General features: G+C 56.1%; 2 protein-coding genes and 2 long non-coding RNA genes across 9 annotated transcripts; 2 read left to right on the plus strand and 2 right to left on the minus strand.

The window, feature by feature from the left end:
• Positions 1-8,231: 8,231 nt before the first annotated feature.
• Positions 8,232-29,845, minus strand: CA5A (carbonic anhydrase 5A). The gene is given in 8 exon segments (XM_006180715.3): positions 8,232-8,412; positions 8,414-8,494; positions 9,244-9,399; positions 13,066-13,128; positions 13,221-13,316; positions 15,484-15,602; positions 27,038-27,235; positions 29,601-29,845. Coding segments are annotated over 8 exon segments (933 nt in total). The 5' UTR covers positions 29,758-29,845; the 3' UTR covers positions 8,232-8,349.
• LOC116658784 lies at positions 9,119-12,211 on the plus strand. The gene is made up of 3 exons (XR_004314087.1): positions 9,119-9,327; positions 10,216-10,299; positions 12,076-12,211. It is a non-coding gene; the product is annotated as an uncharacterized LOC116658784 (long non-coding RNA).
• LOC116658783 lies at positions 20,328-23,653 on the minus strand. The gene is made up of 3 exons (XR_004314086.1): positions 23,517-23,653; positions 21,052-21,292; positions 20,328-20,975 (listed from the first exon to the last, which is right to left on the minus strand). It is a non-coding gene; the product is annotated as an uncharacterized LOC116658783 (long non-coding RNA).
• Positions 29,846-36,566: 6,721 nt separating the features above from the next.
• Positions 36,567-111,747, plus strand: BANP (BTG3 associated nuclear protein). 6 transcript variants are annotated; one of them, XM_032464526.1, is made up of 13 exons: positions 36,567-36,712; positions 58,664-58,800; positions 62,136-62,227; positions 63,125-63,324; positions 76,069-76,185; positions 77,402-77,574; positions 84,927-85,166; positions 90,537-90,704; positions 94,365-94,495; positions 96,043-96,114; positions 97,720-97,758; positions 108,392-108,535; positions 111,158-111,747. In XM_032464526.1, the coding sequence occupies exons 2-13, from the start codon at positions 58,731-58,733 to the stop codon at positions 111,227-111,229; spliced, it is 1,518 nt and encodes a 505-aa protein (XP_032320417.1). In that variant the 5' UTR covers positions 36,567-36,712; positions 58,664-58,730; the 3' UTR covers positions 111,230-111,747. The 6 variants fall into 6 exon arrangements, with proteins under 6 accessions (XP_032320417.1, XP_032320419.1, XP_032320420.1 ...); XM_032464528.1 differs by having other exon boundaries at positions 96,052-96,114; XM_032464527.1 differs by lacking the exon at positions 36,567-36,712 and adding an exon at positions 37,159-37,534.
• The last annotated feature ends 3,488 nt before the right edge of the window (positions 111,748-115,235 follow it).

Consider the following 115,235-nt stretch of genomic DNA (forward strand, 5'->3'; position numbering starts at 1 on the left):
CATAAAAAAGAGTGAGGCACTGACATGCACCGCAAGGTAGATTAACCAGAAAAACCCTCTGCTCCGGGGAGGAGCTGGACACGCGCTGCTGTGTGGTTTCATCTGTAAGAAACATCCAGAAAAGGTAAATCTGGAGAGGCAGGAAGTCCGTTAGTGGTTGCCGGGGGCTGGGGCAGGGTGGGGAGTGACAGTAGAGAGACTGGGTTTCTCTCTGGAGCGATGAAATGCTTTGGAACCAACAGCGGTGAAGGTTGCACAGAATGCCACGGAATGGTCCACTTTAAAGTGGCTAATGGCTAATTTTATATTATGTGAATTTTTACCAAAAAAAAATTAAAAACCAGGCAGGCCTACAGTCAGAGGTCCTGGGTTCAAATCCCACCTCTGCCGCTGTGGTTGATGGGCTGGGAGGAGGGAGGCCACTCAGCTTCCAGAGACTCAGTTTCCCCTTCCAGGAAGTGGGACACCAAGCCCGGTCTCTGGGCGGTGGGAGGGGCCAGCGGCGAAGCCCCCCTTCCCTGTAGTGGGACCAGTGGGTGCTGGGCCACCACCCTCCACTTCCTTTCCCAGAGGAGGCTGAGCTGGAAGGTGCGTCAGAGGAGACGTGGAGAGGACGGTGGTCCCAGCGCTGCACTTGTCACTATCTCGTGGTGAGCGGTGGTCACCGTCCCCACGTGGTCACTGTCTTGGCATGGTCTCGGGGCAGGAATGTCCGGGTCACGCAGCTGACGAGCCCCTGGAATGAGTTCGTTTTGCTTTCTGCTCTGTGCCCCCCAGCTCACCCATAGCGACAGCAGACCCCCTAGAGCTCCCACCCGGCGCCCACCCTCCTCTGAGAACAGCCCCCCGATCCCCTTTCCCCCAAGACCTGGGCCAGGTGGTGTTAATGGCCCTGTCGGTTTCCGGCCACAGAAATTGCCCCTTGGCACTGACCACCCACACCAGCGGGACGGGACTCAGGGTTCTCCTGGCCTTTTCTCCAGAGGCCTGGAGTGACCAGCCAGAGGACCAGCCACTGAGGGCTCCGTTCTGGGGGCGTTCCACAGGAGCCCCAAAGCAGCCTGGGCTCCCCCACAGCCCACGGGGCTGCCCTGCCCGCCAAGGGTCTGACCATCTTCCTCCACTCGCCATTTTGCCCTTTACAGGTTCCAGGAGTGAGTGGGAAATACACGAAAAGCACAGTTCTCACAGCTGAAAATGCCTACAGAGCCCGGAGCAGGGCCGCGAGGCCTTTAGCCATGGAGTCTGCCTGTCTGCCCGAGGCTGTCCCTGCCCCCAGCCTTCCAGGCCAGCTGAGGACAACTCTGTCCCCCGAGAGGCGGCACCAGAGGCCTCGGCTTTACCCCCGACGCCTTCTCTCAGCCCCGGCCGGGAGGGCTGGGAGTCACCCTGCAGACGTCTCTGCAGCCTGCATTTGCCACCCCGGCTGCCGGCGCGGTTCTGCCCGGCGTGGTTTGCACATTGCCCCGCATCTCCCCTCTCCGAGAACCTGAGACGTGCTGTGGCTGTCCCCACTCCCTCGGGCGAAGCCCCTACCTGTATGTGGCCCCCAAGCCCACTCTGGATGCGGTCCCCTCTGATCAGATCTCTGAGCTCCTCTCCTGCCGCTTTGCCCCGTGCTTGCTTTATCCTGGCCCTGCCGGTCCCTCTGCTGCTCCTGAACTTTCCAGAACCATCCCCGGTACCTGCACGCCTCGCCCCTCACCTCCTGCAGGCCCACTCTGAGCTGGCACCTGGCTTCTGCCCTCATTTTGCTTTCCCCGGGGCCCTAGTCACCTCCAGCGTGTCCTGCACTTGCTTGCCCCATCTGCCGCGCCTGGACCGTCTCTCCTGCTGAGGCAAGCGCCCCGGGACGGGGGTGTTGTCTGGGTCACCGATGCTCTGCAATTGCCTCACACCCTCACTGGCACACACTGGCAGGTGGTGTTCAATAAACTGTGATGTTCATTTGGGGTGAAGCTGTGTGTTTCATTATGGAATGACGAAACAAACCAAAGAATGTGCAAAGCGCATTCATGCGGAAAGCCTGAATGTCACGCCTCTTTTTGGAGTCTGCACCTTTGATTTGCATTTATGTGTTCAGGGACCCAGAACACCTGTAGGGTGGCCTCCTCTGGATTTCCAGAGTTCAGTAAAAAGGATCAGAAGATTTCACGTTGCTTATAAATAAATCCCCTATTTCAATGTCACGAAAGAAAAACAAAACTCCCAAAGTGACCCAGGAAATACTGACAGAATAATCTTGACACTGAAAAAATACACTGTCTTTATCTTCAGTGCTGCAGTTGGTGAGCGTATCTTAAGGATGGTGGAAACACAAGATTGTTCTTCCCTGTTGACATATATTTTACCATTTCCATGCACGTGGGAGCCAACCCAGCCTGTGTGTGTGAGGAAACCGGGGAACAAACGGACCCTCAGGTCGGACTTGTGCCCACTGGCCCTGGACCACGAGGAGCACTCGGCTTGCACCCCCCACCCCACGTTCAGCGGCGTCCGGGCCCACAGCTCTCGTCATTCTGTAGACACTCTGTTGTGCAGAGCCACTCACATGGGCTCCTATGTCCTTCCTCTCAGCTTCCGGCGCAGAGGCTGAGGGGAGAACGCCGCACACCCCAGGGTAGGGGCGGGGGTCAGAGCTGTGAAGGCAGATCTTGGGAGCTGAGAGTTCAGGTCTGTACTTCAGAAGCGTCCTGGTAACCTTGTTAACTAATGCGCATAGTCCTGCTGTCGCGAGGGCCGCGCACAGCTCCCGCTCTCCGCCTTCTCCGCGCCGAGCCGTGCCTGCTCCACTCTGCTTCCTTTCTCTGGACTTCCCAAATTATGAGCATCAGATCCCAGACCAGAGGTGAGTATTTGACTATGTCACCTGAAGCATCTAACCCTTGGCCTTGCTTCCATCTGCGTGCTGACACGTCACGGTCACGCGCCTTGGAAGAACACGACGCCCGAGGTCTCCGCATCCTGTGGGCGATGTGTGAGCGCGTGAGAATGCACATCGGCAGGCGGTGCGCAGCACCCAGGGCGGGATGACTGCTGGCTTACAGGAGGAACGTGTCGCAGAAGAGGAGGCTTTGGGCTGAGCCTGAAAGAAGTCCAGGAGCACAGCGTGGGGGGGGGGGCATTTGCAGGAAGGGGAACAGCACGTCGAGGTGCCGAGGCAGAGCACGCACCACTGACAGGGCGGCCAGCAGCACCCGGCTGTAGGAGCGGGGGCACCGCTGTCAGTTTCTACTGAACGGGTATTTACTCAGTGCTGTGAGCAAGCGAGCAGGTGAGGACACACCCTCCTGGGGGAAACAGGCAGTGCACAAGGTCAGAGCGTGAGGGCGGCCATGGGCGCCCGGGACCGCACGGCAGGGGGCGGGGCGGCAGGGAGGCTGTGCTCTGGGTCAGGCTGCAGAGGAGGGGGGACAGTGGGCGATGCAACCCAAGCAACAAGGGCCCTGCGTGCAGAGGCCGACGGGAAGGGAGCGTGGGGGTCCAGGTCACGCAGGAAGAGGCACATGCTTAACTCCAAAGGTAATGGGAGCCTAGGCTTTACATAGGGAAGCAGAACGGTCCTGCTGACATCCCCCCCAAATCTCTGCACCATTGAGAGAAGAATGGATTAGGTGGAGATGGGGAGCCGCTGGAAGGAAGGCGCGAAACCAGAGGGCTGGAGATACAATTCAGGCTAGAGATGTGGCAGCATGGGGGCTGTGGAAATGCAGAGAATGGAGAACAGGAGTGGGGGTGGGACACGTGGCAGGGAGGGGTGTCACCCACAGGACCCACAGATGCCTGGAATGCAGGAATAAGGGGCAGGGAGCTCCGGGCGGCTCCCCGAGGCTGGCCTTAGTGCGTGGACCGAGGCCTTTCCCGAGGCCAGACAGGCCCTGCAGATGAGGCACCCCGTTGTCGCCGGGGCACAGCTGTTCACCAGGCGCAGTCTGGGGGATCCAGGAGAGGAGGAGCAGGTGGCAGGCAGGTGAGAGAGTGGGGTGACCAGGGCCCCCGGGGACGGCCGTCGGGGGGGCCCAGGCTGGGAAGGGCCCGGATCCCTATTTGGCACGGGATGGACGAGGGTGGTGGGCGGGGCACACACTTGGACTTTCACAAAAACAGAAAATAACATAAAAGCAAAGGGAATAAGCTTTGAAGTTGATTGTTCGGGCCAGGAATCCTACAAAACAATCCAAAGCCACCATCACATCACAGGACGCACCCCGTGGACCCACAGACCTTGCCCCCGGTGTCTGGCCGCCACTCAGGACAGGGAGCGGCCCTGCTTGTGTTTGTTTTCTGTTCCGTGGCTTTGAGGTCCATGTCTTTCCTCTCCGTGTGTTTATGGTTTCTCTGTGTCCAGGCTTGGTGTGGTTCCCAGGAGACGCGCAGTGTCCCAGGGCTCACGCCAGATTTTAAAAATAACCTACAAAGCAGAACATCTACCAGGAGACGAAGACTGCGGGGCACACGGAGGAAAGCCCTCCGTCGCCGTGAAAGCGGAGGTGAAGGCACCCCCTGCTCCTGGGGTTCTGGCTGGGACGCACTATCTCCGTGCGGCGGGGGGAGCTGGGCTCAGGGCCCTGCGGTCCTCTCTCCTCCTTCAAGGTCCCCTGTCACTAGCCTTTCTCTTCTCCCAAGGCCCTGTGCAAGCGGGCAGCTGCCACGTGGCTGCTCTCTCTCCCCACAAGCCCTGGCTTGGAGATCCCCCTCCGGTCACTGCCCTTCCTTCCACATCTGAGAACAGCAGCCTCACAGGCTGCAGGGCGTCTGAGCAGGTGCCTTGTTGGGCGGCGTTTCCATCAAAATGTAACTGCAGGTCGTTATTCAACTTTTCACAAAAGTGTGAAGTTCAGGACTTGGCAGTTTTGCCTTGAGCTACCTCTTTTCCTTAATTTAATCGCACACATCGGGGAGGCAGGAGCCAAGGCTGTGGGGCCCTGGGAGGGCGGCCCGTAACCTGGAGATGGGTGCTCTGGGCTCTGCCTCTTCCGGGGCAGTGTCTCCACCTTTCCCGGGAGCCTGCTTTCCACGTTACTACCTGGGGATGAGGGCACAGACCTTTCATAGAACTTGTTATGACAAATGTAAGTGGGACAGCTGCGGCCTCCATTCCCAGCCACACCGTCCAGTCGCCTGGGGAGCTTTATAAAACCCCGACCCTCAGATCCAGGGAACCACAGCTCCAGGGGCCAGGGCTGGGCCCCCACGTGCTTCAGACACACAGTGGGGCTGAGGGCTGCTGAACGTCTGTGGGAGTGCTGAGCCCAGGGCCCGGTAGGGGAGCCTGTCCCCCATGTCACTGGTGGTGGTGGCAGCCCTTTGTTGGGTAAACTCCTCTCAATTACCCATTGCAACAGGGCGGGGAGGTCAGCTCAGAAGCTCCACAGAAATGTGTCTTTTTTGATCTTTTCCTTTTCCAACATCTATTTTGACTCCTTGAAGCCAGTCTGCTTTTACCGACATCATCACTAAACCTGATCCTTTTTAAAAAAGAGCCAAAACATGTTTATTTTACACCAAATTTGTTGAGGACGAATGACCTGTGTCCTGCCTCACTAAACGGAGTCCGCTTTCCTCAGTGGTGGGGGCAGGGACTCCGCAAGGCCCTCGGGGCTGACGAAGGGCCCGCCCCGAGTGAGCCGCGGTCCCTGGCGGGTCTTCCCGCCCCGCCCCAGACAGAGCGCCCAGCCCTCCCAGCCCCGCCCTGCTCCCTGGAAGCACGTGAGCGGGACCCCAGGCGGCCTCCTGTCTGTGTGCAGAACTCAGAAACCTCTGCTTTCAAGGGGCGCGAGAGCGTCTCTCTAAACGTCACGCGCATCACACCGCGTGCGCCCGGGGCTCTCACAGACGCACCAACCCACGCATGCTGGGCCAGGACGGAGAGGCGGTGTCCAACGTGACGGCCACCGGCGTGTCGCATGCGACCTTCCAACTTAGTCAGCTGGAAGTGTGTACAGGTGAAATTCTGTGCCTCCATCTCACTGACCGTGTTTCAAGCGCCCAGCGGCTGTGTGTGCCCAAGGGCTGTCTCGCAGGGCAGCTCTGGAACATTCCATGTCACAGGAGACGTCCACACCCTGACCCCAGGACCTGTAGACGCGTGACCTTAGATGGCCAGGGCACTTGCAAGTGTCGTGGCGTTAAGCATCGTGAGATAGGAGATGGCCCTGGCGGATCCGCTGGGCCCGGAGTCATCACGGGTCCTTATGAGGCAGGAGCTTCCTAATGTGGCCCTTCTTCACGGTGGCCGTAGGAAACTCTCCTTATGGGCTAAAACCCCCCTCACCTGACACTCAGGAATGGCTACATTTCCCCAAAAGACAAGAAATACTTTGGCGTCCAAAGCAAACTCTAAAAGATCTCCCTCGCCGCTGGACACCATCGGTCTGTGGTGGCTGGAGCCGTCCACCCGGCCTGTGCTCTGCACCCAGCCAGACCGCCAAGCCCCAACCCACCACCAAAGCCCCCATACTCTTGTTTTGTGGTGAAGCAGAAATGACGCCATGTCCCGTGTGCGCCTGTCGCGCTGCCTCTGGACCGAGCGTTGTACGGCACCCGCGCTGGTGAGCGGCCGCACCTTCTCAGGAAGCAGGTGTGTGAGGAAGCTTGGCGCGCCTGTCTCTGTAGCAGGCGCCGGAACCCTGAACAGCCCAAAGCCAGACTGTAAACTGTTGATTCCATAGGAAGTTCTGTGATTGGAGAAGAAAATGCAAACCTTTGCCAAAATAAACCGCACCCAGAACACGGGTTCTCTTTGATTTTAGGTGTTATTTGCGGACTATCAGTCTCCTTATCGCCCCAGATAAAGCGGTGTTTATCCCCGTACCTGGGGGACCAGCAGCATTTGCTTCCGTTTCTGGGCTGTTTTTCACTGTTTATCTGACAGGCAGGTAATGTTGGAAGATAACGCGGGTAGGCGGCTTGTAGAGCTGCACCCCTGCCCCAGGGAGTCATTTCAATGCCACAAAAATAAAAACACTGTTATCACTTGGGCTATTATTCAACCTGACAAAGGGAGGAAATCCTGACACCTGATACCACGTGGATGAACCTTGAGGACTCAGTGAAATAAGCTGGAGAAAGAGACATAGTGTGCGGCTCCACTCGTATGAGGTCCCTAAAGCAGCCACATTCTCAGAGATAGAAAGTAGGACGGTGGGTGCGGGGGCCGGCGAATGCGTGTATCGTGGGGACAGAGCCCCAGCTTTACAAGATGGGAAGAGCCGTGGGGTGGGTGGTGGTGGTGACGGCGGCAGAGCGCTGTGAATGCCCCAACACCACGGAGTTGTACACTGTAGGTGGATGGTACTTCTGTGTTACGTGCGTTTTACAACAATTAAAAAAAACCCACAGTGAGAAACCATCACATCCCCTCCAGGATGACCACAATTAAGTGGTGGCCTGTCCTGAGCAACCACTTTGGAAAACTCCTTGGCTTTGAGGAAGGAGGAAGGGGCCACAAGCCAAGGGACGCACATGCCTCTAGACACTAGAAAAGGCCAGGAAATGGAAAAAGGCCTGCCTCCAGGGGGGCCCAGCTGTGCCTACACCTTGAATGTGGGCTTCTGGCCTCCAGAACTGTGAGAAAGGTCTGTTGCTTGTAAGCGCCCCACCTCCACTGCCACCTTGTGGCTGCTGGGGCTGAGCCGCGTGCCCGTCAAGTTCACACGCTGAAGCCTGCAACGTGGTTGTATTTGGAGATGGGATTTCAGGAGGGAATTACGGCTAAATGAGGTCACGGTCCGATAAGGTCAGTGGCCTTTTAAGGAGAAGAGAGGGAGCTCTCTCAGTGTGCGTGTCCCTAGGAAAGGCCACATGGACAGAGCAAAAAGCCAAAAGAGCTCCCTCCAAGAACCAGGCCGTGCTGGCACCTTGATCTGGGATCTCCAGTCTCAGAACTGTGGGAAGGAAAATACATTCCTGCTGAATTTGAAGCCCACCCCAGCCCCGTTTCGGCAGCTCCAGGCACCGGTGCAGCCCGGAACTCGGAACTGGGAAGGAAGGAGGTTAGTCTCAGCCTCTGTGTTGCCTGGAAACCATGGGGCGACCATGAGTGTGGAGAAACAGGGCGCCCATCTGGAGAGAGGAAGCCACGGACCTGAGAGAGGGCTGGGCGGACGGCCTCGGTCGGCAGGGCTCGCTCGGGCCCTGAGACCCTCCGTGCCCCACGTGTCCATTCCCGGCTGTGCTCAAGCCTCTGTGAACCGACTCTTCCTTGCAGCTGAGAAGTGCCTGGACCAAAATCAAGATCTCTTTCTCTCTTTTTAATTTCAGAGGTTACATTTGATCAGACTGTGAAGTTTGGGCAACCATCCTTTCTCTTTCTAAAGTCAGTTCTCCCATTAGCTCAGACATGGGGATTTAGGATCCCGCGCTGTCCTCAGTGGCCTGGAAGGATGAGCGGACCATGCGGTTCATCAAGGGGTTGAAGCGGGCGGTAGTTGTTCACCATCGTCTTCTCTTCTTCACCAAGTGCAGTAAACAGGAGTGTGCGCAAGGCATCCAGCTGGAATGGAGGGTGATCAGAGTGAGCTGGGTGCAGGAGCAGCGTGGGCCAGCTCCCATACCCCGTGTCTCGTGCCGTCCCCTCCACACTGAATCAAGGACCCATAGGACCAAAGCGACGTGGTGGAGGTGATGCCCCCGGTGGGTCAGAAAAGGCTCCGCAGCTTCCTTCTTGGTTTCCTTCATCCCCTGCTCTGGGGAGCCCACTGCCATGCTGTGAGGATGGAGAGGCCCATGCGGAAGGGAAGGGGCCTCCAGCCAACAGCCAGCACAGCTCGCCAGCCGCGTGAGTGAGCCGCATCGGGGATGAATCTCCCAGCCCCGGGTAGCTGGAAGACAGCCCCGCAGACATCTGACGGCAACTCCGTGAGCCAGCCCCCGCCAGCCCCAGCCAGGCTCTGCCCCACGGCAACCCTTACACCTACGTGCACCTACTGAGATCCCAATACAGCAGGGACTGTGTCCCAGCTATAAGGCCACTTCTGTTCTTTGAAAGGGGTTTTACCCCAACATGGACTGAAGAGCTGGCATTCGCCTCGTCCGGCCATTCATCATCGGAAGACTTGCCACGCCTGGGTCCTGACCACTGAGATTAGACAGCGCTAAATATAACTGTCCCCCCAGGTCCCCCCCTCAGCCCTCCTTCCCTCCCTGTGTTTCTCCCGGTCTCTCTCTGTCTCCCTCTCGCACACCAATATCGCAGGGTCAGAAGGAGCTGTGCTCGGTCACCTGGGTACAGGCGCAGCTCACCTGGTCCTGAGCCACCTCAATGGGCTTCCTGTGGACCATCCAGGTGACCGACTCGGAGAGCGGAGGCGTGGTGAGGGAGCCCAGGTATGTCCAGTAGTCCCGGCAGGCGGGCAGCAGGCGGGAGGGCTGGAAGGGGCCCACGGCCACCCGTGCGTCCTGGGAGAGGAGACCGCGTCAGCACTCAGGAGGCGGCATTGCGCTCGCTTTTATCTCAGGGAGGCAGCCTGGAGGGACGCGTGTCTCCGAGACAAGGGCTGTGGCCGTGGTTGCCGCATTTGGAAACTGTAATAAGAAAATGTGAGCCTTCCTTGCAGAGCAGCGATGCCCACCACAGCCTCGTGGTTTTCTTTTAAAGTGACTCACTTCATGTGCTTTGGCTGTGAAGACACCACACTTTTAAAGGCCGAGATGTAATAACATATACAACACAAACCTGACAGTTTTAACCCATTTTAAGTGTGCGGTTCAGTGGCATTAAGCACGTTCACGTTATTGTGCAACCATCGTCTCCAGAACTTTTTCGACACTTCAGACTGGAAACTCTGTCCCCGTGAACTACCCACCCCCTCCCCCCTCTCCCAGCCCCCAGCACCCACCCTTCTCCTTCCTGTCTCTACGAATGTGCTGTTCTAGGGACCTCATGGAAGTGGCATAATACGGGGTTTGTCCTCTAGTGGCTGACATCTCACTCAGCAGCACGTCCTCAAGGTGCGCCTGTGCCGTAGCCTGCGTCAGCTTCGCCTCCCTTCTTAAGGCGGAATCACATTCCGCTGTGCAGATGGACCACGCTCTGTCTGGCCATCACCCGTCAGCGGACACTGGGGATGATTCCACCTCTGGGCTGTTGTGAGTCACGTTGCCACGAACACGGGTGTGCAAATCTCCACAAGACCCTGCCATTGGTGACTCTGGGGACATACGCGGAGGCATAAGTGCTGGATCCCATGGTAATTCTATGCTTACCGTCCCCAGCGCGAGGGCTGTGGAAATGACACATGCGCAGGACGTCCCGTGTGGGCTGGACTCCCTGACTCAGGCCGGGGTTTCCTTCTCAAGGTGAGGGTGTGGGCGCAATGGGCCCGGACAGCCCAGGTCTCTGTGCTGCCGGGAGCCCGTGTTCAGAGTTCATGTTTGCTTGCTTCCCATGCTTTGGAAGAGGACAGGGAGAAACCTGTCTCCGAGTTCCCAGGGACACCAGGGGGTCCCGGAATCACTCACACGCTCGTGGCTGCTTGTCGAGCACCTTTGGTAAACCCGCCTCTGTCTTTGGCCCTGGGGCTACAGGGGCAGACAAAGCGTGCAAACCCTACCGCCCGACACCTGCACTGGAGGAAGGCAGACGCACACAGAACTAGTGTAAAACACCCAACAGTCTACCCGGTGCCAAGGGAGACGGAGAAAAGGCCAGTAAGGCAGTGAAAGAAAGGCAGGGGTTTGCGGGGAGGGGGGGGAGGGCAGTCCTGAAGGCCTCAGTGAGAAGGTGACGTTTGAGCAAAGGCATGGAGAAGGCGAAAGGGAAGAGCTTTCTAGCAAAAGACACAGCCAGTGCAAAGGCCCTGAGGCAGGGTCCGGCCTGATGGCTGGAGGGCAGCAGAGGCCACATGGCTGGAACAGAAGCAATAAGCAGAGATGTGGGAGGAGAAGCCTGCAGATGGGGACACTCCTGCTTCTGCCCGGGGCTGGGGACCCCTGTGGAAGCCCACCGCGAGGGGCCAGGGCACTGGGGCTGTTGTCTGGATGGCATAGAGACACAGCAGGGCTCTTGGCCAGTCTGCGCCTCGACGGACGTCAAAGGTCTGGGCAGCTTCTGCTCAGACGGGGGCAGGATACTCGGGGGCCCCTGGGCTTGGCAGGCCCAGGGTAGTAAAGCCAGTGAGACTGACAGGCCAGGGGGCTGTAGGGCACTAACCACACCCAGGTGGAGTGAAGCACCCACGTGGGGCCCACGCCCATGCCCGGCGGTGTGGGAGGACAGTCCCCAAGCACCTTGTGACAGGGCTGCACTCTGCACCCAACACCTCGTTCCCGACTGAACACAGCATCGTTGAAGTATGATTCGCACAGCACAGCACAGCACCCCCGTGTCTCCGGCCTTCTGTATGTTCACAGGGGACCTGTGACCCATCACCACATCAATCTTGGAACACCTTAATCACCCCGAAACAGAACCCCAGAGAAAAAGGGCCCCACAGAATAGTCCCTGGTGGTCATTCCCCCAGCCTCCCCTCCTGCCCCAACCCCACCGCCAGCCCCGCGGATCTGCCTGTTCTGGTCATCTCCCCAAAACGCAGTGACTTTGTACGTGGACCCCTATGCCGGCTTCTCTCGCTCAGCATGGTGTCTTCAATGTCCAGCCCTGCTGTAGCAGGTGTCAGAGTGTCAGTCCTTTTTGTCACTGAGTTCACCACGTGGTCTCGTCAGTTCTTGACGGACACAGGTCACATACGCATGTGGGACAAAATGCTGAAAGGCCACACCCCCAGACCCTGGCCCAAAGGCCAGGGTGGGCCAGACGCCCTCTGAGGCTCCCCGGCTTCTCAGAACCACACTTACGTCTACTCTGTTGACAAAGAAAGACAATAACAAGTGACCTTCCCGAAGCCAAGTAATTGGACGGTGGCAGAACCCAGATGCCCTGGGAGGTCTGCCCCATCCCACAGAGCTGGACACCACAGGGATGACTCAATGCTGGAGATCTTAAAAATCGACCCAGTATTGGGGGGCTGCGGGACTGTGACAAGTGGCTCGAGCCATCACCCTCCTACCACAAGGCAGAATCCTGCCTCTGAGGCAGGACCCTCCTCTCTAAAGATTCTAACTCTTATTTTTCAGGCAAGGAAACTGAGGCCCAGGGATGAGCATTAGGGCCGGAATTGGGCCCAGGCAGCTTCCCCGGTTCCCCCGCTGACTCCTGCAGAGGCAATCAGACCCCTGAGCAGACAGCACCCCAGCAGCTCTGTTCTTTCCCACCAAGAGGTGGAGACCACACTGATGGGAGGTGGATGAGGGAGGGGAACCTCCAGGTTTACTCTGGCCATGGACCAGTGAGAAAGCGGATGCTCCCAGCACCGCGACCTTGCTAAGTTCCTGAGCTGGCAGACAGGGCAGCAGGGGGCCACCTGGTCTGGTTCCAGGAGGCTGGCCGGAGGTTGACACCTCACAGATCAAACAGCCCCTCGAAGCGCCGAGGAAGGGCTGGCCCCCTGCTTCCATCTGGAGCCCCTCTCGCCATTGTTAGGACAGGTCGGAGCCCTTTCCGACCCCACATCCAAGGACCGCGCAGTGACCCCTTCCCTCCTGGAATCCTTCTGTTTGGTACTAAACAAATAAATGCAGTTTTCAGGAATTTCCATTTCTCCGTCAAACTCCTTTCCCAGCTGATACTGGAGAAAAGTGCCTTTGTTGGCCTTGCTATGGGGGGTGGGGTGGGCAGGGTGCCTGTGGGACCTCACCCCCAGCCCCGCCTCCCCGTGCTCCCGGGGCGGGGCCCATGCTAGCCGGCCAGGCGGCCCCCGGGCGAACACTCTCCAACTGTGTGAACAGGTGGGAACTGATTTCAGTTGGTTTTAAAACAAACGTCATCACTGGTGGCTGCTGTTGTCTGAGACAAGGCTAAAGGTTTTTTAAAGTGGATCAATTTCCCGAAAATACTAAGTAACTAATAGTTGCCCTGGTGAGTGGACACGGGGAACATCTTCGAGATGCTGCCTGCGTAAATTTTGGGAACCTGCTACTATACATTTTTTGTTTCCTTGCAAAGGAGTCCCGGCTCTAAACAATATTGCTTCTCCAGTTAAGCTGATTCCAAAGTCCAGGGCTCACCTTGTGCTTTATGCCGGGCAAGACTCTCACCAGCTCCTGCAGCGCCTGGTGGCGGGCCCCCAGCTGCTCGCGTGGAAGGGGGGACAGGCACATGTCATTCTCAGTGGACTGTGTTTAAAAAGGGCAGCTCTCCTAATGAACCCCAGCAAGCTTACCTGCAAAAACACGCCCAGCACAGCCAGGCCGTCCTCTCCCGTCACAGCTTCTTGGTAGTTCGGGTATCGCACCGCATTCCAGTGAACCAAATGCAGCTGGAACACAGAGGGAGAATTCACACCGCTCTGGACGCAGCGAGTCGCTCCGCGGCCGCCCCTCCTCCGGTGCGGCCGGTCTGCGCCCCTTTGATGATTTTAATGATTTTAATAAATTTGGGGCGGCCAGCCGGCTTGTGGCCAAATGTTCAGCAAACCACTGAGAGCAGGGGCTCAGCGTTTCCAGTGGGGTTGGGGGGGCGGGGGGAGAAGGGAGGCCCGCTTTAACTTCAGAAAACAGAAGTGCATGCAGGGATGGCTGGCTACCTCTCAGATATCCTAGAACGAGTGTTGCCAGATCAAACACAGGCCTCTGTGAAATTTGAGTTTCACATAATCAACAAGGAAATTTTAATGAAAGTCTGCCCCCCGCCATACATTCATCCTGCCTCAGTCCTCCCCTTCCCCTGGACCTCACCTCTGTCCCCCCGCACCCTCCTCAGTTTCCTAAACCAGACTCGGCATCAGGACTGACCTGACCACAGGGATTTAAAACAGGGGCGGGGAGCCAGGCTGCCGGCGAGGAGGGCGGCAGAGCTGGACACCCAGGTTCTGTGTGATGCACGCACGTGGCTGCAGGTGCGGAGTCAGGCTCAGAGCCGAGAACAGGCCTGGGTGTCCGTTCATCTCTCTGGCTACAGTGTGAATGGTGGTGGAGGCCTGTCTGAATGGTGACCCAGGCCCCGAGTCCACGAGGACTCGGCCCAGAAGGGCCCCAGGCCTCCCCCAGCAGCTGCTGGATCCCAGGGCCTGGGGGCTCTGCTGGGGTGCGGGGTCCACTTGGCTCCAGGTGGCTTCTTGCTCCCAACAAGCCCCAGTGTTCCTGGCCAGGTGCACTGGGACGCTGCAGGTGGCCTGGGCTCTCCCTGCCCTCCCACAGCCCACCTGGAACCCCACCCACTTCCAGAAATAAGGACTGCTGGACCCTAGGCCCTGACTCCCTCCCTCACAGACCCACCTCTGGAGCTGGCTTTGCCTTGCAAACCCCACAGGAATGACTTATTCCAACATCACAGGCCAGAGGCATGGCCAGGGAGTCCCCGCAGCCCCTGCTCAGCCTGCATCAGGGAAAAAACCCTGGTGGGTCCCAAGCTCTGACCCTGCGCCAGTGCTGATAGACTACAGTCACCTCCTCAGTCGAAACATCTGCTCATGAAAAACCAGAGTACCGGCGCGCAGCGACCACAACCAGGTACCGGCGCACAGCGACCACGACAAACCGGAGTACCGGTGCGCAGTGGCCACGACCAGAGGCCTGCGGCTCACAAAGTGAGCATGTTGCAAGCCAAAACGAGGTTTCTTCATTTCTGTCATCTTCGTAAAAATGCGTGCAATTACAACAACAGATGTAACTCCCTGATTATGAACTGTCCCCAGAGGCCACCTCTGGCTGTGTGATGACAGTGATGTTCACTTCTTGGTTTGACTGGATTCTGGTCCTGTTTTAACCATAGTATTACCTCCAAACAGCAGCGACACAAACAGTCCAGAACTTGAAATGCATTAAAAAGTGGGCAGCTGGTGGGTGGACAGAAGTGAAATAAAGTGAATATGGCAGAATGCTAACCATTGGATCCAGGTGGCACACGCAAGGGTTCTCAGTGTATAGTTCCTCCCATTTTTTTTGTATGCTGGAAAAATTTCATAATAAAATACTGGGAGGCATCTGTAAGGCACCACTCATCACCCCAACTCCAGCTCCTGACCTCGATCCCTACTCGTTTCCTCTCCTGACTCTCATTTTGGGATGTTGCAAATAACACTTTGTTTTAAGAAGATAATTTCTATTGGAAAGATTTTCTGTTCTCAATAGAGGGCCTCAAAGGGCAAGAAGCTGCTAGTCCACAATCGGCCAGCAAGCACGCGGCTGAGTGAGCGCTGAGAGCAGACTGCTCTTGAATCCCAGCTGTCTGATTCTGGCAAGTTACAATACCACTCAGAACCTCAGTCTCCTCTTCAGTTCAGGGAAAGTGTTAACAGTACCCTCCCTTTAGGACAGTCATGAGGTCTAATGGGCAAGGAGGCCAATTGCTCTGGTGTGAGCACTGAGGGTCCCACGTGCCAGGAAACCTCTCCTTTCTGAGCAACCAGGAGGCTTGATCACTCGACCATAGAGCCTGACGCGTGGGAAGCGCCACATGCCGGCTGCTAGGATGATGCTGCAAACCTCGGCGGGGTACACGTGGCCGTCCACTGCGTGCTCTGAGCCCCGCTCGTTCACTGCTCCCCAGTGGAAGTGGAACTGCTTTAGTCTGTAGAGATTTTCCAGGGGGCCACCGCTCACTCCTGCAATGTGAAACAGTGGGAGCTGTGTGTTAGTCTCTTTGTTGGCCTGCGGTGGTGCTGTGACACTTACACTGAGGTCGCATGATTTCTCTCTCAAGAGACTGCTGTCCTGCTGAAATGACAAACTGAAAGGTGGGACCTCAACTGTCCCCATCGCCTGCCCCATCGCCTGGCCCCGAGGGCCCCCAGCTGCTCACAGTGAACTCCTGAGCCGTGCAGGTGCCCGTGCTGCCACTGGTGGTGGTAGGGCCCCAACCCCCTCGGGCAGCAACAAGGCAAAGAAAACCACTTCTGAGGGGCACACCAGTGCTGTCAGATTTCCAGACTTTCCTTCAATTAAAAAAAAAATTTTAAAAAGATGGCTTTTGAATGACAGAATATCAGATTAAACCATAGCACCAAATAATTTCATAAGCAGATATGTAATGAGCATGATGTTTAAAGAAATGAATTCTGAGATACAGTCAGTCCAGCCTCACTATAGGGCCACTTTGATTGGAACTGTCCTTTCTAAGTCACCCCGAATCCCCAGAGAGGCCTCCCCAGGAGCTGTTAGCATGACGCTCAGGCTCGGCCCTGAGGATGTGTCACAGGGAACTCTGGCTCTGAACTGGGGTGTGGTAGGTGCCGTCCCCAAAGGCCCAAGGCCAGGGCTGGGAGTCTGCATCTGAACGAGCTCCCGGGGGGCTCTGATGTGAGGGGGCCCACCTCAGCTGCACTTTGCTAACAGATTTCCACCAAGTGCTACAAATACAATGGTAACGGCTGGACATCTTGCTTGTGATTGAGGTGAGCGTGGTGTGACAGTGGGGTGGCTGGGACAGCTCAGGGAGACACCGGCAGAACAAAGGTGTGAGTTCCCGGGGTAGCAACTCCTTGATGTGGCAAAAGCAGGGAAGACACGTCGTGCTGTGAAGGAGGCTGCTGAGAGTGTCCAAAACGCCTGGCTGGAGGTGTCCTCTGTTTGGTTTTTGCCATTAAAGGCGCTGGTAGCAGAGGGCATTGAAGCATAAAACAGAAAACAGATCCAGTTCGTGATTCCACCCCCGATCAAGTCCTGAATCCTGTCTGTCTTCACTCGAAAGTGAGCGTGTTGGCCTAGCATGTCACCACAGCCACCTCGTCATGAGGTCTATGGCTTTGTTCTCCTGACACATTACATCTCAATTTAAAAACATACACAGAGGGAGGTGGGTCTAGGTCAGTGGTAGAACGCGTGCTTAGCACGCACAAGTCCTGGGCTCAATCCCCAGTGCCTCCGCTAAAAAGTTAGTAAGTAGGTAAATAAACCTAATTACCCCCTCCCCCAAAACATACACAGGAGTATCTTCCCCCGGCCAGTATATAAAGCACAGTAGATCCAGGAGCCTGGGCCCACCGGCCAGCAGCACAGAGAGCCTCCCCGCTGGGTTCAAACTGCAGGACTTCACTGGAGATTCTCTGAGGCTGAAAATACAGGGGGTGAGTTTTCCCTTCGAGGGGTGAGGATGCTGCAGCCAGCTGGCCTTTGTAGCTTTGAGCTGTTTTTTAATTCATTAGGAGAGGTTACGAGGATGCTGGTAATCCCGGCCATGGGAGCTAGGATTCAAACCCAGGTTCAACGCCCAAACCTGTGCCTTTTCCACTGTGTCCTTCAAAGGACAAAACAGCATCTAAGGAAGAGACACAACCTCCAAACCCAGGCAGTGGTGGTCTCTGTGCCTCTTCTGCCTGTGGGAAGCGAGTCTGCAGCCCTGGCCAGCAGGCGCCACGTGCCACTAAGATGCACAGATAAGCGCATTGCTGTGTGACCTTGAACACGTTGGTCAGCCTCTGGGAGCCTCAGGCTGCCCAGCGGGGGAATGAGGCGGGCTGGCAGGATGAACTGAGATCGTGACCCCATGCTGTGCAGTCAGACAGCGGCGAGGCCAACCGCTGATGCTGGGGCCCCATGTCACGTAACCTGGCACCTGTTAAAGAAGAGAGGGTTCCCTCCGGCTCAAGCATCTTGGGACTCTGCGTGGACACCACACAAGGCCTTCAGAAATAGCGACACCAACTGCCCGGGGCGCAAACCCACCACTGGCTGCAAGTCAGCCAAACCCCACCAAAAATAGCCTCCTGGAAAAACCACTCCCCGCTGTTGCCAACAACAGAGAAAACAGGGAATGGGGCGCTGCTGGGATGGGAGGGGACCGGGCACACGAGCATCGCTCCCTCCTCTGGCAGGTGAAGAGCTGCAGGATTCCAAAGGCTTTCCCAAGGTCACCCTCCGGGCAGGACTGGAGTCTAGGGACCAGGGCTCCACGCTCTCCCCACATCCAGCTGCCCCCAGAATTCTCCATGAAAGCAGCCTCCCTGCATCCCCCACACCACCCCACCCCTGTCTGCTTCCTAAAGAGAGCAGCCCGCCCGCCCACCCGTTTAAGGAAGAGAATGTGGATGGAGCGCTGGCTTTGGAATCCAGGTCCCCCGCCTGCCAGGAAGAATGTTCCTCTCAGTGGGGCTGCTCCTCCCCACTTTCCAGCTGACATCTGGTCATTTGTAAGTGAACGGCAGCGGCCACCCCGGGCTGGGACCTAGCAAACTCATAACAACCCCCCAAAGGCTGTTGCCCCTGGATCCTCTGGGACCTGCAAACGCAGATGAGGAGAAGAGCACGGAAGTGAGCGGCAGCAGGGCCCGCAAGCCCCGGCGGGGCTGCAGCAGCTCCCCTGGCGAGGCGGGTGCACCCGGAATCGGGCATTCTGGTGCCCGTGAGCCCCACTCCTTGAAACGCATTTCAGGAGAAGAGAAAGAGCGCAAGAAGCCGGCGGGGAGTGACGCAACGGGAGCTCCTTGTGCAAACACACACAGCCGTTGATTTAAACACCACCACCTCTTTCAAGTCTGGAACAGAAGACTCTCTAGAACAGTGTCTCTAAAATCAGATGGACCGGCAGAGACAGTCACCAGCCAGTGTCATTATTTAAAAACCGGAGGACAGTATCTTGCCGCCCTTTCTGTAGGTGGTCAGGGGTGTGCTCGGGGTCAGGGGTGGCACCGTCGCCTCCAAACGCAGTGATCGCGGTCCAATTACTGAACTGCTCCCAGTCTCAGTCTCCCTGCCAGTTAAATGGGGTGGATCCTAGTGCCTGATTGACAGGGACATTGCAAGGATTAAGTACAAAGTCCTTAGCAGAATGTCTGGTATTTGGGGTGCACCCAAAGGACAAAAAGCCAGCAGCCATGGCCTGTCTCTGCTGCGGGATGAAGGGACTGGCAAAGGAGTAAAGGGTCTTGCCCGATGGTCAGTACGAGCTGTGGAGGCTCCTAGCTGACAAGGCAGCGTTCACTGAATGCCTGCTACACTGGGAGTCATGCAAAGCACCCTGCTTTCCCCAGGGACCGCTCCTCACAGCAACCCTTCCAGCAGTCACTGCCATCCCACTTTTGAGATGGGGAGACTGAGACTTAGAAGAGTTAAGTCACCTGCCCTGGGTCACCCAGTGCCCCCAACCCAGGACTGCTCGAAGATCCAGCCCCTTAGCTTTCATGGCAGGATTCAAGCTAAACTTTTGGCTTTTCCTGCCCCAAAAGTTAAGAGCCCAGTTTAAGGCTGCAGCTCTGAATAAAGTCATCTCAAAGTGACTTTCTATAATGAGAAGGTGGTGTCAGGGTAATTCCCTTCAATAAAACAGGTTGGGGGTGGGTAAGCTCAGTGTTAGACCATGTGCTTAGCATGCACGAGGTCCTAGGATCAATCCCCAGTACCTCCATTTAAAAAAAAAAAAAAACACCTAATTACCTCTTCCCACCAAAATAAAATAAAATAAAAGTAAAACAGGTTAAAAAGATAAGCTCAATTTGTGAAAAGGGGGTCTTTAGCTTGTCAGCCCCAGACGCCTCTGCCAGCGGGGTGTTCACGGACTGTCGCCCCAGCACCATCACCCCAAGGTCTCCATGGCGGCTGCGTCAAGACGTAACAGGGGAGTTGGTCCCTGAGGATGGACGGCATCGGAGGCCGACTCCAAGCCCAGACCCCACGGTCCCTGTTCTCACCACAGAGCTGATGACGGCCGTCTATTTGCAGTTTGGTGCTGTCACCGAGATGAGCTAGCTGTCGGCAGGCACGGCTGTTTTAAGGCTTAAAATAAGCACAAGAGCAGTTGGAGATGTTGTAATGAATCAAACCGGCAAATATCACGGCACGCTGAGCACCCGCCTGTTCTCAGGACTCTGTGGGATTTAGCTCACATTCTGACACCCTCCGCACCAGGGCGAAGGCTCTCCGTGTGTCCTCTGCATCAGGAGGGTCTTTGTCACTCTGGGAAGGCAGGCGGCCCGCATGCTCTCAGGGCCTGAGGGGCACAGCCTCACCCCCAGGACCCTGAAGGCCAAAAACAAGCGAGGGCAGGCTGCTCTGGGGGAGCTGAACTCTGGGGCCATCACCGGTTGGCTCTGGGTTTGAAGCCAGGCCATGTGGCCGGGGAACGGGCGATGGGAGTGCAGGTGGGGACGGAGGGGCTGGTGACCTCAGCCTGGCTGACGCTGGGGGCTGGGAGGGACTGACACGGCTTCCTGGGCTGTGGAGGGAAAAGCGCTTTCCTAGGTGGGGTTATCCTTTCACGGACTGGGCGAGGAGACGGGCTCAGAGAACCACAGCCCAGAGACCTCCCAAATATCGCCTCACCCCAAACATGCTCACACCCAGAACTTAAGGGAAGAAATAGCGAACGAGGAATGGAGGTAGAAAACAGACAGCTGTAGGAGCCGTAGTGCCAGTTTACAAATTTGCAGTGGAAAGTAACTGCCCAGGATAAAAATGTGACAATCGTGTCCCTTCTTCCTGGTCAAGGTGTCTTCTCCGGACCCAGTAACCACAGTCGCCTTCCTGAGAGCACAGGGTTCCCTTCCCAGAACCTGTCTTCCCCCGTGCACGTCTGGGAACCACCAGCTCACGCCCACCTCAGGCCCCTCACCTGACCCGGCCAGGGAGAAGGATCTCCTGGGACCTGGGTCCTGCGTGGGTGCAAAGCAGTTCCTGACCCGGCTCCAGGGCCCACCTTCAGCCTGCCTTTCCAGCAGGGACCCTCCAAATTCTTCCGGGCATCTCCCTTTTGGCCTATGTGCTGGAGACAGGTGTTTTGGCCAAAGATCCCCGACTGATGGAAGAGAATCTGTGAGCTTTGTGAACTCTAAAGCCACACCGGTCTGCAGGCACGAGTCCCCTCCAGGAGCAGACACTGGAGAACAGTGCTCAGGGACTCGGGCACAGGACCTGCCCTGCTGGCACTGGGGCTCATTATCAGTGGTCATTTAGATGATCAAAGGCCGTGACTGGCTTCACTTCACACGTGGCTTAAAATTCACTTTGGTGCTGGAAGGAGCCATAGCCAGGGCCTGTTAGCAACCCTGCAAGAGAGTGACCCTTCAGGAAGGCTGCTCACCAGTTGCCATGGGGCCCCCAGGCTTGGAGTTTCCATTTTACCTCCTGCAGCTGATGGACAGGGTCACGCAAACACAGAGTCCTCTGCGGTCAGAAAGCGAGAGGCCTGGCCAGTGCTGCCTCCGTGCCGTCTCCGTGCTCCCTCTGGTGGGACCCAGGAGCAGAGCACAGCCCTGCCGCGTTCTGATCATCTCACTGATGGAACTGGATTGAATGCTCACTCCTCCCACTGCACACGGGCCTGTTCCACTCCTCCCACCGAGCGGGTATCAGATTTCAGTTTCTAGAAGAGGAGACTGAGGGTCAGAGAGGTTAGCGGACATGCTCATGCCACGCGGCTGGTTGGCCCTTTCTGCTCCAGAGCTGAGCCCTGACCACCACACTGTGCTCCGTTCCCTGAGCCCTTCAGGAGGAAGATGAGCTGCCCCCAACAGAGGAGGGTCCTTCCCTCTGCTGGGCTACTGACTCCACACGGCCAAGTGGGTGGGAGGGGGTCAACTGGGCATCTGAGCTCCCAGGACTCAGCCCTACGGTGTTGGCTTCTTTGCTTTTCTGTGGATGGCAGGGAGTGGGATTTAGAAACAGCTTGTGGTTCGAATACTGGATATGGAGGTCCTCTTCCCGGACATGGGGATATTTACCCACCTCTAGGGGTTACCGTGAGAATTCAGTGCCCTGAAATGTGGACCCTGATTCGCACACTGATTTGCCCCGTATGGACACTCAGAGCATCTGGCAGCAGCGCTGACCATCACTACTGGTAGTAGTTTAGGACCTGACTTGGAGAACACAGGCATCTCCTCAAGAAGCAGCAGGGCTCATCTGTGGCCTCTGGCCCTTGACCTTCCATCCTGCTTTCTGTACCTGCGCTGCCCATGCGGTGGAAGGAGCGGCACCACCCCTCCAGGACAAGGATACCCGTGTGCTGGGGCGAGGGGGCCTCACCAATGAGGGGTCCGTGTGGGGCCAGTGCTGTCTTCCTTTCCGCCCCCTCCCCTCCTGTAAGCCCCTCCCCCCAGCCCTTCCTCTGGCCGGTCAGCCCTCACATTCCTTGAGAAGAGCTGCCACCTCCACCTCTGATGTTCATCATCTCTGCCTGGCTTTGATGTCCCAGTACTCCTGTCCCTCCCGCTGGAGACACTGGACAGATGCGGACGGGAATGCCCTCGGCCCCCAGCTCTGGTTCCGAGTTCCTGGCGCTCACCTGTCGGCACGACCTGACCAGAGGGACCACATTCTGTGCAAAATGACATCTGCCCCGTCTGCCTTCTCCACTCACGTCCTTTCTGCTCCTGGGGCTCTTCCTTTCCCATCTATGCAGGGTTTTTTGTTTTTTTTTTTTTAAATTATGGGACTGCCTCATTATTTTCATTTTTTACTGCAAAACTTTTTTGTGTTCTTCCCATTTTTCAGCTGCAATTTCCATTTCCTTTGCTCCCAGCAGCTCCCAGTTTCTATTGGAGGTGAACAAAGGAGACAGAAAATCTGACAGAGGGGGCTGCAGGCTGGAGATGGGGGGTGGCCATGTGAAACTGAGCAGGGGAGAAAGAGGAAACTGGGCTTTTGGGGAAATAACAAGTAAAGTGAAACCAGATTGGCTTGTGTGGACCTACGCCATGGAGGGGATTATCCAACTAATTTATACGGCCCGGGAGAGACACCCAGATAATTCTTTCAGTCTGTGCAGGGCAGTGGGGGGCAGTCGTTTTGAACCAGATTAAGAAGGTGGTGGAGGAGCCAAAAAGTGGGGGTCAGGACCAGGTCAGTGTAGAGGCCTGGCTGCAACAGGGCAGAGAAAGCCCTGAATTTGAGGGTGACCAGAATCAGGGTGGGTGAGGCCAGCTCAGATTCAATGCAAATGGGGGGCTCCCAGGAGAGCATGGGTGTGCCTCTCTTCTGGGGACAGCACCCCTGTGGCCCTCCCTTCTCGGTCCCTCTTGCTCCAGGCGGGCTCACCCTCGGTCACTGTGGCGGCCTTGCCTTACACGAGTGACCGAAGCGGGGTGATGACCAGCAGCCTGGGTCGGTGCTGCAGTCGTGGGGACAGAGACGCTGCCCTTGGTGCCGCTCTCCTGGGAAGCGATCCCATCTGGGAACCCCTGCTGGGTACAAATCCCCCCAGAGGAAGGCAGAGCTGAGCGAGGGACAGTCTGACCCAGCCATGCCGGGCTGGATGTTTCAGGATCTGAGCCAATAAGTTTCCCTCTTCGTTGCTGAAGGTAGTTTGAGTTTCAGCCACGTGCAACCAAAAAGGAGTCTTAACCAACACAGAGAAGGCAGCAGGGCTGGGAGGGAAGAGGGCAAGGACCAGCGGTGACTGGGACCAGCTCTGGTGGGCTCCTGGGAACCGCCTGCGAGCACCTCCTCCCAGCTGATGGGCGGTGACTGCACTGGGAGCCTGAAGCGTCCGTGCGGCAGTGTTTACACCGCGGAAGGTGGCGGACGCTGCACATCATGCTCTCCTGCCCCGCCTCCCAGACCTAGAGAGCCAGTCACCCAGCATTTACCAGCAGTCCGCCAGCCGCACACTCGGAAGGGCCCGCTCTCCGGAGGAGGGGTCTGAGAGCCCCGCAGCGCCGCGCTCTGCCTGCCAGTCTTCGTGCGTCAAGCTGATCGGCACTGCCACCGTCCCCCCTCCATCCCGCCCGGGCTGTGCAGCCGCGCCTACCACGGGACCACGTTTGAGCGAAGAGTAAAGCTGAGGCAGAGACCCCCCAGCTGCCTCCTTTCTGCTTCTCCTCAGTCCGGTCCCTTCTGTCTGCTTGTCTGGAAACAAGGGGCAGACACTGGAAACCACGCTGACGGGAGCAAGAAAGAGCCTCGCTCGTCCGGCGCTGACGTGGCTTCCGGCGCAGCTGCACTCAGAGGCCCGGCTAGAGGCCTGGGGCCTGGCTTCTCCCACCCTGGGCCTTGCTCCCCGTGCCCGCCCGCCCGAGGACCGCAGGCCCGGGCTCACCTGTCCCCCCACACTGCGGGCAGGAGAGGTTCCCTCCTGACCTGGCTCTTAAGACCCCCTCGGCTCTCATTGGCCGGGCTTGAGTCACATGCCCACCCTGGGCCAATCACTGAAGCCAGGGAAAGGGGCGCTCCGACTGGCCACGCCCCCTCCTATGATTCGGGCTTTGGGTCAAAATTCAAGAGGTTGAAATTCTTGACCAAAAGGAGGCCTTCATTTGTGACTCTGGGGATGCTTTCAGCCACGGTAGTCTGGTTTCCCAGCCAAAACTCTGACCTGAGCTCCCGCAGATACGGGAACATCCAGGTTCCCAGGTCTGGCGGCCGTAAGACACCCGAGCAGAACCACAGCCTGTAAGCGTCGCCGGGGCGTCCCTGTGCCACTTGCGGGTGGGCCTGGCGTGGGCTGCTTCCTGCTGTGGGCGAGGGAGGGCGTCGCAGGCCGACCTCAGCGCCCCTGCCGTCGCGTCCGGCGGGCCCGCGCACACGGGCTTGGCTGGGCTCGAGCCAGGAGCCCTGCCTCGACCCTGAGGACCTGGCGTGAGCTCGGGCACGCTCACCCCATGTTGGGGTCTCCTCCCCTGAGTTCAGGCCTCCGACCTGCTCTCCGTGGGTGTTGCACGCACATTCTTCCCACGGAGGGTTTATGCTCCTTTAAGTCCCTTCTTTGGAGAGCAGAGACCCCGTGGTGAGGGCGCTGTGACCTTTGGCCAGGAGTCTCTGAGCCTCCTGGCTCTCATCTCTCAAACAGGGATTAAAGTGTATCTCACACTAGGTCTGCTCAAGGGAAGCCCTTGGCAGTGGGGCGGGGGCCGCGCACAGCTGCTGCAGCGATGTGAGTGGGTTTCAGAATCAGTGGCGGCTGGGTCTGAAGCAGACCCCTCTGCTCCCCTGCCCTCCACCTGGAGTAAGTCACTCCCCACGGAGCCTCTGTTCCTCCTCGCACAGAATGAGGGCGCCCACGCTCTTTACAGCTGTGTCTGTCTGTGCCGTGTGCTCTTACTCATCTGATGGGGGTGCCTCTAAAGGGCGTCTTTACACGTCTGTCTGTGTAGCATACCCTCCCCTTCTAGAAGCAGCACCACGATTACTCCTGGGACCCACACCTCCTTGGGTACGTGGTCCTGGTGAGGATCTCGGTCAGGGTGGTGGGTGCTCCACAGACCCACGGCTGGGCGGGTGCCAAGATCAGCCCCCTGTCCTTCTCCCCTGGAATCTGAATGATTGTATCAAATGTATCTTAACAATACACATGCAAAAGTCCAAAGTCACCTTCACAATTTTTCCTATTTTATGACCTAAAGGAAATAAATCTGCTGCAGAGACATCAGCGAGGCTCACGGCTGCACATAGAAGTCACACAGGAAAAGAACGGATTCTGTAGCAGCTCGGCCACACCCATCACTGCTTTTCTCACAATGATTAGTGCGTTCCCGAACCTGTGAGCCAACCAATTAAAAGTTCAGGAACTATTACTCTTTATTCACTCTTTTAAAGTCATGGCATAAAATTAAAAAAAAAATACGTACCATATTAAACCTGAAAAACCAATTATAGTTGCTCTTTGGGAATCTGAACTTGGAACAGACCAGCAGAGGCAGAAGAAAAGTTGGCACACCAAGCAAATAAACGCAGAAACCCCTGCTCCCCACGTCCCCGAGCTGGCTTGCTCCTGTGCCTTTTAAGATCTGGTCAATGTCCAACTCTCTCTTCTCTTCTTTGAGCTAATCTTATCCTCCCAAGAAGAGCCTTTTGCTTCTCTTGGCCCAGGTTGGGGTTCCTGTCACTTGCATTTGGTGAACCCTACGTGAGAAGCGTCCCCAAAGGACACTGTGACAGCTGTCCCAGGCATGTAGACTGTGCCCAGGAAACACGGGCTCCTCCTTACCTGGGAGATAGGAAAGAGACCCTTGGAAAGTCTGAGCCACATGTGTGCGAAGCACCTGCCAGGGCCTGGAGTAGGGAAAAAGGTCTCTCGAGCCCACTGCTGCAGCCATCGGGGCAGGTCAGTCTGGGCCTCGCTTGCGGTCAAGTCCCTCTGCCCAGCTCCAAGCAGGCCGGCACATGGGATTCCGGCTGCTCAGAGGGCTTCCGTGTTGGGACAGAGAATTTCTAAGCAATCCCAGCCCTCAGTGGTGGAAGTACACACACAGAGGTCACAGCAGAGCCAGGTCACAGGGTCAGGCGGGCCTCCCCGCCACAGGGGCAGAGTGAAGGCCCTGGGGATAGGAGTTTATCTGTCCCACCGGTTGCGCTGAATCCTCCGCAGTGAGCTGTGACGCATGTGGAGGGTCGCCCACCAGGGACACCTGTAGGACACTTGGTGCCCAGGTTTTCACAGGGGGCTGGGCACGTGGGCACCCTCTTTCATAAATTCCCAACGCCCAGAAGGAGACAGATGTTCGGCATAAACGAGGCTTATGATGATACCACGAGGTGCCAAAAAAACACCAGATGGAATCCGGCAGCCAGTCCCAGTAAGTGAAACAGAAGTGGAAGGAAACTTCCTAACCCCATGGGGTGTCCACCCCGTCCTGGTGAGGGTTTAATGAGATGTTCCACGTAGATCCCCTGGCAAGATGCTGGGACCCAGTAAGGGCTCAGTGGCTTCTGGGATCTCTCTCCCACGTCCCTGCCCACTGGCGCTGGACCGGCACTGCCACCAGCATCCCAGACAGCCTCCGCTCGGTTCCTGCTCCCTGCTCCTCTCCTCTGATAGCTGGGCATCCAGCCAGGTCACTGTGCCCCGTGTCACTCTGAATAAGAACCAGCGAGGTTCCCAGGCTCCGGACGCTCCCCCCCCCGCATCAGCACGATCTCCCTCCTCCTCTCCCTTCAGGCCTCCCTCCACCCCCTCTCTCCTCTACCGGTTCTGCTCTTTTCCTGCTGTGAGACATACTTCCGTTTTATTAGCGCATTGTTCCTTCCCCAGTGATGGCGGGAACATAGGTGGTCTGCGTCACTCTGCACCCCCCGCCCCGTTACCACCCTTGCCTGTTCTCTGTCCCCAAGCAGTGTGTATACACTCAGGAGTGACAGGACCCAAGGGCCCCAAACCCCAGCTCAGGCTCACCTGACCCCTCGCTGGAGTCGTCAAATTCCACCTGGAAGAGGTACCCGGTGTTCCACGCGCACAGGCAGGACGCCGCGTCATAGGAGACCCTGAGGGGCTTCAGCCGGGGGTCGTAGATGCTGTCCCTCCAGCGGATGTTGATGGGGGACTGCCGGGCGCCCCCCCGCACAGAGGCCGGGCCCTTCCAGAGAGAGTGCACTGGGGCAGAGAAGGAAGGGGAGACCCTGAAGGCGGGTGGCATCATTCCAGCCTCAGAGGCAGAAACCTCACCAATGGGGTCCCCAGGGAGCCAGCGTTGTGCTCAGGAAGCTGGCCCAGTGTAAGCCTGGGGCCCCAGACCGCTCAGCCTCTCAACCCCGCCCACGGGCAGACCCTCGCTCATCTCCTCTGCAGATGCTGCCAGAACCTTGTTCCTTCCCACTTGGACTGCAGCTCGCCTTGGCTGAGTGGCGCTGCACTGAGTTGGTTCTGACCCATGGTCATTGTCACCATGTGGCCACCAGAAGTCAGGCCCCCTGGGTCCAGCCCAGACCCAGACCCGGGGAGGCAGGCGGTGGAAGAGGGGGGCCGAGGGCAGAGCGGGTTGGAACTTCTCTTCCAGGCACATCCCACCCCTCTGGCTGACATTGTGGCCACGGGGCCAGTTCACAGTAACCCTTCCAGCTCCCTACAAGGAGTAGAAACCACTCCAGCAGCAAGAAAATTAAGCAGAATGGACCCTCATCCCCTTTGCTCGAGGTTTCTGCTGCTCTAGGCTGCCGCCCAGACCTGGCAGGGTTTTCTCTGTTCTTTGTGGACCCTGAGGGCCACCCCCAGCCCTCCACCAAAGGTCGCTCAAAGCCTGAAATTCCACCCTTAGATTCGTGTCTGCCTTCCCTACGGAGGCGGACGCGTTGCTCAAGGCAATCCTTTATTTTGATACACAAACACAGAAATACGTTACACCAGGATTTGAGGGCGAGCTGGGGTGGGAGTGGCACAGAGCCGGGAGCTGGAGGGCGTCATGGTGAAGAGGAGCATGGGGAGTGGTCGTCTGGCTAACGGGGGGTGAGGAGCACCCAGCCACGCGGCAGACCCAGTTCGCACAGATTCACAGAGCAGAGGCTAGGCTGGTACAAAGGCAGTCGTCTTCCTTGGTCCCGAGGGGGAAAACTGGGGCCTCCTGAGGCCATGCAGGTCGTGTGAATGAGCGAGGCTGAGGGCTGGTGACTGTCACCCTGGGGTGGCAGGCAGCGGGGAGAGGTGGGGGCTGTGTCTGCAGAGCACAGGGAGCACCTGTTGCCTGATTTTAAGTGAAGGAAGCCGAGCTGCATGGCCACACTTTACTGAGTGGTACTTTTGCTTTTTTGAAACATCTCATGTCTGTTTCTGTGGGCTTCAAGGGAAGTCAGAGGCTGTGTGCTAAGCCGGCCACAGCCGCCGCCGCTGGGAACAGGGGTGCGAGGGGCTCTCCCTCTGCGAGCACACCGTCCTCTCTGGTTTGAAACCTACAGGAGGTCTGGGTGGGGCCTGAGGTTCTGCAGGCCTCACAGGCCCCCAGGGGCTGCTGCTGGCCTGAGGGCCCCTTTGAGTGCTGGGCGACCAGAAGTTCAGGGCTCTGGTGTCTGTCTCTGTGCTGAGTCCAAGAGGGCCCCTGGGTCTCCTACTCTCTGGGACCTGCAGCAGCTCCTGGGGCCACGCTCACCTGGGGGTGTCGGCCAGCACACCCCAGGCTGCTGCCCTCACCAGCAGGGGCCCAAGGTCTGGCCTAATGGGAACCCGAGTGGAGCCCAAGGTGCTGCTAGACATCACCCTGTGATCCGAGTGGAATTTTCAGCCTGGACCTCCGGTGCAGACCAACGGATTAACTGGAAGAGCCGTCAGCATTGGCCGAGAGCCCTGTGTGTGCCAGGCTTTCCGCCCACGTCATTTCACCTTACATGGCCCTGTGTGGCATTTCATCATCCCGTTTTACAGACGAGGAAACTGAGGCTCAGGGAGGTGGAGCGGCCAGCTTGCGCCACTGACAAGTGTCACTGGTGCCCACCCCTGGAGCGCCTGGCTCCGGAGCCCCTCTCTTTCAATCACCCGAACCTGGGAAGTGCAGAATATTGATGTCAATGGTGAGCTCAGCTGTCCAGGCGGGCCTTGGATCTGACAGAGGAAGACCCTGAGGCCCAGAGCGCGGGTGGGAGGAGTTCAAGGTCACCTCTGCCAGGAGGCCGGTGCAGGGCAGTCCCTGGATGGAGCTGGCGGGTGCCCTACTTACCCTGTTTGCTGAAGTCCCCTGCTGGGGTTTGGAGCCTGATGCCAGCCGGGCATGGCTTGTCGGGGCTGGATGCCGAGAAACAGGAGCTTGTCTCAGGGCCAGGGGGTGCTTGCTACCTGCCTTGCTTCGAGGATCTCGCCCTCCTGATGGCCCCGTGAATCTGACGTTAAGGACTGGCCCTCATCTCCCACGGGAAAGACAAGCTGGAAATCTGAACCCAAACCGTCTGCTTCCCGACCGTCTCCCATTTTGAAAGACACCATAAAATGAGACAAACATCAAATTGTATCTGGGGAAACTCCAAGCTCTACTTACACGCATTATTCTTGCTTCTCTCTGCACAGGGACCCAGCGAGCATGATCGCTCTGGCCTTAGCCAGTGACTGCGGAGGGCTCCCCACGTCTGCTTGACCAGGATGGAGAGACCTGAGGACTCCGGATGGCTCCCGCCCAACACCGGGGTCCTGAGCATCTTGTGTCTGTCTCCCAGGGACCCAATAACAAGAGGGAGGTTTTAAAACCTACGATCTGCCCTCCCTGTGGTCAGGACAGCCGAGGAGTGGGATGGACCCGCCTCTTTTTCTAAAAACTCACCCAGAGCCCTGAGCCTGATGGTTAAATTTCAACCCATGCCCGCCCTGGCCTCTTGGATGATCTGGGGTTCAGCTTGGGATGGGTGCATTGGGATGAGTGGCCCTCACGGTGGCCAGCCCCTCGGGTCACCATGCTTTGATCCAGTAAACAGTGGAGTGAGGGCACCAGGGACTGAGGGGAACCTTGTGGAGAGCCCGTGGCCAGACCTGGGAGGAGACAAGAGCAAACAGACCAAAGTCCCTGATCTTGGGCGTGATCTGGTTCGGGGCTGTGCCACCCTCCAACCGGGGCCCCTCAAGACCATGCTGTGGGTGTACTTCCAGGGGATGGTGGGTTCAGAGGTGCAGGGACAGGAATCAGCCAAAACTGCAGGCTGGTGGAGCCAGTGAGCAGGTGCCCCTCTCTGCCCAGGGCTCCTGGGAGATAGCCCATCCCCCTCTCCACAAAACAGACACAATCCAATAGGAACTCGTTCTGCCCAAGGTGATGTGACCTGGTTAGCTGGGACACTGCTAGGCTGTGCCTCCTGCCTCCGCATAAGTACTAACGTGCCCCTTTCACACACAGAAGTGCCCACATTTGGACAATAAATTAGGTGGTCACCCGGGCCATACAACTTGTAAAAACTGCAGATGTCGGACAGCAAAACCCGGCTTTGGACTCCACAGCAGTCTATTCCCCGGACACTGCCTTTTCTTTCTTGTTTTTTTCCCCCAGATACTTTCTGTCTATGACATGGAGACGACAGGGTTCGGATGGAATGGTTCTGTAATTTTTTTTGGGGGGGTGGTTTTAAATTTATAAGCTTCGAGGGAGTAGGGAGATCATAATTTATCACAGAATCCTGAATTCTTAGGTCTAGAAACCCCACAGGACAGGGCTCCCGGACACTGGGTCCACTTGTGGGAGCCTGAGGACCTAAGAATGCCACTGATGGGACGCAGGGTTTGGTCTGCAGGTTTTGCCTGATTCTCTGACAGGCCCATGAGTTTGATTGTCTGGGTTGCAAGCAACAAAACCCAGCTCTAGAATATATGTGCTTTTCTTCCCATGGAGTCATTTTAGAAATGTACTACTCTTGGGTGGCTTCATCCATCCATCTATCCACTCACTCATTCACTGGCTTTGGCCTCTGTTTTCTCATCTATAAAGTGGGGCCACACTAGCCCTTTCTCTGTTGCGTTGTCATGAGGGTCTAGTGGATTGCTGTTGAGTAACGCATTTAGATGATACCACTTCCACTACTGCGTGCCCAGCACCACGTGGCAGGTCCCGTGATGACAGGTCGGTGGGCTGACGCTCTGCAGGCCCCCTGGGGTCTCAGGAGGGTGTCCTCAGCACCTCACTGCCCTGCTGGCTTCAGCCCCCCACTTTAGGCAGATGGCCTCGCTGGCCATCCCCGTGGGCCTGGGGTCTCCCTGTGCTCCCTGCAGCCACAGGGCAGGAGCCTGCTTTCCTTAGAAAATCCCACCAACCAGCTCGTCCTGGAAACTCTTGCAGCCGGCTCAGACATCAGCTCAGTCACTGTGATGGTAGGCACTAGCCTCCCTGCCTGTGAAAATAAATATAAACCCATATGCACGTATGTTATGGAAAACACTTCAAGGGGTTCAAAGGTAAAAGTAAGAGTCTGTCTTTCACAGACTGAACATAGCAGTTTCTTGTGGCTCTTTCTGGAAATTTCCATGATATATAAGCCTGGATGTGTGTAGATCACTTTTTTTTAATACAGGAAATAATCATACCCTATGTAGAAGGCATGCATGTGGTCACTCAGTAATTGTCATGAATATTTTTTTTCCATCAGTGTAGATAGCTTTCTTTAAATACAGCATTTCATTGAAAGAGATGCCATCATTTATCAAATCACTCCCCCTACAGATGGATTTCTTTTTTGTCTTATAAATAACACCTCATTGAACATCTTTGAATGGACTTCCCAGGTGTGACGTGTATGGGTCAAAAGAGAATGCATCGGAACTGTTGACACACAGGCCACGCTGCTCTCCCGGGAGGTTGTACCAAGTCCTGCTCCCACCCACTTACCTTATATTTTGAGCCAAAGAGCCTCATGCTTCTCCACCCCGACACCTTCTAATTTTTGGCTACCTCCTTTGCGCATAAAACACCAATTAGCGGGCTTCCTATGGTCTGTAGTTCTCCTGGGAATGGGAAATGCCTCATGCGGGTTTGTGATGGTGTATTCTCTGTCAGCTTGGCTGAGCCATGGTGCCCAGATATCGGGTCAAACTTACTCTGGACGTTTCAGGATAGGTGGTTTTTTGGATGTGATTAACACTTAAATCAGTGGAATCTCCATAATGTGGGTGGGCCTCATCCAATCAGTTGAAGTCCTTAACAGAACAAAGACTGATTTCCCCTGGGCCGAAGGTATTCTGCCAGCAGTCTGCCTTTGAGCTCTGTGACACCCTCCAGGGTCTCCAGCTAGCTGGCCCACTGCATCAGATTTTGGACTTGCTAAGTTCCCCCAATCACATCCTTCAAAGCGCAGGAAGAAAAGACTGGCATTACTATTTTTATTTCCTCTCTCGCCCGGTATAGCTTCTATTTTTCACATTTCATAGAGCCTATTAGTATCTGATACTTGGATATGATTCATACGCAAATACACATGCATTGGAGGGGCACGCTCAAAATCTTTCTGCTGAAATGAGGGTGTGATCACAGAAGTTTGGAGCCCACCTTTCTATGACATCCCCTCCCAAATTTCCTGGCAGCACTCTTTAAATAGGGCTTTATTCCTATATGATAGAAATTCAAATTCATGTTTAATGAAACCAAATGCTCTCCCAAGTACAAGATCCCAAAAGATACGTACAGTATCCATAAAGAAATTCTAGTTGAAAAAAGAAAGAAAAAAAACAGAAAAGGGAAAAAAACTCACACTGGGCAAAAACACATGGAAGTTTCGGCAGGATTTCCATTCACAGTAATCCTTTTGATTCTCTGCTGGCTTCTGGACACCACAATTTCCGGCTTGCACTTTTATTGATTTTATGGATCTGTAAACCCGTTTCCCTGACCTGAGGAGTCCGAGGGGATGCTTCATGGTGGAAACTTGGTGTTTACAGGAATGTAAAAACCCGCAGGGCTGTGCTGATGGTCACCACCTGCCTGGCTCCACTGTACCACGTCCTTAGTCCAATGAGAACCAATGAATCAGGGCTGCCTGGGAGCCCAAGGGAAACATTTTCTCCTCTTCCACTGAGACACACTCAGCCTCTTCTTCCGAAAAGCCTGAATCGACAGCTGCTAGGAGAACAGAGCCTCTGCTGGACAGACACCCACGTCCCCATCACTGCTCACTGCCCAGGGAGACTCGCCAAGGGGCAAACGCTGATGGGGTCTGCCTGCCACCTGGCCCCTCTCACTTGGTGATGGCACCTGAGTTTTCCCAGGGGACTGCCCTCCCCCACCAGCGGGCCGCTCTCCCCGCCCTAATGTATCTCGGGCTCAGCCAACCGGAAGGAGAGTTGGGATTACGGGGAAAGAGGCTCTCCCTGGGGATTATTTAACTGCTAAAACAGGCACTGTCTGCAGTTGCTGGGAACCCTTTCTGAGATCCTGCCCAAGAATGGAGAGAAAATGGAGCCTAGAGATGGGAAGGGTGGGGAGGGAGAGAGACTTAGAGAGACAGAGACAGAGAGACGCACACACAGAGAAAATGATATGGCTTCAACCCAAATAGACATCTCTCCAGTGAAGACATACAGATGGCCAACAGGCACATGAAAAATGCTCAATATCACTAATTATCGGAGAAATGCAACTCAAAACTACCATGAGGTATCACCTCACACCAGCCAGAATGGCCATCATTCAAAAGTCTACAAATAATAAATACTGGAGAAGGTGTGGAGAAAAAGGGAACCCTCCTACACTGCTGGTGGGAATGCAAGATGGTGCAGCCACTTTGGGAGGCATTTGTGGTTTTCTACAAAACTCACCATGCTCGTATCATGCAATGTACTAGTGGTGCCCCTTGGTGTTTACTCAGAGGAGTTGTAAGCTTACGTCCACACAAAAACCTGCACATGGGTGTTTAGAGCAGCGTTATTCGTAACTGCCAACTTGTAATTGGCAATCTGTAAGCAACCAAGACGTCCTTCAGTAGGTGAATGGACACATCTGGACAGCGAGATATTGTTCAGGGTTAAAAAGAAGTGATCTGTCAAGCCGTGAAAAGACGTGGAGGAAACTTAAATGCATGTGACCAAGTGACAGAAGTCAGTCTGGAAAGGCTTCCCACTGTGTGGCTCCAGCCATGTGACGTTCTGGAAAAGGCAAAACTGTGGAGACGTAAGGATCAGTTTGTGGGGGGCTGGGGGGGAGGGGTGAACAGGTGGGGCAGAGACTTTTTAGGGCAGTGAACCAACTCTGTGCAACACGATAATGATGGATACGTGTCGTTACGCACTTGTCCAAATCCACAGAATGTGCGACACCGAGAGTGAGTCCTAATGCGGACGCGGGACCTCGGCTGATGCTGAGGTATCAGTGCAGGTTCATTGACTGTAACAAAGGCACCACTCTGGTGGGGGATGCTGATGGCGGGGAGGTTTGGGGGGTGTCAGAGGATACACAGGAAATTTGTACTTTTTGCTCAATTTTGCCCTGAACTGAAATTTTCTCTAAAAAACCAAAAGTTTAATAATAATAAAAAGGAGTGCAGTACTGAAACACTACAACATGAATGAACCTCGAAAACATTGTGCTGAGTGGAAGAAGCCAGGCACAAAAGGTCACCTGTTGTGTGTGACGCCGTTTCTACGAAACGTCCAGAACAGGCACATCAGTAGACAGACAGGAGACAAGGTTGCCAGGAGCTGACGGGAGGGGGAGGAAGGAAGGGGAGTGACAGCTAAAAGGGTGATGACAAAGTTCCGGAACCAGTTAGTGACGGTTGCACAACATTGTGGATGCACTTAATGCCACTGAATTGTACACTTTAAAATGGTTAATGGTTAATTTCACTTAAGTGAATTTTTACTGACATCACTTCCTGGTCCTTAAATTTCTTGCCCAGAACGCGTGGCAGTGGCTTGTCCCAGGTCTGGGTGGATTCCTCGCCGGGTGGGGGTGGGACTGCAAGGGGGTGCTGGGTCCTGCTCCTTCCCACCCCCCAAAATCCTCTAAGCCCTGTTCCCAGGACTCCAGTTCACCCCTAAACTCAGTCTCTTGCCAGCAGGAGCTGGGAACCCAGAAGTGCCTCTGTGAAGCAGAAAAAGGTGTGTGGGGTCAAGGAGGAACTACACAAGGGGCCCCCGTGAGAAGTTATAAAGAGCCGCTGGTCAGGGCAGGCTCCACAGCCGCAGTGCTGCCAGCGTCCCACATCTCTGGCAACGGTAAATCCACCCACCCATCCAGTCCCACATCCACAGCTCCCCCCCTTACTCCATCCCAGGACTGAATTTGTGCTACGTGTGAGCGGGCGCTGAACTCTAGACCCAGGTGTTTGGAATTTCAAACCCCACTTTTGACTCCAGCTACATAACTTTGCTGAGCAATTCTTCCAATCTCTTGAGACTACTCCGCACACCTGAACAGGTAAGACCTCACTCCAGTATCAGGATCTTCCCAGGGCACACCTTCTGTGGTTTCGGGGACTTTCTTTAAGGCACTTTTCCTGCAAAGGAACCCAGTGACCAGTCTCAGCAGAGCCCCAGGGCTAAATCGGAAGAGCCTCTAACTCAGCAAGGTTGCCCAAGGCTGGGTAGCTGGTTACTGCCCCGAATCGAGTTTTATTATTGGCAAAAGAAAAGTGGGCAGGAAACTCACGGTAAAGCGTTTTCTTTTCCGAATGAAAACAGCTCCATGGTTTTGTGTTTGGAGGACCACAGGAATTCTTGCTCGTTGTAAACAACTCAGAAGTCAGAGGCGAGCACAGAGAAGAAAAACGATGAGCAGCGGTAAGCCCAACACACAAAAAAAGCACAAGGAAAAGCAGGACCAGCAAGCAGGAATAACGTTTCTGGGAATGGCCTACAGCTCGGGAATTTCTTCCTATGAGTACCCACAAATGCGCTTTTATGCCATATAAATACAGCGTATCAGATGCATACTACGGTTATATTCACAATAGCCTATATTTGCATATGTACTATCATACGTGACATATAACATTACATCAGTTACATACAAAATATATATCACGTACAATTAATATATTTTTCCACGCGCGCGCACTCGAGCCTGTGACGACCCTGGAGACCCCTGCGCAGCCCGTTACTCGTGGGAACCCCGCCGCAGCCGGAGCCGTCGGGCGCAGCGGACCCGGGAATCTGAACTACAAGTCCCAGCAACCCAAGCGCGGGCGCGGGCCGGGCGACCCGAGTGCGGAGGGACTACAAGTCCCGGCAGGCTTGGCGCAGGGACCACGAGTCCCAGAATGCACCGCTCGTGGTTCGCGCAGGGCCCTCCGGGATATGTAGTCGGCGGGGGAGCTAATTCCTATTCATTCAGCCGCAGAGAAAATGCAAGTTCCTCTAATGGTCCACCGACGCGACTTCTCAGGGGCTAGCGAGAGGCCCTAGCGCACGACGGGGAACTAAGAGGCCCAGGGGCCCAAACTGGCGCGGAAGCACGACTCGTGCGCATGCCCGGCGCTCGTCAGCGCCGGCGAAAGCGCGGGCGGGAGGCCTCAAGCAGCAGGCCCCGCCCCCGCGCCCGGGGAGCCTGCGCAGACGGTGCAGGGCGGAGGGCCGCGGGGAGGGACTCGCGGCGCCTGCGCAGAGCGGCGGCTTCTCTCGCGAGGACGGACGCCATTATCGCATCTCCCCGACAAACACCACGAGAATTCCGCAGCCCACACGGTAATTGCAGCTCCCGCAGCCGGTCGCGTCTCCACCTCCCCCTTCCCGCGGGGCGAGAGCGAGAGCGAGAGCGAGATCTCCCTCCTCCCTCCTCCCTCCTCCGGCCGCCGCGCCCGTGCCGCCGCCCCCGCCCCCGGACGCGGGGGACACCGGCCGCCAACGGCCCGCCGCCGGGGCGCCCCGGCCCTCAGCCCTGTCAGCCGCCGGCCTGCCGCGCCCCCCGGTCCTGCCGCCCCTCCCCCGGCCCGTCGGGCCCGCCGGCGCGCGGCGCTGTCCCGGCTCCGGCTCCGGCTCCGGCTCCGGCGCCTGGCGCGGTGCGGGCCTCCCTTCCGGGACGCGGCCCCGCACGAGCGACGAGCGGCGTCCGGCCGGGCGGCGGCCGCGGGGAGGCGGGGGCTGGGCAACCTCCGAGCCCGGGCTCCGGCCGCCGTGAGGGGCTGGGGTCGCGCGGCCTGGCCTCCGCCGTGCGGGCCCCGCCGCGCCAGCGGCGCCGAGCCGGCGGAGCCCCGGGAGGCCCCCGAGGCTGCTGGCGCTCGGACGCCGGCGCCCGGCGCAGGAGCCGGGAGAGGAGCCGGGCCTGCGCTGGGTGGATGCGGCCGGAAGTGCGGAGGCAGAGTGGGCGCGGGTCAGGCCGCGGTCCTGGGTGACGCGGGAGCGGACGGGCCGGTTCTCGTTCGGCTTCTGGCACGGCCCGGGCTCCGTCTCCCCGAGGGGAGAGAGAACGTGGAAGCCGCCTGTGGGAGTAACTGCGTATTCGGCTCCGTTTCCCCTTTGTCTTGCAATTAAACCAAGTCCCTGTTCCGGGATTCTGTCACCGCGGCTGTAAGTTTTAGAAAACGGCTGCCATTTATGGGTCATGTGCTGGCGGGGGTGGCTGGCACGGCGATCCGGCCAGGTAGAGGCCGTCCCGGCTTACAGACCAGGTGACAGACCCGCAGAGCCAGATCTGAACTCTGTCTAAAGGCCATTCTTTAAAAAAAGTTGCACGTGTGTTTAATGTTTTAATAAAGGAATGTCCACAATAAAATGTCACTGAAAAACTTCCCGTGAAAAGCAGCAGTCTCCCTCCCGTCTTTCACTTGCTCTCCTCAAAGACCTTGGTGTTCGTCGTGTTTTTAAAAGGAAGTTCTCCGTAGCGCTCAACAATACGCTGGTGCTTTATTTTGTACATTCGTGACTTGCTGTTACCGTAGGATGACGTAGCTTTCCACATCATAGCCCACCTCTTCTATCCCTCGATTAGTCTAGTTGGCTCAGATTGTTTATATTGTAACTAACTAATCAGACATTACTTCACAGCCAGCTACTGCATTTCTCCTCTTAACACAGCTTTTTTCCCCGCTATTGTTTGTAATGGGCTTTCTTTTTTTGTTCTTTCTGTTTCCATTGGCTCTGGGTTTTAAATTCTCAAAGGTGTTGTGGAATCTCTCCAGCTTTCCCCCTCCCCAGCCCTCTGCCCTCTTTTTCTAACTTGATTGACTGCTCAGACCAGCACAAGTATCATCCTGATATTTTCTTGTATTGTACATCTGACCTTGTTCAGGACTCACGTTTTAATTTTTAACCTTGACTTTCCTCATTTCAGTGAGAACCTTTTGCCAAGTAGACTTACTCCTTTTGGGTAACTCTTGAGGATCCTCTTTGGTGTTAAGATGTTTTCAGGGTGCCAGAAAAATGTGGAGCCCCATTCTGAACACTCTGACTCCGGGGACTTGTCCTTCAGTTCTGGAATGTGGAATTCTCCTGTATCATTTGAGAGCTGGATCTGCTCTGCTTTCAGGTTTCTCTTTGGGAGTTCCTGTTAGATTGATAGTGGATGTCTTGGACTAACCCCTGAATCGCTTGTCTTCATCCTTTTCTTGTGTCGTTTTATTCTTATTTCTGGGAGAGGGCTTTAGTTTAGCTCCCAATTCTATTTTAAATTTTTTATTTCCGCAATCAAAATTTTAATTTCCAAGAGCTTATTCGTTCTGTTCCTCTTTCATAGTAGCTTATTTTTTATGAATGCATTATCTCCTCGACTCTGAGGATACTGACAAGGGTTCAGTTCTCTTTTGTTCTCTCATTTCATTTTCTCTAGTGTCTTTTTTTTTTTTTTTTTTTAAAAGATTGGCGTCTTGCTTTGTATGGCAAGTCCTCTTCAAATACCAGCGGTTACTGTTGTGTAAGGTAAGAGGGAGCAGGCAGAGACTCTGAGTCTGTGGGGCTGATTTTGAAAATGTACAGGTTTCCCTTTGAGTGTTATTTTATTGTGCCAAACGCTAGATGGCGGAGAGATTTTATGTGGTCCTTTCAGCTTAAGGAAGACCCCTTTGATGGGAGGCTGCTCAGCTTGGTCTAGGGAGGGTCCCTGTGCAGCTCTTCTGTGCCAGGACCAGGCTTGCTTGTGCAGGCATGGCCCTGGCCCTCTTCTGAGCAGCCTGGGTTTGGGGCCCCAGCCCTCTGCGGGCTTGGAGCCCTCCTTTGGTTGTGCCCACTCCCGGGTGCTCCCTTTTGCTGCTTGCTTTGCCCTCATTAAACCCTCTTGGTCTGCCAGACATGGCACAGTCTCTTGTCTGCTGTTGCATAATCTTTCTTGTGGGTTTAATATTCGATATTCAAAGTCATTTTACTGGGATGAGCAGGGACCACCTGTGTGGCCAACTGCTCACTGTGAGCAGGTATTCTAGAACTTGTTCTCATGCCTCTGCTCTCCTGCCTCCCAGTGGCCTCGGTGGATGCCCGCCGTCAGTGGGACAGGTGGCCAGATCAGTGTCCCCATGGCCGCCTCCGCCTTGCAGTGTGGGCGGATGGTGTGTGTTCCTGCCGCAGGTTCTGCTGGCTCCGCAGCCTTGGAGGGGTGCCAGGCTCAGCCGGGGAAGGCCAGGCACAGGCAGTGTTACAGCAGAGATCGTGGCTCAGGCTCTTCAGTGGGCTCCTCGCTGTGCCAGAGGGCCGGAGTTGAAGGACTGCCCTAGGTGAGCAGTGATCACTGTGCTCAGAGTGTAGTCTTGATGCTCTTTGGTCATTTGTCCTTTGAAAGTTAGGAGCAGTGAGATGCATGAGCTGTGTTTGCTGGGGCCTTGCTAGCGAAGCGGTCCATGGGCCCACCGTCTCTGGGCTCCTGAGAGAAATGCAGACTTGGGCCCCACCCTGAGTGTGGAATCAGAATCTGCAGCTTTGCAAACTTTTCAAACTTTTATTTCAAAAGAAGTAGCTTTAGACTTAAGGAAACGTTGTAAAAATAGTTCAGAGAGCTTCCCTGTTCCCTTCACCCACTTCCCTTAATGCTGGCGTCGCACGTGGTCAGATACCTGCAAACAGACCAGAAGCCTGACGTTGCCACAGTTCTGTTGACTAACCTCAGACCTGTGGACCTTCATCAGTTTCCACTCATGTCCTTTCACTGTTTCAACAGGATCTAATTCAGGATCTCACTCTGCATTTAGTTGTCTCCTTAAGTCTCCTCCAGTCTGTGATATTTACACAGCCCCGAAGTGTCTCTCCCAAAGTTTGTGAATTACAAAGGAAAAGTAGTAACTTCACAGTGGAAAAGCCCGGCAGATACCATCTTAACATCACTGGTACTAAGACACGATGCTATCACGTACCCTGAAGGGCACATCCAACGTCAATTGATGAGGAAACCCAAATTGAGGTACATTTGCCAAAATCTTGACTGGTGCGCCTTGGAGGTGTCTCAGGCGTTGAAAGTCAGTGAAAGAGAGTTTGCATTTTGAAAGACTGCCAGGTGTAGCGTATGCACTTTGCTGAAGAAATACTTCCTCTGCGTGATGGTCTCCAAGGAGATAAGAGAGAAGGAACCACCAGCCCTGTTTCCTGGGCTGGGAAACGGTGCTACAGGTCTGGGTCTAGGTGAGTTTGTAAAAGGCTCATTGATAACACCTGTTGCAGGTCACCAGCCTTAGGTTTTCCTTATAACCTTCATCTGCCCTATACAATCTGAAAACTTGAGCTGTAAAATGGAATTTGTTACATGATGAGGCCAGACTATCACTTTAGCTATTTCAATCTGGTGAAAGTAAGTGTTCTCTCATTTTGAAGAAAAGGCTTCTGGGGGAGAGCATGTGTGGAGGTTCTCAGTGAGACTGTCTCAGAAGAAGCTGTAAAAAGCCCTCCCTTGACCAGAGGTAAAGAAAGACCATTCTCTGACTCCACGTGTACCACTGTCATAAACACAAAGTCACATAATCATCTGTTCACTGGACATACTCTAGGTCATTCTGAAATGGTCATTTTTGGCAGGGTCGGGGGGAGGAGGCGTTTTAGGGAATTTGGGAGGGAGTGTAGAGGAGGGGCCAGTACCTGGAGCCCACTTGACTCGCACAGAAGAGTAGAACCCTAGCATTGTTGTCAGGGTAGCTTTAGACACACTTAGCCCTTGGGGTTTGTGTAGGTTGTGAAACCGGTTAAAAATGAGAGCTTTAGCAAATTATCTCCCCTTATGCCCTCTGTCTCGCCTCTGGCTCTGTCTGTCTACCGCATGGGCTGTGCCCGGCCCGCCTCCTGGGAGGAGAGGGTGGCTGTCCTCGGTGCTAGAGGCAGGACCCTTCTCACCCCCGGTGCAGCGCTGTCGTCGTGGTCCCGAGTGAGCTGGAGAGGAAGCTGAGCTTGGCTGACCGCCAGCAGCCTCCTGTTGCTTGAAACCTCTGGATGTTTCTGAATTGAAATGTGATGGAGACAAGAACTGCTCAAGCCACTAGCGGACAGTATACTCAAAGTATTGTGAAATCATAGGAAATTGATTCCTATTTTGAATGAACTTCTCTGCACCTTTCGCATCCATCTATAGTCAAGAACTGTCCAGTTTGATTGCTTTGGACCATATGCCTCCATGGTGGGTAGCCAGTAAGATTTGCTTTGTCTCTAGAAGGCCCCTCATGCCAGGGAGTGGGGTGGGGTGGTGATGGTGGTGGCCACTGCTGCCCCAGACAAGTCGCCTGTGAGGTCGGATGGCTTATGGCGCACAAGCATAGAAGAATAAAATCCACCTGAAGAGGCCAGAGTAGGTGGGGGGTGGGAACAGGTTTTAATGCCATTGGTGCAAGGGTAGATAAGCGGAATGGCTGTCTGTTGGAACTGACTTCGTTTCCTTGTCCGTAGTCATTCTGTGTTGGCGTTTAAGAGTAGCTGAGAGTAGGTAGGGCACTGAAGTGAAAGTCAGTTGGCAGGAAGGGCCTGGGTGGGTATGGATGCCTGGCCAGTGGCCGGGGCTGGCGGAGTGTTGCCAGGGAACCTGGTGGGAGTGGGGCTTGGTGACTTCGGGCAGGGCCTGTACTGACAGACATCTCATAATAAAGATTTACATCCTGTGCTTCAAAGAGTGCTGCTTCTGGTCTCTAGTGACTTTTCCTTTTTCTTCAAGGTGGAAAATCATCAAATAACCTTTGTAAACAAGCAGTGGGTGTGGATAAAGCTGGCAGTGAAAACTCGGTACATGTGCTGCTGGCATTTCCTCGTTGGTGTTGAAGTACGCGTCCCTTGAACGTGGCAAGCATCCCGGGCACCTTAGTCTTAGGAGGCAGAGCAGGGAGGGCTCAGACCGCAGTTCCAGCTGTCACCGCCAAGTGCAGCCCTGCAGTCCTGCTGGCAGGTGGATGGCAGGGCAGGATCTGTCTGCTGCCACGCTGTCCTCCTGTGAACTCTCGTGGGTGGAGCCAGGGCTCAGTCTTGGGAGGAAGTGCTGCGTTAAGCTGCCTTTTATGCTGGGAACTTCCCTGGAGGTGCCGAGTAATTCATGCCCTCCACGTTTTCAGACTGAATCTGACAAAGGAGACTGAGGATCCTGTCTGCCGGCCAAGAGTTGGCTGCAGCTGTCAGTGGGCAAACACAGTTTGCAAGTAATTGGCCCTCTGGTTCTGAACTCAAACACTTTATGGACTTTTAAGATTTGTGGGATTCAACTAATTTCACATTTTTTGTGAAGTAAGGGGTTTAATATTTATTATGTCATTTTTAAGTTTGTATAATTTACATTTGCACAGTTCAGATTTGTGTAACATGCAGTCATTCTATGTTGGGGAGAAAGGAAGCTGAAGGTGCAGTGAGATGAAAGCAAGTGAATATTGGTTGGGGTCCCCTCCCTGCGTGGGTGTTAATAAAAAAAATTCAGTTCCACTTGCTTCATGAGTTCTTCTTGGATCATTCAAGAGCTGGGTAAGCCTGCCTCACCTTTCTGGGATTTCTGCGGATTCACCGTGATCTGAATCAGAAATCGCTCCTTCCAGCGGAGGACAGAGTGGAGCAGAGCGCACACTTCTCAGGAGGCCAAGGTTACTGCTCTTCAATGAACGTACCTGATTTCTTTATCCCACAGTCCCAGGCAGTTTCAAGAGTCTAGAGATGCCACTGATGTTAAACGCTTGGCTCTAGGGCAGGAGTCAACAGACTTTCTGTAAAGGCCTAGAGGAGCAAACGTTTCTGGCTTTGGGGTCTGTCCCGGCTGGTCAGCTCTGCCCTTGGAGGGTGGACGCCAGAATGGGCGTGGCTGTCTTCCAGTAACACTTATCCCTGATGGCTGGATTTGTCCCCCACGCCGGAGGCTATGACTCCAGACTACGAGTATAACACAGTTGGGGCAGGAAGTGGAGGCAGGGAGGTCAGTAACTGCGCTGGAGTCACAGAGGGCTTCAGCCGCCCCGGCTGTGCTCCTCACTGCTGACTTCCAGCATCTTGGGCGATCTGCACGGTTTATTTTGGGAAAATCTACATGGAAAGGAAATGTCAGAGGCAGCTCTGCAGAAGTTCAATTGGCATCAGCAAACCACCTTCAGATGAGGGTGCGTCTGGCCATCCTCACTGCTGTTCTTTGAAAGAAAAGCCTCAGCGTCTCCTCATAGGAATTGGGTTTGGGTATTTTTCGGGTGTAGAAGTTGCAAGAATAGTATAAAGAATTAGGGTGGAGTCTTCTCCCAGGATCTCAGACGCTAATATTTTATTTGCTTTATTTTTTATTTTCTCTGCAACTCTCTGTGTGTGTATATATATTTTTTCTATTTTTTTCCTGAACAATTTAAGATATGATGTCCCTTTATCCTTACTCAGGTGGCTGTTGCCTACAAATAAATATATTCTCTTATATAACCACAGTACAGTTTTCAAAATTAGGAATTTATCATTGATGCAGCTCTGTTATGTAAGCAACAGATGTAATTCACACTATGCTAATTATCCCAGTAACGTTCTTTTTTAGCAAAAGGAAAATAGACTCATTTATGAGTTTTGGATATATTTTTCCCCAAGAATATTTGCCCTTACCCACATTATCATAAATTAGGCACCATATGCCTTACGAACTACAAGTTTAGTAACATCAAAAGTCTGCAAATTTATTGTTGACAAAAATCACTCTGAATAACCTTGTCCTTCTGCTGTTCTGTTTGGGAGAGGAATGGGAAGGACTGTTTTGGTAAGGTTAAGAGGCAGGGCTCCTGGTGGTTTTTAACGTCTCCCCAGATCATCGATTGCACGTGTAAATGCAGTGAGAGTGTAACGTGCTAGAATTGTGGGTCAGCAATGATTATGACCTTGCGTGGTGTCATCTGCTAGATGTCGGAAAAGTTACATCATCTGAGGTCACTCTCCAGTGTACATCATCCTATTGGGCGGGGTAAGGGTTGTTTTCTAGGGGCTTTTGCTGTTCAGTGCTGGACCCGTTTTTTTATCAAAGTTCAATTGACCCTTGGACAGCGTGGGGGTCAGGGGTGCCGGCCCTCCGCGTCGAGAATCTGAGTCTCACTTGTAGTTGGCTCTCTGTGTCTGGCGTCCTCGGACCCAGCCACCCGCAGGTTATACAGTACTGTGGTGGTTACTATTGGAGGAATTCTGCATGGAAGTGGACCCGTGCAGTTCAAACCTGTGTTGTTCCAAAATCTACTTTAGTCTAAATATTTGCAGTTACTGCATTTAAATTGGTCTAACCGGAAAGTTGGTATTGGACTAAGGTGAAAAAAAAACCCCATTTCTGAAAGGCATGTAAGTTAATCTGTAAGTCATGTTTCTTTAGTCAAAATAAATTTTCTTTGGTGTAGCATGTAGATTTTCTTGAATTTTAAAAATAAGTTTCATTTGGAAATGGAACAAATCCCCTCCAGACCAGGCTTCTCGGGACTCGGTTGTGTGGCCAGGGGTGAGGAGGGAGGTGGGCCTGAGGCCCCAGCTGCCGTGTCCTGGCTGGTTGGCTTTGGGGCAGACTGTTCAGGGTTTCCTCCGAGAAAAGGGCAGCCACAGCCCTGCCTCCCGGCTTGGTGTGTGGGGTTAACTGAGCCTCTGTGACGCCCTTGGCACAGCGTCCTTAGTGCATGGGCCTCCTGCACGGCTTGGCCCGTTTGCAGCCCAGACTCAGAGTCCTCGTCACATTTCAGACAGGCTTCCGGGGTGCTTGAGTAGTAGGAGGAAGGCATTCTGGTTTGATTAAGGCATTTGACAATTCTTGCGGCCTTTAAAATGCTGAAGTGCTGTTTATAGATGCTGCACATGGGCATTCGTTTGCCTGCACCTTTCATCAGTCTTAAGTTTGACCCAGTGGCTCTGGGGTTTCAAGTGCAGTTTCTAACCTCTTGGGTGTTGCTTTCCACAACTAAGTTTTGATTACATGCTGAGAGAATTATGATCTTGAGAAAACTGGTGCCAAAACGCTGTGTCTAGTTCCAAGACGGTGAGCTTGGCTCCTCCGTCCCCGGGATGATGGTATGGGCTGTGTCTGCCACCATGGAGTCATGCAAAGGCCACACGTGTGTGGGTCAGTCAGCATCTGCAGCTCGACCTTGGCGGGCTCCTTGAGCTTTTGTCTCTTCTGTTCTAGATCACATTCCTTGCTTCTCCCCGGTTATTGGCCCTGCCTCGGGGGGCTGTGCTAGCCTGACGTCAGTTGTGAGGGTCAGAAAGCTCTGCTGTGGTCCCTGCACCTGCCGCCTGTCCTCGTTACTTGTTTAATGACTGCTCTGGTTGGGAGTTCATCTTCTAAGTTGCCCAGCATGCATTACAGTTTCCCTGAACATTTTGACACATGCTAGTTGTGTTTGCCTTCTGTGAAATTTTGAGGTGGAAGAAGATTAGGACACTGGCATCCTTACCCCTGGACAGCTGACCACCCTCCTCCCCGAGCTTTGCAGGATGCGGGGAAAGATGGGAGGGGCAGATGAATGATGGAAGGGTTTCAGTTTCGGGGGTGGGGAGCTGAAGGGTGGAGGTGTGCACGCCTGCTCCCCAGGCAGAAGGGAACACGTGGTGCTGGCGACAGTGGGGCTAGTTAGACCTGACACAGTGAGTTACTGTGGGAGGGGCCCTGCTCCCTGCCCCACCCCAGCTCTTCCCTGCTCCCCCCCCCCACCCCCGTCTCAGTTCCCTTAATAAGTGTCCGTGATGCCGTTTCAGATCAGGGAGGTGCTCAGGGCTGGGCCCATCTCTGTGAAATGGGGACACACCTACATCCAGGCTTGTGGGGACTGAGTGTGATGATGCTTGATACCGTGTTTAGGATGCAGTGAACTGCGGCTCCTGTAATCACCATTCTTACCATCAGCTTCACCCACCAGCTCCTGTGTGTTTTCCTGCTGGTTGATGTATGTGGTGCTGACTTAACCATAGACATTTGCACGTAGTCAGAATCTTGTCTGTGATAAACTTGCATCACAGAATCTTTGAATTTTCAAACTGGCCAGGAGCTTAGAGGTGTTTTAAATAGTACAACTTGCTAATTAAAACTTGGCCACTGTTGTAAAGTGTACACTTGTTCTAAATGCAAAAGCCTGTGGTAACTGTGTGTCCCCATGAGGGCTCCTCCGGGCCGAGCTCCGCGGGGCCAACGCGCCGTCACCGCTGATCCCAGTAGGTTGAAGGCAGCCTCTTGTTCTCACAGGGGAGTGACTTTTCTCCTGCACTTTTTCTTGTAAATTGTGGTAGATTCTGTTACTCTGTGGTGTTGTAATTTTGGCAGATTATTTGTCGTTCCGTGATATTTTATTGAGAATTTTAAATTCTAGTAGATAGTTTTAGACAATTTGTAGTGTTGAGTTTGAATTCTCATAATCCTAGGGCCAGCATTTCTTACATGAACATATGTCAGTGGGAAAATGACTTTAAAAATTTTAAATTTTACCTTTAATTCAGTATCTGAGTATGTTGTATCATGCCTCTTTGAAACACAGCTTTTTTCTGTAGAGGTGAAAAAAATTTACCTCTGTCATCTAATTCGTCTCCACGTCTCTGAATGTTTTCCATTTTACCTGTAAAAAATAGAGGAACAAGAGAAGTGAGAGTGTAGACGAGAGCATCCCCTGAGTCTCCAAATGTTTAATTTTTATTTGACTTTTTTTTTTGAAGTGAAAAAATGATTTGAACCAACATCTCCACTCTCCCTGTGGCTGGGTGACTCGAAGCCCTGGTTCAGGAGTGTCTGTGCTTGCGGAGCGTGTGAACCTCAAAGTCGCTCCTCTGTTGGCTTGGCCAGGATTGTGGGCGGCTCTCGTGTGCCCAGCAGGGCGCTTGCTGTGGTGATGATTCCATGCACAGGTCGAGGGTTTTTACACTAGAGTGCAGCCCCAGAGCAGCCCCAGCCAGTGTGCAGACAGCTGGCTGTGGCTGTGTTCCAATAAAACTTTATTTGTGAACACTGAAATTTGAGTTTCGTTTAATTTCAAGTCAGGACAAATTGTTCCTCTTTTGATCTGGTTCCCAGGCTGTGCAGGTAGGGGGCCGGATTTGGCCCATGACTCTTGGCCTAGAAGACCTTTGTGGAGTGAGTGAATACAGTGAGGTAACACATGGGCAGCAGGGTGGAGCTGAACCGGGTAGTCAAAATGTGATGCCGTGGGTGATCCTTCTGGAAGGATCAGTCTGGAACTTACCCGCAGCGTGGATGAAAGGAGATTGGCCTCCCGCCTCCCCATGTGTGGGGGACAGATGGGTGAACTCCACCCTAGAGTGTGTCACAGAGAGATGACGCCTGCTGTCAGGGGCTGGGGGCAGGGCTGTGGATGACACACAGCCCCGGAGCAGGGGGAGGGAGGAAGGAGGAGTAGGAGGGAAGCTGGCTGGAATCAGCAGGCAGGCGGGACCCCCTTGGTCTGGTGAGGGCTGGATGCTGGGGTAGCAGCGGAGAGCAAAGAGGAGAGTTGCAGGGTCTTTCTCAGAGGGGCTGGGGCTTGGTGGGAGCTCCTTGAGCGATCTTGGGAAGAAAGGCAGCAGGGATTTGAGCAGAGGGGCTTCCGGAGTGGGAATGGGCTTCACTGTCAGGTGGCCATAGTGTGGGAAATACTGGACCAGAGAAAGCATGGGTGAGGGGTTCAGGCAGCAGATGGAGACTTGGGGGCATGGGTATCACTCCCTCTAATGGGAGTGCGTGCCGGCCCTGCGCCCCTGGGAAATGTGCTTCCGTGGACGCTGCCTACCCGGGCACTGCGTGGAGGAGCCCAGCTCTGGTGGGGCCAGGGGTGAAGGCAGAGCTTTCAAAGGAGAGCACGGCCCTGGGTAGGGGAGGAAGACCCGAGGGGCTGCGCGAGAGGCAACGTGGATGGGAAGGCTGGCTCCTAGAGTCTGGCCCTGGGGAAGTGGTCAGTGTGATAATGAGTTTGGAAACCAGAGTTTTGTGGCGCTCTGAAGGGTGTGGGAGGAGATAGTGTTCCGGGAGGCATGGGGAGGCTTCCAGATGTGCTGCAGGAGTTTGGCTTGTGGAGGGGCGGCAGCTGGTGGGCAGCGTGTACTCTGTGTGACAAAACAGGAGGTGTGTGGAAACCACTTGTGCTGTGTTTTGGAGCGGGCAGTTTGCCTCGAGGACGGACCGCTCTGTAGTTACTTGAGTTGCTAGCTAGCTGCTTTTTCATGGACCACCATAAAGGAGTGACTGACGAAGTACCAGTATTTCTTCCTCAGTGGACAAAGTTAGCCTGTCACTTCATGGAAGTCAGCTAACACTACTGCCAGTGGTTGAATTTGAACTTCCAAATGAAATTGGAATTTCAGAAAGCTTGTGTCTGCCCCCTGAGCCTGGCAGCTTCCTGATACTTCAAGCTTTTTCTGACGAGATCAGTGCTGATGTTGCCGAGTCCAAATTGTTCTGCTGGCTGCGTGACGGGCTGATACGCTGGGAGATGAGCTTTTGGGGTAGGACAAATGACTTTATTTGGAAAGCCAGCAGACCAGGAGATGGGGGCTGGTGTCCCGGAGTGCCGTCTTCCACAAGTCAGAATTCACGTCCCCTTTATACTAAAAAGGAGGGGCGTCACTGGTTGTTGCAGACTTGCTGGTGTTGGAATCCTTTGTCCTCGCACCGGTCCACGTAGGTCAGGTCAGGATGTTCCTGGAAACCTCCAACAAGAGGAATGTTTTTCTCTGTTCTGCAACTTTTTATCTCTGTGTGGATGGGAAGATATTCTCCCCTTAAAGGTCTGAGCCCTGAGATTGGGCTGTCCTGTGTATTTCAGGCCCCAGGCAACACACTTTTACAAAAGGTGCAGAACCAGCGAGACCAAGCCCAGGAACCAGAGCCCAGGGTTAGAGCCAAAGGGGCAGGGCTGACATGGGGTATGTAGTAGAGGCGATGCGCTAGATAATCTAACAGGTCTTGGAAAGGTCTGCACGTCTCGCTGAGCCAGCGTTCCGCAGATGACCACGTCAGACCCGCACAGAAGGTCCGTTTAAAGTGCGAGACAGACCGAAGGATTGTAGAGTGAAAGCGTGCAGGAGGCTCACTGAGTGGTTGTAGGTGCCACGGGGCGGCCCACCCTGGGGAGAGGGGAGCTGCTGCTGTGCGGTGGCGCCGTGTTGCAGTGTGCCGGGCTGGGCGTGGCGGCGGCAGACGGGAGAGCGCCGCTGCCGCCCCGCCCGTGAGGCTGACTGGAAGGGGCTTGTCGGGCGCAGAGCCGTGCCTCCCTCCTCGCTGTTGTTTTGGAATCTGTAGTTATTTTTCGTAAAGAAAAAGCTTTGTATGTTAATATGTAATGTAGTGCCTGTCGTGGTTTTTAAGTGAATAAAGAAGTATTCACACGTTTTCTGTCCTGATTTCAGAGACGTTGACTGTTGGCAGATGCCCGGGCACGAGCCCGAGCTCGCGCACTTGCACGTGGTGAGGGGGGCTGGGACCAGCGCGTCCGGGCCGGGGCGGCGCTGCTGGGGCGGCAGCTCCGTCCAGCCGCCTCTCCCTGCTGCGCGGGCGTGTGTATTTGAGGAGGGGGGGAATATTTTGGAAGATGTGAATAAAAGTGGCCAATTTAATCCAACATGTTACCTGTAGGGGGAGGGGCCTGCCATCTGAGGCTGGGTTGGCCCTCTTCTAATTTCAAACATAAGCATTTTTAGGGAAGAAACAGTGTGGCCTGAACTTTCCTAAGAACCAGTGCTTCTTGCTGTTTCCTAGTTTACCCGGTGCCTGACTGGTCGTTTATGATCACGTCCCCCTTCCGCCCCACACTGACTGGGAGGATCTGTGAGCTGAGTCGTTTCCATGTGTCTCAGTTTAAGAAAGATTGATTTCTTTGCTCACATCATACTGGCTTTTAATTATTTTATTACTGCATTTCTACCCAAAAGGATCTGAGCAAATGGAACGACCTTAGTTTCCTTGGAGGTGCCCTCTTTCTGGAGGTGCAGCTTTTCACCTGGCACCACTCGGCCACCTCCCGGCGTGGGTGGAGACTGCTCTGAGTTCTACGGCCTGTGGACTTGGCCTTCCTGCTCAGGCGGCCCTCGACCCTCCGACTGGTTGGTGCCAGGGGCAGGGCCGCGTCGGGGTCAGGATCTGGGGGGCGGGGACTGCGGCCCTTCAGACCAGTCACTGTGTGCAGATGTGACGGTGGGGAGATCGTTCCAGCAGGGCTGAGTCGGGTCACTGCCCGGGAGTTCACCCGCGGCTCTGTGCTGCCTCCCGCCTCCCACCTCCCGCCTCCCGGGGAATTGCCTCGGCCAAGCCAGGCTCAGCACGGGCGCTTTGTTCAAGGGCTGGTGGAGGAAACAGCTCTGTGAAGTGTGCTTGCCCCAAGAAAACAGACGGAAGGAAACCCCACGTTGTGCTGTCCCTGACGAGATGGCCCGTGTGTCGGCGCCCAGTGCAGCTCGGGGCTTTGCTTGGCGATTCTTCCCTTGCTGCCTTTCCTCACGTTACGAGTGTTGGTGGCCTGTGCCATTTCCATTTCTCACCCTTGCTGCAGAAGCTCAGCTGTGTGCTCCTTACAGTGGCTTTTCTCTTTTACAGTTTTAATGGCTTTGTGGTTTTATTTTATGGGTGTCCAAAATATTTAAAAAGTAGCAAAGTGAAAAGTAAAGTGCAGTTCTGTGTTTCCAATGACGAACTCCTGCTCGCGTCCGCTGCTGACGACCCACCAACAGCTCGTGTTTTCGCCGTTAAGCCCAGTGCGTCGCTTGCATGCAGTTCACAGTCAGTAACAAGGCAGGTTTGTGCCTTCATCACGGTGCAGTCCTTGTGAAATCAGTAGACACAGAGCGCTCCGCAGGCCCCAGTGCTCACAGCCCGCCCTGTGTAGGGGGTGCCTCCCGCGGGCTCGCCCACGTGCGCGTGCGTTGTGTGCCAGGCCCCGCGCCGGGCAGGGAGCAAGGTGGGGACAGCTCTGCCCAGTGGAGCTTGTCTGCCGGCAGGGAGCCTGACGCTGAGCGGGAGCTGTGAGTTAGACGCGCCGGCTTTGCGGTAAAGCAGGAGAGGGCAGCAGGGGGCAGGTGCTGGTGTGGGTGGGAGTGGGTGGAGTTCAGGGGCTCTGGAGATGGTGGGGCAGAGGCAGTGGGGGGGCGGGGGCAGGCGGACATCAGAGGGTAGAGGCTGAGCTGGTGCGGAGAGCGCCTGGCAGGCACGGGGGTGCTGGGCGAGTGCCTCAAGTGGGCAGGAAACCCCTCCTGGGCCTCGAGCCGACGGGGACGCCAGAGTGGGCTTTAACGCTGTCCCCGCAGCTTTTAAACTAGGCATCGGTGATAAGTCTGGGGCAAAGGCAGAGCATGGAGACCCAGGTGGGGCCAGCGCATGGATCCAGAGTGAGTGTAGCAAGAGCTGCTGCCCGCAGGCTGGACGGGAGAGAGGAGCCCCAGCCAGAAGGTTCTGGCCCGAGTACCTGAGCACCTGAGGTGGGGTGTCTGGGGGTGCAGGCCGGCTGTGGAGCGGGACGCTTCCATTTGGGCATGGTCACATTGAGACAAGACACCCAGGGCAGGGGGCCCGGAGCCCATTTGTCCCATGGATCTGGAGTTCCCTGGAGGGGTCGGAGGTAAAGACAGTCAGCAGGCAGATGGTCTTTAAGAGCGAATGAGAAGGGGTCCAGCGCAAGGCCAGGGCGGTCCCTGTTGGGGCGATGGCGTGAACCTCCAGCGGTGGGTGACGCCAGGGCAGTGGAGTTAGGCCCTGGAGGTGCGGGGGCAGGGCAGCGTGCAGAGGTGGCCTCATCCCGGTGGAGACACCTGTCCCACCTGGCCGGGGGCAGTCTTGTGGCGGGAAGTGGGGTGTGATTGGGCTGGGTGCTGGAGGGAATGTGAGGAGGGGAGACAGCACCAGGGGAGGGAGGGAGGAGCAGCGGGACGTCCCCGGGGTGCCCCGGGGCCTGGTGTTGGGGGCCTGAGGGGAGCTGCTGGGGTGGAGGCCCCTGACCGCGAGAGGAGGTGGGGCTGGAGTGTTGGGGGAGGAGGGGCTGAGCCAGTGGTCCAGGGGACCAGCGGCCACAGGGCAGGGAGGGGCGTTGAAGAAGGCTGCCTCGTTTTTGTCGAGACTTGATGTAGCTGGCCTCCTCCGTGTCCCTGCTGCTGGTTCAGGAAGTTCCACAGGTGACAGATAATTAACGTGCTTACGGAAAACTCAGCAATCCAGCGGATAACGGACGGAGGTCGGCTTGTGTTGTCGGTCCTCCTTCCTGCGGGGTCCCCTTGGTTCAGGATGCACCATGGCAGACGGTCCTGGGCGCGTTTACACACACAGACATGTGGCCACATGCATACACAGTTCTCCCTTTGTACTCCTTCCTGTTAGTCTTATGTTCGGGGACCTTTCCCTTTTGGTTCATGTCATCAAGCCAGTCTGGTTCACGTGTGTGACGGTGGTGTTTCTGTCTGGCGGTGCCGTCACCAACTTCCCATCCCCAGAGACCGAGCACGCCCTTGCTGGTTTGGGCTGGGGGACTCCTGTTCCCCGTGCACCCTGGAAGGCGTGCTCCTCACAAGCCACTGGAGACGTTACTGAACACGAATCATAACAGTGCAGCTGCTTTATGATGCTAAGATTGGACCGTCTCCAGGACTTCTGAGAAATGGCAAATTTAATTTGCCAAAATGGCAACCACATGCATCGGTCTGTTCCAGTTTTCTTGGGCCTGTTGCCCTAGCGGCTTCTTCTATTCAAACCTTCACTGTTAGCAGAATTTTAAATGACTCTATCCTGGCAGTAGAATCACGCTGAGTGAACAGCTCGGGTATGTGTGGTGTCCTCATGTGGAAGAGGGTAGGGTTCAGGACTTCATGGTGAGCTCGGAGTGTTTTCTTAAGCCACTCGCAGAGCTTCTAGAAACCAGGAAACAGCTTGACTGGGCACTTGAAAACTTTCCACTGGCCTGTTGTGAGAGACGTGTGTGTGACCTGGTACCTGCGGACCCAGGGCCATCATGGACGGGCCTCAGGGCGTGTCCTGTGGGCCTGGCTGCACCCACCCCGCAGATAACAGGACCCGTTGTGTGTAAAGCAGGCCGATGGTGTTTTCCTTTGGTGTAGGAAGTCGGAGGCGGGCAGTCCGGGGACGTGCGGAGCCCCGTAGCCAGCCGTGAGGGCCCCGGGCTGCTTCCTTGTCCTAGCCCCTCTGTCCATCCTCCTCCCTGGAGGCCGGCACAGGAGGGCCAGGAAGAGCAAGTGCCCGGAGCCGCCCGTGTTGCGTCTGCGCTCACACCCCATTGGCTAGTGAGCCGGTCACATGGTGACAGCTGCAGGAGAGGCGGGCTGGTGGCCACGTGCCCTGGGCCTCAGGGCAGCAGGTACTGAGGTGGCCAGCCAGCAGTCTCTGGTGATTATGAATTCCGAAGCTTGGCAGAATTTTGTCTGTCTGTGCTTTTTTTCCTGGAAAAATAACTGTAATTTTAAAAAGAATTAGGTTCTGAAGGCAATGTGTGACCGTACGACGCTTTAAATCCATCAGTTCGAAGACAGGTTGGGTGTGGTGTCATCTGACTGAGGACCACCACCTTCGCTATGCAGTTCAGTGTTTCCCTTAATAGTCTTTGCTTTGGTTTTTAATTTGGAGAAAAGACCAAGTTTTTGGCATAAGTGGCTTTGACTTTCATACTGACCATGGTTAATCTGCTTAGAGGTCATGCTCAGAGGATGCACGCTGAGTGTGGCCCCTTCTAGGCCGGGCGGGCCCTCCTCCCTCGGTTCACATGGGTCCCACCAGCCCCCGAGTCCTGGCGCCGTTGCGGAAGCTGACCCGGCCCCAGGGCTCGGAGCGGAGTCCTGTACCTGAGGGAGTTTGGGATTGACAATTTCCCCTCAGTTTATGCCTAAATATTTAGTTGTCTGACCGTTTTTAAATAGTGTGTTTTTTTTTTTTGAAGAGGTGATACACACGTGATAAAAAATACAAATACAATTTCCCTTCATCCTTATGTCCCAGGGATAGTCTGTACACATGTAGCATATTTCTTTAAAAAAAAAAAGTGCTCTGAACACGTCCTGCCCCATTTATGTCCACGTGGTGCTGCGTCTCAGGAACCGTCCTGCAGGGAGCTCGGCCCGCACTCTTTGGCCATTGTTGGTCTCCTGTCCTGCTGCACCAGACTTGGTTCTTTAAACATTTAGGTTGCATCCATTCTTTGCTGCTGACAGCAGTGCCGGTGGTTTTCAGATCTTTGCACAGACAGGTGACTCTGTGCTGGGAGGGCTCCTCGGGGGGCAGCAGCGGGTCCGTGCCTGTTGCCTGTTGCTCTTCTGAGTTAAGCTCCCGCCAGAAGTGCAGGGAGCTGCCCCGTCCTGACTCTCTTCCCGCCTGTCACGCCGAGCGTCTTGCTGAAATTTGCATTTAAAGAATTCCGTGACAGGTTGAGTCTCCTCATGTTTAAAAGCTTTCAAAGCTTTGTGACTTCTTCCCGCTATGAATTCATGCTCATTTCCTATGCTCGTTTTTTGGTTAGGTTTATTAGTCTTTTTTCTGTTCCTGTGAGAGAAGGAAATGAGCTCTTTGGTGAATGTGTAGCAAGTATTTTCCAGTTGGTTTGAATTTTGCATTAAGAACTCTTTTTATTTAGTGTAACACAGAGAGAATTGTAGTTTTGCTTATTTGTGGTGGTTGTTGCTGAAGTCCCCCTTGTTGTATGGTCACCCCCTTCTGATGCCCCCCCAACACCCACATGTAATTTATGTGTTGAGTAAATGGGTTCCCTTGTCTGTAGACTTTCCCCTAGTCTGGATTTTGATTTTTCTATGTGCATTTCAGGATGTCCCCCAACCCCTGTATTTCTTGAGAGTCAACAGTATTAGAATTCTGGGGACTTGATGGTCTGTGGTGTTTTTGTTTGCCGGTGTGTGTTGGGGTGGCACGCTGGCCTTGGGCAGTGTTAGATGGGACAGCACATTTGGTTCTGTTCTGGTTGGGGTGTTGAATGGCAGGACAAATGCTCGATTTTCTTTTTAATACCCCTTTTAAAAAATTAAAGACAGTTCCCTGGCACCCTCTAAAGGTGATTTTTTTGGAAAGCGTTGTGAACTCATGAGCTTGAAAATACTTGTTTCAGTCCATTGGCCTCGTTACCCTTGCTGGCGGTCACTGTGCTCATCTTTGGCCGGGAGGGCCGTCTTGGAGCTGGCCCCTGAGCCCTTGTGAGACAAGCCTGATGTCTTTGGTCGCTTCCTCCCACCTGGCGTGACAAGGTGTTCCAGGTTTCTCCTGCGTAGTCCTTGCCTCCGACCTGGAATCAGCCGTTTCTCCAGGAGGCCCCGATGGTGTTGCTGAGAGCCGGGCCCCAGCTCCACAGCCTGGGCAGTAAGGGTGTGGGGCCGCTGGGGTTGCACACCGGTTCCTCCCTCCAACTCAGACACACAGTGGAAATCCACGCCCAAAGACCTCTCCTGCCTGCGCTCGGGTCTGCCTGTCCTTGTCCCGCTTCTCAAGGACACAAGGAATGGCAGAGTCGTGACATCTTCAGAGGGCATTCCAACACCACCGCTCAGTGCGGTTACTGCAAACTGGTAACGTTTGTTTTGTGTGTGTTCTCCCAGTTTTTCTCCCCATTTTTAAGCAGGTAAATTGTGTCTCTGTGATCAGATCACGTAGCCATTGCAAACTGGACCTTCTCATTTGGTCTCAGTCCTGCACGTAAATACAGACTGCTCACCACTAACCAGTTAGTGTGTTGTTTCCTCCAGTGGTTCTGCTTTTCTGAGTCTTGTTTTCCAGCGGTTTCTTCAGGAAGCGTTTGTGGGAACACTGTTCTCTGAGGGCTGTGTGTTGGTACAAGTTGCTGCCTCTGTCCTTGAAGCTCACTTCGTCTGGACACTAAGGCTCACGCTTCTTTCCTTGAGTGTCTTGTGTGTGTTGATCCCTTTTCTGCTGTAGTTTGATAATCTATCCCCCCGCCCCCATTTTAAGTCACCTGGTACTTTTGTCTAGATGTCTAAAATTGTTTTTCTTTCTTCTTTAAATAGTATTTTTTATTAGACTGTGTCTTAGTATCGGTTGTTCTGCCACCCATCCCTCACCAGATTTGTGGTGTCTTTTTCATAAGCAGTTTCAAGGGTTTCTACACCCCCTCCCTGCCTTGGTTTCTGAAGCATTTTCTTGGATGTGACGTCATCCCCGCGTTTCACTGCGTGACTTTGGTTTCCTTTTGTCAGGCCCCCTGTTAAACAGATGTTGGACCCTCTTTGCCTGTCAGTGTGCTCCTTTCTTGAAATCTTTTCTTTCATTTCTTTTTTATTCTTAATTGTTTCCTCCTTTCTTCACTTTGTTTTTCTTCAGGCATAATTGTGTTTCTTTGCTCTTGGATTCCTTCCAATTTAGCCTTCATTTCCAGAATTGTTTCTCCTTTGTTTCCAGTCTTTTCTGAGTTCTGTCCCCTCACTTCTGAGTGTCTTCAGTGCTGGCTCATGGTTAGTGGTGTTTTGTGTCATTTCCTTCATGTGTTTTAGTGTGTTCTGAGATAATAGGGTAGCAGCTTCATCTCTCGGAGGGACATGTCTCCCTAGCATGCTTTCCCCGACTGTAGTCATGCTGCTTTGCTTCTGTTTGCTTTTAAAATATATTATCTCTGCATGAGATTTGACCTCAGTATTTTATATCAATGCATTTTCTCTGGAATTCATTTTCCAGAACATTTGGAAGGGAAGCTTGATTTGGAATAGTTCTAATTTCCGTGTTCTTGAGCTCTATTTTCTGTTGTTTGGGGGAAGTTATAAAGAATGCGGCCACTGTTTTCTGCACTCTCCCGGCTGTTTGCCTTCCCTGCCACACTGTCTTCTAGGCTGGTCTCTTTTCAGTGTGTGTGGCCCCTGCAGGTGGCCCTGCGTCTGTCTGTCCTTGGGTGGCTACAGCCTCGTCCTCTTGTTGACCTGCGGCTTTTCCGCCTCGCTTCCTCCCAGAGCCCCTCATGGCTGGCAGTGTGCTGCCTGCGTGCTGGCGTGTCAGGTTCTTGCAGAGTCCTGACCGCGCCACCCGCTACCCGTCACCCGTCACCCCATTGTGCCGCCCTGGTTGCCCCGTGTGTTCCTGCAGGGACGTTTGGGAGGGTCACAGCCCTGCCACCACCATCCCTCCCTAGTAGGGACTTTTTAAAGGGTTGGGCAGCAGGACCTCTGAGATCCCAGGTCCCGCACTCTCTGCCATCAGTGGCTGCTCTGGCAGGGGCGGGTGGGCTTTCTGCCTCCCTTGGGCTCGCGTGAGGTGTGCAGGTGGGAGTGACACGCCTCGGCCGTTTGGCGGGCGGCACCCGTGTCCGTGTCTGTGAGCGAGTGCCGCATGTGCACGAAGGGTTAAGACGGTAGCTTGGCCCCCCCTTCCTGCCGATGGTCGTCCCCCAGAAACTCCCCCCAGAAGCTTGGGAGCTGCTCCGTTTAAGCTGTAGAATTTACATCTGGACGAGGGACTTAAAGGATTTAAGAACATGTGTGGAACCCGCGGATTTAACTTTACGTCTGGTGGAATTTATCTGTTTAAAGGAGCTGTCAGTAGACTCCTGTTTGAAACTAGATGATCTGAAAATCCTAATTCAGCTGCCCCTGCCCGGGGGGCGTGCCTTGAGACCACGGGAGTGGGCGCGGGGCTGCGCAGTAGGCTTGGTGCCTGGCAAGCACCCCAGGGAACCCGCAGTTGTAGGGGCGGGGGGAGACAGATAAGTCACGTCATAAATACTTAACCTGTCGGTAATTAAAATGCAGTGTGTAGGGTGCTGAAAGTATTACGGGGCAGCGATTGCTGGTTCCTCCAGGCACCCTGTTTTCAGGCGCTGTGTTTAGACTCCTGTGTTGATAGATCATATTTGGGGTGACGTGGCCTCGTTTCTGTTTTGGAAAAGACAGTCCCTTTTGGCCTAATCAGAGCGTTTCAGGAGTGGGAAGAAGGTGACAGACTCTGGTGCAGACGTGGGCCGTCTCGGGGGCAGCAGGGCTGGGGTCCGAGGGGAGGGCCGGGGTGCGGAGCTGAGCTGAGCTGGGGCCTGCGAGAGGTGTGTTTGCAGCGGCGTCCGGGGTGTGGTGTGTGCGGCAGGAGCTGAGAGCCCATGGGGGTGGGACGGGTTCCGTGGGCAGAAGGGGGACCATTGGGGATGGTTGGCTTGGGGGTTATGTGTTCAAGCTGCCTTAGGAGGGTGACGTTGGAGGGGTGCGGGGATGGGTTGGGAAGGTGGGGCTAGTCCGGGGGGGGGAGACTGAGGCCATTGGTCAGTTTTCACAGGATACCAACCTCTGGGTGGTCTGGGGCAAGGAGAGCCCTCCTCGGTGTGGTGGCGAGCCGCTGATGTCCCCGACTCTGTCTCTGCTTTTGCTTCTAAGTGACAGGAGCCCGGTCCCGCGTGAGTTTGATTCCTGTGCCTCGCCCGGCCTCGCGCCGCCGTTCTGGATGATGTCAGAACAGGACCTGGCGGACGTGGTGCAGATCGCCGTGGAGGAGCTGAGCCCCGATCACCCAGGTAGGCAGCTGTGGGCGCCAGGGAGCCAGCACTCTCCCTTTCCGGGACGGTCCAGAAGAGCGTCTGGAAGCTGTCTTTCCCTTCAGTAAAGCAAGAGAAAAAGCAGTCGTGTGTTCCATGTGAAAAATCCCAATCAGAGAGGGTGTGCTCACTGCCGGCCCCACGCCCAGCCTGGTGGTCGCCTCCCGCACCCTGTCTGCCCCTCCTTCCCGCGCGCCTTCCAGCCCCCGCTCCCTGCCCCTGCCCACCTGGGCCGCGATAGCACACGGGGGCCCCCCGCTGCCTTCTCCAGTGCCCCACTCCCGCCCGCTGCCAGCGCGTCGGGGAGCCTTGGGCTCTTCTGCGTGGGCTGCTCTGTGTCTGGACACCTGCGGGGTCTTCATTCCCAGGTGTTCCCTCGCCCCGCTTCCCTGCCGACACCAGTCACGTTGTTCACACTGTATTTCTTTCACGTACACCCTGCAGTGAAGACCCTTGCAGGTGTATCATGGGAAGTATTTGTCGGGTGATTTCCCAGAAGCAGGACGGCTGAGCATGTTGAGAGTTCTGATAAGACACTGACCGATGTCCCAGAAACGCTCTGTTTGTGTATTCTGTGAGGTGGCTTTTCCTACACTCTTGCTGAGGCTGGGAATTTTCCTTAATGACGTTAAGGCTCACATCTGCTTGGGAACCTCAGCTGAATATTCAAGATGACGCTTTGTGAGGGACCCATGAACTTCAGGAACGTCATCTATGAAACAACTTTGTCGACACTTTTATTTTATAAAAAGATTTCCTAATGAGAGTTCTCCTCCTCCTCCCCATAAAGCTTTACGTGTTTTGTATGTCTGTTAAGTTGGAAGTGACAGGTGACCACAACTAAGGCACAGAGCATTTTGGTTGCCTGGCTATTCTTTCTGGAATAGTAGAATTAAAATGCTGATTTTTTTTCCAACAAAGAAAAGAGAATTTTCAGAAATCTCATAAGAAAATACGTCTGTCTTGTGTGACGTGTTTGACGTGCTCACTGGAAGGCTTCACCGTGGAGTCCGCTGCTGTGTGCAGGGGGGGGCAGCGCCGTGGCCCCGGGACGGCCCAGCAGCCCCGGAGCTGCGGGCGCCTTTCCCAGCGCTGCTCTGCAGGCAGTTTTCCCCCTTATTTCGCTTTGATTTGTTTATGAGCAGCACTGTCACCTGATAACTGCAGGATCAAGAGCCTACCAGACCCTTGAGCAAAGTCAGGGCGTCCGGCTGTGGCTGTTCAGCACCCCGGGTTCTCTGTAAAAGTGAACTGGTCTGTTCAGAGCGGGGACTTGACGCCTTGACCTCAGTGAGCACCGCACCTCAGACGCCGGGGAGCCGGAAGCCCAAGGCCACAGCGCTGCCAGCGTGCGTCCCTGCTTTACAAACCTCTGTTCGTATTTTGGTGGGGGGTTGTCAGTTTCTTTAGAAGTCACATACTGTTGTAAGAGAAAAATGTTCCAGTTATATAAATCTTACGCATTTTTAGAACTATTAAAATTTTGACAGTTTTCTTCCCGAATAAACCCTCTTTCTGTAAGTTACAGTTCAAAGGAGGATTAGAGAAGACATTTCTGAACCTGGTTTGTTCCCCCTCTGGTCCGTGAACAGCTGGGAGCGACAGCGTACTGACGGATCCATGGAAACCCGCTGTGCGCCGGGCTCCCAAGGCCTTCGCAGTCGGAAGGCCTGTAGCCCCTGGCCCTGGTGACGGCCACACAGCAGCAGGCGCCGCCTGCCTTCCCCACGTCTGTGTCCAGAGTGGGTTTAAGATTGAGACTGTTTTTCCCTCGTCCCTGAAGTGTGAACTTTGTAAAATTTAAAGTCTAGTTAAGCAAGTAGAAGAAATAAAAATTTCCCATAATCCGAGCAACAGAACCACCTTTAAATTGTTGGCACGTACATCCTTCCATTTTTTTCTGATTTCCACCTAAAACCAGAATGCTTGGGTTCTTGCGACTTTGCTCGCACTCCCCCCGGGCTGCAGTCTCCCCGTCTGCACACATGTGCGATTGTAACTGTGATCGGGCCATCGTTTCTGATGATTGTGGTGGCTTTAAAATGAACATCTTTTGTCTGGTTTTAAAAGTCATGCACAAAAATTACAAAGAGCAGCGCAGCAAAGGACAAAGAAGAAAATAAGCCGGCAGCCCACAGGCCGTAGGAAGTTGCTGCTGGAACCCAGCTATGTGGCCCTGCCGTCGGCGCCGGGCACAGCCACGGCGGGTTCCGTTTCCTCAGCTGCTTCGCTGCCCTTTGCTCATCTCCTGGCAGTTCTTCACGCTGCCACAGCGTGGAGTCGTCTTCCCTGTTGTCATAGGAAGTATGCTGTGTGACCCTGGTCAAGTCACTTGACCTCTCTGGACTTGATTTCAGCTGATTTTAGGATTAGACTAATGGTTGTCTGAGTCTGTTTATCCTCCCTGTCCTGTTATAACGACCAGCTTCCAGTGGGAGTAAATGGTTTGACGAAGCTTTTGAGAACCTGTGTTTTGTTAACCATTTGTAGGCATGGGTTTTCCTTTTTTTGACTTGATTAAATGAGAATCTGTGCCCACACGTTGTATGGAAGTGGATACACGGTGCATGATGCAAGCCCTCTGGTAAGCGCAAGGCTTCTTTGTCATCATTGGCCCGTGGCTGGTTCGGATGCTAACTTACCTCCAGGAGGTCAGCTCACTGCGCTCGCCCAGGGCCCTGGAAAGGTTCTCATTAGAGTCGTGGGTCTGTTCCGTTTCTTTACTTTAGGGTTTTGAGACGAGTCATCTTGTACGTGCTGGGGTAGGCCTTGAATGCAGGCTGAGTGCTTACCCGGGGCGGGAGCCACGAAGACCCCTTGGAAGGTGCTCTGGGGAGGTGCTGACTCCAGCCACTGCTGTGAGGAGGGATGGCTTTGTCACCTGGCATGTTCGGTTTGAGACTAGTGTGGTGACCAACTTGTAACAACATGGAATATGCAGAGAGTGGAATGAGGCGGCCAGTGACGAGACTTGTTCCAGAGTCGGGAGGAAATCACCACCATGGTGGGTCCTGTTGGAAAGGGCGGCTGACCGAGCCCTGAGGGAGCGGCCTGAGGCCTCGTGTTCGGGTCAGCTCCGTGGCACGTTGCAGAAATAGTTTATCCACTATTTCAGTTTTCTTGAGGTTAAGGAGAGACCCTATTTTCTGCCAAACTAAGAATTTTTAAGTCAAAACTGTAAAAAGTGAAGAACGAGGCAGGTTGCACCATTTCTCGTGTAACTGTCAGGTGTCGGAACCGTTTGCTCTCCTAATAGTAAACAGCTCTGTAAAACCTTGCATAACGAGTTTTCTGTCTCTGCCTTTGACTTCCAGTTGTGCTGGAGAATCATGTCGTGACAGACGACGATGAGCCAGCTTTGAAACGCCAGCGGCTAGAGATCAGCTGCCAGGACCCGTCCATAAAGGTATGGGTGTGGGGGTGTGTCCTTACCCGTGTCTCCTCGGGGCCTCCAGGGCCGCCGGGGCAGCGCAGCGCGTCGGGGCTCACAGCAGGAGGGCTGCTCTCCCAGCCCCGGCGCCAGACGTCTGAGACCAGGATGTCGCAGGGCCACTGCGTCCCCTCCAGGGGCCCTGCGGGAGGGTCCTTCCCGCCTCCTCCCGCTCCCGGGGGTCCAGGCGTCCTGGGCCTGTGGCTGCATCACTTAGGTCTCTGCCTTCGTCTGCATGTGGGCTCTCCTCTATGCCTGTGTCTCCTCTTCTGTCTCTTACGAGGACAGTCTCACTGGATTTAGGGCCGCCCTAACCTAGAATGTGCTCCCTCTGTGTTCCCGTAGACTCACAGCCAAGCTGGCAGCAGTGGGAGGCGCATCGGGTGTGTGACCTGGTCCTTGGGTTTGCAGCCACGCGTGTCCCTGTGATGGGCGGGGGCTGGCGAGGCTGCTCTCTCCATGGCCACTAGGTGGCAGGCGTGCTGTTCCCACACGCAGGACCCTCGCCAACACATGCGGGCAGGTTTCCGGGCCCTTTTGGGTGTTAGGTGGAATCTGTTTTCGTAGTTAGGAAGCCTTGACCAGGTGTATGTGTAAGTTTACTGATTAATAGAATCATATCCTGAAGACCACCTAAGTTTTGTGTCCGTGGACTTCAGTGTGACTTAGAACCGCAGCCACACGGAGAAGAAGCACGAGTGAGCAGTCACGTTTTACATGCGGAGGCTGAGCTCGTTCCCTGGCGCGTTCCTGGCTTGCACCTGAGGGGCCGCCGTGCAGGGCTGTGCAGCTGGGACAGGAGCGGCTGCTGCTTGGAACTGTCTCCTAATGGTCACGACTCCTTTCTGAAGCTTTTCTTCTCTTCACTGCCAGTCATTCCTGTACTCCATCAACCAGACTATCTGCTTGCGACTGGACAACATCGAGGCCAAGCTGCACGCGCTCGAGGCCACTTGTAAGTCACTGGAGGAGAAGCTGGACCTGGTCACCAACAAGCAGCACAGCCCCATCCAGGTGCCCATGGTGGCGGGCTCGCCACTCGGCGCCACCCAGACGTGCAACAAAGTGCGATGGTAAGAGCGGGCACTGGGCTCGCTGTGCCGCACTTTCAGGGAAGTCTGCTGGGTGGCTTGGGGTCCTCGCGTTTTCTTTGTGCGTCCTTCCTTTGGGACCAGCCCACCGGGGCTTTGAAGCCGTGCATGTCTCTTCTCTCCTTCTGTCCGTCTGGCTGGTCTTGAGATACTTTTTCTTCATAGGTGGTGTTTACAAATCTCCTGAGCACGTCACACTTCCCACCCGTGTCCGCACTTTCTGTTGTGCTGTTCTCCCCGTGTGGAGCCGAGCCGGGGCGAGTTGTGCCGGAGCTCAGGTTCTGCTTGTGCTGAAGCTCCGTGGAGCGTGTGGTCCGATGGGGCTGGCTGATCTTCCACCTGAGTGCGTGTCCTCGTCCAGGGCGCGGTCAGGTGCCCTTCCCGGGACAGACCCCGTCGGTCCTGTTGGCCTTCCCATCCTTTCCCACACGGGCTACGAAGACGTGTTGTTTGTGGCGGTGGCAGCATTTGTCCTTGCACTTGATGGGAGCTTGGGGCGCTGTTACCGAGGGTCTTCTGTGGGGTCTCTGGGCTGCCTGCTGCCGCCTGGCCAGTGTCTGTGTGGGGCAAGGGCGGTGGGGCTCAGGAGTGGGAGCCAAGGGGCCGGGGGCCAGCAGCCAGCCTGCTCCCACGTCTGCCGAGTGCTCCAGGGACAGGGCAGCGTTAGGGCCTTGCGGACATGCCTCAGTGTCGCAGTGGCCGCCTGTCCTGGTCTGTCTGAGACAGCCGTGGGTGACGCCTCCTTTAACTCTCAGATATGCCCTGGTGTGTTTGAGACACCGCGTGGCCCCTGCTCTGTAGCTGGGAGGGGGACCCCAGGGCCTCTGTCCCCAGAGGGAAGGCCGGTGGTCCGTGGTGCTTCTCCCTGTGTTTAGTCCGTGTCCTGACAGGTCAGCCGTGTTTCTCCTGGTGAACATTTGTGGAGCCTGTCAGGAGGCTCAGGCCTAGCAGCACCAATGCCTTTTTTAAAGAATAAATTTTTTGTAATGCACTCTTGTCCTGAAATGTAATGTTTAGAGACTATACTTCATACATAAAAATTTAATGTAATGCCTTAACTGTAACGTAAGGAGAAATAAAAGGATAGAAATAAAATGCATGAAATAAAATAATATGCATTCTGACACGTAAGTGTTTGGGTGAACTACGTGGGGAGGCAGTGAATTGGCCAGACCTCCCGTGTCAGACCGGGAGGGCTGTCACCTGGGGACTCAGGTACCAGTTAGCGATAGAATATTACAAAAGGAGCAATTCTCAGTGACGTTTCCAATAAAGCAAAGTATAATTTTTTCTAGACTCAAACAGTTGAATTCCTGGAAAACGCATGTTATATTAAAACTTTCCAAAAGTATTTTGTGTGTCAGTGTGGACTGGGGTAAGATTCTGGGCTCAGAGAGTCAGAAGCATGTTTTTCACTCGCATGAATGTCTGTGACATTGGAAACCTGCGGGAAGATTTGCTGGTGGGGAGGCTGTCCTGTGCCTTGAAGGCTCTCAGCCACCTTGGCCTCTGCCTGTAAAACCGGTGGCTCGTAGGTGTAGCCAGGTGTGTCGCCGGGGCAGCGGCCTGCGAGCTGCTGTTCTGAGGTGAGACGAGAGTGGAGGACAGGCCTCCTGCCCTGAGCGAGGCGGCCCTCCTGCTGGTGTGGCCTCTGTCCGTCACCTGAGTTTGGAGGAGGTGATTTCAGGAGCTGGGGACAGGCTGACAAAGCCCCCCTGCTGGGGCCCCGCCGCCGGTGATCCGTGCCGCACCCGTCAGCTCAGGCGCGAGGACGCGTCTGCGGGGCTGGAGGTGCCACTGCGGCTGCGCCCGGGCCGCGGGGTCCTGGTGCCGGGCTCCCTGCGGGTCGGGTCCCAGGAGGAGGCCAGGCCTCCGCTCGCAGGCCGCCCTGTTTGACGCCGGCGGGTGAGGGGGCCAAGTTGCACAGTTGTGCTGAATCTCAGGTTTGTCTCCCCGTCTTTATAAAAGGACCAGAAGGGGCAGGTTTGCTGGGCCTGCGGCCCTGGCTCCTACAGGCCAGGCACGGACCCGCCCGTGGCCCACGCTGCGCCTTCTGGGGGCCACGTCCTGACTTGTGGGCCACGTCCCTTTGGGGTCACTTGTCTGGTGAGGGGGCTGCTCGCTTGGGTGAAGGCATTTCCAGCTGCAGGGCGCCCATCCCTCTCCAGTGACCGTGGGCTCACGGGGGACACGTGAGCAACTTCCCCGGTCAGGCCCCACCCCCGCCAGGGAGACGCTGTCTGCAAGGACAGACCAGCCTGCGTGGTGTCCTCCCCGTGCGCTGACAGGTGGTAAAATAGGAGTCGGGTGTGCCAACACGGACTCAGGCTGTAATCCGGTTCATCTAAGTCCGTTAGGTTTTCTGATTTTAAAGATCCACGTTGTGATGTAAAATCAGCCCCTTATAGAACACGCTTACTGTTTATCGGCACACCGATTACTAGCACTGCTAAGAAAACTGTTACTTACATGAGTTATCATGGGATTAATAGAAGGAAAGGGCGTTCCTCCCTTTTCTCATAGGTATGGTTTTAAACAGGCTGGGTATGAGTGATTTTTTAAAGATGCTAAATCTGGCATTTCTCTCCACACAACTTCTGAAAATGAGAATAAAAATTACCAACAATTGAAAGCTGTTAACAAGAAAATTTGGGGAGAAGTAAAGGATAAGAATTTAATCCTAGTATATCAGTGAAAAAATTGTGTATTTAAATCAGAAAACTACTACTTTGTAAACACTGAAGTAAATGAGAATTGTGTGTCTTGTGTGGGCAGTGAAACACAGAAAAGAAAGTCTCCAAAAACAATTAAAAATTGGTTAACATTCTGAGTAATAAGGTACTTCTACAAGTTCTTTGTTTTGGGCCTCAGATATTTAAAATAGAAACTAGAAGTGTGTAGATCCTAGATTACTTTACATCCAAATCCTATGCTTTAAACGTAGCTTACGATTCCTTGGCCCCGTTTGGTGTTCGCTGAGAGTTGAAAGTGTGAGTGTGTTCTCACGGTGTAGATGGGGGCGACCCTGAAGGGCTTTTCGGTTGTAAGGAAGACCCTTGATGGTGGATGAGAAGTCATCCGTGAAGCACCACTCGCCTTCCACTTGGAGAGGCCGCACCTGGCCCGGAGCCAGCTCTGCAGCTGTGGGACGCACAGCTGCACCCCTCTCGGCGCACCGGAATCCGCTCACCTGCTGGTTGTTCCTGATTAAAACTGGCCGGACTAGACTCTGCTCTCAGCTCTCAGTTAGTTACTTGTTCTCTTGAATCCCTGGAGCACAGAAGACAGTGGGCTGCTGCCAGCCTCAGCTGGCATTTTGGATCCAGATTTCCAGATTCTGCACCTGAATGAAATTCTTTAAATAAATTCAAGAAGAAAGAAGAGAAGGAAAGAAAACCTTTTTCTTTGGCGCCGTGTTTGCGAGGTTACCTGGATGGGCTTTCATCTGACAGTGGTGCTCTCCTTCGGGAGCAGGAAAGAGGACTTGACTTCTGCTAGCTGGGTGCTTTCTCCCTTGCGAGCGCACCGGCGCCGTGAATTTGGGTCTTGCTTCGCTGTGATTCCAAGTGTAGTGATGTGAGGTTTCAACTCCAGAGCTGTTTCACCTTGACACTGGAGGTGGTGGGTGCAGAAGCTTCCCTTGCCGAGCTGCGGACGCCTGGAGGGTGGCTCAGCCGTTAAGTGCCGGCTGCGAGCATTTCAGGAGTGGCCTGTGTTGTTTTGCGTGCACTGAAGGGATTGGGTGTGGAGTAAAGTAAAACCCCCTTTTCTGCACTTCTTTGAGGCCAGGTGCAGTCATTTGAGGAATGTGCAATAGGCAGGACAGAACTGAGCCCTGCGATGCCCGCCGGACAGCCGGCGGGAGGGCCCGTGTACAGGCGGAGATCGGGAGAGGTGCCCCCTGCCCGGCGGGCCCGCGTGGAGCCCGGCTGTTTGGTGTCACACGGTGACGCAGAGCCAGCTGTTCGGGGTTTGTTTTAATTAACTGAACGTAGCTGATGAACTCAAAGAATGCTTGTGTTTCTTAGTTTTAAAAGCAATCGATTTTTATTCTCTTTATTTTTCAGTGTACATATGCTTTATTTTTATTGAGGTGTAATTGACATGTAAGCGATTTTTATTTTTAAAAGCTTAAAAACTTCTTTTAAAGCTTTAATATGTTTCTGCAATTTTAAAACAATTGTAATGACTCAGAGGCTTCTTGATAATACTCAAAATGAGAAACAGAAGTGATTCAGGTTCTTTTGCAGTTTTTCTTGCAGAGAGATGTGTCATGTAAGATGTATGGGGGGGGAACATCTTCATCTTTGTTTTTCTCTAAACCAGTTACGCGCCCACAGAGAATTGAGCTATTTGATCAAGAAATTATTTAAATTCCCCATAATAGGCTGATTGCTGATCCTCAGTTTTATTTCCCAGAGGATCTTTTTTTTAAAAAAAGGTTGATGGATGTTTGTGGAAAGGCTGGTCTGGTTTTTTGAGCCCTCCTGGCTCCTGGGTCGAGAGGCCTCCTCCGGGGCGTCTCTTCTCTGGCAGCGCCGAACCACGGTCTTGGCCGGGTACCCAGTGTTCAGTCCCCAGTCAGAAGTGCAGTGTTTCATGGGCTTCAGACGATGACAAACTCAAGATCGGGCTGTTTGAATTGTGAAGAGGTAGTTTGGTCTTAGCTGTGACGAACTGGTTTCCGACTTTCCTTACCAAATTCTGAGTTTTGGTGTTTGCATTTAGTTTTGTGTACACACGGTTTCCTTTCCTGACTGGTCTGTATGGGCTGGCACAGCTCTCCACTTCTGGTGACCTAGTGATGACACCCTGTGCATGTCAGGGCTGCTGACCAGAGAAGACATGCCGTTCGCGTGCATACACACAGCTTCGGGGACGGTACTTCTGATGGCTCAGAGACGCCGTCTGATAACCGAGGCGGATGTCGTCAGCTTTAATAGACCGTGCCCCTTCTGGTTTCAGGCCCGCTCGATCCTCAGGACTGGGATTGCGCTGGGTCTGAAGGTGACCTCGGAGAGGACGGCTGTGCTCACAGCACCGAGCCTCTGCTCCACGGCGTGGCGCCCCTCTCAGTGTGCCTTGTGGTTCCCACTGTGAAGCTCGTACACGAGTTTTCCGAGGCTCGTCTCCAGGCGTGGCACTCTCGGCGCTGCCGTGAGTGGTGGTGTGCTCTGAGTGCCGGTTTACGGCTGCCCGGTGGGGCGTGCAGAGAGGCAGTGGGTTTTCTCTGCCGACCTTTGTGCTGCCTTGTTTCTAAACCCACTTGTTTTAGGCCTTTTCTCTAGGGAGTTTTAAAAGCTCTGCTTCCTGTCGGATTTCTGCACCTTTGCTTACTCTGCTGCTCCGGGCAGGGCCGCCGCTTCAGCGTCCGCTTCAGAAAACACCTCTGCCTTGTCTCTCACCTGAGTGGCAGCATCGAGCCTCCCGCCGCTAGGTGTGAGGTGAGCTGGGCAGTCTTCACGGCTGCTGTTTGTCAGGAGAGGAGGCTCCCCTCGCCTCCTTGCCTTGTGAGAGCGTCCGTGCTGAGCAGGCGCGGAGCTTGTACGTGCTGTGACGTGTGTCCTTGGGATGATGGTTTGGCCCTCCTGTTGGTGCTGTTGCTGCGGTGAGTCACCCTGACTGATCCCGGGCAGGAAGGCGGCCTTGCGTCTCTGCTGCCGCAGCCTGGCTTGGTCACGGGGGGGTCCCCTTTTGTGTGTCTCTGCGCTGGTTTTGCGTGCACCTGGTCCAGGGTTCCACATCTCTGTTCACGGGCCGTGTGCGTCTGTAGCTCTCTTTTTTGACACGTCTGCTTTGTTGTTGGGGTGACAGCCTCAGAGTGAGCTGGGGGGCCGCCCTCTCCGTCCGTCTGCGAGCGTCTCTGTGGGGCCAGTTCCACCTCTCCCCTCCGCGCCTGGTGGGGCCGCCGGCGAGGCCGGCTGGGCCTGGGCTTCCACCATGAACTCGGCCTCTGTCACGGATGCGGGGCTTTAGTAAATGGCGTTTTCAGGTCGGTGTTGTTGGATGTGCCCCCTCGGGAGAGTCCTTGTCATCGAGTCTGGGGTTTTTCAGCATCGTGTCCCCTCTCAGGTGTCAGTGAGTCCACAGGATGCTCTGGCCGAGTCTCCTCTGGCCTGGGCGTTTTCCCAGACCCCCTTTTCTAGGTCTTTCTGAGGAGCACGGCGTAGGTGCTTGCTGGGAGCCCCTGGCTGGGGTCAGCCCAGTGCGTCTCTCGTGGTGGGCGTGGGGGGCAGACCACGGGTGCAGCTGTCCTGGGGCTCGTGGACGTGCGGGCCAGGTGTGCTCGCGGGGCAGGGGAGCCCGCCGGCCGCAGTCCCTGGGGCTCCCGCCCCTTCGTCCCCACCTGTAGTCCAGGCCCCTACACGAGGTGGACTCGTGTCTGTGTTGGGCTTTGGGTTGAGCCCAGTGCTGTGTGTAGCTCACTGGCCGGGTCTGGTGATGGGGGCACTCCCCGGGGCCCCCCGGCCTGTGCCCCCTGGCCTGTGCCCCCCGGCCTGTCCCCTGCAGGGTTCGGTTTGGTTGGAGCACTTACGGCCTTTCTGGTCTGCACGGTCCTCGAGGTGCCACCTCTGCCTTCGCTGGGAGCGGCTGTCAGAGCGGAGGTGCGGCGCTGGGGTCTTGCGGCCCTGGGGTCCCTCTGTGCTGCAGCTGTGCGTCCGCCCCTTGTCCTGGGTCGCGTTCCGTCGCTCCTGGGAGGAGGGGGAGGAGGAACACTCTGCTCCTCTCTGGCTTCACCCTCAGAATCCGTCCTGTACCCCACTGGCTTCGGCAGGGGGTTGGGTGGGGGTGATGGGGTCAGAGGGTGCGCCTTCCACACCCTGTCCGCTCCATGCAGCTAGTGTTTGAGGTCTGTCGCAGTGGGGCACCCCATTTTTCTGGTGCATTGGTTTTTGGGGGCAGTTGGGAGCTGATCTTACACTGTATTTTGCTTGTCTCGCTGGTTACTGGAAAGAAATTCTGATGCTAATTTAGTCTCATCCCTATGAGTGCTGTTTTGGATCCTGGTTTTTGTGACCTTTGGCTCTTTAACCTGCAAGCATTAGAAATAAACCCTTTAAAACAAGCGTTAGCAACTTTTCAGATGCTGGGCGTGTTGGTCGGGGCGCCTGAGCTGCTGCAGCGGAGGGGCCCCAAGGCCATAGTTTGCCTCTCGCTCGCGTTTGTGGTGTCCTGTGGCCTTTCTGGCCCCCACACGCTCTCCCCGTGTGGCCGTGAGGCCCTGAGCCTCCCGTCCGTGCTCTGCTACTCCCTGAGGCCCCCAGTGTCTGTGAACTCCGGCTACCTTTCCACGGAGGGGGACGGGGAAATACAGCCTGGCTGTGTGGTGGCTCCCAGAACAGGACCACCTATGGAAGGGGGCAGGGGGTCACGGTGGACCCCAGTCTGTCTCCTCTCAGGTGTGAGGACAGGTCACATGGTTTTATTGTTTCCCTGAGGATTGCTACCCCATATCCTGCGTACTTTTTTTTTCTCTTGTTGAAACCCCAAGACTGGTAAACAATTCTGTTTTTTAAAGCACATTACACTGAACACCGTTTCTTGTTTTATCATGACCCACGTTCTTGTGTGTCATGCGGGAGAGTAACTGTGAAAGCTGGTGGGAGGACATGTACCTTGGGAGCAAGTATCGGTGGCATTTTCTCATAAAAAGAAAACAGAATGACTTGAGATTCTTGCTAGCTTGTTTTTGTCAATAGAGGTTCTCATAAAAATTAGAAAATCAATATAGCATCAGATTTCCCAAACCAAACCAGGTGAGTAATCATTTTGAACTGCAGGCCGGTCTCAGGATACAATGTAGTGGGGCCCCCTGCAGGTGGACGGGAGGCAGCAGCTTTTTCGGGTGTTTCCCAGTGTTCTGCTGGGGCTCATGCCCCAGCACGGGAAGCACCGTTGGGCGACACTGTGTGAACAGACGTCACACCTGACGTGACTGCCTCACATGGGTGCTGGCAGAAATAATAAACAGTCCGTGACCAGGATAGAAAGAGAGTTTTATTTGAGCCAAACTGAGGACGACAGCCCGGGAGACACCTCTCAGGTCACTCCGAGGAGCTGCTTTGCAGAAGCTGGGTTTTCTGCATAGATTTATGTCTTGTCAGAACAAAGAACACCCAGCAAGTCAGGGATGCATCCCCTCAAGATTTCAGAAAAAGCAGAGAACGTTCACTGAGAGTCAGGGCGGCCCTGGCGCCGTGAAGGGCACCTCCTCGTGGGAGGAGCCCCGGCACTGGCGTCCTGGGAAGGGGTGTCGCGTCTTCATTTCCAACACGACCTCCTTTGCTCCTGGTCAGGGCGCCCTTTTCTTCAGTAATTAGAGCAGGTGCACAGTGCATGTTGGATCGGCCACAAACGGGCTGTTCTTATTGACACGGGGTGGTGGTGAACGCACGGGTCTCAGCGTATGAGCATCTTTTTGATCCCAGGAGTGGGGGGAGGACGTGCCATTGCCCAGTTCTGGGGGGCAGTTCAGTCCCCAGTCAGCACTGGAGGCAGGCTCTGGCGCTGGTTGGGGTTCAGACTGACCCCCTCACCGAGCTGCGCGGTGGGTTTGGAAATAGACCTGCAGAGATGCCGACTAGATTCCGCAAAGTGCGGAGTCATCGGAGGAAGGGAGGGAGGACAGGAGGTGCTGAAGCGGTTGGCCTCCAAGAGCAGAGTGAGAGGCGTAACCCCGAGGAGACCTCACGCCTGAGCAGAGAGGAATTTTAAACGGATCACAGATTTCAGCGTACGATGTAAAACTATAAAACTTTCAGATGAAAACAGAGGGGAGAACCTTTGGGACCTGGAGCCAGGCAGAGACTTCCCAGACTTCCCAGCCGAAGCACCGTCCCCGCATGCATGCATGCTTGTACACGCGCACACACATGCACGCACACACGCAGGTAAATTGGACGGATCAGGATTGAAAACTGATGCCTGTGAAAGACCTGCCAGGAGGGAAAGACAAGAAGCAGACGAGACGGTGTCAGCAAGCCGCGCCTCTGCGGAGGACAGGGAGGTCGTCTCAAGTAAGGAACCCTTGAACCTCAACGGTGGAAAACCAGATGGTCCAGTTAGAAAGTCAGAAAAAGCAGAGTGTTTGACCAGAGTGAGAATCCATGTGGAAGGCTGTCCAGCATTGCTGGCCTTCAGGACTAAAACCGTGATGAGATGGCACCCCGGCCCGTCAGAGGCTAAATGACAGTGACATCACAGATGCCACCTGGGCCGTGGCTGGTGGGCACGCCTGATGGGGCCGAGGCTCTGGAAATAGGTGGGAAGGATCTCATGAAGTCATAGTGTCCTCACCGCGTGGCCCTGCAAGCTCGTTCTGGGGCGTTTATCCCAGAGAAGTGGACGCTCATGTTCACACAAAACCTCCACGTGAGTGTCCATGGCAGCTTTGTTTACAAGAACCACACCCTGCAAACACCCGAGGCCCCTCCGGGGGTGAAAGGTTCAGCAGACTGGGGCGGCGCCCCGAAACAAATGCTCGGGCCACAGAAACAGCAAACCCGCGGCGCCGCCCCAGGGGTCTCCACAGGGGGCGTCTCCAAGGTCACGTGCTGCGTGCCTCCACCCCTGTGACGGCCTCCAGGTGTCAGAGTGGTGGGGGGACAGGTTAGTGGCTGCGGGGACGCGCAGGGTGGGTGTCCACAGGGGCCCAAGGCCGCTCCTCGGCGGCGGTGGGGCAGTGGCTCAGGTGCACACGCGCGGGGAACCCACACGCGCACACTTGTGGGAGCGTGCAGAGACTGCTGGCACAGGTGCACGCAGGAGGGGAGAGCGCACAGAAGCGCATGTGTGCGCTCACAGGGACGAGACCTGGACGAGGCTGGGCTCTCGGTGGCCGCGTTGTCCCCGGGTCACTTTCTTGCTCTTGCTATTGTGCTGCAGTTTACACGGGATTCCCCGTCGGGGACACAGGACTCTGTACATTCCCATGGGTCTGTAATTACTGCAAGATGTGTCTGTCAGGGTTCCGCCAGAGAAGCAGAACCAGTAAGGGATAGGTGTGTTTGTGAGAGACAGACAGACAGACAGACAGACAGACATGGGGAGAGAGCCAGTAAGAGCCAGAAGGAGCTCACTGCAGGGAACCAGCTTACAGTTGTGGGGGCGGCCACGCACGTTTGAAGTCTGTGGGGCAGGTGGGACTCCACGGCCAGAGCTGAGTGGTGTCCCCGAGACCAGGGACAGCCTTACCCACCTGAGCACGCCAGGCCCACCCAGGGTGATCTCTTTTTTGATTAATTTCTCAGCAGCCGGTTAGGACTTTAATCACATCTGCACAGTCCCTTCAGGGCAGCACCGGAGTCGTGTCTGATTGAGTGACGGGGCCGTGGCTCAGCCTGGGCCACTCGACGTTGTGACAGTTGTTGCAAATTGACCCTTGGAGAGCCACGTGCTGCTTCTTAATGTTACGTGGGTGTTCTGTAATTTTTGAAAAATGAAATACTGTTTTGTACTCGTTGAGCTTGATGTAAATTGCGTTAGTGGAGAGGGTATAACTTCCCACAAGTTACAGTGTTGATTTTGGAAACAGACCAATTCGTTGCTCTCGCAGACGTTTCCGCTGTCACCTCAGGACCATCAGTCATTGAACAGCCCACGGGCAGGCCACTGGTGGTCAGCGCGCACAGGGCTCCTTGTGCTTCCCGGACATTCATCCCCGTTTCATTTCCTTCACAGACCTTTATCCTGGCAGCCGGGCAGTTACACTCCTTTGCAGCACAAGTAGGGACAGACACTGAAGCTGGAACCTTGTTTCCTGTAACCGTGAGGCCGCCTGGAGGGCTCGGTGAACTTGCCTGGGTTGAGTTCTCATTACAGCTGTTGGTTCACAGTTGAACAAAACCACTGAAGTTACTGCTAGTTTTTACCTAGTTCTTAATAACGCAGCATTGTGAACGTTCCCTGGAGGTGGGGGGGGCTGCGGTTTTAGTTAATTCCTGGATCTGTGGAAGATGAGGGTCAGTCTGTCGCTTGAAATGACACAAGGTTCAACATGGGTTCTGTCTCTGTCTTTAGTTTTGATGGTTTTGAGTTCTGAAGCTCTTTGTCTGCATAGATATGTGGGCGAGGAAGGAGCTCTCAGTGCTTCACGGTGTGTGCCGAAACCCTGAGTGGTCTATCGCCAGAAGTTACTCTGGCGATCTGTGAGCTGAGGACGTGAGTGGGCCGTCTGTCTGCTGTGCGAAGCGGGCTGGAGGGAGCGGTCGCCGGCCGAGCCGTGGCGCCCTCACCCCAGGCCGGCCTGGGTTTGGCCCGAGGCCCGTGTCCGCGCAACACTGCTCCTCCGTGTGGTCCGAGTGAGGGAAACGGGCTTTGGGGGTGGGGGGCAGACACGCTGACTGGGGCTGCTCTCAGGGCGAGCGTCTTTGGGGAGCAGTGCCTCTGGGAGCTGAGTTGCCGAGAGCACTGCACGGTCAGGACCCCAGGGAGCCTGGGGCGCTCCCAGGCCTACCCGCGCTCCAGCATGACCGTCCTGACCCGGGTCTCAGGCTGTTGCTTCCTTGATCGTCAGGGAAAGGATCTTTAGGAAAAAAGGGTGGATTTAGTCAAACAGCTTTGCCCGCTGGCGGCTTGAGTATGTTTTAATCCGTTCCCTGCGGACCTGTCAGGCCCGTGTGTGCTGATGTCTGTGGTGGCCCCACTGACGGGTGTGTGGGGCCTGGGAGACACTGGCGCCCACGGGACACTTGTTCGGCCACCTGTTTCGATATGTGGAAAGCTGGAGCCGTTGTGTGCAGCCTGGCTGTGGGCTCGGTACCAAGTCAGAGGTCGCCTGGGGGGCCTGTGCTGGCTCACGTGTGGGTGGGGCGGCAGGACAGCATCCCTGAGGGCGGGGCACCTTGGGGTGGCCCACGCGCGGCTGATCATGCTTTTGTTTTAGGAGACACCTCGGGTCCTGCGATTCACTTGAGCATGAAACAGTGCGGTTGGAGCCTCCGATTTGTGGGGGGGCATTCACAGCCATGTGGCTGTGAGGGGGGCTTGCTTCTCCCGTGTGCTCTGGGGGACGGGAGGTCAGCCGCCGAGTTGTTTTTGGAGAGTGAAGTCGAGGAGTGACATCCTTCGCAGGTGACACTGCTCTGCACCACAGCCTCCACCGTGGGGCCCCCTCTCCAGGCCCCTGTGGCTGGGAGGCAACCAGGGGAAGTGTCCACGACCGTGTGCCCGTCTGCGTGTGCAAATGTGCGTCTTCACTTAGAGGAGCCCGTCCGGGCGCAGTGCTGTAGCGTCGTGTCCTGCAAAGCTGAGTCCCCTCCCTTTGGCTGTGGTCCCGCCGCAGTCCCTCCTTAGTCCCGCCCGCCCCTTCCTGTGTGCAGCACTGGCATCCTGGACCGGTACCGACGAGTACCTTGGTCACGAAGACCTAGATTTCAAATCGGAATTCGCTGGGATGGAGTCAGTGAAAGCATCAAGCTGCTTTTCATGCAAACGTGCTGTTTCAGAAACCTTACTAACTGCACGGTAGCAGCTTGTGGCGTCTCCACCTCTCCTCTGTAACGGTGTGAATGTTCCTGACTCAGCTTTGCCGAGAGCACCAGCCACGTGGCAGGGCACCGTCTCCATGTGGGAAGCCCCTTCTCCGGGTCGTGACGCCCGTGTCCTGCTGGGGCCACTCCCCCGGACCAGGGCGCCAGGGCTGACTGTCGATTACTCTGATGTGCTGGGACAATGAATGCTGCTGTGTTAAGGTCTTCTTTTCTCTGTGATTCTTTTGTTCCCTAGCGTCGTCCCCCAGACCACAGTAATTCTCAACAGTGACCGGCAGAGCGCCATTGTAGCCAAGACGGAAGACCCCCTGGGCAGCAGGGCGCCGGAGCCCCTGGAAAATATCCTTAGCAAGTCAGTAGCACGCCACCACCCCCCACCGCCACTGCCGCCGCCGGGGCCCCTCAGGGGCGGGGCGGCGGCCCAGGCACCCCTGTCGTTGGCCCGCGGTTCCCCGTGGTCGGGGGGCTGCGCTGGATGGGGCAGGGCCCAGGGGTCCCTGCTCGCACGTGCTGTGGGGAGGCGCTGTGTTCTCACCACGGTCCGTGGACCTCGTCCTCTCACCCCCGTCCCATCTGTCTGTCTGTCTGTCTGTCCGGAGCACGTCAGGTCAGCGGACGCCCTCCCTGGTTGGCGCAGTGACGGAGGCGTTCTGAGGTGGTGCTTTTTTCTCACTCCCTTTTCTTTGGAGATGTTTGGGACGTGACCTCGGTCAGAAATGGGCGTGCTGGGAGCACACGGTCGCCCCTCATGTGACGGCGGGCCCGCTGCTCGAGGTTCCTGGGGGAGGAAAGGTGGCAGAGGGGCTGGTCCGCGGGGGGCCGGGTCCCCCAGGTGTGGCCCGGCCTCAGCGCTCTGACCGCGGGGACGGGGGCACCGCTGCTTCCCCTCCCTCGGTGTGCAGCCGCCTCTTGCAGAGAAGTCGAGGGGTTCATCGGGAAGGCAGGGGGTGCGTCTCCACACCATTCTTTTTTGGGGCACTTCGGGGAGCTGGCTGGTGGTCTGTTTTTCTGCAGTCTCTCACTGCTCTGTGTCAGGTCCCTCGTGGTGGTGAGATAGCCCCAGGAGATTCTCGACTGGCTTTTTAAACCCACTTCAGTGGTTTTTGTCAGTGGGACTCGGGGGCGATACCTACACTTTCACGGGCTGAGTCATTCCTGGGCCGTCTCCCGGACGGCGGGGAGGGGGGCGCTGTCGGAGCCCCTGGGCACGCTTTCTGCAGACGCGGCCCGGAACACCGCTCTGACTCACACGGGAGCGCTTTGTAGGGTCACCTCTGTGATCGGAAGGCAGCATTCGAGACTTGAGTCACAGCGAGTTGTCATTTCACTTCTTCTGTGGTAGACACAGTTTTCCTAAATGCCTCAAATTTCACAGTTTCTTTGAACGCTAGGCTGCCTCCTGCTGTCCAAGGCCATTAGTCTGGCAGAGGGAGCCGTGAGGGAGGACGCGTGGCCCAGGCGTGGGCAGCGGGGCTCTGAGAGACACGGGAGCGCAGGGGCAGGGCGCGCTGGTCCCCGCCTGTGGTTGCCCCGCACTCACGACACTGGTGTTTCTGTTTCCCGCTCAGCGCGGTTCCTGGCCGTCGGCAGAACACCATCGTGGTCAAGGTGCCGGGTCAGGAGGATGGCCATGAGGACGGGGAGAGCGGGTCCGAGGCCAGCGACTCCGTGTCCAACTGCGGACAGTCTGGAAGCCAGAGCATCGGCAACAACGTCACCCTCATCACCCTGAACTCGGAAGGTGCGCCCGCCTGCCGCCCGGCTCCCCCCTCCCTCTGCGTGAGCGATAACAGGCGTGCGGTTGGCCCCGCATGACACGGGCGTCCGCGGTGCGGGCCCGCCACTCGTGGCTTTGTGCGGTGGACACCTGGAGCTCTGTGACCCGCACACAGGGCGTGAGTGCGGGGCTGCGGCTGGGGAGGGAAGGCTGAAAGTTAGAGGCGGGTTTTCTACGCGCGGAGGGTGAGTGCCCAACACCCACGTCGTTCAGGGCCAACTGCAATTTTCTTTTCTGCTTTTTAGAAAAGTCACACATGTTTATTGTTTTTAAAAGGTGCTAAGGTATAAAAATGAAGAAAGTGGAAATATTGCGGAAGATAGTGTGTCTAAAGATCTCTGTGAATCTTTTGGGCTTTTTCTGTGTGTAACGTACACACGTTACACTTAAGACTTTATAACTTGCTTTTCCCCACTGCACAGTCGAAGTCCCCCCGCTGCTCAGAGCTACAGAGTCGTTCCACGCGGTGCCGCCGTCACTTACTGAGCCGCGTCCTGGAGGCTAGTGTCCAATGATGGGTGCTTGTAGGTCTCCAGCCCGCGGGCGGCTCGCTGCTCGGACCCAGGCCCCGGCCCGTGTGAGGAGGGCGGGCCTGCACATCCAGGTGGAGCCCCCGCGGGCCGCGCCGCCCCCGCCGGCCGCGGTGCAGAGGGGACGTCCTCCCTCCTGCCGGGTCTGGGGTCCACTGTTGTTGGGCCTGGGTCCAAGTGGGTGTGCCCTTCAGCACAGCTGCGTTGGGCTTCCGAGGGCCGGTGACTGTGCGAGGGAGGCGAGGACAGACGAGGTAGCGGCACATTGCCGAGTCTACAGCTTGTGATTCGTCAGCTGGGAGGAACTGGGGAGGTGTTTCTGCTTCTGTGTCTGAGTCGTTGATTTTCCCCAAAAACACGATAGAGATTTTTCTGTGGAACAAAGATTTCCCTTTGAGGAAGACTGGGTACCGTGTCTGAGACGCTGAAAACTGTCTTCCCCAGAGTGTCGTCCAGTCCTGGCGGAAGCTGCTGGGACTGAGCTGGCAGAGCAGGGCGCACAGGAAAAGCGAATCGGGCAACTTTTAAAAAAGGATTGAGATCTAATTTACTTACCATGAAATTGACCGTTTTAAAGCGTTCACGCTGGTGGGCTCCAGGACAGACGCCAAGTGGGCAGCCCCACCCCCGAGAGCTCCGGGCGGTCATTCCCAGCGCCCTGCGCCCGGCCTGGCCGCCGCTGCCCTGCGTTCCCACCCGCCCCCGCTATGGCCGGGCGACGTCCGTCACGTGGCTGGGGCGCATTTTGCTCATCTGCTCCCCCGTCGACGGACGCTTGGTTGCTTCCGCTTTGGGGCTGTTAGCCAAGTGCTGCTGCGAATGTTCGGGTGGAGGTCTCCCTGGGCTGACGCGCTCATTCCCTTGGGCTGGTGCCTGGGGTGGAGTGGCTGGGTCGGGGCGGCGAGGCTTTGGACGCACTGAATTTGAGGAGAAGAGGGAAGCTCCTGACTTCACCCAGGTGGGTGGTGAATGAAAGGCACACTTGCTTCAGTTGCAGAGGAAGCGAACTGTCTTTACTCCTTTTCCAGGTGGATTTTGGGTAAATATTCATGTAGGTGTGACTGCCTACTTCAGGCCTAATTTATTTGGTTTAAACTGCATCCAGCTATGAAACATAACATTGGATAATTTGGGCAGATTCTGGGGTTATCATGAAAAGAAAAAAATTTCACCTTTTAAGTTTATGTTTCTTAATGTGACATGAGTAATGTAAACTGTATTTCTGTGGGGGACACTGCAGAGTGACCCTCATGTGAATGTATGAAAAGTCCAGTTTCGAGCTTGTGAGTATTGATATCTGTAGGGAAAAACACGGATTTTTGTGTGTCTGCGTTTGCTGACACCGTTTTTGGGAGCATCGCCCCCGCAGTTCTGACGTCATGAGCACGTTGGGCGGAGGACCTCAGCTGGCATGGAGGTTTGTAAGGTGGCGCAGAGACAGGGGTATCTCTGAGCAACTGCCGTGCGTGTGAATGTGGGGGAAGAGCTTATCTGTGGACCCTGTTGTGTGGAGCTGAGGCGGCTGCAGCTGGGAGACTTAGGAGCGCGCTGAGAATCGGATCAGCTGTTTCATGCTGCGTCCTCCCTGGACCAGACAGCCTGCTCCGCCAGGGAGTCGCCGAGGACGCGTGGCCGCTGCAGGTCCTGCGCGTGGCCGCGGGTGCAGCCCCCACCCCCCCGAGAAGCACCCAGGGCTGCACTGGATGGGTATTCTCAGCCCCTACAAGTGCCTCCCTGCCTGACCCCGGAGAACCGCGGGTTGTCAGAACGCTCACTTCCTAGGGGTTCCCGCTGCTGTGCGCGGGCTCTGTGGCAGACGTGGGGGCACCCACTGCCCTGCAGAGGTGCTGGGTGGTGGCGCCCCCGTGTTCTAGTCAGGCTCCGGCTGTCACGGCACGAACTCAGAGCAGTGCTGGCTGGTGGCCATGGCTTTCTCTCCCTGGGCGGTTTGGTCTGAGTTCCCCGCCTTTGGTAAGTCCGGCGAGTGCCAGTGTGTGCAGGGCGATTGCTCAGAGATGAAGCTGGCTGAGGCAGGGAAACAGTAGCCATAGTGGACCCAAAATAGCGTCTGTTGCTTAGTGAAGGGATTTGGTTAGCTTCTTAATAAAGGGCTTAAATTCCTGCTGCTATGCATTTGGTAATTCTTACAAAACTTGACAAGTCCTCCATATCAGACGTTTGGTGCTTACTTCCGATGAGAAGGATTGTGTTTGGATTCTAGTTGGAACATTGTCAGGCGTCAGCCTGGCGAGGGCTGCACAGTCCCCGTCAGTGACGTGCTTCGCGTGCACGTGTCTGGGGTGTGCTCGGCGAGGGATGTGCAGGCAAGTCTGGGAGAAGCAGTGGTTTGGCAGAGGCGGTTGGGCACAGCAGGGAAGCTTGGGCGCGGTCTCCGGGATGCTGGTGCTGCTGTGGGCTACAAAGGGAGGTCACCCCAAATTGCTGGCTTCTCAGAACAGCAGCTGTGCATGCGCAGAGAGGGAAATTTAGCCAAAAACATCTCTTGAGAATTTATTCACGTAACTTATTTTTCATAAAACTTCTCTTTACATAAATTGTGTGTTCGGTAACATTAAAATGCATTTTATTGGCGATCATCAATTGGCTGCTAATGAGAGTAGGGTCGAGAAAGAGGCCTAGCGTGAGCATGTCCACGGGTCTCTGTGTGTGACCACGCGGTGACCACGCGGCGAATAGTCATTTATCCCCTATCAGAGAAGAAGGGCCGCCCTCACCGGGTTTCGGAACGGCAGCGTGTGACCCCGAGGGACACCGGCTATGCCCAGGGTCCCGCTCCTCATGTCAGAGGACTGAGGGGTCCTCACACACTTGCTGTCGTCACGGTTGAGCTCATGGTGACAGGCCCCTCTCAGTAGCACAACAACAGATCCTTCACGGGTCTCGCCTAGCGCTCTCACCGTCTGCCGGCTGGAGGAGATCCTGATGAGCAGCCGTAGGCAGGTCACGCCCTGGCTCCGGCAGCACCCTGAGCACTGGGGTGCGTGCGGTCGTGCAGCCCCAGAGGGCCCCGACGCCGACCTCAGCCTTCCCATCCCTGCCTGGAACCGTTCCTCCCAATTTACACAGCGTGTTGCTTGTGAAATTCGTAAACAGTTTGGGCAGCCATGACAAAAGCCAGATGAAAACCCAGCCCGACACCAGCCCAGGAGCACGAGGCGTCCCCTGAAGGCTCCTGAAGGCTCCCTGGAGGTGGCGGTAGCTCGAGGAGCGGCCCGATGCGTCACACGCCTCATCTCGTGCGTTGACGCGGGCCCCGCGCATCGGGCAGCCCCGAAGACTGTGAGCTTCGAAGGGTCATCTTTCCACTTGTTCACCTTCCACAAAACAAATATTTGTGTTCTCAACTGTTTTCATGGTGAGGAAGTTCAGGTTACTGCTGCAGGTTTTCATTGAATAGGTATTTCAGAAGCGCCAGTTAATTTAATTCAAGATTTAAGTGATTGAAACAGAAAGCCAGTTTATTTCTCTTACAATCCAACTGGTAGTTTTAAAATAAAGCTGCTAGAATCTTTCTATTGTTTCAGATGCCAAAAATGGACCAAACTTTTTTTAGTAAAATAAATATATCCTTTCTGAATTGTCAAAAGGCAGATTTCTCAAATATTTATGTGGGCAGGTGCTCCGTCTTGTGTTGCTTTTAGAAGATGTGACTCCTTGTCAGTGGTGAGAAGCTGGGGTTTCAGGCAGGACTCTGGCGTCGGTTCAGGGCAGGGGTGTGCTGAGACGGTGACCCTGCAGCCCGGGCCCCTGCCCCCTGGGGCACCCCTGTTCTCCTGTCAGAGGTTTTCCCCCTTGTGTTGGTCAGATTGCCGCTGCGTTTCTGGTCCCCCAGCTCGGCCTTCTTACCTGAGAGATTGACAGCACTGAAGGGAAGTTAGGTGGTAAGTAGGTTAAGCCTTCCAAAATTTTGAGGTGTTTGAAATAAAGTTTCTGGGTAATTCCCTGTGTTACCAGAGATACTTAAGCCATTATTCCTGGGGTGATAGGAGGGCAAATAAAGCTAATTTAGGCTGATTGACTTTGAGGGTAGCGGGGGTACTAGAGGAGTCTTGAGTGACACCCTTCATCCTCCAGAAGGTTCTGGTAATGTTTCTGGAGGCCCATCTGCCAGCTCTAGGGCCCGCTTTTGTCCATGGTCACATGTCACCGTGTCAGCAGGGAGCCCGGCCTTCCCATGCCAGCAAGGCTGGGTGAGGAAACAGCCCTTGGGGGCCCGTGGGAGCCGCGCCAGCCCCGGGCCCTCCTGGTTCCCGTTTCCCTCGCTTACATTGGCCAGAACCTCCTCGCTGAGCCACGGCTGCCCTTTCCCTGTTCTCGTCCGCAGCACTGCTCACAGACGCCCACCTGTGAGCAGCGAGGAGTTTCTGATTAACCAGTCGTAATGATGATTACTTTTTACACCAAAAAATGAAGCTTCCCTTTCATTTGTAAATTTTTTCATTCATTTAACGTGGTGTGTGGTGTCTTGCCTTCACAGGAACTAAGTTTAATAGGTGAAGTCACCTTTTCATTCCTTCCTCTTGAATCAGTTTGAAAGTGTCTGCCTTTAGGCATCTGTCTCCTGCCTCCGTGTCAGGGGGACTTTGGGGCGTGGGCTTGGTGCCCCTGGGACCGGGAAGCTCTCCAGGGCTGGCGCTCGGCAGGAGGACAGCCCTCCCTCTGCAGCAGGGCCAAGTCCGGGGTCTGGACAGGCCGGGGGCTCCTCGCACAGGGCCGCTTGCTGGGGGGCTTGCGGTACTAGTGCCCCCGACTGTGTTCTGGGGCAGGGTGGGCCCTGATGGCGGTGCGCAGCCCGGCTTTGGTGGAAGGAGATTCCTTCCAGGGTGGGAAGGGGCGGGTGTGTGTGGGGAGCCCGGCAGGAAGCTGGTCCTCAGGTGCAGCTGGTGATGGGGTTCACGGGAGCCATCCTCCCTCCTCGACTGAGTGGCCGCCCTGCCGCGCTCGCGCCTGGGCGCAGCGTCACCCTGCTGAGGTGCAGACATGCTGTTTGGAGGACGACACTGACCTCTTGTCCAGTGTTTGGTTCGCTTTAAAAATATCATCTAAACAGGGGAGCTGGCTACACGGGGTTCACGTTGCTTGTTCTTGAGAAAAGCCGCGGGGGTCTTTGGCAGCGTAGGTGGTTAGGTTGGGAGCCGACGGCCTCTGTCCTGCGCCGGCCCAGGAGTGGTGTCAGTGGGCTGGGCACGGGGCAGCGCCCACCCTCTGGATGCAAGCCTTCTCCCCCCCCCCCCACCCCGTGCCCACCTTCCTCAGCCGTTCCTCCCTCTGCTTGCTTCTGTTTGGCCGCCGCAGGTGCAGGGTGGTCCTTCCGCTCTGTGTGGTGTGATTCTAGGTTCACAGAGGAGTTAGATCCTGAGCGTTAGACCCAGTGCCAGGCATTTGTAGATAAATTAGTCGACACCCTAGAAGGTGGAGCCTGTTTGAAATTCCAGCTGTGACCTCGGGATGGTGCCTCTCGAAGCCCTTCCCCGTCCACACTGAGCTCGTGTGAGCTTCTGTTTTTCCGCCTTCAGGTAAGTGAGCAGTAGGTGGCTGGGGCTCAGAAAGACACGCGAGTCCGAGCGTAGGCTCGGAGCACCGGCCCTTCCCTCCACGCCGTCCACGTTCCTGAGAAGTGATCCTACTTACTCGCCTCTTACTCTGAGTTCCAAAAGTCAAATCTGTGATTTGTTTTCTGTCCTTCGCTAAAGCCAGGAGGCCCGGCCCCACCCGCCCTCCCGGTGGTGACGTGGTCGCCCTCCTGGGGCTGCCGAGCCTCGCCTGACATTCGAGGAAATCGTGTGATTCAGGAGCCTGGCTGGGAGAGGCCACCCTCGAGAGGCAGGGTGTGCAAGTCACAGACAGGCCGGCCCTGGGCTTTCTGCTCTGCTCCAGGCCTTTGGCGAAGCCAGGCAGGGCTGGCTGCCTTCGTGGGGCCTCTTCTGTGCTTGGAGGCCAGAATGTAAATACCAGGACGTTTCAAAACAAATCTCATGAGAAGTCTTGAAACAGTGATGCCTGTGGTTGGCACAGGACTTACAGGCCGAGGAGACACAGCAGGAAGCCGCTGTCCCCCTTAGAGGATTTAACCCTCCCCCGACCATGCCCACCCCCGACGTCCTGTTTTCAGGGCCGTCCCTCACACCTTAACTTGCTTCCACATCAGGGTCGGAAGGGATCGTCTGGAAGGCGGCCGAGTTTCCAGGCCGAGTCGAGAGTTCTCTCGATTTGTGATCACAAGTGGAGTTTCCTTCTGCCTGAGGTTGAGGCCCTTTTAAATGGATGTTTGACAACACTAAGCCCTTTCACACACTTGGTCAGTCCTGCAGTGCCCAGGAGGCTGCTACACAGGCATTCTGGTTGGGACGCCGGCCCGCTGGGTGAGGGTGGAGCTGGAAGCCGAGAGCCTGCTGTGTGCTGCCCGCACCTTCCCTCTTCCCGGAGGGAGCTGGAGAGGGGCTGGTGGGCTCGCAGGTGGCTCTGGGAGACAGCTGGGGGTCCTGTCCCCTGCCTCTCCCCCGGGGGGAGGGAGCACTTGCCACCTCGCCGCCCTCTCCTCTCCCCATCGGTCAGCGTCCTGCCTGCCTGTCCCGTGTTGGCCTGGGCCTTGCTGATGTAGGGAGGGAAAGCGGGGTCTTCCCTCTTGGGGGCGCAGAGCCCTGGGCGGCTGTGTTTTCTCCCCTTGAAAAGTCCAAGCCGCGGGTCCCCAGAGGGCCCCCCGAGTGCCTTTGTGTGGCGCTGGCACTCGGCAGTGGGGCTCACCCGGGACCCTCCCTCTTTCAGAGGACTACCCCAATGGCACGTGGCTGGGGGACGAGAACAACCCCGAGATGCGGGTGCGCTGCGCCATCATCCCGTCTGACATGCTGCACATCAGCACCAACTGCCGCACGGCCGAGAAGATGGCGCTCACGCTGCTGGACTATCTCTTCCACCGCGAGGTGCAGGCCGTCTCCAACCTCTCGGGCCAGGGCAAGCACGGCAAAAAGCAGCTCGACCCCCTCACCATCTACGGCATCCGGTGTAAGTGTGCCGTGGGAGGCCCGGGGGGGGGGGGCTGCGGGCGGAGGGCGCCGGCCGCAGGACTGGCCACAGAGCCCGGGACGAGCTTCTGGACGGAGCATTTCCTTCGGTAAACGCTGCCCAGTGCCCTACCCGTGGGGGAGACGCCGCCGAGCGGGGCCTCCCGGACCCGGGCTGCCCCTGTCCTGGGGCCGCTCCCGAGGGCTGCACGGGGCAGGGCCGGAGCCTTCCCGGCCTCCCCTGCCCGTGGCCCTCTCCAGGGCTTCCCAGGGACGTGCAGGGCGCCGCCTGCTTCATCCCTTCCTGAGGCGGCGGGGTTCTGAGCCAACTCGCTGGTGGTGGTGGGCGATCTCGTAGTCCCGACCTTCATCCCCGGTGGGGCTGTGAGGGTGGGCGGTACACGCTGTGTCGTCTTGATGACACTTGGCGGGACCAGGCGCACCCATGCTCTCCCAGCAGCATGTGCTGGCCTGGCCTCACCCAGGGCTCGTTGACCGTCCAGCCTGCCTGACCGGGAGGGCTTTCAACGCGGCTTCAAATAAAAACGTGAAAGGAGGCTTGTGCCTATGAGACGCGAGGCTTCCCACAGGAGGTTAGGCTGTCACGTCTGAAGCCCTGGCTCCGGGGACCAGCCACAGCTGGCGTGACGTTTAAGTCTCGCTTAGCAACATGGAGAGAAAGTGAACTACCCAGAGCTCACCGTCTCGTGGTGGAGAAGGGGTGTCATCCTGCCACCGAGCACCTTGTCCCCCCCACAGGGCTCTCTGACGCTGAGCTGTGGGCCTCGGTCACTGGGCGCTGAGTGAGAGGGGTTGGCTTTTGGAAGCGTGTACGGAAGGACAGAGATGCAGTTCCCGTGTCTGTTTACACGGCGGTGCGGGCAGCTGGGTGGTCTTGGCGGCAGGCTGTCCTGACAGCTCCTGAGCAGAGGGGCCTGGGCCTGCTCCCAGCAGGCGCCTCGTCACCCTGGTCCCCCGGCTCTCGGCCGTGGGCGTCCTGACCCCCGTGTGTGTCATGGAGCCTGAGAATAATGGAGTAGCTGACATCAGCCTCGGGGCGGGGGGTGGAACAGCTCGAGGGGAAGAGGAGCCCGGGTGGGCTAACTTCCCCGGCTGAGCTCTCACGCCTTAGGCTTTGTGGGTCTGAGGGCCTCTGTTGTGAAGTCCCGGCTCTGGAAGCAGCAGAGGCACCGGTGCCGGGGGAGGTGCAGTGCGGGCAGAGCAGGCAGGCCCCTCTTGTTGGGGAGTCGGCCCCCGCCCGGCTCCCCTCCCCCGGGGGACGGGTGGCCTAGGGATGAGGGTCCTGCCTGGTGTCGCTCCTCAGGGGCTCTTGCCCGGTGCCGGTGGGGCACTGGGCTCCATCCCTGCTGCCCTTCCCTCGCGTGTTCCCGGGTGACTCAGAGTCCTGGGGCTGCCGTCACTGAGCACTGCCATTGGTTCCCCCCCTCACAGTCTGGGGCCCCGAATCTGAGACCCAGGTGTTGGCAGGGCCGCACTCCCTCCCGGGGGCTGGGGTGAGTCTCCCTTGCCTCTTCCAGGCAGCCCAGGGGAGTCCACCCTGCCCCCCGCCCCCCGCCGCGCGCGCCTGTGTGTGCCAGCTGTCCTCTCCCTGTGAGGAGGCCAGTCACACTCCCACGGGGCCTCAGCTCAGCTGAGTCACTCACGTATGCAAAGACCGTGTTTCCCAGGGAGGTCACATCCTGAGGTCCTGAGATGGACATGAACTTGGGGGGACACTTCGGAGTATCCAGGGCCTGGGCCCTTTAGAGCGGTGTGTTCAAGAGCTGTGCCTCCCACAGCCCCTCCGGGCCCTGCCCCTGTCTTTGGGGGGTCGAGGCACCAGTTTGGAGAGCTGGGGGAAGTCGCGGTCAGTGTGGAGGGAGGGCACCGTGAGAAATGGGGGGGGCCCACCGGTCACCTTGGAAGGGCCTAATGGCGACCCCTGGGTTCTTCTCCCCATGCTCCGGGTATGACACCCCTCCAGTGGGCTCCCCTGTGTGGGGACGGGCCAGCCTGGCCCTGAGGCCAGGGGCGCTGACGTGTGGTGCGTGGAGCGGCCAGGGCCATGCTGGCCCCCTCCCCCAGGAGCACGCCCTGGGTTGCCCCTCACTCGGGGGTGTTTTCCCAATCAAGCCGAGACTGTCACTTTAAGGAATGCTTCCCTTTCCCTTGTCCTGGAGGTCATGTTAGCAGTGGCCTGTTTTCCATTCCTTTGTGGCAGATAAGCCCCATGCCACCCACCGAGGACTGAGGTTACAAGCTCGCTGCCTGCTGCGTTTTGACTGGCCTTCTCCCACAGTGCGTCTCAGCCCCTCCGAGGGCCTCGTTGGAGAGCTGGGATCTGGCTTTAGGATGGAACCACCAGTGTCAGGGGTGGGCATTCTGGAGAGGGGAAGGCCATCGGCAGAGATGGGACCCCTCTCAGATATTTGCGGGGGGGTGGGGCGGGCAGCGCTCCAGGGAAGTAACTGGGAGCAGGCTCGGGCGGCTGCCTTTCTCGGGGGGGGGGGCGCGGGGCTTGCCCTCCCCAGGCCTCTGAGAGGCCCCAGTGGCTTGTCTGTGGCCGAGGTGAACTCTAGCTCCCCAGGGCCTGCGTGCGAGGCAGCCATGGTGGGGGCCCTGCTGTGGGAAGGCGAGCGAGCGACCCACCCCTCCTCCCCGGGCCCGAGCGGCCCCAGGCCGTGCCGGGCGCCCTCTGTTGTTGGGCAGAGGGAGGCACTCCCAGGGTTGGTGTGGCCCCTTCTCGGTGCGGGTGGGCGGCCTGAGTTTAAGGCTGGTTCTCACTCCTGACTGGTAATTCGGCTGGGAAGATAATGACATTCTTACTTTGTGAGGTTCTCTTAGGAGCATCAAGTGACTTGAGATAAGATGCCTCAAAAAGTGTGAAATACCAGTGAATTCAGAGTAATCTCATCTCTCACTGTAAGCGCTTCCCTCCTCCATTCACTTCGCTGAGGTTGCCCGGAACTGTCAGAAAAGATGGAGAGTGCATTTGAGAGGCCAGAGCAAACACCGGCTCTGGCCCGCGGTGCCTGCCCACAGGGTTTCCGACGCAGAGCGGGCCCGCCGTGGCCTCCCAGCCCCACGGCTCTTTCGGGGGAGGGGGACGTGGGTGCTGCTGATTCTTGAGTCAGTTTTTCTTGGCATCCATCGCGAGGGTATCTGCCATCCAGTTGGAGTCTTGAGTTGCTGCTGGAAGGAGCTATGTAATAAAATGTCTTAGAAGAATTTAAAAATGGGTAATGTAGAACTACACGAATGTATGTTTCTTCTTCGAAGGCCGTAAGCCAGGTTTTGAACTGGCAAATCGGCTTTTGCAAAGTTAACTTAAGTGTCAGTATTTTCACTCATTTCTCATATACGTGCACCCGCGTGTGCCTTGCACACGTCCTTCTGCGTTGCCGACAGGTTCTGGAAATTTGTATAACCTCATGCATCCCTGGAGGCATCCGGAAGGTGTTTCCCTTGGGTGGGAAGGCGAGAGGGGTCGGAGGGTGGTCTGCAGGGTGTCTGTCCGTGCTGGAGCTGGCACCTGATAAGATGGTTGGGTGCCACGCGCCACCACTTCTCTGCTGGTTGTTCGCTCCTGTGCAGCTGTGGTCAGCCACGGGCTTGTCCTGTGCCTGCGGCTACAGTCAGTATTCGGGTTCCCGGTGACTGGACACCTGCACTTCTCATAGCTGGGTTCTCCTTCCTGCGACTACAGTCTCTTGTCACCAAAGTTGGTAGCCAGCTGGAACTTTGTGAGTTCCCCTTGCGCTGAGAGCTGTGCAGGCATGTCGCCCTCCCTCAGTAAATGCTGACTGACTGACGCCTCTGACTTCTCGAGAAGACCTGAGAACCAGCAGAGACCTGCTTCTTCCTCTGTGTCTCCTTTTCTGCGGAAGGACAGAGGGGCAGAGACGGCCTAGGTTCTGCTCTCTGCTCCTGAAAATCCTGCTTCTCCTGAACCCAATTTTTTTTCTCTCTAGAGTATAGAAATTTTGGTTGTCATTCTGTTTAGAGTCAAAGATGTCCTAAGCATCAGCTCACAGAAAGTCGAGAAGTGTCTTTCCAGGACAGAAGAAACTTTGCTGACTGCAGTGCTTAAGAAAATAAGCGCTTCCTTTGCTTTGTTTGTTTCAGTGTCTCGGTCTCCATAGAGCAGGTTTTAGGGGTTGGGCACCCGTTTGTCTCTCAGCACATGGTCCAAACTTGGTGCTCTTAGTCAAAACAGGAAGTTTTTTAGCTCAATCTTTTTATTATTAAATTTTTGAATTTCATCCATTTATTTTCCCGTTAATCAGTGAAGCTTCATGACCAGTGAGAGAGGGGGTCACCCTGTTGAAAAGCATGTCTTGTGATTCCCACATTCCTGACCGTTACTTTCTGTTGATTCAGCACAAGGAGGAGTGAGAGGTGGTCCACTGAGAGGCAGTGGGCGGACAGGCAGGGGGGGGTCTCCGTCGGCCACCCACCCTGGTGGCCTCCCTGACCCCCGCCTCCTCCTTGGTGAGGGGTCTCGTAGGCTGGCGGGTCCCACATTGAGAGCTCAGTGTAATGTAGGGGCGACAGTGCGGGTGCCAGTGCTGAGCACGGGACAGACGCTGAAAGACTGCAGGACGGCTCTGCCCTCTGGGTCCCGTGGAGGTGACGCCCACTCAGCCGGGGGGCGGGGACTCCAGGGAGTAAGGATGATCTCTGCCTTTACGGCGTTTTATTCTGATTGAGGAGGCAGGGCTGATCAGCCGGCCCAGGCTTGGGTGGCGATGGAAGAGGGTCTCCAGGTAATCGTGATCACCTTTTCATCAGCAGTGTTCAAGCATCTCTTATGTGCCTGGATACTCTGGGTTCTTGGCCGACATGGGTGAGCAAAACAGAGGTCCCTGTGCTTGTGGGGGAAACAGCGTGAACCCAGTAGATACAGAAGTTCTGTAAAGTGTTAGAGGACCTGGATGGGGTGGAGGCGGGAGGCCCTGTAGGGTCAGACAGGCTGGCTGAGTGGAGTATTTCTGAGGTCATATTAGAGCCCAGACTTGGAGAAGGAAGGAAGCAGCCAGGCAGACACAAGCGAACCGAGGAGAACCGAGCTGGGCTGGTCAGACTGTGGGGACCCTTGGCTTCTTCCTCCACATCCGGGCATGAGGTGTCGCACGTGAAATTCGGGTGGGCGGTTGGAGCATGGAGCATCCAGCAAGCTTGTAAGGGCCTCGCCTCTAGCTTTTTGCCCCTCTCCGGCTGATGTGGGCAGTCAGATCAGACAGTTGGGAAAATAAATAGCGGAGAGCGTTGGTCACACGTAGCAGCCTCGGCTGAGGGGTCTCCCGGCCCCATCGCGCTGCCTGCTCGTGCCCCACCAGCCTCATGGAGCCTCCTGCCCTGTGTCCTGCAGGTCATCTCTTCTATAAGTTTGGAATCACGGAATCTGACTGGTATCGAATCAAACAGAGCATCGACTCTAAGTGTCGGACGGCTTGGCGGCGGAAACAGCGGGGCCAGAGCCTGGCCGTCAAGAGCTTCTCCAGGAGAACCCCGTCCTCCTCCTCCTATGGAGCCGCAGGTGCGCGGTGTGGGGCGGCTGGGTGGTGCCCCGTGGGGCTCTGGATGGGCGGGGAGGCCAGCGTGGTTCTGTGCGTGCGTGGCCCCCGAGGTGCCCAGCCCCCGAGGTGCCCGGTGGGAGTTTCCCAGGGGGAGGGGGGTGCCCTGGGCTCCGGGGCAGGAGGAGGGGCTGGGCAGGACCTCCGGGAGCACCGCTTCACCGCCCCGGCACGGGCGCGCTGTCGTCGTCCCGCCCGCGTGGCGTCCGCGGTGACGCTGCTTACTGTGCGGGGGCAGGGCCTCCGCTGTGCTCATGTCAAGGTAGCGGGGAACTCTTAGACTTTTCTTTCAGGTGTTGAAAGGAGGGGTTGTTTTTCCTGGAAAAGTTCACCAGGAGCGACAGTAAGTCCAGCATTGCTTGTCACCCAAGACGTCTCCAGATATTTTCACGGAAACAGTTTTCAACTTTGGCAGAGACTTCCTGGCAGCAGCTCTCAGACCTGAGCCCTGACCACAGTCGGGGCCGGGATCAGGGGCGGCAACAGGCAGTGGGGGCCGGAACTCTGGTTCTGGAAGCAAACTGGGTCACCTGGAGTCCGCACAGGGCCTCGTTCTTTCTGAGCCAGACCTCAGGAAGCGGTTTTCCTCGGCGGTTTGGTGGTTGTCAGATACTTGCCTTGCCCTGCCCTGACTGCCCTGAGGTGGCCGGTCTCGTGGGCCTGAGCACGGCCTCTGGGGGTGGCCTGCACTGAAGGGTCTGTCGGCGAGGAGTCTGGGCCTTCCTCTCACCATTGGGAGTTGCGTGTGGGAACTTAGGTGGCAGTCGGCGGTCTGCTGGGGGCGGCCCTGCGGTCCTGAGAGGGTAGGCAGAGGCCAGCGCGGACCGGTCTGTCGTCCCCTCCCGCGGCCGCACGGCAGCACTCGGTGCACATCCCGTCTCTGGAGGCGCCGGGACACGTGCGGAGCAGGGCTTCTCCCAGCTGGCCTGCGGGCGGGCCCCTCGGAGCCTCGTAGAGTCAGATCTGGTTGAGTACATCGGGGCGGGGGCCTGCACCTGCGTGAGGCCCCGAGCTGGTCTGGAGCCCGTGTGAGCAGCGAGGGCATTGGGTCCCGAGGTGGTGGCTGGGCTGCTGGGCCGGCCACCTGGATGGAACCCCCTCTGGCCCCGTGGCTGGAGACTCGGGTCTGATCTCCCAAGCGTCACAGCTGGCGACGCCCCGTTTCTCTCCTCTCGTGCATTACTGTTTGTTTCTCTTCGGTTGTTAGCGTCTTCAGCTGCACGACAGTAATTTAGTTTAATGATAGCTGTGTGTCTTCAGTGACTCTTTTCTTTGTTTATAAACATGTCAGTGTTTCTCCCAAGACGCTGTGGGTTTGAGCAGCTCTCAGGGCTGCCGCTGGCCTTGCGGGCGGTGAGCAGCCACCGGGAGGACATCTCCAGGGCTGAGGCTGGGCAGGCTCCGTGTCTCTGACGGGTCCTTTGGAAGGACTCTGTCCGGAGCCCTGTCAGCGGGCCGGCCCCAGGCGGCTTTGGAAGATCCACGAGCAGTGGGCACGTGCCCAGAGGGGCCCTGCTAGTCCTTCTCTCGGTATGTAGGTGGCACCATGTGGTGCGTGGCTGCCTGCCCCGGGGTCTCCGCGCCCAGGACACAGCGTGGTGGGTGGGGAGGGGTGGGATTCATGGTGAGGCTTTTTAGGAAGCTCTGGCAGGAGATGGCTCCATCGGTTCCCTGGGCCTTTAGAGGTAGGTGTCTGGGGAGGATGGGGAGTCCTGGGCACCGTGCTGACGGGGGCTGCTTCTCGGGTGTTGGAACCGAGGAGTTTTGAGAGAAACACAGAACACATTCTTCTCTTATCAACATTTTTGGAGAACGTTGCTTTGTAACTTTTGGTTGATTTGCCGTTTCTCTGTTTGAATGCACTGCGTACTTGGCTAAAACTCAGTAAAGCACACGCGGTGGTCTGTCAAGTGGACTCCTGGGGTCTCGTCCTCCTCTCTGTGCTCACGGCTGTTCTGGCGACAGGCTCCTCAGGAACGTGTCAGCTAAGCCAGGAGTCTGTCAGCTTGGAAGCGGCAGTAGCTCCACTGGGGTTGTCCTCTCCTGAATGATCAGCAGACAGAAAGGGCACTTCCCAGTCAACGCTCTAAGTGAGATTCTGGGCCGAGACTGGTCTGTTTAAGTCTGAGTTAGTTCTGCCAGTTTGAACACAAACCATAAAATCACTAGTTTCAAGGGACTTTAAAAAATCAACTTCATTAAAATGCTTCTTTTTCACACTCCTTGCTGGCCGCACTGTGTCAGCCTTTGTGTGTGCCGGCGTGTGAGGCAGCCGCGTTGGCTGCGTGAAACGCCTTGGGCACGTTCCCTACAGCCCCCCTGGGGCCCAGGAGCACTCACGTGCCCAGCGCTTCGCGGTTGCAGGGGACACCTGCTGACCGCGTGCCGCTGTGCTGCGTCTCCCTGGACACAGAGTGGAGCTGCCCGGTGCGGGTAGGGCCCAAGGGGGCAGCCTGTCCTGTGTCACTGCTGGGGGCCACGGTCTGGGCCACGCTCGATGCGGCCCCTGTCCGCGTCACTGGCTGCAGCTCTTGAATGATTCTGATCACGAGCAAGGCAAGTGACCGAGGCAGTTTTTGCACTGGGCTTTGATGTCAGTGTAAATTGTGAAACGTGAATTTATTTATTTATTTATTATTTTTTAATTTTTTTAATTTTGTTTTTGAGGGGTAATTAGGTTTATCTGGTTTTCAGCGGAGGTACAGGGGATTGAACCCAAGGCCTTCTGCGTGCTGAGCACGGGCTCTACCACCGAGCTAACCCTCCCCCCAGAGCGTGAGCTTAGGCTGGTCTTCACGTGAGGGGTTACAGGGAGTTACTGACTACGCGGTAAATTCAGTGACTTAAATTCGAGGTTTCTGACGTGTTACAGGTGCTAACGCTTTAATGTTGTTGTGTTAGTTATTTAAAAGGTATTTAGTGGAATCTACCCCATGTCAGTTGGCCCCATTGAGCTATCAAAAAACACACGAGAAGCCTTTTCTTCAATGATCACACAGTTTACATCTTTCTTTTTCCTCCTTCCGTTTCTATCAGTGTTCCGCTTTTCTCACAGAAGGTCATTCTGATGCAGTATGTTTTTATCTTTAGAAGTTTTTTTATTAAACCATCATCTATTGCAATAAAAATACGAACATACATTGAAAATGAAAAAAATTTTTTGAGTCCTTAATGTTGTGTTTAATAAAATTCTTCTGACTGAGATAATGTTACAATCAAAACGAATACACAACACATCAAAACAAATGTATCTCGTTTTGTGAACTTGCTGGAAATGGGTCTGTGAGTGAGTGGGTGGGGCTCGCTTCCCTGGTTGAATTATCGGCGCGCGCACTGCCTTCTGCTGCCTGACGGGGTTTGGCCTCGACTCCGTCCTGTCTCCCATTGGCTGTGACGTCTGAGGAGCCTCCCTGCACAGCGGTCGGGATGCATGTTTGTGGCTGCCCCGTGGACGTGGCTGTGTAGGTTAGCGCTCTCAGCCATCAGACAGCTGCTGCCAGCGATCCCTGCACAGCGCGAGTCTGGGGGCGAAGACGGGCCTTTCCTCTGCGTGGGAATCGGGGCTGGGGGAGAGGAAGCCAGACGTGGACAGAGGGCTGAGCCCCGGGTGCATTTCTCCGCAGAGACCATGATGAGCACGCCGCCACCCGCCAGCGAGATGCAGCAGCCCCCGCCACAGGCCCTGCACTACGCGCTGGCCAACGCCCAGCAGGTCCAGATCCACCAGATCGGAGAGGATGGGCAGGTCCAAGTAGTACGTACCCTCTGCCGGCGGGCTGGGAGGGCGGGCCGGGACGCGGGAGCGGCAGGGCCCTGAGGGCTCCCCCTGTGGTCTGGGCCGCACCGGAAGCTTGGGATGGGGTCAGGTGCCATTTCAGAGTGGAAGGAGTTAGGGGTGGCCTCGCACGTCTCAGGATGTCTCTGCCGGCCCCTGGGGGCTCCCCTGTGTGTGCTGCACCCGCGGCTGCTCTCAGGCCACTTGAGCGTCCCTGTATCTGCCTGTCCTCCTGGGAGACATGGTGGGCGCATGAGAGGTGTTTTCTCAGTTCGGGAGCACAGGCCCCCTTTACCCAGCGGGGAAGTAATTTCGCCCCAGGGCCATTGGAGAGAGCCGGTGGCCATCGTCACTGGAGCGTGCCCTGGCTGTGCAATGTGCCCTTGGCCCCAACGGGCCCTCAGCAGATGGCGAGCCCTCCCAGTCTGCCTCCCCGGCCCTGTGCAGTGCCGGCCCTTCATGGGTGCGGTGGCCCGGGAGAGCGGGGCCCGAACTTCTGGGGAGCCTCCTCGCCGGGTCCCTCCCTGCCGGCTGCCTCCTGGAAGCCTGGTTCCCACCCCAGGCGGCCTTGGTTTGATGCTGCGCTCAGCACACTGTCTGCAGAGGGAGGGCCTCCGGACAGTGGTGAGGGGCACTTTGAAGGGTTCTTCTTCTTCCTGGGGACATGGCGCAGTTGTAAACAGTGAGGTCTCTGTTTAACTGACAGTCACAGAGGCTGTCGCCTTTGCCTCCCTAGGGAGGAAGTTCTTTGAAAGAAGTCCAGGACAGGTGAGTTGGATGCAGGGGCCACCTAGACCTGGTAAAATGAAGGCCGCAGAAAGTTGTCCAGTGGTTTATTTTAAGGTCCATTTTGATGAAGGTGGAATTTTAAACAAGATAATGGATATTCATTTCACTCATCTAAGTTGACATTTACAGGAACTAATTGTCTGCCTGAGTCTACAAAGACAAATGCATTTGAGTTAGATGCTTTGAAGCCACGTTTATTAATGTTTACTGCGGCTGTTTAAATAGTCACATCCATCTCTGATTTAAAAGCAGTTGGCTGACGTGTTTTCTGCGTAGATACAGGCACCCCCTGTCACGCGCTGCTGCGTGGCCTCACGCCCCGAGCGTGCAGACGCCACCTGACAGTCTGGGGGGTTCTGGTCCCTTCAGGTTGATAATATCACTTTTAAAAAGGTGTCATTTTAGTTTCTGGAAAGTTCTGATTTCCTCTCTTTCCTGTATGTCCACCTCATTCTTAAATTTGCTTCTTTAATAATGTTCGCAGATCCAGCAGGTTTCTCCTAGGCCCCACTTCCCCTTTAAGAACTAGGCAGGGCTTCCCTTCGTACACTGGAAGTTTGATTTCCAGCGGCTGGTTAATAAGCCCACACTGCACCCCTGCAATGCCGCGCCCCGGACTCAGCTGTCTTTCCTTGGACTGTGAGTGGACAGTCAGGAGCCACACTTCCGAGGGTGTTTCTTGTTTGCTCTGGTCTCGATTTTCCTCTGATGCTTCTTGGTGTCTTCTCTTCCTGCGGATCCCACAGGGCCACCTGCACATCGCCCAGGTGCCTCAGGGGGAGCAGGTGCAGATCACGCAGGACAGCGAGGTGAGTCTGGGCCCCTGGCTCCTGCACCCGCGCCCGGTCACACGAGGTGGGCACCACCTGACTCTCGTTGCCGGGCGCAGGCTCCAGGCCGCACCTGCCCTCCGCAGCTGCCTCCCTTGCTGCCCTGAGGCCCCGACCCTGGCTGTGGGGAGTCCTGCTCCTGGCTGAACTGCCCTGTGATCGCCCCGCTCCCCTGCTCCCTGACTGAGATGCGGGCCTGCGCCCCCAGCGGGGTTCCCGCCCCTGGGGTGGGAGGAGCACCGGGCGGGCCCGGCCCTGGAACTGCGGCCTCACCTCCCCAGCCTCACTTCTCGGCGCCAGCTGGGACCAGTGCCCGTCGTGCGGGAGGTTGGGGCTCTGTGGAACCGGCACGTGCAGGTCCTGGGAGCTTCTGGGGCAGCTCTCTGTGGCTCTGTCCCGGCCGCCTGCAGTCCTCACTGACGTTACTGCCCGTGGGGACGCACACAGGGTCCTCCCCGGCCCATGCACTGCCAGGTGTGCAAGTCTTCCCAGCCGTGCCGTGTGGGGCCCGGGCCTGCTCCCGGGTGGGGAGCGGTGTGGGCGGGCCTCATGCCGGCCTGCCTGGGGCTGTGGTTCGTGGGTCTCAGGTGTCCCCAAGTGAGCAGTGAGGGGCAGGTGAGGCGTCAGTGGAGAGCCCTCTGGGGAAGTGCTGGACACCTTACAAGGCCAGGCAGTGGGAGGCCACTGGAGGGGCACACATCCAGCCAGAGCGCTTAACTCGCTGGGGGCCACTTGAAAGGAGGAAAGTTGATGTGGCAGGAAAAGGAGAAGTCAGTGTGCACCCACTTTTACACTGCTGCTGCTAAAAAATCTTGAATTTCAGTTTTTCAGCATCAACGTCGCTTTCCTTTTCAGTTTTCATAGTTGAGTCCCTCCTCTGTGTAAGCCAGTGTCCTTGCTTCCTGCAGGAACTGAGTACAGTGAATTAGAAGAAGTTGCTGATAGCACAGTGATCACTTTGGAAAGAAAGTTACTATACACAGTAGGCCTTCTTATCACAGGAAGACCTTACCTTGTTCGTTTAAAAACTAGGTAATTATTGTGTCAAAATGAGGATATCTGTAAAGAGACAGTTAGCAGACCCTACCGGACTTAAAACAAGAGTTATTCTTTTTTAAACAAATAAAAATGAGTTTCCAGCTGGTGGGATCCCAGTAGGCCTGTGGCCTGGCTAACTGCAGTGTACCGTCACCGGGGTTGGTGCCCTGTCATGTGTCAGGTGTCCCCGCCAGGGAAGCTGGCCGGTGGGGCTCCGGGCCTCTCTGGGCTGCTTTTGATTCTTTTTGTGAGTCTAACATTGTTTTAAAAGGAAAAAAATGAAGTTTTCATTTGAGGTCAAGGTGGAGGGATGGGTACAGTGTTTTTTCTTTTTAAAATTGACTTGTTTTGTGTGTTTTTACAAGAAGAGCAGTGCCCGTGAACTCAGCTGCAGTGTTTAGTTCTGGGGTCTTGATCACTAGAGGAGCCTCAGTCTTTGCAAAATGGACATCACTGGTTCCACTGGTTTTCACAGCTGGCGTGGGGACGTTCATTTTGTCTTGAAGTCATAGTCCTTGATCACTCCTTTTCTCATCCACCTCGTAGGGCAACCTGCAGATCCACCACGTGGGACAGGATGGTCAGGTAGGTGCTCCCCAGGGCCCCGAGGCCTGGCGTCACCGCGGGGAGGGAGCGGGACTGGGAGGTGGTGCAGCATCCGCCCCGGGAAGCACCACTTTTCTCCTGGGGCCTCAGGGGCCCTGGAGGACTGGGCGTGGACGGCAGGGCTCCGGGCTGCTGTGCAGCCGTGTGCTAGGGTGAGGTAGGTCTTGTTCGCGTACGTCACTGTCACACTGCAACCACTGCCCTCTTTTCTGGTCTGATCAAAAAGAGTAACGGAAACCCTCACGGAGCTCGCCTGTGTGAATCGTCTGCAAAGTGAAGCCCTGACCGAGGCATTCTCGGGAGTGATCTGCTTTCTCAGATGGAGTGAAACTGCTGATGACCTCGAGGATTTATGTTTCCGTGTCCTCTTGAAGGGTTTCTGTTAAAGAGATGTTTGTGACCTCTGAGTAATTAGGGAAGAGATGCTGGAGGGTCTTCCTTTTTGGTAAAGCTAACTTACGAACCATAAACATGGAGCTCGCTTACTCTCAAGACACTAGCACTCCTTGTTCGCAGAACTGGTGCGCGCCCCGTGTCCTCGACGAGGGCCTGTCTGCCTCAAGCGGGCTGTGTCCCTGGGCGCAGAGCTGAAGCATGGCCGCGCCCCGTATCTCCTTCTGAGCCCTCGGAGCGCCTTGGGGCCAGCGCGACCTTCATTTAAGTTGAAGTTTCTTAGTTTGAAAGTTTCGTCTACGTACACATGAGGTCTTAATCAGAGTCCTGAAGCAGAATTAATACCTAACAAGAACGTAGCTGCCTCGGAAAGGAGCCAGACAGCCAAAGAAATGCGTCATTTAGAAGACGCACCCTGCTCTCTCTCGCTGGGCCGCCTCCGTGGGAGGGTGTTGCTGGAGGCCATCTCGCAGGTTTTCTGTCTCCGGGCAGGAGGGGCAGGGTCGTGTCAGCCGTTCATCTCTTTGTTTCTGACGGTTTGGTGGTTTGTGTTTCTACTGGGAGTGAGATTTTACCCTCAGTGTCAGATGTCGCTGGACTTTGATTCAGGAGAAAAGGACGTGTGTTACTTTGATTTTCCCTTTGTTTCTGTCGCTGTGCTGGAGAAAAATTCCACTTGGGATTTTTGAAATATAATCGGGTCTGTATATTACATTAGTTTTGTGTTCTGTGTCTGATCACAGGCACCTCATCCCAGAGAAGCCGGCCCACGTGGGCCGGTGGGGCAGGAGCGCGAGCTCCAGCCCCCGTGCCAGCTCAGCAGGGACCCCGGAAGCCCCCAGGCCAGAGCCTGCTCCGCGCTCCCCGCCCCTCCCCCCCACTGACAGCCCTCCGGCCCCAGGGCCTGTTCCCCCCAACCCCCGCCTGCCCCAGGCCTCACCCCCCTCGCTCCCGCCCCTTTCTCAGCTGCCTCAGCACAGAATACGTGCGTCTCCCCTCTGGGCGCCTTCTGTCCCCTGAGTGGGAACTCACTGACCACTGGCTGATTTTGGCTGTAGGATCTCACGCTGCCTGCCTGCCGCCGCCGCCGGGTCCCCCCTGCCGGCCCCCTGGGGGCTCCTGTCAGAGACGGGGCTCAGGTGAAGGCTCAGGTGAAGGCGGGACTCGCAGGGAGTTTCCATCCCTAAAGGAAACTCTGCTTTCAGATTTAAAGCAGCAGTATGTCTTCCGAGGAAACTGCTTTCTCCTGGTAAATCTGTTTAGCTCATCTTTTCTTATTTCCCATTTGTGGAAATTCTTCTCTCTTCTTTTGCCTGTCCTATTTCCTGTTAAGTTAGCCTGCTCATAACAGCTTCATTTTCTAAGTTGACCCAATGTTTGCAAGACAGAATGATGTTGCACCAGACACAGGACCCCCAGTGGCCTCGATGTCCCTGCAGAGCAGACGGAGAGCATCGCGGGGCTGGAATGGGAGCCTCCCACCCCTGTCTCTCTTGGCCTATGAGAGGATGTGCCCAAAGGCTCCCACCCCTCGGGCCAGACGTGGCCTCCATCTTCCCGGCAGGACGGTTGCAGTGCAGGTGGGGGAAGAGGTGCCCATGGCCTCCTCGACTCTGGGGCAGAGGGGCCCCTGAGTTAGCAAGGCCTGCGGAGAAGCTGGGGTGTCACTGCTCTCTGAATTCAGCCCCCCACCCGCTGTCTCATCAGCTTCATGTTGATTCCCGGTCTGCAGGGTTCAGCGTTACTAAGGATGGTCACACGGCTGTGCCACTGTCTCCCTGCTCAGTGTCTCTGTGAGCAAACGGGCTGGTGTGGGGTGGGGTGCCTCCACAGGTAGTCCAGGGGCTTGTGGAGTCTGAATGGAGAACGGGCCTTAAGGAGGAAATCTGGTCAGCAGCAGGGAGACCTGGGACTCCCAGCAGAGGTGGCCTGTCCCAATTGGGAATCACAGAATGAGAGCGGGACGTTCAGACAGGGGTGTGTAAACGTGCCAGGTGTGTACGGTGCGTTCTCGTCTGAGGGTTTCAGTTTTCCAAGGTGGTGTTCAGTGTGGTGCAGGTTTTAATTTGGCATGCGTTCCCAGAAGTGTCTGAAGAATGAAGACAGAAGGCCCTCCAGTATTGAGAGCCATGGGATTGCATTCTGCAGGGATGGAGGAGCTGACTTGGGGTGCGTGTCAAGTGAGACGTGATGGCCTTTCCTGTGAGGCCACGGGGACTCACCCATGGGTGATGTGGCTCTCAGGCGGGAGGCCCCTGGGGTGTGGCCACCCTGCCTACTGCCTGGGCCTCTGCTCTGGGCATCACCCTGCTCCTTGCCGTGGGGCTGTGGACCGGGGTCGCCTGGCCCTGAGCTGCCCCACGTGCAGTCAGTGTGCGGGGCAGACGCCACCCGGCTGGCGAGCATGAGGCTGTGTGTGTGGCTGGATGGCGGCTGTGTCCGCGGGGAGAAGAAGACCAGGTCCCTCCCCACTCGGGGACGTGGGCCACAGCCACGCACGGAGCCGGCAGGGACTCGGCGTCCCTTTCTGGAGCCAGACGTGCACTCACTCCCACGTCCTGGCCCCTCCTGTGGTGTTTCCTTTGAGGACATGAGATGCGTTCAGGGACCAGGTGAGGTAACTCCCGTTTCCACGCGTGGACAGTGGGCGCCAGCTCTTCTGGGCTCGTGCGGGGATGTCAAGTCCACATGGATGCAGACCCCGACTCTCACTGACTCCTGAAGCCCTAGGACCGCATCCTTACTGCTGATGTCACCCACAGGGCTGCACAGCCACTGTCACCTCCACTCACGTCACCGCCACTGCCGCCATCACCACCAAGGGATCAGGTTTTGGTTTTCGGGAGCTGTGCTCCACCCCGTGCTCTGCCGTTTTCTGTGGGGACTGCAGTGGCGTGCCCCTCTGCCCAGCTCGTAGGAGGCTTTGCTGGGGGGAAGGTAACCAGCTGGGAAGTGTGTGAGGAGAGCAGGGCCGGGTCTGTGGGCTGCTGCTTGCCCGTTGCCCTGTGCCCCGGAGGCACCGGGGCTGGCATGGAGCCGGGGGTGCCCAGGCCCGGCCAAGCGGGTGTGGTGAGGTGTCAGGCTCGCCGGGCACCTCTCTGTCACAAGGCAGTGTCATATCTGTTGGAACTTTCAAATCTGGGTCAATTTTTTCCTCTGTATTTGGGAGATTTGCAGCCATGTGGGAAATCTTTAAAGACTGGAGCTTTAGTCATGCTGTTTATTCTGTGGATCTGGAAACTGCTTAGTACTGTTTCAACTAGACGAGCATTTTGGTAGATTTTTATTTTTATTTCTTTACAGCTGTAGCTAATGTTATCTAAGATGTGTCTGGAAAATGGCAGGACACTCGGAACCCTGGGAGGTGTGTGTTCTGGTAAAGCTCGTCTCTGTGATGACGAGTGTACCGGGTGCGCACACTCACGCACGCATACACGCACACACACGCTTCGCGGGTATTAAACAAAGGCAGCCTGGTGACACATCCAGGTCACTGTCTTCTTGCACTTGAGGTAACTTCCCTGAGACTGTCAGCGTGTGACTGAGCAGCTTTGGCATTCTTGAGACTTCTGAACCTCTCTCCACTTCTTTGGCAGTTGTGTCTTTCCTTATACTTTGCTTAAAAGTAAATTTCAGTAGCTTACAGAATTTTTTCCATAAAATGAGGCTTATAAACCCAGCTGGAAAAAAGATTAGAAGAGGTGGGGAGTACCCAACATTTTACGTGCAGGAGTGTTTTGGTGAGGATGAGAAGAAGAGCGTGTATAGTGTGCGTATGTGATGTGTGCGCGCGTGTGTGTGGTGTCCGTGGTGTGCGCGTGCGGGTGGTGTGTAGGGTGCCTTTATCGGTAGCAGCGGAGCGGTCTCTGCCGCTCCCAGGGGCCCTAGTCCACTTTGGATGGTGTGTCACACCCGGAGAGCAATCTCAGCCTTGTGTCACTAAAATTCTCATAAAAATGTTCCCTTCAAGAAAATGTGTTCCCACATCGCACGCCAGAACACAGAGGTCTTGGAGAACCTGGGGAGCTCAGGGGGTTAATCCCTTGTGGGAAAGCCTTCTCTACCAGAAATGGTGGAAAATACCATTTAAGCCATGAAAGCTCAGCCGTGGGTAAGTTTGGTGTTGGGTAGTTCCACACAATAGCCTAGGAAAGTCACACAAGCCACCGTGTGTCCCCTGCCACCTGGCGGAGGCGGCTGAGCTTGGGGCCCGGCATCCCTGCCGCTGACTCTGGGCCCCGCAGGGCGGGCTGGATGGGGGCGGGCACCGGCCTTGGGCCCGTGGGCAGCGAGGAAGGCAGATGCAGGCGTGGTGGATGAGAACCAGCTGACGACCCTGGCGTGCTCCTCCAGGCCTGTCCTTTGTCCCTGGAGCTGGGACGGACGAGACTGTTTCAGGTGGGACAAGGCCAGGAGAAGGCTGGACAGAGGTTCGGGCTGGGGAAGATGTGATGGTGGTTTTCAGAAGCTGGGCGATGTGGCGGCCCCTGCGGGCACGTTTCCAGGGTTTTAAGTTGCTGGAATGACGAGGGCTCTGAAGGCTCGTTAGCTGAGGCTGAAGCACTCTTCTAATCGAACCCCAAAGACTCTTCCCCTTGCCTTGGATACGTTCCGTGGCCCTGAGCCCCTTGCCTCCAGACAGTCAAGGAGGAGTGACAGAGAATCACTTTTAAAATTCCAGAATCGTTTTTCATCAATTTCGTCATTTTCAAATACATGTTTACAAGGGTGAATTAAAAAGCTTTAATACTACTAGATCGGAACTTGGCTCCTTTCTGGCCTCGCGGCACCTGGTGGAGTACCAGCGCGCAGTGCTCAGCCCCTGCTTGTTGACGAGGGGGTGCGATGGTGAGTGCCCCAAGTTAGCACTCAGTCAGTTGTCAGCACACGGGTTAATTGGAGGCATTCTGAAACAGTCTTTTACCTTTAAGCCTTTTAGAATGTAGCATATGGTCGCTGGTAACTTTAATCGTGAGTAATAACCTGGAAGTGTAGGTGACTTGCATGAAGCTCACAGCCGGAGAAGCTGAAAGGGTGATGCTTCTGGCTAATCACCGGTTTCCTTCTGGCGAGGTCCAAGCTGTAGAACTTCTTCTGCGTGAGGAAGGTTTAGTGGTTTCTCTGGGTTTCCCAAAGCTTTTCCTCACTGCCCGTTTTCTGAGACGGGCCTGCGTGCAGAGGGGCAGCTGCCCCGCGAGCGGTTGGGGCGGGGACCCCGTCTGGTGCTCGGCCAGTGTCCGTGGCGTTGGGGTGCCAGCACACGGTGGCTCCGTCTGAGCAGCTGCTGAAAGGAGGGCCCCCACTCCTGCTCCAGGAACTTGCTTTCTGAGCTTCTGACTGCGGAGGAGGGTGGGTGGTAGGTGACCCTCCAATGGGGCTGCCCCTTGAAGGCTGGCTGTGTTTCCAGTGGTTCGCTTGTCTGAGTCAGAGAGCGGAGCTGGAAGAGACCCACGGGGACGAGGCAGCTCCCTCCTGTCCTGCCCAGGCCCCAGCTTCCCCAGCAAACTGTGGGGGCTCGTTCCAGAGGGGAGGTGTCTGAGTTCAGACAGGGGAGTCCGGGCCGGGAGGGGGCCGTAGTTTGCACTGAGCTGGCCCCTGTGCTGCAGGGCTGCAGGGCCAGGGCTTCCAGGAGGACGTAGTCAGCAGCACTGGACGGGGAGGACAGGGCCGTCCAGTCCAGGGGCGGGAGGCACGAGCAGCGGGGCTGTAGGCTCTGAGCTGGGTTCTGATGGACAAGGGGCCCAGCGAGCCCTCCAGCCACTCAGCCAGGGTTACTGCAGAAGAAGACGTTCAAGCTTAGGATCACATCCCATTTGTTCTTTCTCCCTTTGAAAGTGAACCTGGGAGTGACTCTGAACTTGATTGTGTGTTTACAGGGCAGGACACACTTGCACGGCAGCCTGGTTGTCGTGTTCACACGAGAGCTCTCTCGGTTGCGTCCCCTCTGTGTTCCCTCGCCCACCGGCTGTGGCGGGTTTGGACGGCAGGTGCCGTGGGGGCGGGAGCCCTGAGCTCTGGGTCCTCATGTCCCGCCCGGAGGCTCCTTCTCCCAGGGAGCACCTGCAGGACGTGACCCCGGGGGAGGTGGCCCAAGGGGTGCACATTCAGGGTCCTGCAGGACTCGTGTGGCCTCTGCGGGTGCACTTGCGCCGGGGCCCTCTGTCTGCCCGTCACTGTCCGCACTCAGGCTTGTGGGTGAGGGTCTGAGGACAGTGCCCCCACCGTGCGGGCAGTTGGTTGACGTTAGCGTCTTCCAGAGGACACAGATGTTAATGGAGCAGGCCTGATGAAAGCTTCCTACGGAGTTGAACTCGGTAGGAAAATTGTGTCACGTCTTCCTGGAAGTTCTTTCTTTTGTCCCATCCCAGTGATCACGGTTGTAATTTCCCTGGTTCTGTGCCAAGAGTTTTCCAAATTAAACAGAGAATGATGGGGCAGTGTGCATCGTCGGGGGACAGTGGGGGAGCCTTCTCTGTCCTCCTCCGGCCGCCGGCCGCTGTGCATCCTCTGGCCGGACGGCAGTGCAGTGAGGGGATGGCCCACCTACAGGCGTGATGAAAACCTTTCTGTTCTTCCTGCTCTGGATCCCCATGCCCTGCCCACCCCACCTGCCCTTCTAGAAGCCAGAGGCCCGGATCCACGGGACAGCGCAGGGCCCTGGATTTGACTTGGGCTGCGTTAGTCAGCTTCTCCCCTCCTCTCCCCTCCCAGGGACGGGAAGGTCTTGAGACACATGGTTAAGATTTGTTCCCAGGAATGCCGCCCTCTCTGGAATGATGGGCTGGACACCACGCATCTCCAGACTTCCGGTTTTGCCTTGTATTTTAGGCTTTGTTTTGCTTTCTCCCCGATTGAGTTTGCGGTTCACGCCCCGATGCTGGGAGGCGCCCCAGAGCGCACGGCAGAAGCAGCTTTCCCTGCCGCCTGCCCGCGGCGTCTGCACAGGCCAGGCCGCGGTGCCTGGGTCGTCTCCCGTGGCTCTGAGCTGTAAATCTGTCTCCCTTCTCCTGTCGGGGCGTGCAAGCTTGCCGGCCTGGGCTGTGGGGTGCTTCTGTGAAACTCTGCATCAGTTGCTGGAGCCCTGAGGCCTGTGACAGGTGTCCAAGCTGGGCCTCGCCTTTCGGGCTCGAGGATCACCCCAGGGGCTCTGTTCTGTTCTGCTCCTCGCTTGCCTGTGGGTTTCTGGCCAGTTGTGCTCATGGCTGACCGGCTGCTCGTGGGCAGAACTCAAAGCTGGATCCGGAAAGGTGAATTACTGTGCATGGTTGGGTTTAGAGGTTTAAGCACGATTATTTGTTTCTGGCATTTGCTGTACAAACATATGAAAAAGATTCCAGGCCACTGTTTGGGGGCGTCTTCCTCTCAACTCCTCTTCCTTCTGCCGCAGGGAGTTAGCATCCAGGTCTGGGAAAGTCCCCTGGCTGAGTTGACTACATTGCCTTAACCCACCGGGTTCAGACAGAAGAGCAGAAACGGGTCAGAGACCTTGGCTTCTGCAGGAAGCCTCGAGATGAGCGGTCTCGCCCTGCTCGAGGCCGCACTCACGGTTACGCTGTGTCAGAAGCCTGTCCTGTGAGAGCACGAGGGGTGGTTGTTGTTTTTTTCAAGTTCGTGTGTGTGTTTGTCTGGGTGGATTCTTGGTTGGATCCAGAATTTTGTTTCTAAATGTGACTGAAAAGTCCTCGGGCTCCTTGCATTTATTTTAGGTTTTGCACCAGGTTTGCATTATCTCAGTTGGGTTTTTAACAGAGTTTCAAAATTGGCAGAGCGTGAGAAAAAGCAGGCGTGGGCACGCCAGGAGAGCCAGGCAGGCGTGGGCACGCCGGGAGAGCCAGGCAGGCGTGGGCACGCCGGGAGAGCCAGGCAGGCGTGGGCACGCCGGGAGAGCCAGGCAGGCGTGGGCACGCCGGGAGAGCCAGGCAGGCGTGGGCACGCCGGGAGAGCCAGGCAGGCGTGGGCACGCCGGGAGAGCCAGGCAGGCGTGGGCACGCCGGGAGAGCCAGGCAGGCGTGGGCACGCCGGGAGAGCCAGGCAGGCGTGGGCACGCCGGGAGAGCCAGGCAGGCGTGGGCACGCCGGGAGAGCCAGGCAGGCGTGGGCACGCCGGGAGAGCCAGGCAGGCGTGGGCACGCCGGGAGAGCCAGGCAGGCGTGGGCACGCCGGGAGAGCCAGGCAGGCGTGGGCACGCCGGGAGAGCCAGGCAGGCGTGGGCACGCCGGGAGAGCCAGGCAGGCGTGGGCACGCCAGGGGAGCCAGGCAGGCGTGGGCACGCCGGGAGAGCCAGGCAGGCGTGGGCACGCCGGGAGAGCCAGCGCTTTGAGACCCAGGGCCCCCCTCGTCTGCTGCTTCGCCTTTGTAGCCTCGGCCGTCCCCCCGGCGGAGGTGACGGGCTCCGTTCAGACAAGTACAGGGGCAGCACGGCCGCACCAGCACCTCCCCAGCGAGGGCTGCCCTGAGGGGCTCCCACACCACATTGAGCCCGGGCAGCTGTAGCGGGAAGCCTGGAGGTGCTGCTTCTGGCCACCATCCTGGGCGCTCACGCGTTCCAGTTAGAGAGCCTGTTTGGAAGAGCTGGGAACACGCAGTGAGCAGGAAGGAGGCAGGAGCTGCGTCCTCACTGCGGGCTAGTCCAGGTGAGCTGTGCCCGCCCGTCCTGCAGGAGACCCTGGTGGTCTTACAGCTGCCCCGTCATCCTGCCGGGGCGAGGGTCATCCTGCTGGAGCGAGGATTGCCCGTGTGGGTGTCCAGTGGGTTTGTCACCTCGGGTGCCACACTGATCCAGGAGACAGAGCGCGTGGCCTCCCCTTGGCTTATTGCCAGTGGGAGGTCGGGTCCAGGTCAGCACCTTCCGTCTCACCACCCATGTGTCAGTTCAGCCCAAGGCCTGCAGGCGGGCGCGAGGGCAGGGCAGCCTGAGAGTCAGCTGCCAGGTCCCGGGCCCACTGCGTGCCTTCCACCTTCCCTACCCAGTCTCCTAGCAGCCGTCGGGCCACGTTGCTGCCTGACACAAGCTCTCACCTGATGCACGGGCCCTGAGAATACGCCGCTCCTGATGTGGTTAAGAACTTCCTGCCATCTTTTATTCTGAAAATTGAATTTACGTTTTTTCCACTTTCGCTCATCACAAACTGGATGCTGTCTCAAACCACAGACTGTTTTTATCCAGACTGCCATGGCGTGTGCCCCACCCGCCCTCCCGGGAGTGGGCAGCCCCTCCTCCCTGCAAGCATCTGCCCTCTTCCTCAGCTCTGACCACCATAGTGGGAGGCCGGCTTCCGGCAGGCGACCCTGGGAGGTGGGCCCGTGGGCGTGTAATCTGAGGCGGTCTAGGTACAAAGCCCCCATCCCACGAATGCAGAGCTTGGACCCCTGGCCCCTTCTGCCTGTGGGGCATCAAGGCGCCTGCCCGCCTGCCCAGTGCTGCAGCACCAGGTGGGCCGAGCGGGTGTGGGCTTGGGCAGGGGTGCTCGTGAGTGTTGGGGTCACCCAGAGTTCATCCCAGGGACCTCGTCTGTCCGCCTCCTCTGGGCACAACCCACGCAGGGTCCCTGGTGCGTGGGACGGGGGTCCGTGATCCGTCTCCTTGGAGGTCTGTGGGATCCTCCCGCCGGGATCGCGGCTTTACCCTCCAGTCTGTGGCTCCTCCGCCCAGAGCCCTTAGCCCCCTGGAGCCTGGGAGCTGGTGGCGCACGGATCTGCTGGGCTCCTCCCGCTCAGCACTGGTCCCCTCTGGGGGCTGCCGCTTCTCCCCGACTCTCAGTTGCTGCGGGCGCCCTGCTCCCCGGAGGGCTGGGTGAAGGCGTCTTGCCCGCAGGTGGAGGACATGCGCCGTCTCCCCGTCCTCCCAGCCGCCCTCAGGGGTCTCCTTCCCACAAGCCTGAGACGGCGTTGATCCCGGGAGGGTCTTCCCGTACTGTGCTTGCCGGTCAGTCTGAGACCTGCCCTCAGCCTGGTCCCTGTGTTCACTTTTTGGAAACTGGAGCTGATTGGGTTTCTCTCCCCTGAGGCTTAACAGCTGTTCCTTCTGCCCAGCTTGAGGCCATTGGAGGGAGGTGACTTGCAAAGTGGAACTGCCCCCCCCCCCCACTGTACTCACACATGCTCCTGTGCACCTCTCACCACGCTCGCCAGGAAGACGCTTCTCCCTGGGGTCGGGGCTGGCGGTGCTGACCTCCGCCCGGAGCTATCTGCGCTGAAGGTGGTCTGCTTTGTGTGTGCAGGTGCTGCAGGGGGCCCAGCTGATCGCCGTGGCTTCTTCAGACCCTGCTGCCACAGGCGTGGACGGCTCTCCCCTCCAGGGCAGTGACATCCAGGTCCAGTACGTCCAGCTGGCGCCAGTGACTGACCACACCACGGCGGCTCAGGTGGGTCTCTCCTTGGGAAGTGGGCACCCCGGGCGTGGATGGGACCTGGGGCTTTACAGGTTTGAGCACACGTGGGCGTCTCTACCTCTGACCTTCTCCCACGAGGGAGGTTCATCTGGGAGGGGCGCGTGGTTTGGACACCGGGGCTTGTCTGCGTCTCTGTCTCTCCTAAGTGCCTGAAAGTGTGAAGGGGGGACGTTTTCTGGCCCAGATACCAGCCTTACCTGCTTGTGGAGATACTCTGTCTCATGCAAATGTTTACCTATAAACTTAGAGGCAAGAATTAAGTTCTTCCCTGACCCCCACCAGAGCAAAGGGGCCCCGTGTACCTGCGACCTCGCTGTGTTCTGAGTGGGGGGCCCGGGTGAGCGCCTGCAGCACTCTCTGCGGCCCCCGCCCTTTCCTCGGTGGTGGTGGGAACACAGGTGGCCCCACCACTGTGGCCCCCGGGGCACCACTGGCAGGTCTCCTGTGGGAGCGCCACCCTGAGGCCTGACTTGCCCGCAGTCAGTCCGCACTGGACAGCCCATCTGCCTCCCCGCGGAGCCCCTGTTCCAGCCGTGCCTGCCCCCCCACAGTGCTCCCCCCGCTCACCACCCGTGGTCCCCGCTTTCCCAGGAGTGCTGGAAACCCAGCCCAGGCTCCGTTTGGACACTTTCTGAAGCGTCAGGTGGGAGGGCTGCTGCAATAGACGTTTGACACGTCTGCAGAGCTGCCCCCACCCCGTGTGCCTGGTCGGGCGGCACCGTGGCCCCCGGGTCTGGGGGCCGGCATGGTTCTGTCTGGGTGGTGGATTGAGTTTAAAACGGGCAGTCCTAAAGTCAGGGCGTGTCCCTGTTTTCATGAGAATGAGCACAGGATTGGTCCTGAGATGGCGCCTAGGGAACAGCGCGGGCTGCTGGGGCCCATGTCCTCACACCTCCGGCTGCAGGTTCAAGTCGCTGACTCACTGCTGAGGTCGACGGTAGCTCTTGTGGGCGGGGGCTCCTCTGCTCTGCCCGCAGCTCCCGTCAGCTCCTGCCCCGCCTCTGGTGCATTCTGCGTCCTCTCTGCGGCCCGTGTGACTGTCCATGTGTATCTCCATGCCATCAGCCGTGACGCTTAGCATCAAAGCCCCGGTTTCCAGGCAGTCCCCCCCACCCCCGCCCTCTGCCAGGCGCCGCGCTGGGTGTCGCGTGCCTTGTGTCCCTGGTGGTTGCTTGAAGAACGGGGCCTGCAGGCCAGGCAGGTTGTCCACGCTGAGCCTGGTGACCAGGTGGCCGGCAGGGTGACCAGCAGTCCTGTGAGGACTTAATCCTGGTTCACAACAAGTCCCAGTTTGGCCCAGAGTTTGGAAACGTGAGTCCTGGAGGAGGCGCAGCCCCCGTTCTCCCCAGGCCCCTCCAGCTCTTGTCCTGAGCCGTGGCCACGGCCTGGACACTGCTGGTTTCACACGGTGGTGACCACAGAGGCAGGGCCGCTCTGAAGATGGACAGAGAGGGCACGAGGCCTGCAGGGAGCCCACAGAACTTGCGGTAGGGGTCTGGCCGATGGGAGGAGTGGGCTCCGGGGAGCAGCCGTGGGGAGGGCAGCGAGCGCCAGCCTGGGCAGGGGGCGGGCACAGGACGTCTGTGCCTGGCCTTGTTCTGCATTCCCGCCCCACTGTCTCCTGCTTGAGGCACAGGTCTCCTGCTGTGTTTTGAGGACCAGAGGGAAGAGGGGTCGTCTCCATCAGAGTGTGGGTCCCTCCCACCCCCGGCCCCACATCCCTGGCCCAGCCCACACCTTGCTACTTGCTCCTGGGTTCAGACCGCCTCTTCCAGTGTTTCAAGGGGAGGGGCCTGCAGCCCACCAGGTAGGGCTGGAGCCTCCTCTCTCTCCTCTCTCCAGTCCACTTCCCTGTTGCAGAAACTCCCTGTCTGTCCTTCCACCAGCCCAGGCCCTCCCGTGGGCTGAGGGGGATGGCTCGGACAAGGCCTGTGCTGAGTCCCTTGTCTGAAGCAGGGAGACACCGCTAAGGGGACGCCATGTTGTGTGTCACTGACATTTGCACATAGAAGGCGCAGCCTCAGGCTGCAGAGCTGGAGCGCCGGCCCCCTAGGACTCTCTCTGCCTCCTCCTCAGTGTCACCCTCCGGCCCCTCCAGCCCAGATTCCTGCCAAGGCAGCTGGTACCCCGCCTCTGAGAGCCCGATCTTTGTGATGCCGTCTTTGACCAGCAGCTTAGGGGGTTCTGAAGAGACTCCATGCCTGAGTCTGGGGCCCATTCTTGTGGTTGAGACTGATGATCAGTGACTTGTTCCACAACTGTATTTTTCCTTTCAGTTACTTAAGAGCTGTGGACATGCCGCCCCCTTGGAGGGTATCCCCAGGGAGAAGCACGGGTGGGAATGGGAAACAGGCCGCAGGAGCCAGGGAGCACGCGTTGAGGGCATGGGCACAGGGAGGGACCGTGGCCCCAGGTTTGTTGGAGCTGCTGGGAGCGGCTGGGGTCCTGGGAGGGTCTCCTCCCAGAGCAGGGCTGACCCCAGCTTGGGGGTGTGTCTGTGGTGCTTGAAAACAACCGGTGCCTCGTGAGCAGTGAGCGGCCTGGGCGTGCATGGTGGGTCCTTTGATGGAAAGCGCCCTCTCTCCCCTCTTGCAGACGGCCGACTCCCTGCAGCCCACCCTGCAGCCCGAGATGCAGCTTGAGCACGGAGCCATCCAGATCCAGTGAGGTGGCCAGCTGGCCAGACAGGACCCGAGATGGGGCCGCCACCGGCTCCCACCACCACACCGTTCGTTCCACACGTGCCCGGCCCCTCGGCTTCGCAGGAGGCGGCTGCGCGTGTCCTGCTGGAGGGCGTCTGGGTGCCCCGCCCGCGGGGGAGAGCGTCCAGGAACACCCCGCAGCGCCCCCGGGGCCCCGTTCCTTGAGCACCTGCCGTGCCCGGAGCGGGAGCAGAAGCACAGCGCGGTCGCATCAGTGCACGCGGGAAATCGAGAACTACAATATTTTTCTCTGTTCAGACAGCTTTTTTTAATTTGCTATGGTGTTTATAACAAAAAAGAAAATTGAAAAAAAAGTGGAGGAGCAGAAGCCCTTTGCTGTGCGCTCTCCCAGTGTAACGAGAACAGGTATCTGCCGAAGACGACTAACGATTTTGATGGCAATCCCGCTTCCTGCTTTTCTAGGGGGACCTCCCAGCACTGTAGCTGTGCGTTTCTAATGAAATAAATGTATTTATGACCACCGCAGCTGTCACGTGAGTCCCTCTTAGGAGCCGGCCCCCGAGCCCGGCCTCCCCCGTGGGCGCCTGGAGTCACCGCTGGGCCCTGCAGCGGCCCCCCCGTAGTTGCATCGGGTCCTGGCAGTCATGTGACGGGGCCTGGGGTGCAGAGGGCTGCCCGGTGGACCCAGCACCCCTGGAGGCAGGCAGGCCCTCCAAGTGGGGGCCCCAGAAGTGAACTGTGCTGTTGAGGGGCACTGCCTGTTCCAGCCCCAGACAGTCCCCACTGTGGGGACCTGAGGGAGCATGCCTAGGAGGGAGGCATCTCTGGTCTCGTGCCCGCTTGCAGCCTCCCGGGGTGGGGCCTCCCTCATCCAGGAGAAGCCGTTCTCCAGGGGATGGACCTGAGGAAGGACCAGTCACGTGGCTGGAAGGAGGCGGCCTCGTTAACTCGTGTCTGGAATCCTGGGAGGAGAGACGCACAAAGGATTCAGGAGGTGGAATACATCCCAAGTAGAAGTAAAAAGGAAGCCATAGCCGGACACACACGCAGGGCATTAAAGGCAAAGATAGTCTAAAAGCAGCCAGAGAGGAAGGACGGCCCACCCACGGCGGGAGGAGGGAACCGAGGCCGACTCCCAGCACCCACTGGGCGTCAGCAGCAGAGGTGGAGCCAACAAGGCGCTGAGAGAGACGGGGTTCCCTGCACAGCACCTTCAGTGGAACAGGTGTTGAGGTTCCCGTTTGACCCAGCAGTTCCCCTCCCTGGTGTGCACCCGGGAGGACTGAAAGCTCGCATCCACATGCACATGCACAGCAGCGTTCAGGCGGCACTGTTCGTGGAGCCAGGAGTCGAAACAGCTGAGCGTCATCAGTGGTGGAGGGGTAAGCAACCTGTGGTCCATCCACACAACAGTGTGGCTCAGCTGTGGAGAGGAGGGCAGTCCCGCCATGCCCCGCAGTGGGCAAACCTGGAACACAGATGGGTCCTGTTTACAGGGAACGTCCAGAACCCGCAAATCCATGGACACAAAGCAGATGAGGGGTTGCCGGGGTGGGAGGAGGGGAAAAGGGGAGTGACTTACTGCATACGGGTTTCTTTTTGTTTTTTATTTATTTTTTAAATGTTTTGTTGTTTTACAGGTTTTCTTTTTGAAGGGATGAAAATGTTCTGGAATTAGTGGTGATGTTGGCGCAACTCTGTAGATTGACTAAAAGTCACTGAATTGCGTACTCGAAAGGGGGATTTTTTTTATGTAAATTATATCTCAAAGTTACTAAAAATAAAGAATTGGGAAACGTTTCAGAAACCATTTTCAAACAGTAAAGGTGCTATCTGCACACGATCCCTCCTACAAAGGTACTTGTAAGGCAGCTTCTTCAGAAGCAGGAATAGGGGCCCAGGAGGAGGTGTTGAGAGCAGAAGGAGTGGGGAAGAAACAGCAGTGAGCCCGCAGGTGTATCCGGTGCTCTGGGTAAAGTGCCTCACACTGACGTTTTTAGAAATGGTAAAATACTGGAAAATACTGCTCAGGAAAGGAGCTACATTTTTTTTAAGTTGATTTTTTTTTTTTAATTTTAAAAATGTATTTATTTGTGGGGGGAGGTAATTAGGTCTGTTTATTTTATTTATTTTTAGAGGAGGTACTGGGGATTGAACCCAGGACCTCATGCATGCTAAGCATGCGCTCCACCACCTGAACTATACCCTCCCCCTTCTAAATTGTTTTAAAGCCCCCTTTTCTTGCCCTGGAGGAAAAAGATCAAGATACTGTACAATTTTAAGACATCAAAGTCAGTGTTCATGACAAATGTTTAAGAAACACAGCATGTAAAAAATCAGTAAGATGTGTGACGTCCAGATGGCGTGACGGGCTCCCTTGACGCCGTTGGCGCGTGGAGCTGCATCTCGCGACCACGGAGCTCGCGCTCTGTTCTTCACGCTGCTCTTTGGAGCTTTGTCCAGGTCAGCCACGTGCCAGACCATGAAAAAGGTCACGTAGATCAAAATGGAAAGATGTTTTTAATGGACAATTCAGTATGACAAACTGACGTATCAAAACTTGTGGAACACGTCCAAAGTTGTGCTTAGAGAAAACTTTGTGTCTCCTTCAGGTATATTCCCTGAAGTGGCACTGCTGGACCATACGGTGGTTCTGGCTTTAATTTCTGGAGAACCCTTCATAGTGCTCTCCACAGGGGCTGCACCCATTTACATTCTCACCAAGAGCGCACAAGGGCCCCCCACACACACACACACATCCTCACCAGCGCTTTTTTTAAAAATCTTTCTTGTAATCGCCATTCCGATAGGTGTGAGGTGACATCCCACTGTGGTTCTGATTTGTGCCCCCTAATAATTAGGGATGTTGGGCATCTTTTCATGGCCGTCGTGTGTCTTTGGGAAAATGCCTGTTCCAGTCTTTGCCTGTTTTTTCATTGGGTGATTTGTCTTTTTGCTGTTGAGCTGCGTGAATTCCTTGTGTATTTTGTACATTAACCCCTCATCAGATGGCTGGCTTGCAGATACGTCCTCCCTTCTGCGGGCTGCATTTCACTGTGTTGGTTACTTCCGTTGCTGTGCAGAGCTTGTTCGTCAGACGTGGTCCCATTCACTCACTTCTGCTCTGTGTCACGTGCAAAAACTGCTCCCAAGACCAGTGTCAAGGAGCTTTTTCTCTGTTTTCTTTCAGGAGTTTTATGGTTTCAAGTCTCACATTTAAGCCTTAAATCCATTTGAGTTAGTTTTTGTGAGTGGTGTAAGACAGGGGTCCAGCTTCATTCTTTTTCATGTGAATATCCAGTTCCCCCGGCACCATGTACTGAAGACGCTACTCTTTCCCCATTGAATAGCTTGGTTCCCTTGTTAAATATAAGTTGACCGTGTATGTATGGGTTTCATTCTGGGCTCTCAGTTTTGTTTCATTGGTCTATGTTTGTTTTTATGCCAGTGCCATGCTGTTTTTATTACTTTGGCTTTGTAACATAGTTCGCAATCCAGACGTGTGATGCCTCCAGCTTTTGTTTTTTGTTCTTAAGAATGCTTTGGCTATTATGGTCTTCTGTGGTTCCATAAGAATTTTAGGATTATTTTTCTGATTTCTGTGAAAAATGCCATTGGAATTTTGATGGGGATGGCATTGAATCCATAGATGGCTTTGTGTAGTATGGACATTTTAATGGTTTTAATTCTTCTGATCCATGAACACAGGATATCTTTCCATTTATTTGAGTCTTCGGCTTCTTTTATCCATGTCTTATAACTTTTTAATTTACAGATCTTTCACCTACTTGGTTAAATTAATTCCTAAATACTTTATTGTTTTTGATGCCATTGTAAATGAGATTGTTTTATTTATTTCTGTTTCAGGTAGTCCATTGTTAGTGCACAGAAACACGGTGGTGAGGGGCGGGGCTGGCGTCTTCACGGCTCCTCATCTGTGTGCACTTGCTTGATGGGAGGCTATGCTACGATTCGTGCACTTTTCTTGTCACTCTTCAATTAAAAAGAGT

Source organism: Camelus ferus, chromosome 21 (assembly GCF_009834535.1).
Source record: "Camelus ferus isolate YT-003-E chromosome 21, BCGSAC_Cfer_1.0, whole genome shotgun sequence".
Taxonomy (NCBI): domain Eukaryota; kingdom Metazoa; phylum Chordata; class Mammalia; order Artiodactyla; family Camelidae; genus Camelus; species Camelus ferus.

What these genes read in the sequence shown, in the direction of transcription:
- BANP (XM_032464526.1), top strand. Translation starts at nt 58,731, where the DNA reads ATGATGTCAGAACAGGACCTGGCGGACGTGGTGCAGATCGCCGTGGAG. An exon ending in GCTGAGCCCCGATCACCCAG is followed by an intron (nt 58,801 to 62,135) that starts GTAGGCAGCTGT and finishes TTTGACTTCCAG; the next exon opens with TTGTGCTGGAGAATCATGTC. An exon ending in CTGGAAAATATCCTTAGCAA is followed by an intron (nt 76,186 to 77,401) that starts GTCAGTAGCACG and finishes TTTCCCGCTCAG; the next exon opens with CGCGGTTCCTGGCCGTCGGC.